The sequence below is a fragment of the Melospiza melodia genome, chromosome Z (genome assembly GCF_035770615.1).
Source record: "Melospiza melodia melodia isolate bMelMel2 chromosome Z, bMelMel2.pri, whole genome shotgun sequence".
Taxonomy (NCBI): domain Eukaryota; kingdom Metazoa; phylum Chordata; class Aves; order Passeriformes; family Passerellidae; genus Melospiza; species Melospiza melodia.
The window spans coordinates 69421527-69534689 of NC_086226.1; the positions used below are offsets into that span (position 1 = coordinate 69421527).

General features: G+C 42.4%; 1 protein-coding gene and 1 long non-coding RNA gene across 3 annotated transcripts; both read left to right on the top strand.

Moving 5' to 3' along the window:
* The first annotated feature begins 13259 nt into the window (after window positions 1-13259).
* UGCG (UDP-glucose ceramide glucosyltransferase) lies at window positions 13260-58313 on the top strand. Its single transcript, XM_063179977.1, has 9 exons — window positions 13260-13411; window positions 46690-46831; window positions 50276-50378; window positions 51297-51398; window positions 51783-51895; window positions 53782-53960; window positions 54415-54501; window positions 54923-55112; window positions 55858-58313. The coding sequence occupies exons 1-9, from the start codon at window positions 13314-13316 to the stop codon at window positions 56026-56028; spliced, it is 1185 nt and encodes a 394-aa protein (XP_063036047.1). The 5' UTR covers window positions 13260-13313; the 3' UTR covers window positions 56029-58313.
* Window positions 58314-68069: 9756 nt separating this feature from the next.
* Window positions 68070-111993, top strand: LOC134431944 (uncharacterized). Of its 2 annotated transcripts, none has more exons than XR_010031153.1 (3): window positions 68070-68384; window positions 109894-109983; window positions 111813-111993. It is a non-coding gene; the product is annotated as an uncharacterized LOC134431944 (long non-coding RNA). The 2 variants fall into 2 exon arrangements; XR_010031152.1 differs by lacking the exon at window positions 68070-68384 and adding an exon at window positions 107962-108078.
* Window positions 111994-113163: the final 1170 nt, after the last annotated feature.

Below are 113163 nucleotides of genomic sequence, written 5' to 3' on the forward strand. Positions count from 1 at the left end.
GATGTCCAGATTGATATCACTAACCTTAACACAAAAACAACCAACTGCTTATACTTCTGTTCCTGGCAAGACTCTACTCTTACAAATATACGCAAGGCTGAAGACAGACACCAGTGGTTGCAAAGACCAGTTGATTCCAGAAGTCGGTGAGTCAATATTCAATTTCAGGAGCATCCTTTTGGAGAGCATTCTACCATTTATCCGCACCAAATCACATTAATTCCAATCCGTACATCTTTATATAACAGTCACTCTCTGGGTCAACATGAAAACCAAACTGAAGAGAACTGCTGAGTAAAACAGAAGTCACTCCCTGAAAAGACCGTGATGCTAAGAGCTCTAGTAAGCCTCTGACTCTTCTACTGCTGAGCAGTCCCCAGCATGAAACTAGTTCACACAACACCTAGCAACTCAGTATTTGCAAAAAACTAAAATGGGTTCTGCTTAGAGAAAGGAAAATGTACATAGAATTTGTTAATTCACTATTTAAAAAATAGAGTTCTGTTTTCAGAGCTGACTCCATTGTAAAAAATCAAAATTCAGCCTTCTCTCTCACCTGTTTTTCACCTGATTATAAGAATATTCTTTGCAAAGAAATTTAGAAGAACATTAAACTGTAGTGCTTTTATAATGGGTTTAAATAGTAAATGAAGCTTGAAAATTTCCTCAGCAGTTTTCCTCACATTTTCAAGGTTTAGATTTTCTGTTTAGGAACAGAAATTCAGATAGCATCATTTATATTGGTTATCTAGAGAGAAGCTGAAAACTCAGGTTTCAAACTGTGCCTGTCTAGACTCAATGTATATTAGTCTTCTGAGCCACTTAACAGCTGCTTCACCGTGAAAGTGGTAATTAAATAACCACAGCAAAAATACAAATGACCAACAACAGAGGAAACTTGGCAGATCAGACATCTCAGGTCACCCTGATTGCTTCTAACTGGATGCAAATACCTGTGCAAGAGTCTGTAACTGCTGTGGAAAATGGGCAAAGGTCAGAATAGATGATCCCTGTGAGCTGGGTAAGGAACATCCGAAGCACCAATTGCAAACACTCCGCATGAAGGACTGCACTGTTTCAGCTAGGCTCGGCTCACCACACCCTGTGCACTTCCCAGACATGCAGGTGTACCCACTGAAGTTGTGACCTCCCAGCCCAGTTCAGCACACAACTGGGCAAACGGCTCTGTTACTGCAAGTCCTGAGCAAAACAGTTCTTTTATTCTGGAAAAAAGCACTTCTCTGTTTGAAATAGCAGGTCTGGGTTATGCTATAAACACATAACACAATTTGGAACAGTGGAGCTTCTCAGGTCCAGGGGCCTGTTACTTGCAACTCTTTTAAAGAAATGCAAGTACAGCTTTTGCAGGATGTATACCTGTATTAGACATGGTAAATGAGAGATGTTCCCAAAAAAGCAAAAAAGAGTTGGGAAAACTTGCTTTTACAAGTGGCTTTTATCATGTTCCTCTGGCCTCTATTATTGAGCGTAGTTTCACAAAATAAAGGAACTGGAATATCAGAAAGCATTGTGGTAAGATGGAGGAGCAGCAATAACAGCTAAATGAGCAACTCTGAAATCATTCATATCTGATTAAAATATTTTGTTAACAACTATTTAGAAACAACTGTTTATAAACCACTTCAGGAATAGCATTTAAAATAGCTTTATAAAACAATGTTTTTAAAATGCCAGACAAACTTTCCTCTTAACAATTTTAACTGTGTATTTTTGTCTTTAGTCCTCAAGTTTTTTCAGCAGCCACCAGGCAGAAATTGAAGATGATGTCCCTTTCAAACAGTGCTATGAAACTGTGACTCTTTGTGATGAGAACCAAGTACATGGCTAGAACAGATGTCTCAGTGCACTCTGGCTCCTTACACATAACCTTTCTGTCCATCTTCAGTCTGTACCTCCACTCATATTGTGGGAAACTGCATGCAAATACTCACAGATATCAGAAAGCAGATCCCAGCATTCCATAAATGAGTGCAGAGTGATTCCTGGATGCTTGACAATTCTGTAGCGGTTGGGAAAGATTCAAATACAAATCATATCTTCACAGCCATTTGGGAAAGAGGCATTCCTTAGGGATGCCTCTGACGAAGCTAATGGTGTATGCTGTAATTCCAGCCCTTGAGACATGAGTAGGAAACCGTGTGAGATATCTTGGACTGTATTCAATCACAAGTTATCTTGTCGTCAGTGTGTTAATCTCGACTTGAGAAATTGCCGGGCGTTCAGCTTCAAGGCAGGGCTGATCCTGATTTCTAAGACAAATATATTTCTAAAGCAGTTACTACCTCCACCCTCTAAGCTTTGATAAGTAATGACCAAAACATCTTTACAATTTTGCTCACCTGTCTCGTCAAGGCAGTTTTGCTTCCAGGCCGTCATGGCTGTAGTAGTGAGAAAGGACTATGAGCTTTTTTCAGCTGCTCCTGGATCTGCTTTGACTGAGCTCAGGAACCAGCTCAGTCATTAGCCACCATTTTTGTACCGTGGTGCTAGTGTTGGGGCCCAGGAGTTTCTAAGGACTAATCTCAGTGTCAGTATCCATAGCTCCATGTAAATGTATTATTTGTGTCTATATGTATTCTTGGAGTATCAAATACTTGTTCTTGGAAGCAACAAACATTACCTTTAGATACAGTGTCCCATTTAGTCATGAAACATCACTATTTAGCTCTCTTCTGTGCTAGATTCTCTTCCCTGGATTTCACCCTTTTTGGCTTTTACTCTTGGCCTACAAAAACACTCATGTTTTTGATCCCCCAGGGGGCTCTCTGATCACAATTTCTGTTGTCTTGCTCCCTGACCAAATTCTTTCCCCCAGTTCAGGCCCTGATGCATGTCTTTGGTTCTTAAGCCCTGAAACAACCTGCCCTTCCTTGAATCCACTAAAACTTGGGAGTAGCTCTTGGCTATCCTTGCTTGGGTTAACAAGAATGCAACAGTTTTGCAGTAAAAAGAGTTGAGAGATGCAAAGAACCCTGAGTGTCTGCTTGGGTCTAGCAGGTGGAAAAAGAAACTTGATTACTTGTTCCTAATAGTAGTAGTATACCTTTAACTTGCACTCAGCATTTTTAATTTCCAAGAAGGTTTACACTGATGAAACTCAGAAACTCTTCTGTAGAATGAATGCTTACTCTTCTGAAAATCATGAAATATGTAGCTAGCTAATAAATTTGTAATTTTGCTTGATTTTTTCCCTTATCTTTATGAAAATGAGATATCCATAGAAGATATTGGCCATTTTGAGGAGATGTCAATGGCCAGTTGAGTTCCATGAATAAAACCATGAATTACCTATAGTCCGAGTGAAAAGTCCATGCATAGTGGGTATCCAACTGGATAATTAACAGTAAGAAATTTTTTAAGATACTTGTGAAAAAATCCAATTTTATTCTCAAAACTATTAATGAAAAATGTAAATTTAAAATATTACCCAAATAGATAATTACCTTCTTAATTACAGTAAATTACCTTCTCTCTCTATGCTTGTACTCAGTATTTCTCTAACATGTTTCTTGGTTAAAAACAACAATTATATTTTGATATATATTCTGCTCAGCATGTGAAATGTACGTACTGTTTCAGATGAAGAATTATTTGCTCAGCTGGTGGGAAAATACAATGGTTATGCTGCAAAACCAGCAGCCAATGGAACCAATAAGCCAATGCATATTCTTCAGGATCATGTTAAATGCTAACCAAGAAGCGCTGCAAAATAATGAAGTTACTTCCATGTCTGGGTAGTAACACCAGTTGATAGAGCAGTCAGCTGTAACTTCAGGGTTTGTGACCACCAGAGGAAACCGCAGGACATAAAACCACATGTGCCAAGGGGAGGGAACATTTAATAATAATAATTTCAGGGAAATAATTGTCACATGTATGTTTATTCCAGGAAAATCAATTCATATTATGTAAAATTCAGTATAAAAGCAAGAGCTTTTCTATACTCAGCTCAACTGGTGGAGATATCCCATGTGCATCCAGTGCCACAATAAAGAATGCCTGCTTCTTAATGCCACATTGGTAATAAGGAGCTTTATTTTACTGATTTTTTGGTAATAATATCTGCAACAAATTTTGTTCTTAAAAGAAACCTGTTTGCTTAATATTCCTTAGAGATATGACTTTTAAAACACTGGAGCTGGTGGAGTCACTGTGTCATGGTTTGACACTGGCGCAATGCCAGTGCCCCCCTGAGAATACCCTCTCCCTGGGGTCTGCTGTGAGATGTGACCAGGAATAAGCAAAGCAGGCCCCCACTTAGAAATAAAGAAGAGAAAACTTTATTAACTAAACTACAACTCTAAGTAAAAAGAAACACACAGGGAAAATGAAAACCTTCCAAAAACATTTCCTCCTCCCCCCACCAAATTTCCAATACATCCATCCCTCAGATCACCAACTCTTGGTCCATCACCACCCTTTAGATAATCAATTCTCAGTTCATCAAGAGGAGAGGAATCCCTCTTGTGCCATAGGCTTCCCCAGCAAACACTGTTGAAACCTCGTGTGTTTCCATGTCGCTCGTGGCACTGCCCAGAGAACATCTGCCATGGTGACCTCTTCCTTCCATGCCCAGTGCTCTCACCATTGCACATGGACCAGAGCTGCTTCTAGGGTCCTTTTAAGGGTGCTTTGTCCAGTTCCAAAAGGAGCACAGTCCCACCTTTGGGACACCCGTCCCCCCCAGATTTCACCCCCTGGGGCCGAGGGGTGAACCCTGAACACTGAACCCTCTTGGCTCCGAGCTATTGCCTCCCCCTGGATGCAGTCTCTGTGTCACAGGAAACATGGTTCTGTCCATGGCTATACAAGAAAAGTCCAGCTAAGGCCACTCCATCATCTCTTCCTACCTAAGATTCTTCTCTACTCTTCCGCATCTTTACTTGCCCAGACCTTCACACTTGCACATTTCCTTCTTCTATTTCATCTCTGTCTCTCTTCTAGGAAGGTTAATGTTCTGCAAAGTTTTCATTGTCCAAAAAAACTGGTAAAAGCTTGGGCTCTGCCTGCCCAAAGCTCCCACAGCGGGCGGACACCTTCTCACTGCACCCCCGTCGCCCCTTCTCCGCCGGCTGGGCTGTGCTGCCTGCACATGATATCAAATTTCAAGGCGGCACAGGCTCTCTCTCTCTCTGTCTCCTGGGGGGGCTGCCCGATGCCTCTCGCTGCTCTTCCACTCTTCCCCCCTTCCATCCTCGGGCCCGGCCTGCCTCCCCTCTCGATCCACGGCCCGGTCTGCCTCACCCGGCTGCATGGCTGCCCCTCCCCTGCCCGGCCAGCAGCTGGGACAGGGCAGGTCTGACCTGGTTCCCTCGCCGGAACCCAAGAGGGCTTCCCATGGGAATGCTCTGCTTTTAACCCCTGCGTTCTCAGAGGCGTATCCAATGTCCCCAGTGGCCGCATCAGGTGCCAATATTCAAATCTGAACACCAATTGGTGCCCACAGCATATCCCAGAAAATTTACTTCCTCGCAAACCACGACACACTGTCCCTAGAAGTGTTTAAGGAAACACTGGATGTGGCACTCAGTGCCATGGTCTAGTTGACAGGATGGTGTTAGGTCAGAGGTTGGACTCGATAATCTCAAAGATCTTTTCCAACCAAGCTGATTCTGTGATTCTGTGGAATATACAGAGATATAGATAGATTTACTATTTCCTTTTGTACTTCAGATATGAAAAATATCATAAGTATCACTCTTTTTCAATCAGATGCTCTCATCCCTGGTCACCACCCTCTTTTTCTCATACATCCTCAGAGGGAGAGATTCCTGGCCATCCTCCTTCAAAATACTGTGGCCAGATGGTTTTGTTTTCCAGGAGGTAAGGATAGTATAATATGCCTAACAAGGAGCATGTAATTTGTTTATAAGACTTAAAAAAAAAAAAAATACACTGGTGTGTAGATATGACAATTTTGTGACAATCTATATATTGAAAATCATGTCTTTTCATCTCGGGATAATGCTTTCTCTGAAAATTTCAAAATAAAAATGGAGAAAAGAGGAGGTAAAAGAATAAAAAGGGAGAAGATAAAAAATGAAAAAATTACCTGTTAACACTTACTTATAATAAAGCCCCATTGTTCTTGTTCATTGATAATTGTAAATTAAAAGGAGAGACTCTGGAGCATGTAACACAGGACAAGCCAGAGCAAACATTTGGAGGTGGGTCTTGAAGAACAAACCCTTACAAAATGTGGCTGCTGAAGTGAAGAATAAGAACTCTGAAGGAAAGACAGGAAAGAGCAGTAAAGAAATGGAAGATATTCAGAGCATATAAAGAAAAAAGGTTGAAATTATCTGTATGAATAAGCAAGGTCTCCTCATCAAAATCAAGTATAAAATGGAATCTTAGAAGCGGTGGGACCAGTAGCCCTGGAGGAATACTGACACTCTTTCTGAGCACAGAGGGAAATCCACAGTCCATCTGGAGTTGAATCTGATAAGAATGTGAAGGACAGTGAAGTACCCTGTAGCAAAAGAAAGATCATAGAAAATTTATGACCACTGCTTAAGCAGGGAGGATACATGGTGACAAAGGACGTGGATATCACTGAAGTGCTCAGTGCCTACCTTCAGTGGAGGAAGATCAGGAGACCATTCCACCTCACAGATGCACATGAGTGCTGAAGCAGCATGCCTCTTCTGATTGTCTTTGACAGATCAGGAGAACATGGGAGGTTGCTGAGCACTAGGAGAAAGCAAATGTCCCTCCTGTTTTCCAGCAGGGCCACAAGCTACAGCCATGAAACTACAGTCTGATTGGCCTCACCTCAATTGCTGGGAAAGTGATGGATCGACTATCCTGGAAACCATTTCTAAACAAACAAAGAACAACAAAGTGATTTGGAGTAGTTGGCATGGACTTATGCAGTGGGAATCAACCTTCTATGTAGCTTTCTCTGACCAGATTACTAGTTTTGTGAATAAGGGGTGGTAACTGGAAGTTGTGAGTCTGAACTTCAGGAAGGCTTTTACCACTTTCTCCCACAATATATTCCTAGACAAAATGACAAGGAATAAACCAGATAAGGGAAGTAAACTGAAAGCTGCCTTGGGCAGCCAGGCTCCAAGCCTTGTGGCTAGTCCCTATTGGAATGCACCAAGGGTCAGTAGGGGGGCCAGTGCTGTTTGAACCCTCAGAAAGTTTGCAAATGATACAAAACTGGGAGATGTGGCTGATAACATACATGGGTAGATTGAAATTCAGAGGGGTTTTGACAGTCTGGATGGATGGGATGACAAGAACGACATGGAATTCATGTAGAACTCAAGGAAGAACATTCCAAATGCTGCATCTGGGGAGGAAAAACACAAGGCAGGAGTACACACTGAGGGATAACTGTCTGGAAGGCAGCTTTGCAGAGAAGGACCTGGGGTGCTGGTGGACACAAAGATGACCATAAGTGTTGGAATCCTTAAGGTTAGAGGGTTTTTAAGAAATGCTTAAAAAAGTATAGGCCTCAGACTGAAGTTTTGTTAGCATTGCAAATACAGCAGAAAAGTTTCCCATGCAAGCAGAAAAGTTTCCCAAGCTGTAGACGTGACAAACCACAATAGGTCTTTGAGGAATTGGCTTTAGGATGGCAACAAGGTTATTTAATGTATATCTTTAGAAGGTTAGCATGAATAGAACTCTGTTCTTTGTCTCTTATGAACTAGTCTTTGTTTTAGCTACGATTACGTATGTTTTATAAGATTGGATAGAATGCTTGTCAGGATGTGTTTTCTGTGTCTGATTGGCTGAATTCTAGTCTGAGATGATTTTATGTATTGCTGTACCAGCGCTGTTGGAGGAGACATTTTTTGGTGTGGATCAGTGAGCTGTCATGTCTCCATTTTGTATTTTGAGACTGATGTGCTGGAAATAAAAGCAAAAATCTCTTCACTGGTCTGGTTACAATGTTATCCATATTTGGATATTTTGCCGCGGCCTAGTGGGTTCCTTTTTTAAGGCGTGGGTTCCTGACACCATTGGACTTATACCTGCCCCGTCCCCCGCAATAAGCAGCAATGCACCCTTTGGAAAAGAAGGCAAACATCGTTGTGGCTTTCATTGTTTTGTGCATTGCCACTGCATGTAGCATGGAAACAGAGCAGCTGAGGGTCACAAAGATGACAGATACTGAAGCATCTGACATATGAGCAGTGACAGAAGAGTCAGGATTGTTCAACTTGCAGAAGGCCCTGGGGGAATGTTACCAATGCACACAAATACCTGGTTGGGTGGAGTAATGAAGAGGGAGATTGACTCCAAACTCAGCAAATTACTCTGAATGACCCTGCTCAAGCAGTAAGCTGGAACAGATGATCTCCAGAGGTCTATTCCAAATCCAACTATTCTATAATTTTGCAGGTGACTCTGCAAAATTATTTACCTTGGTTATCTAAATGTAACTATTCTCCAGGTATTCCACTACTTAATGCTGAGTGCATAAGCCTAGTTATTTCCAACAGCAATGTTTATAGGCTAATCAGCCTGGATCAACTTGTCAAGAAAAATACATATACCTGAAACATTGTTTGATATTTTTTTTAAAAAACTGCTTTCATGTTCTATTACAAAATTATTTCTGAAGATCAAAAGTACTGAGGCTTTATTCCTTTCAGACTTCTACTTTGAGGTTTCACTGCAACCTGTAGCTTTAACTTTTCAACCCTTGGGCATAAGAGCTCTGGTCTCTGTTTTTTCTGGTGTTTAATTTTTTGTGACAGTAACAAACAAGACAAAGACTGTATTATGGGCTAGCCTAGAACTACATTTGTTAAACCTCACAAGCCACTTCACATATGCAGATCAGATTGCTTGTTACTGCCAAACAAAGAGGATGCTGGCAAAACTGTCTCTTTTTGGTCTCTCTTTCTTGCCCCTACTAGACAGGCTTTTATATACACAAGTGCTCTAGGACTTAAATATAAGTTCTAAACTCACTTAGGCATGGAGGCTAACAAGCAGGAAGGAATTGCATAGATTTCTGTTTCAAATCCAACTAATAACTGCAAACTTCGTTCTTAATCTAAACATGTAAGAGGAAGATGCAAGGCAGAGTATTCATATAGTAAAAAACATGCAGAGCTGTAAAACGCACATTTCTTTGATTTAATTAAAAGGAACAAAAGTGGATTTTTAATAAAAGAAGACAGACATCTCAGAGTTTAAATTACTAGAACCAAGTTTCAAAGACACACAATCCGTACCAATGCATGTTCCCTTTACAATAAGGTATTTTACAAAGCAGTTTCAGAGTGCAGATGCATAAATGGATCAAATCATTAAGCAAAGAGAAAACTTCCACTGTCTGTCCCCTTATTTTATATTTTCATAAGGAAATGACACATAAGCAAGAGAAAGCTAATTTATTCTTGCCTTCTATTTGCCCAGAACCTCAGTGTACCATTCTAAATGGAAACAGTAATAGTAAAGTGAACTGGAGAAAGTGTACTTGAAACACTAATAAAAATTTTGAAATAGCATTTCAGCAGATTTTAAATACAATTTTAACTGAAATCCAGGTGACAAGCTGTCTTGCCATCTGAGGATGGAGACTCAGATCAATTTTCTCTCTCCAAAGCTTATGGTTTTTTTGCATGTAAGCAATGGTTTTCAACAGAAACTGATGGTTGAGAAGAAAATTGGGAGGTCTGTAAAGGGTTAAAATCTTTCATAGGTATACCAGTAAGAAAAACTTTAGTGGTTTTGGTTTCCACAGCCTTCTCAGCATTAATACCAGTATCACTACAGGTTAATCCACTATTGTTCCTTATAAATAATTATATTTATCCCTTTTTGTCAGTTCAAGATTACGTGTTTCTATTGCATCATTTTTGTTGTGGGAACAAGTCTCATATCTAGGCCATCTAAGATTTTTATTATGAAGATTTGTGTTAAATTAATCTTTCTCAGTCTGCAACAAACTACACTCAAATGCTGTTAAAATCAATCAATATGTTGGCAAAATGATGAATGAACCAAGAACAGCAGCTTTATAGGATATGGGAGGGCTAATTTTTGTTTTTATTTTAAACATAGTACACATTTGCATTAAGTCCCAAGCACTTGATTAAGCACCAGGGTGTATCATGCCCCAAGGCATAATGAGGCACCTTTGAGTAGGCAGATTTGTCCTGCTTGAAGAACACTGCTCTCTGTGAATTGCTGCCTTCCATGCTTACAGCGGGGAGACCAAGTACATGTCCCTTACTACTGAACTGTCACAACTCCAGGTGGCCCCATGCTTCAGGAAATCTTTATTCTGCTCCCCCACTAATCTTAATTTACCTGCCGAAAGAATCCATGTGGCAGCAAATTTTACTAGAGAAATTGCTCAGGTTGAAGGCTTTACTATAACTGATTTTCCTCCATTACATTTCCTCCATTACAAAAAAAATTCTGAAAGTATGCTGAAGATTCTGCTTTTAAACCTTACATCAACTTGAACATTGCGTGCTGCAGCTTTTTACCTTAAACACCTCATGAGAGAGTTCTTTCTCCCCATACAACCAGAGGGCAGAATGACATCCCAGAAAGGATGACAGAAAGGTGGATCCTTGTCTAGACAAAATTATTTGTACTACCTTGGTGTTTCCTCATGGAACACTGCTTGAGGACTGCTCATTCATCAGTATGGCCAGCTGAAGTACAGGAGTCAGTACCTCTATTCATTTTATTTATGAAGAATCCTCAGCAAAGTTTGTTTGCATGGAGTCATTGACCCTACCTGTTGCACAATAAGCAGACACTCAATCTAATCTCCCAGGCAAACACTTTCTAGGACAAAAAAAATAAGCTTTACTGCTTCAGTTTAGTAAACTCTGGTTATTTGCTTTACTGATTACTGGAGACAGGCCCTCAATCTTCTTCAATCCCCTGTACTGTCATATTTTAAGCCAAGAGAATCTTGTGCACAGGCTGTCTCTGCCTTAGAAGAGAGATTCAAGCCAACCAGGTAAGGGTTATTCGAGCTATATTCCAACAATTATCTGACTCAGCTAGTTTTGTGACTGTGCCAACATTGAGCATGGCAATTCAAATCATGGCTAAAAAATGCCTATAAAGCTCATTGAGGCAATCTTAAATTAATATAAATGTGATCATTAAACTCTAAATGAAGGAACAAATAGGAAAAAACCTGCCACTTGCAGTTACAAATGACATACACACACAATAGGGGAATTTGAATATTAAGGTAATTAGTTTTATTTGAAAAGCTATTTTTAAGGAAGTTACAATAAGAAATCACTGAAGCCAGTGAAAAGGCATGTTGCTGGCCCCATGATTTATTTATGTGGAAACTAGCATTAACCAGGAACTACAGACTATACAGTCACACTAGAATGGACTGATACCTCACCTGTTCTTACCAGTTACTAGTAGCTTTTCACTTTTAGTTTTAAATTATAATTTGGTCAATTCCACACCAGATGAGATGCCTTTTTAAGTTGCCTTTAAATTACTATATCTTAACTTCTCTCATACAACTAGAGCTAACTTGAAACCAAATTCTTTCTACAGTTATTGTGGTGGCTATAATACTTTTCAAAACCACAAGTGAGTTCTTAGCAGAATTTATGAACACTCCTGAACCTATATCAATAAGAGAGAGCTGTGGAGGAAAAAAAAAAAATAGGGAACATACATACATTGCAATGTTCAGCTTGTGTTAGTGGTGAAGACTCCTGAGAAAAAGTATACTTTCTCATGTAAAGGTAAACATAGTGTCTTATGTAAGGCTATGCTTATTCTGGCAAGCTCAGTATAGTCAAGGAACAGCCAGTCAAGTCATTTTATCTTCCCACAGCATACCCCAGATTAATGGAGTTAAATTTAAAACAGTTAATGCAATGCATGTTTGCCTATTACACAATAAGCAAAAAAAGGAAAAAAAAAAGAAAAAAAAGGATAATTTTATATTTCTGACCCCAGATCAAAAATGCTGAACTGTAAAAGTAAGCAGAAGTGTTGGGAGGTTTCTGCATATGAACCCCCTCAGAAATGGAGCCACATCATAGTAATAGTAATTGCCATTAACACAGTAATGAAATAAAGGCAAGAATAGCTGGCTCAGAGGATTAGGAGTGAGCAACTGACTCTTTCATTAACTGGATGCTAACTCAAACGTAGCCAAGGCTGGTAGTCACCAGGTTGCATTAGCACTGCTTGGGCTCCACAGATGGCAGTATGACTGATGAATTGCCCCAGTCCTTGGAGCAGCTGCTCTGACTCACAGAGTTCAGCGCTGCCAGCCACTCACAGGTGCACACCTATGCTAGAAATAGCAATCCCGTCCTGCAGCATTTAACATCACCAAAGTGTTTGGACTCAAAAGCAATGAAGAAAAATAACAAAGGCCATGCAGCCCTGTATCAGCCCCGCTGTACTAGATCTCAGAATCAGAGAGCAGTTTGTGTTGGAAAACACCTCTGGAGATCATCCCGTCCAACACTTCTGCCAAGTCACCAAGGGTCACCTAGAACAGGTGAACCAGGAACAAGTGGAGGTGGGTTTAGAATGTCTTGGGACAAGGAGACTCCATGACCTCCTTGCATAGCCTGTTCCAGTGCTCTACCTGTGTAAAGAAGTTCTTTCTCACGTTGAGATGAACTTCTTGGTGAAACTTCTGATTTAGTTTATGGCCACTGTTCCCTGTCCTGTCACTGGGCCTCGCTGAAAAGACTCTGGCACCTTGGTATCGGCACTCCCTTTTGAGATACTTATATCCATTAATGAGATTCCCTCTCAGTCTTGTCTTTTCCAGACTGAACAGCTCCAGCTCCCACAGCCTCTGCTCAGAGATGCTCGGCAACACCGACAATATCCGTCTGCCCCCGATCCCCGGCTCTGTGCACAAAGGGCTACCGTCTCCTCAGCGGCCAAACCAAAGTTGGACGATACGGAACCAGCGCCTCCGCCGCGCCCGCACCCCTCCCCGGCGGCCGGAGCGGGCGGGGCGAGGCACCGCCGCCCTTCGCCTGCGGCCGCGGCCCCGCACCTCCCTCGGCGGCCCGAGGGGGACGGACCCAAGGTCAGGCGGTGGCGGCGGCGGGCGGGGGCCGGGCCGGGCCGGTAACGGATGTGCTCGCCCGCCCCGCCTCCTGCGCTGACAGAAAGGCGGCGGCGGCGGCTCTCGGTGCGGTAGTGGCTGCCGCGCGCAGGCCGGTGCGGAGCAGCAGCGGCGCCCCCGGAGCCGCCCCAGAGCCCGCCCGCAGCAACCGCCGCCCCCGGGCCGCCCGCGCCCCCGCCTCGCTCCGCTCCGCCGCCGGCTCCTGCCTGGGCCGCCGTGCCCCCCGGGGATGGCGGTGCTGGCCCTAGCCTCGGAGGGACTCGCCATCTTCGGGCTCATCCTCTTCGTCGTGCTCTGGCTCATGCACTTCATGTCCATCATCTACACGTAAGCGCTGGGGTGCGGGGGATGGCGCTGGCGTTGTTCCGTCACCCACCGGCCACCGCGCCCGGGGAGCGGGCCCCGTCCGCCGCGCCGCCTCCGGCCCGGGCTGGCGGCTCCCCTGCCCCGGGTGTCAGCCGGGCACCCGCCTGCCTGCCTGCGGTGTGGTCCCCGCAGACCTCGCCGAGACGCTCAGGGCTCGGGCTGGCCGTGCTTAGGGCACGGCTGTGTCCCTGCCGTCGGTCTTCGGCTAGAAACCGTCCTCTGATTTTCTGCCTCTTGGTCTGTGCGGTGATCTTTGCTCCGTAGCCCTCAGTGCTGCTGGGGAAGGCTTAGTGTTTGTTGTGTTCTGGTGTACACTTGTAAAGTGTCCTTTCCCTGTGGTAGTGGGTGATCAGGGTGCACAGGACTTAAAAAATGTATGATGTTTGACTGCAAAGGCTGTACGGTGGAACAACTGAAAGAGCACAGTACTCTGTGCCAGCCATAAGCACACTTCTTTTTTGTATTGAGAAATAATGATAGTGCTAGTAAAACAAGTACATGTAGTGAGTCAGATCCTTCTTGGATAAGTCCAACTGAAAATGCCTTTAGAGTTTGTGAGCAGTGTTTGCATTTTAGGGACTGACAAAGCAGATAAAACCTGGCAGAGGAATTTTCTATAGGTATGTAGGGAAAGGATTAAGAATGCATCTCTTTGTAGATAGTTGTTTTGCTCTCTTAAGTAAAAGGCCATTCTTGCATCACTACTAGGATTAGAAAATACCTGAATTTCTGTTTGCTTTCTTTGTGCTTATCTGTTCTCCTTTCTTGATGCTCTACTGCATCTGATAGGTACCTGTGATAAGCCTCAGCCCGTACTGAAAGCAAACCTCACAGAATGGGTCAGGTTGGAAAAGACCACAGTGGATAATCTGTTAATCCTAAAGCACATAGCACAGGACTGTGTCCAGATGATTCTTGAATATCTCCAGTGGGGGAGAATCCACAAACTCTCTGGGCAGCCTGTTCCAGTGCTCAGTCACCTGCACAATAAAGAAGCCCTTTCTAATAGGTGGAACTTCCTAGGTGGTGCACTAGTTTCTGCCTCTTGTCCTATTGCTTGGTACCACTGAGAAGGACCTGGCTCCATCCTCTTGGCACGCTCTCTTCAGATACTCATAGACACTGATTGGGTCCCCTATCAGTCATCTATTTTCAACATTGAACAGCCCCAGCTCCCTCAGCCTTTCCTTATATGGAGGATGCTCCAGTCCCTCAATCATCTTCAGCGTTCTCTGCTGGACACTCTCTGTTTTCTCTTGTACTGAGGAGCCCAGCATTCCAGGTGAGGCCTCTCCAGGGCTGAGTAGAGGGGCAGGGTCACCTGCCTCAGCCTGCTGGCACTGCTCTTCATGATGCAGCCCAGGATGTCACCGGCCTTCCTGGCCACCAGGGCACTGCTGCCTCATGGAGCGCTTGTTGTCCACCGGGACCCCCAGCTCCTTCTCCACAGAGCTGCTTCCCAGCAGGTCACCCCCAGGCTGTGCTGGTGCCTGGGGTTGTTCCTCCCCAGCTGCAGGACCCTGCACTCGCCTTGGCTGAATTTCAGACGGTTCCTCTGTGCCCATCTCTCCAGGCTGCTGAGGTCCCTCTGAAGGGCTGCACAGCCCTCTGGGCTATCGGCCACTGCTCCCAGCTCTGTGTTGTCAGTGAAATTGCTGAGGAGGCCTCTGCCCTTCATCCAAGTCATTGATGGATAAATTAAACAAGACTGGGCCCACTATTGGACCTTGGGGGTCATCATGTCTCCAAGAGAGACACAAGTCTCCAACCAGAGCCTGTGCCACTGATTGTGACTCTGGGATTTGCTGTTCAGCCAGTTCTCAATCCACTTCACTCTTCCCTCATGCAATCCACACTTTCTGAATTGAACTTATGGATACCAAAGATTTGCTTCTGCTTCTTTTTTTTTTTTCCTTTTGTGGTTTTGTTGTTGGTTTTGTTGTTAGTTTTTTTTTGGGGGGGGGGTTGTTTGTTTTTTTAAATGTGAAGTCACTAATAAGCTCTAATTAGTTTTATTTTCTTCTACTGATGTTCAGTTATCCTTAGATCTTATATTCACTTGGATAATTAACTTCTTTCTTGAAAAATACCTGTATGGTATATATATGGTATATAACCAAATGGCAGGGTTTCACTGGGGAGCAGAAAGGGTGCTTAGTGGGCGAAGAGACTGCATTGGGCATGGCTGATTTTGGTCAGCTTTAAAGATAATAAAACGGTCCATTACATGCTTAAATCTCAGCCTGTCAAGTGGGCATGTGTGGTGCTACTGCTCAGAACTCTTTTACAAATAAGTGACAACTGAAATGGGCAGGAGACATAAATGGGGAAGATGTGCAAGAGGATGAACAAGAGGCAGAAGGATGAGACATGCTAAGAGATGTGAGAAGAAAGAACAGGGAAGAGCTAGAGGGAAGAGTACACTTTTGGGCAGACAAAAGTGTACATAGCCACAGGAGCTATGCCCTCAATGGGACTGCCTCCTGTGGAGGCAGTACTGCAGCAGGGACACTTCTGAGTGCACTGTGGGCTGCAGGTGAGGCAGTCGTGAAGGGACTGTAACCTGTGGGCAACCCATGCTGCTGTAGAGATGCCTTGAGGGGCTGCAGCCCCATGGTTGACTCTCCCCTGAGGAGATTGGAGCCTGTGGCAGGCCCAGATTGGGGCACAGACTCTGCCAAAGGGATTGCAACCTGTACAGCAGTTACTCATGAGCAGTCACACCTGCTAGAGCAGAGTAACAGTTTAAGAAAAACCAGCAGTGGAAGAAAATGAGTAAGAAGTAAGGCATGGAAGAAAAACCATTATGTGCTGACCCTTGCCTGCTGTGTCATCTTGCTGAAGGTCTGGGGAGGGACTGAGAGTAAGGAACCATGCAAATGAGCAGTTCAGATAGAAGAGTGAGGGGGAAATGTTTCTTACCGAAGCAGAGCCTGGGGAAGGAGGACAAAAGGTACTTCCCTAAAAGTTAGGTTGTCTTTTTTTCCTCAATACCCAAATTGATAATTAGTTGCCTGATGATTGCCAGTAGTTTAAATTGAATTGTCTGAGTTGAGGCAGTTTTGCCTGTGGCAGTAATTGGTGGGGAATGCAAGCAGCAGCTGGACCTCGTATGGCCTGCATCTAGAGTATTTGCAGTGGTGTGACATCTGAAAGGAGTTGTGTTTTTTGCTAATGGGAATTACAAGTGCATGTATAAATTGTATGTTAACAGGTGGAAAACTTGTCAGTTGTGGATGGAGTGGGTAAGAACTGGGGTGATCCAGTCTCAGCCTCTGAGGCCTCTGGTCTGCTTCCCCCGGGGCTCTGGAATTGCCATCTCAGTAGGGCCGGAGTCAGGAGCTGTCTTTGACAGAGTAATGGGCTGATGGCAGTGGGGATATTTAGAGTTCAGTTCAGCAAAACAGTGTCCCGTGTTTGGAAGTGAGCAGCTGGTAGCACTGAGGTGACCAAATTGCAAACTGTTCTGGGTTCACAGGCAGTTGTGGAGGAGCTGCCCTGGTTACAGTGATTTGGCAGGTCTGAGGAAAAAGGACCACAGCTTCCCATAGTGTGACCACACAGCTGCCCTCTGAAGTGTAAACAAAGAAGTGGGGGACACCATCCCAAGCAGTTGTCCTTGCAGCATCTCTGGTGGTGCTGGGAAACAGTAGGTGATGGGATGTAGCCGATGGCAGGAGAGGGCACTGTGCTTTTGGGGCCTGTGCCGCTTGTTAGCATTGCCCTGTGTGAGGGAGGATGGCTGGGAGGTTGTCTGACGGAGCTGCACATGGAGGAATGGCCTGCTCCTGCAAGCAAGGTAGTCCTGTGAAGGGAAGGTGAAGGAGGTGATCAGTGGTATTTGCTTTGAATGCTGGAGAGTGTTTAGGGGGAAAGGGCTCCAGATAAATGATGATTGCTGGTGTTATGGCTGAAAATGCTGGTGGCTGGGCACTGTTACTGGTGCCCTCCATCTTATAGAAAGGATCTTCACTTATGGACAGAAACTGCTTTTTATGTCAGAAGATGCAGTATTAAAATAAAATTGGATTATATTTGGCATATAGTGGATAACACATTTTTCCTATTACAGGCAGTAAAGAAGAAGAATGAAAGTAATTAGTCTTCCTGTTTTCTCCTTACAGACAGGATTGTTGATTTAATTTTTTGAAGTCATTGAGGTACTGCTTGTACTCAGTCTGCACTGTGTGTAGCCATGCTGTATTGGTGAGTTGGAAGGTCCCATATGTGCTACTGGAGTATTAAGATAATGTTGTAACATGTCAGTAAAGCTGTTGTGGACTAGACAGTCATCCTTCTGTGGTTTCCCATTGGTATTTAGGAAGTTTGATTTAGTAAAGCATTTAGAATATGTTACTTAAGCAGGTAAATGGAGTTATTCAAGAAAGTAAGCTTTTTTGTAATGAAATGCTTTCAGCAGTTGTTGAGATTAAGATCAAGACCATATTTATTCTGCATCAGTTTATACTGTACTTGCATTCAAAACTGTAGGCTTTGAATATCTAAGGAATATTCTTCCATTCTGTATTTGCGAAATCTGGTTCTTGCCACCTTTTTCCTCTACTTTGAATGGGTTTGAAACACAGAAACATCTGGGTTAGAAGAGACCTTCAAGATCATTGATTCCAACTTTTGACTGATCACCATCTCATCAATTAAGTCTTAGCATCAAGTGCTATGTCCATTTCTTGAATATCCCTGGGAAAGGTGACTCTGCAACCTCCCTGGGCAGTCCATTCCAATGCTTGACAGCCCTTTCTGTGAAGAAATTCTTCCTGATATCCAACCTGAACTCCCTCTGACAAAGCCTAAGGCCACGTCCACTTGTCCTGTCAGTAGTTGCCTAGAAGACATCAACCCCCACCTGGCTACACCCTCCTTTCAGAGTTGTAGAGAGCAATAATATGTCCCCGAGCCTCCTCTTCTCCAGTCTGAACAACCCCTGCTCCCTCAGCTGCTTCTCACAGGACTTACTCTCTAGACCCTTCTTTGGCTTTGTTGCCTGTCTCTAGACAAGCTCCAGCACCTCAGTGTCTTCCTTGTGGGAGGCCCCAAACTGAACACAGGGTACAAGGTGTGGCCTCCCGGGTGCCAAGAGGGACAGTCACTGCCCTGGTCCTGCTGACCACACTATTTCTGATATAAGCCAGGATTCCATGGGCTTTCTTGGCCTCCTGGACACGTGTCTGGCTCATGTGCAGGCAGGTGTTGATCAGGACCTCCCAGACCCTTTCCAGCTACTCTGCCCTCAGCATGTAGCCCTGCATGGGGTTGTCTGACTCCTGAGCACGACCCAGCAGTTCACCTTACTGAATCACTGCTATGCCTTAAGCCCAGTAGAAATTAAGCACCCACAGCAGCTCACTCACACCCCCCACTATTTCCACCTTGGTGGAACACCACCTCACAATTGATCCTGGCCTGTTGATCCACATCCCTCTCCAGAGTCTTCCTGCCCTCCAGCAAATCAACACTCTGGCCTCTTCAGTGTCATTGTGAACATACTGTGCACTTGATCCCATTGTCTGGGTCCTCACTAATGATATTAAAGATGTTACATGTTTGTCAACTCTCTAAAGCTATTTATCTTTTTGTCTTTATTTATCTGGTAAAAAAACCTGAACTAATGTGAAGTCATGCTCTGGCTTTGAGTCTTCATTGTTCTTGTCCCACTTGTCAGTGGCAATTCTAATTACAGCACTTAATGGAAATCACTTTTAGGCAGCCACAGTCAGTTGATATTGAGGTTGCTCATTTTCTTGGTTCGTAGGTGTAAGCGGGAAGGGTAGTGCATGACACTTAATTGATAAACATATTGCTGGTTTTAGACAAATTATTTTAAAAAGCTTTTAGTTACAGTAGTCAATGGAGAAATAATGAATTCTGCATTTATGTGGCATTTTGGGTGTAACCGGGCCTTGTCTGCTGAGTGAAAATCAAGACTTTTCAGAAACATATACAGATAATAAAAAACCCAGACGTAACTAAAAGTAATTAATAGCCTTATTGTGTGTATGGACACTAGGAGGATATTCAGCTTGCACAGATGCATAAAGCTCGAGTTTCCTGAGGTACTTCTGCAACATTGAAAGGCTTAAACATGGCTTCCAAACCTAAGCAAGAACCTCCACGTAGCTGATGTTTAACTGCTGCTTTTTTTTAAATGTGAAGTTAAAATACTTTGGTTAATAATTCCTCATTGCATAGTAATTGTGATTCTTAATTCTTAAGAAAAAAATAATTTGTTTCTCTTGGCCCTGTTTGTCTTGTCAACCCTTTCTTTTAACTCTTTGACCATCTCTTGCTGCTTAGTCTGTAATTTGTGTCAAGGTTTATCCTCTAATCTCTCTGCTTCTCATTGTCATCTCACTTTCAACTTTTTGTGTGTTGGTGGGACTGTCTCCTCTTTTAAACTTTCTTGTATTTTCCATTGTCTGGCAATAGACTGGGTGAGATAGCTGTTAAGAGCAGCACTAGTTACACAATTAGCCATGATCGAGTTGCATTTTCTTTGATTTGTGGAACTGCTGCAGACACATCTTGTTGCAGATAGGAACTAGGTAAGTTGTAGTGTAAATCTAATTTAAAAGGCAGTGTTTAGAGAACTCTCCTGTTACTATCAAGTAACATAAGTGAACAAACACTTTGATAGACTCTGATGGAGATAATCCAGCTACTCCTGGTAGCTGGTGAGAGGTACCCTTGTCTCCTGATGATAACCAAACTTGGAAAACTGCAAAGTGTGATTGTACTGGACCTTCTCCAGGAAGTGGCTGGAATATGTCTAGCACATGCAGAATGCCATTTCTGTTTTTGGGTATGTGGCTTAAATGAAATTTTATTCAACTTGAGCAACTTGTGCTTAAATGTCTTATGCAGGTTATCTTCCTCAAGGTACATAGTTTTTCCAGTTATGTAGCTGATGACAAGGATGATGCAGAGTGTTGGTGACTCTTAACAACAAACAGATTGTTGTCTGTGATCTTGTATGGATGGAACAGGGAATGAAGCAAATTCATTATCTGATTAGCAGTGTCTTTTTGCAAAAATTCTTTGAGGGTTAAAAGCAAGCAAAAGACATACTTAAGTGTTTGACCATAAACTGGGACATTGGAGAGGCAGGAAAAGTTGGAAAGTTATCTGAGGCTTATGTTTGATATCAGGTGACATTTCATCTTCCTGATTTTTCTCTGAGTAACTCTTATCTCCCATAATCTGTGCATTGATGATGAGCCCTACTTTATACAGAAATCCCAAGGTGTTTGTGGCAAGTGTTACATCCATAAAACTTCATGTTGTATGGGTTTTCAACAAGTGGATAACAACATTGCAGCGAGCCAAATCTGGGAGATAGCAATGCAAAGATTGGAAGTCAAGTACAGTTACTGGGGAGGAACACAAGAAATTCATAGGGTATGGAAACACAGAAGTCAGAATAAACAGAATATCCTGAGTTGGAAGAGACCCACAAGGATCATAGAAATTTAGCTCTTCTTCTTGTGCAGGACCAGCTTTGAGAGTTACAGCTACATGCCTGAGAGTGTTGTGCAAGCACTTCTTTAGCTCCGGCAGACTCAATGCTTTGACCATGTCCTTGCAGAGGAGCCTTTTTCTAATATCCAGCCTGAACCTTCCTTGACCTTCATGCCATTTCCTCAGGTCCTGTCACTGTCACCACTGAAGAGAGATCAGTGCCTGCCCCTCATCTTCCCCTCACAAGGAAGCTGTAACTGCAGTGAGGTCTGCCCTCAGTCTCCTCCAGGCTGAACAGACCAAGTCACCTCAGCCACTCCTCACACAGCTTCCCCTCCAGACCCTTCATCTTCTTCGTTGCCCTCCTTTGGATGATCTCTAATAGCTTTATATGGGGTTTTTTTGTATTGTTGTGCCCAAAACTGCACACAGGACTTGAGGGGAAGCTGTACCAGTGCAGGGCAGAGTGGGACAATCTCTAACAACTTAGAGGTGAAAGCCATTTTTTTCAACACTGAAGGAAAGTGGAGTGCTTTAGGTGGGAAATACCAGTTTTAGGTTAAGTTCCACCTCTTGCTTGAAGTGGAAACAAATTTTCATAGTTTGCTGTATACATGTTGCATTGATATGATAATAATAGCTTGTGATAGAAGATGGAAACTATTGAAGGAATGTTAAGTTCGAGATGCACAAAATGAACAGGTGTCAATGATTGGTGGGGCCATTTGTCATCATTAATGACGTGGACTATGTGACATGATCATCAAGTTTGCTGATGGTACAGAACTGGAGAGAGTGGCTAATACACCAGATGAGTTCAGAGAGACCCAGACTGGCTGGAGAAATGCTCTGACAGGAAGCTTATGAAGCTCAAGCCGGGAAAATGCCATGTCCTGCACCTGGCAGAAATAACTCCATGCATCAGCACAGGCTAGGCACTGAGAGGCTTGGAAACAGCTTGGCAGAGAAGGACATGGGATTGCTGATTTGTGCCAATCAGCCTACCAAACAGCAGTTTGATTGTGAGCAGTGACATTCTTTTGGTGGAGAAAGCCATTGCTGCACTGTTAGCAGGTTGAGGAAAGTGATCCTTCTGTTCTACACAGCACCAGAAAGGCTGCCTGGAGTGCAGAGCACAGTTTTGGTCTCTCTCACAGTATGAGTCATGGGTATGCTGGAGCAAGTCTGGCTTAGTGCTACAGGGATGATGGTGGGACTGCAGCATCCTTCACTCAGGGAGGCACTGAGAGCTGGAAATCTGCCTGGAGAAGGCTTGGAGGGATCCCGTTAATGTGTGAGAGTACCTGATTATTTGGGGGAGTGAAGGGTGTGAGGTCCAGGACTCATCTCAGTGGTGCTGTGTGACAAGATGAAAAGCAACGAGGACAAATTCAAGTGAAAGACTGTAATTTTAAAGCAAAGAGGACACTCACGGCTGAATGTTGAAACAGGCATTCTGGAGAGTTTGTGGAAGCTCTGTCCTTGGAGACAGGAAAAACTGGCTGGTCCTTAGCAACCTAATCTAGTTACCCCACTTTGAGCCAGGCATTTGGATAGCTGACCTCCAGAGGTGCCTACCAACCTCTGCTAAATGGTGATTTTTTTTTTTTTGTGTGTGTGAAAGATGACACTGAGGCAGCTGTTTGGACCATTACAGAGCAATAAACTAAGAAAGGTTGTGTGGAGCTGTAAGTTTTCTGTGTTGCTTGTTTTAAACAAGCTGAAATTTACCTGATACCATGTAATCATAAGGCTTAAATTTAGATAATCCTTAGGGGAAGTAATATTTAAAAAAAAACAGAAGGTGTTTTTTGTATATACTAAGATTGTGGTTGGATGAGCTTCTGTATTACAGGCTTGATAAACGGGGAAAGCAAAACAGTGCAGGACCAGAAATCTGAGAGTGGTAACAGTGTGGGAGAAAACCAATAATGTGGAAGGCAATTAAGGCAGGCCAATTCTTTAATAGGGGAGTCAGGAAGATGAGACAGACTATTTGGGGTAAACAGACTGTCTAGTGTTCATTAAAGGAAAGGAATCATGGCAGTGGTGGATGATGTACTTACGTTGAGAAGAGGGTAGATAGTACCATAGATGCATTTTGATTTTAAAGCCCACTTGTCACATCTCTTGGAGTGGTTTGTGTGGAAGGGGAAGATAGAAGGCTCTAAGATTTGGAGTATGTAATATGGAAATTAAATGGGTTGGGTTAGTGGAGCTCTTATAGGGCAAAAAAACATCCCGCTTTTTATGTGAGCTGGAGTAGAAGAAGCTGAATAGTGGCATGGGGAAAAATGTCTTTTGGTCAGCTTTTATCAGGATACAAAGATTTTAAAGAAGTTGATATTTTACATGAACTGTTTCCATAAAAGAACAAATGTTGATTAAGGTGGATGAGTAGAATGATAGATGGTAAATTACTCTAAAAATTGGAATCTAAAAATTCTGTTCTAGCTGCTCTATGACATGCTGAGCATATAACTAGTTTTACTGGTTTACTAGAGCACCCTTCAGTATTTCTGTCCATCACCCTCTGAGAATGGCGTAATGGTAAATAGTGGTGTCACAATTCATTAGGATTTTAAAATTGCTTTTTAACTGAAATAAAATACCATAGTTTTGACACATTTAATATTGGTTTTGCATTTTACTGAATACTACTGTTTAAAATGAATTATTGATTACTTTATTGTGAGAGATGTTTTCCTATAGACTAAAAAAAAATTAATTTTGCTAATTGCAAGGTGACTTGTTTTGCATTTTCTTGTATACATTACTTTTAATGTAGGTGGTGAGGTACATATTGAAGACTATATCTTTTCATAAGTAGTCTGGGTGAATTCATACCCTGAATTGAATTATTTCAGTTACAGCATGTATAAAGAAAGTCTTATACTATCCTTTGGACAACTAAGGTAAAAAACATTCTTACAAGTATAAACTTGTAAGTTAGAAAGCTGATGGGATGCATTGTACTAAGTGAAAGATTAGGACTTTCTTGCCAGTGCTACTTTCCTGAGGAATTGTTTTATTTCTCATGAGAGTTTTTTGAACTTCCGGTGCTTCTAGTGACCAGTCTTTTTTCATTAAAGTATCAGGATAACTAACAACCTATCTTTGCTCATTTGTGCTGGTAGCTGATCTGGTCAGGTTTTGACCACTTGCGTTCCAGTCTTAGAAATACCACTTTGTAAACTAAAGATTGCTTTGTTTTCTTCCCCCGCTGTTGATAGGGCTCATCTTGGATTTAGTCCACAACGAGGTATCTGTAAATGAAGCTAACCATTCACTTTTCTGTTTGCAGCGGTCCTATTCTTGTTAAGCACTTGCCTTGATCTTGATTCAATTTGCCCATGTTGTAGTGATTTCCCAGATGACTGCTGGTTTGGTTTAATAATGGGTAGTATGCTGCACCTTATTTTATGAAGCAGAAGTGTCACTTGTCTGGTCCTATGCATACATTGTTAAAATATTCAAGCCAATGAAAACCAGGTATTGGTTCATGTACTGGGCTGTTACAGAGCAAATATCCCATGTTTTATATTGAAATACTTGGAGTTAAAAATTGGATCAAAATTGAGTTCAAAATTGTTACTTCACACTTCCTTTTAAACATTTTAAAGAGATAATACATATGTTTTGTGCCTACATTTCTGAGAAGATTCTTTTGTGCAGATTGTGTAGTGGTAAGGGCAGTAAATTTTTGGCAGTACAAACCAAGTATTGTGGGTTTTTTGTAGACATAAGACATAAAATTTGTGAAGTTAGTTTTTCTGGTTTGTACTGTCAGAAATGTAAAAAAAAAATTACCCTTCTGAAATGCAGTCAAACATCATGTTGAGTGTAGAAGTGTTATTTTAGCTTAAGATTTTCTTTCAAAGCATTTTTGTTTCTATGTAATTGCTTCCTTTAGTTTCTGATGTTTCATACGGGAGACTTATTCAATCTTTCCAAGGTATTTGCAGCACAAGGGCAGTCACCCTCTCACTGACAATTGTGTAGTGCAGACAAGATGTACAGCTTTTTTATTATCCCAGCTGTGGGTAATGTGGTCCCAGACTGTGTGTTCAAACTTGTGTGAATTGGTGTTTTAGTGTCTTTTTCAGCAGTATGCTGTTTTGTACTCTGGAAACATTTGTTGCTGAGTTAATGAAATAAAAATCAGACTGTCATACACTGGAAATAAAGCAAAAATGTTGGCCTGGTACCCTGCAGTATGGTTGTTAATATAGTTTCTGATGAGCTCTTAACATAATTCTGCTACTGGCAGTTAATTGTTTTGGAAGTTTTGAGGGAGAAAAAACTGGAAAAAGCTGCACAAAAGGAGCAGCCTGGGGTCTGTAGGATGCACATTATGTAATGTTTAGCAAATCATGTTGTCATTTAAACTTGTGCCTTATGAAATAATTGAGGCTGAGCTAGTTTAATCTTAACAGATTTTCAAAATAAAAGTCAGAAAACCAAATTGAATAGTCTCAAAATAAAATTTTTCTAAAGCCTTGTGTTTTAGAAGCTCCCAAACATTGATGGGTTGATCCTGTACTAAAAGCTGTCTTCTGTGGTTGGTTTTTCTGGCCCAGAGTTATGGCCATCCCCTGGAGATACTTTCGTAAACAAAACATGAATTGTGTTGGATGCAGCAGTTCTCTAAACTTGCGCAGTACTTGTTGCAAGGGTTTCCAAAAACATTTCTGTTTCTATGCCTTAGTAAATCTTTATTTGATACACCAGGGGATAATCCAAATCCCTTCCTTCTGTTGTACCTTTCTAAACATTTCTGCCATTCTAATCTGCTTTTAGTGAGCGTGTGGCTATGTGGTGACTCAGATCAGCAAGCGAGTTTTTTCTGTGGGGTAGTTCCCTGTTTGATCAGCAGGCTGGTCCATTTTGTCTTGTGGTGCTGCCTGTTTTATGGCCACAAGTGGGCTGAGGGTGTGGGAAAACAGAATCAGGGAATAAACTGCTATTTTGATGGCAGACTGTAGATAGACTACAAGGAAAAACAGTGTGTTTATTTTAATGTTTAGCATGATGTAGTAATGGATGTGTTGTAGGCATCTTGCTATGTCTTTGTTAACTCCATTCAGCTTGCTGAATTGTGAACTATCAAAGATTTGGTCAGTAAAAGGGTTCCTATTGCTTCAGGTTCAGGCACAGCCTATTGTATGGCTGTTTGTTTCTACCTTTATCCAGAGGGAGTGGGAGGGGAGCTGGAGAGGAAGTGTGTTTGCTGGCTTTAAGCTGAGGTCTCTAGTGTTTGCTCTTTCTTACTCCTAAAAGATAATGTCAGGGTTTTTTCTACTTGAAACTGTTAAACAGGTTCGAAAGCATTTTCAATTCCCCCCGGTTTTAGAAAAGACTGTATCAAGTTGTGGGTTGCAGGTACTGAATGTGACTTAATGGTAATACTTGGAAAATCCTGGTTAAAGAATTTCAGTAGTGCATGGAGTTTTTAAATTTGAAATGGCAAATAGCACTAGATAGGACTTCAACTGTTCTATATTTCATGATTTTTGTCCTTATTCTTAGCCACTGATTGAATGACTCCAAATTGAAAAAGCAAATTGGTACTTGGTTTTTGAGAACACTCACCTTCTGAAAAATAACAATGGTCACAATCTGGTTTGTTCTGGATCAATTCCAGTTCAAGGCCTATAATTTGACCCTTTTTTTTTTTTTTTTTTTTTTTTTTAAGTTTGGAGTTTCTTTTAGCTTAACTTTTATTTTTCTAATTTCTCTTCCTCTCCACTACCTATTGTGATTTCAGTGCATTACCTTGTAAGATCCCTTTCTTTTTGTCTGTGGAGGTTATGTGTGGGACAGGAGAAAATATGCATTGGAATTGAATGAAGTGTTTTATTTGCCTTGCACACTCAACTGGCATGTGATGAAGCTCAACTGTAACATGCTTTTCAACATAAACCCCTAGCATGCAAAAGGCAGGTTTGCTTTTTTTTTTTGTTTTCAGTGGTTTTGCAGGCATGCACAAACCTATGACTGTTTTTCTGCTGGCACAAGAAGTCTCTGCTACAAAGTGCATACCTGAATCATACCTGCCATGTTTTTCTTTCAGACTCCTATACTTCCCCCTGTCTCTGAACATTTTATCCCGGCCAACTGACTTGTTAAATGTTTTTAATTACATTAGGGTTTCCCCTTAAGTCCTTTTCTTGTTGTCCACATCTGCCTGTTTCTGCTCTTCCCTCTTGTTGGGTCTGAAGGTTGTGTAGCTGTGAGGCTGGTGAGTGGGTGGATTGACTTGCCATGTGTCCGTGTGGCTGTTGAATTGGATGTGAGCCGTGACAAAAGTGGAGGATGGCAAAGAATGCCTCTCTGAGAGCAGTGGCTGTTGGGTGCAATGGTTTGACCCAGGCCAGCAGCTGAGCAAGGGTGCCTGGCACCAGCATATTTCTATAAGCTGATGTCTTCCTTTCAGTCAAGAAAGGTCGAAGAGGGATATGCCTGAAGTATTACTGCAAGAGCCACTTTTGAACACTGGCATTGTTTTCTGTTACTCATTAACTGAAGTTAGCTTTTTCTGGCAGATAAGGAGCAACCTCTAAGGGAGTGAGTGCTGTGAGGGAAAACTGTGATGTGGAGTTGGTTGTGAACAGTTTTTAGGGGCCTGACCCAAATCTATGGTCAGCTCAGCCCTTCTGGAATCCTGATGAAGCATGAGGTGGAGGGAGACCCTATTCCTGCTCTTCTCCTGTGATCTTGGCAGCACATTCAGAGCCTTCTTGAACATACTCTGGAGCTTTGTGCAGCCTTCCATAGGATGCCTGAATTCTAATTTGGCAGAAGACAATCTGAAGTGGAAAAAACCAAAATCCAGATTTAGCTTTCAGCTGGGTGAGTGATTTGAAGCAGGATTGTGTGTGCATCAATACTGGCATGATGTCTTGTTTGGCTGGTATTGATGGCAGCACAGCAGAAGGATTACTGGGGGACCTTTGCTGCCTGTGAAGCAGCATGATTATCTTGCTGCATCCTTTCTGGCTTGCTAGGTTGAACTGATGAAATTCTATAATTACCTGTTGAGTAATAGTTATGTGGTGGTTTATGAATCTCAGGTAGTTCACTGTGGGATCAGACAGTTGTCAGCACAGGACATCCCAGAAAAAGAGGAGAAAGGGGGAAAGAAGGAGTGCCTCTGTGCAGTAGCCTGCACTTAAACTGGTTCAGCTACATTATAAAGCTCCTCTCAAGGGGAAGAAAGGTTTAAAACAAGACCAAGGTGTTTAATTCTTGCTTTAACAAGAATTCTTTCAGTTTACTAAGAGGCTAGTAGCCACAGGTGATTCTGGCTTTTCTGTTTGTTCTGTCTTTCAGTTTTTAAAGCTCTCTGACGTCTATGAGGTTCATAAAAAGAGTAATAGTGTAGTAGGTCTGCACAGTAATGCAGCAATAGTATTTCTGTGGGCTTAAATCTGGACAGAGAAGTATAAGAATTAGATACTTGATAATAGTATGTTATTCAGCCTTAATTGTATCATTGCAGAGTCCTCTTGTGTTTCTCTGCCTCCATGTTTTGCTTCCTGATGGGATCTACTAGAGCAAATCCCTCCCACCTTCACATGCCGACAAAAACCTGCACATATATATTTATTATACAAAATGTAATTATAGTCATAGATATTTATTACATGATACTATATATAGAAAAATATTATTCACATAGGAAACATAGCAACATGTGGAGTCATAGAATAGTTTAGGTTGGAAAAGCTCTCCAAGATCATCAAGTCCAACTCTTAACACTGCCATGTCCACCACTAAACTGTGTCCATAAGTCCCATATCTACACACCTTTTAACTATCTCCAAGTTTGGTAACTCCGCCACTTCCTTGGACAGCCCATTCCAATGCTTGCTAAGCCTTTTGATGAAGAAATTTTCCTAATATTTGATGTAAAGTTAGCCCAGTGCTGCAACTTGAGGCCCTTCCTCTTGTCTTGTCACTTGTTGCTGGGACCAGAGACTGCCCCCCATGTCACTACAGTCTCCTTTCAGGGAGCTGTAGAGAATGATAAAGTCACCTCTGAGTTTCCTTTTCTCCAGGATGAACACCCCCACCTCCCTCAGTCTGTTCTCATCAGACTTGTGTTCCAAACCCTTCTCCAGCTCCTTTGCCCTTCTCTGGACGCGCTCTAGCATCTCAGTGTACTTCTTGTAGTGAGAGACCCAGAAGTGAGCACAGCACTCATGACACAGCCTCGCCACCATACAGGGGGACAGTCACTGCCCTGGTCCTGCTGGCCACGCTATTGCTGGTACAGGCCAGGGCACCACTGGCCTTCTTGGCACACTGCTGGCTCCTGTTCAGCCATTGTTGACCAACACTCCCAGGTGCTTCACCTCTGGGCTGATTTCCAGCCCCTCCCTCCCCAGCCTGCGGCTCTGCAGGGGTTGTTGTGACCCAGGTGCAGGACCTCATACAATTGACCTTGGCCAAACAATCCAGGCTGTCCAGATCCCTCCAGCAGATCAGCTTGGTGTCATCTGCAAACTTACTGACAGTGCACTCAGTCCCCTCATCCTCATCACTGATAGAGATGTTAAACAGGACTGGACCCAATACTGACCCCTGGGGAACACCACTGCTGACTGGGCGCTAATTGGATTTAACTGCGTTCCCCACCATTCTCTGGCCTGGCCATCCAACCAGTTGTTAACCCAGCAAAGAGTGCATCTGTCCAAGACATGGGGAGCCAGTTTCTTCCAGGAGAATGCTGTGGGAAATGGTTTCAGTGGCCTTACTGAACCAAGATATACAGCATCCATGGCCCTTCCCTCATGTACCAAGTGGGTTACCTTGTACAGAAGGTGATGAGGTTGGTCAAATAGGACCTGCCTTTCCTAAACCTATGCTGATTCCCAGGTTGTCCTGTACATGCTATGTGATGGCACTCAATATAATCTGCATCAGAACCTTCCCTGGCGCTGAGGTCAGGCTGACAAGCCTGAAGTTAGTTCCCCAGATCCTCCTTCCAACCTTTCTTACAGATGGCTGTCATGTTGGGTAGCCTCCAGTAAACTGGGGCTTCCCTCATGAGCCAGGACTGCTAGTAAGTGATCGAAACAGGCTTGGTGTGCACTTCGGTGAGCTCCCTCAGTAGCCTTGCATGGATCCTATCCAGCCTCAGACACTTGTATGTCTAAGGTTTGTCCCAGGTTATGAGGCCTTCATTCTGCTCCCTATTCCCTTCTTTTCACTCAGAGACCTTGTTACCTGGAGAAGAACTGGTCTCACTAGTAGAAACTGAAATGAAGACAATATCTGAGCCTTTCCATATAATTTCCCAGTATGTTTCCTCTGCATCCAGTAAAGGATGGAGGTTCTCCTCAGCTCTCCTCTTGTTGCTAATGTGTTTATGTATACATTTTGTTGTCTTCTATGGCAGTAGCAAGATCAAGTTCTAGTTGTGTTTTGGCCCATCTAGTTTTCTCTGTCCATAACTTAATGACACCAGGGCTGCCTGCATTGTCTTTCAAAGGTCATAAACTCTCCTTTTCATCCTGAGTTCCAGCCAAAGCTCCTTCTTTAGCCAGGTCACTCATCTTCTCTGCCTTGTCTTTTGGCACATGGGGATAGCCTGCTGGCTGTGTCTTTAGGATTTCCTTCTTGGATGTGAGGCTAGCCTCCCAAGGTCTTGTGTTGAACGATCTCCTAAACAGGCCAAAATCTGCCCTCTGGAATTGGCAGCTCTGCTGACTCTTCCTACTTTTCCAAGAATTAGAAACTCCATCATTTTGTGATTCCTGAACTGCAGCCAGCCTGCAATCACCCCAGCATCCACCAGTCCTCAGATCACAAACAGAAAATCCAGTGGGGGCCCCCCAATGAGCTCATTCAGCTTCCTGACACCATCGGTATCTTCTGCACACTCCAGGAACCTCCTAGACTGTTTCTTCTTTGCTGTACTGTATTCCCAGCAGACATCTGTGAAATTGAAGTCCCCATGAGAAAAATGGCTAATGATTATGAGACTTCTCCCAGCTGCTTGTAGAATAATTAATCTGTCTGTTTTTCCTGTTTGGGTGGTCTGTAGCTAACTGCCACCTGGGTTTCTGCCTTTTTGGCCTATTACCTTGATTACTGCCCCATAAACATTTAACCCCATCATCACCATCATTAAACTCTAGACAACCGAAACAGTCCCTAACATACTGGCTACCCCACCATCTCTCTATCCCTGTTTATCCCTTGTGAAGGGTTTATAGCCAGCCATTGTAGCACTTGAGCTGTTGCACCGTCCTTCCATGGTGATAGCTATGTCATAGTTTTCCAGCTGCACAATGGCATCCAGCTCCTCCTGTTTGTGGCCTATGCTGCATGCATTGGTGTAGATGCACTTCAGCTAGATGATTAGTTCTGCCACCTTTTTTTTGGAAGTTTGTGACAGTTTTCAAACACTTCTGTTGTTTCTAGGACATCAGTAACTCTTGTGTCTTTGCTGCAACATAGATCTCAATCCCCTACCTCCACTGAGAGGGCCAGCTGACAGACCTCACAGCACACTGTCCCTTAAATATTGACAGTGTCCCCAAGCTTATTTCTACCAATTTAAAGGGGAAAGGGATAAATATCATCTACCATGATATTTATCCCTTTCCCCTTTAAATTACTTTAAAGCTCCTACAATGAGCTGTGATAATACCATGCAGAAATCCTTTAACCTCTTTGAGACAGGTATATCCCATCTGTTGCCAGCAGCCCATGGTGTCACATAAACCAATCATGGATCAAGAAACCCAAAATTCTGCTGATGGCACCAGTTATAGAGCCAGGTATTATATTCTGCTTGATCTTCCTATGATTTCTTCTCTCATCCTTCTTTGCAATGAAAGGATATAGGAGAAACTGTTTGTGTTCTGATCCCATAACCAGTTGTCCCAAGGACGTTTTTCTGTGCACATTATTTTCCGTATAGAAGTCCTCTTCCTGTATAAAAAAGATTCTTGGTTACCTAATTTTAAAAGGATCAGATGACTGTATAAAAAGTTACTGCTGTGAGATACTTTTTTATTAGCTGTCTATGGCTTCTTACATGAATTGTCTTTATAATATTACATTAAGGGTGGGATTTTATGTCTGCTAATATTAGTCTTGGTGAAGCAATGATGCTCTTAACACTTTCATGAATTTAGGGGTTGTCTGTAATACTTTTTGAAATCCTCCAGTCTTTTTCAGTTGTATTTAATGTACTGACCAGTGTGGTATGCCAGTAGCAAATGTCATTGTTTTTTTCTTTGGTGGCTAAAGGTACCAACTTTTGGGAGTATTTTAATTATATATACATGGTTAAATGTATAGCTATATAGATATGTGTATTTCATTATATACATATAATATGTGACGTGAAGAAGCTATAAGGAGCTCATCCTTTTTACCTTTCTGTTACCAAAAGGAGAATAATCTCACATTTTCTTACTCCTGTTTAGGATGAGACCTTATGCCCTATATTCCATAGCAGACCAACACTCCACAAAGACCTGTTTGAGGTGTTTCAGATCACTAAAAATTCAGAGTTGAAGCAGGAGAACCAGTCCCTTTCAGAAGTAGTAATCTGCTACTTTATCTTGATGATCTGTGAAACTGCAGTCTTCAAGGAATGTCATAAGGGCTTTCTGCATCTTGTTTTGCTGTCTGGCAATTGAAATAAACAGGGCCAGGAGACTTCTTCTCCTGTGTAATGCCTTCATTAAAAGTGATCAGCTCAGGATTGGGCGGCTCGACGGGTCTGCAGCGTCCTTCGTCTCTCCCAGGGCGACTCAGAGGAGGAGGATATGCGCAGCTCTGTCCACCAGGGGCAGGGCTGGGGGATCCGGTCCTCGTGGGAGCCTTTAGGGCGTGGTGTCCCCGTCAGATGGTGCTTCGGTCCGGGTCTCGCTCCCTCCCAGACCTGGCCCGGGGGATCTCGAAGACAGGGTGAGGAACGATGAAGGTTTCCCGCATCTCTTGCAGGCTCAGCACTCGGCTCCTCACATCCAGACATCACTCCAGTCTCTCAGCTCTTATTTGGCTCGTTGTTTTTGGGGTCTTCTCAGTACAGCGGGGGACCCACACAGCATTCTGGTCTTGGGAGTCACTTTGCATAACCCCCCCCCCTTCCCCTTCTGAGGTGTCTTCCCTATTCTGAGAAAGGTACAATTTAGCCTGGGGCAAGGCTCTGCTAATACAAAAGGAGCAATTAGCCACAACGACCCGTGATTACAATAACAAAACACGCAGAACTTGGGCAGGGCCAGTGATCTGTTTCCTCTTTGTAACTTTTTCTCACAAAAAAAATACTAACCAAATTTTTGTTCATAACAGTCCCCCCTCTTTTTCTTTGATCGAGCTTAAATTCTAAGCTCGCATCAACACACAATTATTTTTTTTTTTCTTGTTTTGAATCTACTATAAATCTCTTGTGCACTTTGGTAATCATGGTTACTTAACGATGTTACTTTCCTTGGTTTCTTCAGGTTGGTCTGCACGGCAAGTACTATTCTACTAAAACAGATAAATAAGCATAGTAAAAAGAGCAATCCTCCAAGTACACACACAGCGAGAAAAACTACCTTTTCCCATACATCCTTTTTGAAAATCTCCAGGTTCTCCCACCCACTGGGATCAAGTGTAGGAGTTTGTTTTTCATTATTTACACATGCTAATCTTTTTATTTCGTTTGAAATGTTCCTAATAATTGAATTCTTTATTTCTAATACTGCCTGGAGCTGGATAACTTTGTTTAACATAGATATTGGGATCCGAACTTGGCTTTTACAATTTTGGATTTTCTCAATTTCTATTTCACTTTGCCTGTTCTTTTTAATTTCTCCCAAATCATTATATATGGGAACTCCCAAACTTGATCCAGTTTCTTTGGGTAATAAGAAAATTGGTTTTATCACTCCAGCGGTGCAGCTGCCAGACGAGATCAAATCTAGGGGTTTAGGGCTCCCCTGAAATGTGTTCCAAAAGGGGTTTATCTCTTTTCCAGTACACTCATATAAATACTTGTAACAAACAATTTTTCTTACCATTTTCACCATTTCTTTGCTTTTTACTAGATCTGCTGAGCTTGTTTCAGCAGCATCCCATTCAAAGCACAACCAGGCTTCCCCTATAGGGCACTCTCCTAGGAGTGGCTGCCTAAAAGTGGCAGTGTTGTATGCTATCCAATACACTCTCTTATTTTTCTGATAAAGGACCAATTGGGAGAGGTTAACACAATCAGGGTTAGAACTGATGTGGAGCTCACTTCTTCCTCCTCATAGAGGGGTTGGTAGCACTCACTGCATGGCTCAGCTGGGCTCCCCTGAGCACCACCAGCAATCAGAGCCATCATTACTACCCTTCCCAAGAGTCCGGTATGGGTCATCTTGCACAGCCTGCCCACCCGGCCTTGCCTCTTGGGGAATTTTACTGAGGAAAAGCTTCCAAGCTCTTTGGAGTCCCTTCTACTCGCTTCTGTGGTTAAACCTCTCTTGGTCTGTTCCCTACCAATTTTAGTTTCCCCTCCCAGGGGAGTGTTCTGTAGAGGATTAACCTGGAGTCTTTAGAATTAAATTGGGGAACTTAACCAGAATTACTTATTTACAGTCTTAAACTTTTTACCAACATAGTTTACACAGAACAGTTTTGAAACATTTTAAGCAATATTAGAACGCTTAATACCGATTTTTTCCCACACAGTTCAGTCTTTTTGACTCTTCCTTCTGAGAGTCAACTTTAAATCCTTTGGTCCTTTTACCACAGTGTACTCAGGTGATTTAGCTTGTGAAGCAGATGAATCTCGTCCAGCGCCGGGGGGTGAGAGTGGTGTGGACTCTGGTCCAATGCCAGAGGGAGAAGCTGATGTTGGATCCAGTCCCGTACCTGGGGGTGAGACTGGCCCTTTTATTCTTGTAATATGAGTCCAGACTTTTTCTTTGGTCTGCACAGCTGAATTAGTGATCAGGAGCACCTGGAAGGGGCCTTCAAATTTAGACATTAATGTTCCTGTAGTCCATGATTTTATCAAAACCCAATCTCCTGGACTAATGTTGTGAACTTTTGTGTCGAGAGGGGAAGTTTGAGGAAGGTATCCTTTCTTTCTAAGTCCCTCCAGAGTTCTTCCAATTATTTCTAAATACTTTCTGGTAGCTTCTTCCCCTTCCAGATAGTCTCCTGTGCTATAAGGTGTTAACAAGAATGGCAGCCCAAACATCATTTCATAAGGTGAAATTCTTATGTCAGCCCGAGGTCTTGTTCTGATGCGCAATAGCGCTAGGGGCAAACACTTCAGCCAATTCATTTTTGTTTCTTCAATCAATTTAGTTAATACATTTTTGAGAGTTTTGTTCATTCGCTCCACCCTCCCAGAACTCTGGGGGTGCCATGGAGTATGCAACCTCCATTTCATTCCTAAAGCCCCAATTATATTTTGTAATGTTTGGGACACAAAATGTGGACCTCGGTCTGAGTCTGTGGTGTTCACAATACCATATCTGGGGATAATATTCTCTAGGATTGCTTTTGCCACGACTTGAGCTGTTTCCCTCCTGGTCGGGAAGGCTTCTACCCAGTGTGTGAGATGGTCAACTATAACCAGTAAATATCTGTATCCTTGCACTGGGGGCATTTCAGTGAAATCTATCTGTATGCTTTGGAAGGGTCTCAAGGCTAATTCCCTTCCTCCAGGTGCTACTTTTCTCATAACTTTCTGGTTCACTTTTTGACAAATGACACACCCTCTGGTAACAGCTTTAGCCAGGCTATATACCCCGATGCATAGGTTATTTCTTAGGAAATGATCACATAGTCCTTGGACTCCCCAGTTAGTTAATTTATGTAGTTCTGTTAGCACTGTCCGAGCCAGTGCTTTATTCAAAAACACCCGTCCATCTGAGGTTAACCACTCTCCCTGTTGTCCTTGATGTAACTTAAAATCTTTTATTGCTTCTAATTCTTCTTCACTAAATACAGGTTCTTCCCCTTTTTCAGGTGTCATTTTTGTCTTCAAAATTTTTACTGGATGCCCTGGTTCTAAAGCTGCTTCTTTGGCTATCTGATCAGCCAGTCGGTTTCCTTTAACTTCTAAACTGTCTCCTCTTTGGTGCCCCTTTATATGGACCACTGCTATTTCTATAGGTTTTTGTGGGGCCTCTAGTACTGATCGGACTAGGTTCTCATGGGCTAAGCTCTTTCCCTTTGAACTTAAATACCCACGTTCCTCCCATATTTTCCCAAATGTATGAACTGTCCCATATGCATATTGGGAGTCTGTATAAATGGTTCCCCGGTCCCCATCCAGTAAGTCCAGTCCCCTTTTCAGGGCATATATTTTGCAACTTTGGGCTGACCAGCTTGGGGATAGTTTCCCTTTTTCTGCAATTTGTAATGTTTCTCCTATAAATGGCATAACCTGAAGCTCTTTTTCCATTTACTACCCTCGAAGAGCCATCTATGAATAAGCTTCTTCCAGTTGCTAGAGGCTGATCTTCCAAATCTTCTCTTACTTTTGTTGGGAGATAAACCAATTCAAGACAATCATGTTCTAAATTCTCTATAGGCTCTCCCATTAGGAATTGTGCTGGATTGAGGGCATTTGATGTGATAAATTCTAAGTCCTCTGTATTCATTAGTATTATCTCATATTTTAATATTCTAGCATCGGTTAACCACTGCGGAGCTCTCTGTCTCAGTACTGCCTTAAGATCATGAGGAGTATGCACTTTAATTTTTCCTTGTAAGGTCAATTTTTGAATCTCCTCTATCAGGATTGCAGTTGCTGCTACTGCCTGTATACAAACTGGCCAGCCTCTAGCCACTGGATCTAACAATTTGGATATGTAAGCCACGGGTTTCCTGCACCCTCCCCACTCATGAGTTAATACTCCATAGGCTATACCTCATTCTGCACTCACAAACAGGTCAAAGCCCTTCCTGAGGTCTGGTAAGCTTAGGACCAGGGCAGAAGACAATTTGTTTTTTAAGTTTTCCAATTGTTGATCATCTTCAGCTGTCCAAATTAGGGGTTCTGGATCCACAAGTTTATTATACAGAAATTTCACACTCTGTGTGTATTGATCTAACCATAACTTACAATACCCGAACAAGCCCAGGAGTTTTCTCACATCCCTTTTCGTTTTTGGGGTTGGGAGAGCTAAAATACCTGAAATTCTGTCAGGGCTTAGTTTCTTATACCCTCCCCCTATTATGTGCCCCAAGTATGTTACTTCTGATTGCACAAATTGTAGTTTCCCTTGGGAAGCTTTTAGTCCTTTCTCCCCCAGAAAATTCAAAAGTTTAATACTAGTTTGTCTGACCTGATCTTTTTCCTTTCCTGATACCATCAGGTCATCAACATACTGCAGGATCTGCACTTCTTGTTCAGGGACAAATTGTTCCAACAAACTCTCTAAAGCTTGTCCAAAGAGACTGGGGGATTCAGTGAACCCCTGTGGTAATCGGGTCCACCTTAGCTGTTGTCTCCTTTTCGTACTCGGGTCCTCCCATTCAAAGGCAAACCAATCCCTACATTCTGCTGCCAGAGGACACGCCCAGAAAGCATCCTTCAAATCTATGACAGTGAACCAAGCATGTTCTCTTGGAATTCTGCTTAGGAGACTATATGGGTTGGGCACAACTGGATGTCTGGCAATGGTTCTTTTGTTGACTTCCCTCAAATCTTGTACCAGTCTATATTTCCCTTCAGCCTTTTTAACTGCCAGTATAGGGGTATTATGTGGTGACATGCAGGGTTCTAAAATTCCTTCTTGCAACAGTTGCTCAATGACTATAGCAAGCCCCTTCTTTCCTTCTCGGGAAATCGGATACTGTTTAACACGTATGGGTGAGGTATCATCCTGCATTTTTATTGTTATCGGTGGAATGTCTAATAAGCCTCTCTTTCCCCCCTCAGCCCATACCTCAGGATTTATCTCTTCAACATCTCCTTGAGACAGCTTCATCACTTGTACTACCATCCTCCCTTCCCTTGGAACAATCCCAACCCCCAAATGAACTTGCAGATCCCTTCCTAACAAACTTTTTTCTAAGTTAGGCAGATAAAGAAAATTAGCTTCGCATTGCCTTGAGTTTCCAATTATTTTCACTTCTTCAATCACCGGTGCTCTAAATGGTCTCCCCTCTGCACCCAATACTTCACAAAATTTTCTCCCAATTCCCATACCTTGTGGTATTTTGTTCAGACAGGACTTATCGGCCCCTGTATCAACCAAAAATTCAAATTCCTCATTTAGGGGTCCCACTTCAAAGTTTACCAAGATGTTTCATCGGGTCCCCTATAGTAAAAAGCCCTTGACACCCCTAGTCCTCCCCCTTAAGAATCCTTCCTAAATTGTCCTGTTCCTTGGCTATTGCCTCATCGAGACTGAGCTTTTTACAAAACCTCCTGGTGTGTCCTGCCTCCCCACAGTAATAACACTGTTGTCCTCTCAAAGGGACTTGAGGTCTCTCAATCCTTCGTGCCCCGGTCAGTACTGGCCTACCTCTGCCTCCTCCTGATGGTGGACCCCCCACCCTGCACTTTCTCTAGCTACTGCAACCATGATCTTAGCCTTGGCCTTTACTTTTTCTTCCTCCCTCCTTAAATACACCTTCAATGCCTCCTTTAATAACTCATTTATATCCCTCTCTTGCCAATCTTCCATCTTTTCCAGTTTTCTCCTTATATCAGGCCAAGATTTGGTAACAAATTGGACTTTTAGCAGCATTTGACCTTCTGGGGTGTCTGAGTCTATTCTAGAGTACAACTGGAAATTCCGCCTTAGGCGATTAAGCCAGGCAGCAGGAGCTTCATCCTTCTCCTGTGTACCCTCAAATGCCAATTGGGTGTTAGTTCCTTTGGGAACTGACTCTTTGATCCCCCGTATTATCAAAGACCTATATTCCCTCATGGCCTTCCTCCCCTCCTCCTGGTTAGGGTTCCAGCTGGGATCCGTTAGTGGCAATTTCTGTTCACCTGTTGGCACTTGGGGTCCTGGACTGTTATCTTTCTCCCATATTCTTATGCCAGCCGCCCTTATCATCTGGACCTCTTCTGGGGAAAATAATATACTCAGGATGGAATTCATCTCCCCCCAAGTGTAGATATTTGGACCTAGAAATTGATCCACTTGGTTGGCTATGCCCACTGGGTCCTCAACTAAATGCCCCAACTCTTTCTTGAATCCTCTCACCTCAGAAGCAGTTAGGGGAGCATTCACAAAGCCAACACCTCCCGCCGCTCCTCCCATAGGAACTTCTCTGAGGGGAAAGAGTCTCTCTGCCTTGGAGGTCTTGGATCTGGTACTACAGTATGGCCCATCTTCAGATGCCAAACTACTTTGAGGGACATCTGGGTTACCCTGAATGTTCTGCCCATCAGCAGGTGTATTTGCTGATAGCTGTCTATTGGGCAAGGAGGCATTTGTGTCCCAACTAGGAGGAGGTAAAGGGACAGCAATAGGAGGGGGAGAAGAGCCTGAGTAGATATTAAGGGAGCTGGAGAAGGGGTGGAGAATGCAGCAGGTGGAGTAGGCACTTGTGGTGATGCAGAAGGAACTGGAGGAGATACTGGGTTTATCATAGCAGAAGCTGAAGAGGTAGAAGGACAAATTTGAGCAGGTGGTAGTGAGATGGCAGCCGGGGGAGGAACCAGACCTGCCATTTGAGGTGCTTGAAGAAGAGGATTATAAAGTGGAGGGGCAGAAGGAGGCAAATAATCCAGGGGGTCCCATCTTTTACTAGTTCTATCATCCCCTCCTTCATTCCCCTCTTTCTTCCTCTGTACCTTACAAATTCACACCCCTTCATCCCCAACAGCACTCTTTAACCAGCAAGCCACATACAATAATTGCTCAGGATCAGTATCTCTTTGAGCTGTCAGATAATTATTTAATTGTTGGCACATCCACTTAGCCTTTGTCCCACACCAAGGCCATCCTCCTTGTAACTCTAATTCTGGCCACACTTCATACAATAATGGATCATTTTCACTTTATCTAATCCCTCCGTAGCCTCTATAGAATCCTATTTTACTAACAGTTCTCCTAAGGGACTACTAGGAGGTATATCCCTCAGTCTCTTGCTGGTCTTTTTACTATTACAACCTCCCATTTTTCAGGTCTCAATAAAAAAAAATCCCAAAGGTGCCTCTACTGACTGGGAATTTCAAAAAAACCTTGTTTGAGGAGCTTCAGCCTCCTCCATTGAACTTTAAATTTCTGCCTGATGCTCAGGACTTTATACTGAAACAACTGCCCGATCTCTTGATTGCCCAACTTCCCAACGTCAGGTCTTACATCTATCGGGACTTGGACGCACGAAGCCTCGGCCTAAGAATCCGGGTCGTGCCTGACTCCCTCAGTCAGGAAAAACAACTGCCTGATTTTTAGTTCGCCTAACCTGCCAATTTTTTGGCTTCACCGTATCAGGACTTAAAAGCAAACCACAGCCTCCTTCGCTGGGGTTTGTGCCTGACTCCTTTGTCAGGACTTATTTTGCCTGCAGGGCTTGTGAAACACCCGAATCCTTCTCGGGACTGACAAATCTTACTCGGATCCTTCTCGAGACTTACAAACGTGCCTGACCTCCCTCTGTCAGGACTTACTTTGGGTGCGTGCCACTCAAACACAAATTCCCTTCGCACGCCTGAAGGGGAGGGGACCCTTTATTCCCCCTTGGGAGACGACTTCACTCACACTAAGTCCACTCGCTTCCCCCTGTTCCCAGCCTGCCCCTTCGCAGGAGTCAGGAAATGCGGTACTAAGGGGTCCACTCTCAGGTCGAAGGTCCGGCTGCCGGCCCTCGTCTCACTCACACACACATGTGCACGTCTCCCACTCCCGCCACCGGATTTCTCACCAGTCCGGTGCTCCGGTGCTCCTCTGCGTCGCTGTCCTGAGCTGGTCCCTCTGGTCCTGGTAGCCAGCTGTCCTCTGAAGATCCAAGATGGCCAGTCCTGAGTCCTCTTGCGGCGTGGCTATCCCGGACGAGTCCCCCAGCTGAAATAAACAGGGCCAGGAGACTTCTTCTCCTTTTTAATGCCTTCATTAAAAATGATCAGCTCAGGATTGGGCGGCTCGACGGGTCTGCAGCGTCCTTCGTCTCTCCCAGGGCAACTCAGAGGAGGAGGATATGCGCAGCTCTGTCCACCAGGGGCAGGGCTGGGGGATCCGGTCCTCGTGGGAGCCTTTAGGGCGTGGTGTCCCCGTCAGATGGTGCTTCGGTCCGGGTCTCGCTCCCTCCCAGACCTGGCCCGGGGGATCTCGAAGACAGGGTGAGGAACGATGAAGGTTTCCAGCATCTCTTGCAGGCTCAGCACTCGGCTCCTCACATCCAGACATCACTCCAGTCTCTGAGCTCTTATTTGGCTCGTTGTTTTTGGGATCTTCTCAGTACAGCGGGGGACCCACACAGCATCCTGGTCTTGGGAGTCACTTTGCATAACCCCCCCCCACCTTCTGAGGTGTCTTCCCTATTCTGAGAAAGGTACAACTTAGCCTGGGGCAAGGCTCTGCTAATACAAAAGGAGCAATTAGCGACAACGACCCGTGATTACAATAACAAAACACGCAGAACTTGGGCAGGGCCAGTGATCTGGCTGCCTCTTTGTAACTTTTTCTCACAAAAAAAAATATTAACCGAATTTTTTGTTCATAACAGCAATATTTAAGTATGTGTTACAAATTTCTCATCAGGGTTTACTTATCTCCCTCCAGCAGAATACTTCTTTAGTTAAATTAGCTGCTGAGGGAAGGTTGACATGAGGGAATAAAGACTATTGAGCTTTTTTCAGCTGTGTTTAAAATATCTGAGAGACCCAGCAGCTTATCTACTGTAGCAATGTTTTTGGTTGTGCTAGAAGAGATGGGGAGGGACTTTTTACAAGGTCATGTAGTGATAAGAGAAGGGGGAGTACCTTCAAACTGATGGAGTAGGTTAGATTAGATATTGAGAAGAAATTATTTACTGTGAGGGAAGTGGGGCACTGGAACAGGTTGCCCAGGGAAGCTGTGGATGCCACATCCCTGGAAATGTTTAAGGCCAGGTTAAGCAGGGCTGTTGGCCACCTAATTTAGTGGAAGGTGTCCCTGCCCATGACAGAGCATTGGAACTAGATGGCCCTAAGTTCCCTTACAGCCCAAGTCATTCTGTGATAATACTCTTCTGCCCTTTACGACCTGGGGAGAGGAAGTGTTGTCCTGGCCTTTTTTTTGGTTGCATAATTTGGTACAGATTAACAAGAATTTCATTCTGAACAGTGATAACTTGTCAGGATTTTGTCTTTGGAGACTTTTTTCCCCACAGGAAATCTGGGGTACAGGCTTCTGTGTGTTAATTATTATTGTGACAAGCAACCAAGTTAGAGAAGATTTTGCAGGTGCTTTTTCCATGATAGTGAAACTACAGCTCTTGGCATGATTCCCATATGCCTGCTTTTTCTTTTTTCTTTCCTCATCTATGTATGCCAGTACCAGACTGTATAAAAAAATTTCAGTTTCCCTACCTAGGGACTTCAGGCTGATTAATTTAATAAATGTGGTGCCAAAGTACTTAAATACAACCTGGCTACGTTTGCAAGTGTTATCTGAAAGTGCTTACGAACACTGCTCTGCTAGCAGCTGTTTCAGAGTTCAGAGGTCATTGGAGGTTTTGACTGCTTGGAACTAATATCAATGCAAAATAACATATATTGAGAAACGATTGCTTGGCTTTATAATTTTGAACTGTATGTGTTATACATGCAGAGTAATGCAGAAATTAAAACCTTTGCAATCACAATGTAAGCCTGAGAGAACCCACATAAGCACAAGTTAGGGCTCAAAACCATCATCTTCATCTTACTTCTCTTGGAGACTTTGGTACATAGCAGATTTGCTTAAAATGTATCTTGCATCAACAGTGTTAATGATCCTTAAATTTAGTCTATTATTTTGACTTTCATGTTACATGTTAGCCTGAATTTCAATACTGTAACTTTTTAAATGGTTGACCTCTTTCTCTGGTAGGTTGTCAATTTAATTCTTTCTCAGAATTTGCCACTTCACAAGTAGTCCCCAGTGTAAAATGATCTGGTTTACTGTTAATTTGCTGTTTGGTACATGGACTCTAGCAGAGCACCATGGTTACTTTAGTGTCACAATACATCGGTGCTTTCAAAAGGGCAGGCTGCCCCTTTTGTGCAGTGTTATGAATAGCACATGAACTGAAGTCTTACTTAAGATAGAATGTTAGGGACATGCTTGCCAGTTGCTGTCAAAACTGTATGGTGCTTCAGAACAGAATGGATTGTGATAATGCTGCATGTCTTATTTGTATGTTTTGCAAGATTTCTCTCTCTCTTTCTGTCTCTTACTGTAATTCAGTCACTCTCATAATACTGTGTCAGCATGGTTTGTAATAGGTTGCCTTGCAGGAGTCTGCAGTTTTTTCACTTCATGCTTATTCACCACAGTCCTGCCTCAGAGCTGTCTTCGCAACTTAGTACAATGACACTTCCTTATAGTTTTTCCTGTTTGTCATGGCTTTTGTTGCTGTACAAAGCTCTGTGTATCGATACCTTTTTTTTTCTCCCTTGCATTACCTCCTTTTTGACCCTCCTGGTCAAAGATGTATTCTTGACACTCTTCCTTTTTATTGGCACAAAAGGCTTATTTCCTGTTTTGTTTTTGAACATTGTAAGGAAAATTTCTGCCTGGGGTAGCTATCTGAATTTCTGCTTTTTTTTACCCCTTTGGTCTGACCATCCCTTGTCAGTTAAACAGTCAGCAAGACTATTTCCATTTACCTCCGCAGAGCCTAGGCCTGAACTCAAAAACAGCGCTAGGACATTATCTGCTTTGTTCTGTCTTCGTGGTCAACCCATTGTTTATTTTCTGTAACATTATGCTCATGATGTCTATCCACTCGCCTACCTAAAGGCAAACATGCTGACTGGGGCTGATTAGGTATCAAATGCCACTGTCCCACATCAAGGAAAAAAAATAATCTAGAGATCTACTGGAATCTCGTCTCTTACTGGATCTTCTTCATAGTTCAGTAATTTTACTTGGTGAAGATGAGAATTAATAACATTAGATACATATTGCAAGAAAATAGCCTTTCAGTCTGACTGCTGTTCGTGGTAGAGAATTGCAGTATGCGGTACATATGTTAATTTGAAAATTTTGTTTCTGCAGATACTTGTCCTTCAGTTATTTATGTATATGTATTTTCTTGATGCAAATTCCATTGTATACTGTCCCATTGCTACAATGTCGTTTACCACAGAAAACCAAAGGAAATGAAGCCTCTGTGAATAAAAGAGATTGGACCCAGAAAGATTTGAAATAAACCCAAAAATGTAATTAAAACCAAAGGAGGTTAGATGTTGGTACCAAAAAAAGATGTATTTTACGTAATAGTAAAAGAGGCAAAGAGAAAGGAACAGGAAAGAAAGAAAGAAAGAAAAAGAAAGTGTGCATGTGGGATGGGGGGACAGGGAGAGAGTGACAGGGGTTAGGTGGAAGCGTGTCACCCATCTGGGGGTCCCAAAGACGTCCCATTGCTCCCCTCTGTCTGACCTTCTCGGTGTGAGGGTCCCCCGTTCCGCCGCCACGCACCCCAGAGTTCAGAGTTCCGCGGGTTCATCCACGCTGTGGGCAGGGGGGAGCGCCCGGTGCCCCCTGGCAGGGGCCACTTTGACACCGCCCCTTGCAGCCCTGAGGGTCTGTGGCCTCGCCTGCAGCGCTCCGGTGCCGGCTCTGGGACCCCTCTGTGGGGGCCTTTGGTGGCCGTGACGCCCCCTCTGCTGGGGACAAGCCTTTCCCGGGGTGAAGGGGCCCCTCAGGCCTCTCCTCTGCCCAGCCGAGGGGGGGCGGGCACTGCCTCTCACAGAGGGCTCCAACAGGCACCCAAATCCTCTCCTGCCCCACCCTTTGGGGCCAGGGTCTGTGGGGGCTTGGGGCTGCCATATCCTCCCTGAAGGTGCTAGGCTTGATTCCTGTGTGAATGTATTCTTCTCTCCGAAGAGCTGAGCTTACTGTGTTTTATCTCCATCAGCGAGCAGTTCACTGCCTCAGTCAGAAGCTCTGTTCCGGGTGTGGCAGTCTTCTCTGCAGTTTTTGTAACACAGTTTCGCTATATAATTGAAAGGCTTTCATGAAGATATTTACGCCATAAACTAAAACATTCAGTCTTCAATATCCATCAATCTTTTGGAATTAAATTTTGTGTTCATTTACCCAGGAGTGTAAGATTAAACATTCATTTTAGTGAGTTTCTGATGTTATTGCCAACACATTGGATATATTCATTGTGGCAGTTAGGGACATGGTTTATCTGTGGACCTGGTAGTGCTGGGTTAACAGTGTGACTTGATGACCTTGAATGTCTTTTTCAAAACTTAAATGATTCTGATTTGTTGCTGAAATACCGGAAACTATTTGAAATTGTGTGTAAAAGTTTATCTATGGTTCTGACCTAGCCTGGTGTCAGGATTGTTATGCTACAGTGAATTGATCCTAAATCTTTTCTTGAAGTTGTTAACAAACTGATCAGTAGGATCAGCTGTTACTGCTGTTTCAATTTGCTCTGAATTTTGCATAACTTGATGCAGGAAAAAGCACCTGAGCCTTTAACTTGTTTTTCATTATTATTTTGTTATAATACTATGTTATAAATGACAATATTATATTGGCTTTTGCATTTATATATTAGCTTTTGCGTGTTGTTATTAATCAGAGCTATTTTGATATGGTATATATATACTTACTTTTAACTGCTTTTGCCATAGTATAATCTCTCAGTTTGTGTAAGCACCATATAGCTTCTTTAAATAGTAGTGTAATGTGTGTATATATATAAATATATATATATTTTTATATATATATTTTTATATATATATATATATATATATATATACACATATATAAAATTTCTTAAACCATAGCCTGCTAGAGGCTGTGGGATGTTGAAGTGTTTTTTCATGTAACTAACTCAGCAAATTGTGTAAAATAATGAATTTCCCACATTCAGGGCCTATCTTATCTGAAAGACAACGTAACTCAGGCAAAAGCCAGAATGCTGAGAAAAGATAATTTATTGACCCTTGTTATCAGGGAATAAAACCACAAGAAGAAATAAAATATATTGATCTAGTCAACAGGATGGTACACAGACAAGTCAGAGGTTAAAAACTGAGCAGGAAAATCCCTGAAACATCTAAAATCACAAGAATGTTTGAATAATGAATGAAACTCATGAATATGTATGTAATGTAACAGTATATAGAGAACATTGTTTTACCCTAACTGGTGTGTCTTCTGGCCCATCACCAAAAACACCCCAGCTCTGGTTATTTGTACTTTTTTTTTTTTTTTTTTTTATCCTGTATTAAACTTTTAAAAATTCTCAAGTGTGAACTTCGTTTTTCACATACTGTGAGTTTTAATGCTGTGAAGGAAGGCATAAAAATCTCATCTCTGCTGCAGTTTGAAAAAAGGTATTCCTTTTGCTCAAAATGCATTGTGTAAAATGCATTAATCTGAAATACCTGTTAAGTTAAATAAAGCTGAATGTAAACTACATGTCATGCTAAGGTTTTTTTAGGTGTTGGCTTTTGACATCAGCTGTTGACATCAACTTTGACATCAACTATTAGATAGAAAAACAGCTGTTTTTTCAACAGCTAGATTTAATTCTTTTTGCAGCAATTTTAACTCCATAGCTTTCTTAGTTCTGACTGTATTTTGAATGACGTTCTCTAGCATATTTTCTTAAATGGTGTTACGTGCTGTTTCTCATTACAGACGCCTCCACCTCAATAAGAAGGCCACGGACAAACAGCCATATAGCAAGCTTCCTGGTGTTTCACTTCTAAAGCCGTTAAAAGGCGTAGATCCTAACCTGATCAACAACCTAGAAACCTTCTTTGAGCTGGATTATCCTAAAGTATGTATATTATTTAGTGTGATTTTTTTTTTTCTTCCTATGTCTCAAAAAGTCGCATGACGAACTTGGATGGTATGCTGCTTGGTTGTCTTGGATTGTTCTTCCTTCTGTAGAAAATGTATCATTACATATTTTACGTGTTGCAAACAAAACTTACTCCTTTTTAAAAAGCTGTCTATTGAGGGCCATGTCCAAGGCTTAAGGGTGAAACATAACTCTACACTCCACTAGGATTTGCCTAATCGATATTGCCATATTGTGGTGTTTATAGATTTAAGTGCTTCATACTGCTGCAGGAGCTTACTTGAGAGGCAGGAAATTCTCCTCAGTTGACTACTTCTCTGTAAGAGATCCTCCAATAGAGAGCACTTTAACTGATAACCTGAAACTTTTTGGTGGTTCTTACTGATGGCTCATCTAATGAAGAGTTGCTCAGTGATGAGATAGTGTACCTCACCAGTTGCTGGTAGGTAGGGTAGTCTCTAAGCCATGTGTTAGTGTTGAGAAGCAGATAGTTCAGAAAAGCTCACATTTGCTGTTGAACACTGTTTGAATGTGTAATACAAGCAATAAGCAATGTAATTGATAAGGTGCTCTCCTTGCTCTAAAGAGCTTAAAAGAAGTAAATGTTTGCTGTATCATTCAATATTTGAAGTATGGTCCTGTGGACAGGAAAAAGTACATTTTTTACTGAATGTGTGTCTGCTGAATTCTGAAATTTGAAATTTAGCTTTAACGTAAAAACTGCTCTTTTCTCAATTCTTCTCAAAATGTTCAGTCTGCATCTGACACTGCTTCTCCAATTGTAGAAGGTCAAACGTTTGTGTGAGCTGTACAGTCAGTGTTTGTGTATTCTGAGAGCCTTAAACTGGCACCTAAGTAGGCAGGGTAAAACAAATAAAAATCTCTAGCACTTGGAACTAATCAGAAATTGGAAATTTTTTCTGTAATGAAGCTTTGAGCCTTTTGAAAAGCTTCAGACATGAACATACAAATTCTTTCAGCTCAACAAAGTGCAATAAAATGTAGCACATTTGAAAGCCATACTTAAGGCAAGCTGCATATGCCAATATTGCAAACAGTGCAAAGAATCCTCAGCGATATCATAAGCTGTTATATGACCTATAATGAGCATCCAAACATTATGCAGGTGAAACATTTGTTTACAAATAAAACTTGTTTAATAATTAAAAAAAATAATGTTGGATTTTGCTTTACAAAAGGTAGTCTTGGTCCTTAGTTCTGAAAGCATATGAATAATTACTTGAAAATGTTGCTACTCCACACAAATCTGAGTTTCAGATAACAGTAGATAATTGCGTTTTTTCCAAGGAGAGTGAAAATGCAAGTGTGAATGCTTCAGTTTGCTGCAGCACGGATTGGAGAGTATGAGCAAGGTCCCCAAACTGTCTGAAAAAACTTTTTGTAGTTACTGTCCAGAACTACTTTAAGAGATGACCACAGAAATTAGAGCAACAGTATTGCCTGGTATTCAAAGTTCGGCTCCGCAGTGAAAAATCATTATGGAAGATTAATCTGAAACTTTTTACGGTGAAGCTGAATTCAACCTGCAGTGATAATTATTCTCTTGTGATACTCTGTGTGAAATACTCTCCTCTTGAATGGAATCAAGTTATGCTGTCTCAAAACTACAGGACTTAAACATAATATTTTTATAAGTGAAGAGTTCTCACCTACTGTGCGTATTGTAATTGTGCAAAAGTTTCTCTATTCATGTTAAATTCAAATGAACCTAATGGTAATGCTTGTGTCAATAAGCATTTTTGTTTTTTTTACTTTGCTACTGCATACAAAGGCGATTTGTTTTGAATTTTTCTTTTCTCAAGTATTGGAGTCTGAAATATCTGGCTTACTTCTGGTTGAATTTCTTGGAGAATATGGACATAGAAGTGTCATGGCTGCCATGGATTGAAGATTGATTATATAATGACTTGGAAAACAAATTTTATTGTACACATTAATTTTAATGTGCAGTAAAAAGATAATTTCTTCAGTTATTTATTTCTATGGTGTTCATGCTGTCAAGATTCTGTTGTGATGAGAGGACCTGTCTGCTTAATGAGACAACTCTTAAAATCCATTCTCCATGCTGAAGATGGTAGAAGTCAAACTCTGCATGCTCCTTAGCCAAATTGACTTTAAGTTTGCATTCTGAGAGGTACAGATGTTTACCTGATAGTTTGTAGTGCTAGAACAAATTTTAACTCCCATTTAAATTATTTTAAATTTCCTCAGTATTCTGAATGGAGTTAGAGTAGATCAGGCTTTTGTGTAAAACAATACCATTTATTAATTTGAAGTATATATATTTAACTTAATATCTTCCGTTGTATTTAATACCCCCTAATACCTCTTACTGAACAAGAACATCAAAAATTTTCATCATAGAGCCAATAGGAAGCTTTCAAAATTCATTTTTTGCTTAAGTAGTTTAGTGAAAAGAAAGTTTAGTGAAATGATAAAATAGTCTAAGGGAGAATAAGAACTGCTTTGATTGCTAGTTGGGATCCTTTTTTACAGCAACTGCTGCAAATGTCCAAGAAAATTGGTTCTTGTTGGATTGAATTTTTCAGTCTTTGTCAAAATGGCTTTTGGGTATCTTGATGAGAAATTTGCATTTTTTGTATTTTATTCTATTTATTGGAGCTTTAATAGCTCTAATTTTAACAAGGTAAAAAAAAAAGTTGTATCAGGTAAGAATTTGCTTCATTGCCAAGGCAGAAGTACCTTTATCAAAGCTGCCTCAATGTTTATTTCTTTGCCCACTATCACTAGCTTGTATATGCATGTAGCACCTACAGCTTTCCCTTAACACTTGTTTTTTCAACCATTACTCTATTAATAAGAAAATACACATATGTTACATATACATACATATTCCTGAGCTTTGTTGTACAACTAAGTATACATATGTACATATACTGGTCTCTGTGCGTTGTCTTCCAACTCTGTTCTGCATATGTATCCATAAAGTAAAGGAATGGAAGATGTAGTTCAGAGGTGTACAGTCATAGTGTGTCATAACCTCATTTTTAATATTTCAGGTGCTGTCATTTCATTGAAAAAAATATTTAAGATTTTGTATGTGAGCAAAAATGGAATGGAAACAAAAATTTTACCTTGTATAGCAGAACATCTTATTTCATGACTAAAAGAAACTCTTCAATAACAGAAGAAGTAATGTTCATCAGTAAAAGAGCTCATTGAGACACACCCATAGTTGTTTTTTCAGAAGTACTTGGCTGTGCATTAAAAAACTAGACTCATTTAGCTGTAAAACAACCCCTTTGTTTTTAATTCTGTAACAGCACTCTTTATTTTTTTAGCTTACTACACTCTTAAGCTTTATTTCATAGACCGTATGGATATTAGCTGTATGTATGTAAATATATATGTGAGTGTATACATTTTTGTTTTTACTAGTATGAAGTACTACTCTGTGTACAAGATCATGATGATCCAGCTATTGATGTGTGCAAAAAGCTCCTTGGCAAATACCCAAATGTTGATGCTAGACTGTTTATAGGTAAGCAGTGCAACTTGAAGGTGGGACTCTGACTTGTAACATGATAGGTCTTCAGCTCCATATGGAGTACTCTGCATGGAGTTGTAGACTCCATACATATATGGACTTAAATAAATAGTTGTCTTGTTCAGCCCATGTTGCTTCTGTAGCTTAATCACCATTTTGCAGTAAAAAATAAGTTTGTAGTCAGTCTGTGATAAAAGTCCAAGAAAACTTAAGAAGGAATGGTTTGGATAACCCCCTGCAATTTTATCTTCTAATTCCAAAACAACAGTTTAAATCCTGTCTTTGCACGGAACTAAATGTGCAGGAAGTGACTCACAGTTGTGGCTGTATTTGAGCTTGAGGTCCTGCAGCAATCCTTTTTAATCTGCTTAGGCTGTGTGGCTCTTTCTTCACTTTGTATTTGAATTAGCGGAGAAAAGGGGTATTAGAACAAGGTAGTAAAATGTAATTATTTTTTTTAATCTGATGTGAAAAAAACTTTACCATATCTGTCAGCTGGATGTAAAGGAGTGTGTCTCACTTTATTCTGCTCCTTTTTAATTTTTCTGCTGAAGTTACTATAGAATACAATCTTTATAATCATAGTCTCAAAGAATAAGAAATGAATAATGTTTACCTTACAAGAATGTAGTAATAAGCTTTATAGTTCTACTGCTCTTTTAATTACATTAATCTTGCTACACTGCCATTTTAAGGGAGCATTTGAATATTTTTTCTTTTTATTCTTCCAAGTAAAAAATATAGAAGTGAAGGTATACATAAAATATAGACATTTTGTATAAAAGTGGACTTTAAGAATTGGTGGGTAAATATTTACTCTACTTCAGTTTTTATATTTAAATATTTTGGATATGGACTCTCAATTCTAAAAACTCCCCATACATTAATTTTTATGATGTTTGTATTTTTTAGGTGGCAAGAAGGTTGGCATCAACCCCAAGATTAATAACTTAATGCCTGGCTATGAAGTTGCCAAATATGATCTCATATGGATTTGTGATAGTGGAATCAGAGGTAGGTGTGTATGTGCTAACTGGTAAACTGTGCTTATTCACCATAAGCAAGCAGATTTTGGAGACTAATTTAACTGAGACTATAAACAGAAATTAAAGTTAAAAGTCTGGAAAGAAATGTTTTTGTGAAATAAAAGATTAGCCTCTAATTAGAGGAGAAAATACCTTTAAAAATACAATTCAGACTGTTTCCATTTTATTTGTTGTTGATCATAATACTTGTTAATTACTAGTTATTTTTGTGAAACCACTTTTATAATATAGGATGCATCAAAGCACATGTACTCTTGATGCTGGTAATAAAATGAGAATCAGTGTCTTGCTGCAGTAGTCTGCTAATGGCAGAGTTGCTCCATCAAGTGTCATTTTTTCATTTGTCGCTTAGTAACACCAGACACGCTGACAGATATGGCCAATCAAATGACTGAAAAAGTGGGCTTGGTCCATGGGCTCCCCTATGTTGCAGACAGACAGGGGTTTGCTGCTACCCTTGAACAGGTGAGTGCAGTGTTGTGGAGGGGATCTTGTTTTATTCTTTTTTGCTTACAAAACCTTGCTGAGTGAAAGCTGTATTGTGCCTCTTGTACTTTGTGAGTGACGAAATGGTTATTTTCTAGCTGCACTCACACTTCCAACTCAGGGTAACTAGGGCAGTTTCTAAGTGCTTCAAAATTCCTCTGTGGTGCTCTGTCTGTTGATTCAATATTTAGGTTTACAATATGAGCAGTAAAGATTACAAGATACACGTTTTGGAGTTTATGTTTAAAATTATTAAAAAACTGAAGAATTGAACTGATGAATGCTTTCTAGTGCTTAGTCAGAAAAGACTAATTAATTTTATTTGGATATCTGAAAAAGCACACAAAAATGTCCATGACAAGTCTAAGCGAAGTTTAGCTCACACAGTATCTTACTTCCAGCAGGATTTACAAGCAGAGTCTTTATGGAAAGTAGAATAAAAGCAAGGCTTTTATCCGATTTTCCTGTAATACTGCCTCAGTGTTCTGTAATTTTCAGCTGAGAGACTACCTGAGCAGGAGCCAGACATGTATATTTACTAATCCTTAATATAAAAGCATTTTAGTAAGAAGAGATTTCTTAAATGAACTTTTCCATTATTTTTTTGAGTCCATATACATTTTTAACATGTGTAATTTTCTATACCAGGAAATTGCATAGATCTATTTGTTACAGGATCTGTTTACTCTGACCCTTGTTCTGTAGTAATATTTCATGTCTCATAATAATTGTATTGTGAAAGAGAAAGTGAAAGTTTGATTCCTGTCCACCATCTTCATATTACTCATTCTGTTCTATTCTTCCCTGTCCTCTTTCTCAGTAAGTTCTCTTTGGTAAAATGAAGAGGTTGAGTTTGCTTTTTGGTTCCTTATGTCTCAAGGCATGTAATCTAATAAATTTTTATTTGGAGCTGGCCTGTATAAGGCATTTTGGCCCAAGGCTAACTGATAGGGGAGGTGAAAGAGAGAAATGTGAAAGTGTGGTGAAATTCAGTACTCCATCATTGCTCTAAGTGAGGGATGGTTTTTGCTGATTTTTTTTCTTCCTTTTTTTCCTTTTTCTTAAATGATACAAAGTCTGAATTTTTTCTTACAAGAGAAAAGCAGAGGTCTGTAGCACAAATTTCCTAGTACTGCTACTTGTTAAAGCAAGAATTACAACTCCTGCTCCTGTATTCCTGGAAGAGCTTTTTGCCTGCTGATCCAGGGTACTGCAAGATGAGCACACCTTTTCTTGAATGAGTTGCTGTACCAGTGTGAAGGCAGTCTACACTAAGTAATAATGAGAGGCACTAGCACTCATTCCCTCTGTTTTGTAGGTCATTCCTAGTCTTCAGGTACTGAATCTTATAAGAAGTTTTTCTCACAATCTGAATTTTTTTCTTCATTGTTTCTGTTTGCAAGCGTGCTAAATAAACAAATTTCCCATGCTTCCATAGAATCATAGAGTACTTTTCTAAAAACATGTATGCAGGAATGCAGTTAATTTTCACATGTCTGTCAGTTACCACGACATAATACATTAATCTTAGTGATTAGTCAGTTACTTAATGGATTTTTAATACATATATTCCCTGAGAAAAACTTCAGTAAGTTAGAAATTAAATACAAAATGAAGTGCAGTAGTTTGTCATGAGAATTTAAAACCTGCTTATAGATTTGCAAAAATACAGTCAATATCACCAATAGATTTCTCAGATCTGGTGATACGCTAGGTTTTTTGAAATGGTACTAAAGGTCTTTCCAAATACACCATTGTATTTGGCCACACCTAGTGTATTTCACCCTCCTTATGTTTCCAGAGGAAAAAGCTGTCATTGTAGTACTTAAATACAAAGTTTTAAATGCCTTTTGTTCTTTTCACAGGTCTATTTTGGTACTTCTCATCCAAGGTCATATATTTCAGCCAATTTAACTGGCTTTAAGTGTGTAACAGGAATGTCATGCTTGATGAGGAAGGATGTCTTGGACCAGGCTGGAGGACTGATAGCTTTTGCACAGTATATTGCTGAAGATTACTTTATGGCCAAAGCGATAGCTGACCGGTAAGATGACTCTGAAATAAGCTTATTGCTTTAGGTGTAGTTTAAATCTTTCTTTTTGTTTGCTTTTTGGGTTTTTTTTTAAACACACAGCACATACTGTAAGTATTGGTGTTCATATCAGCTTCACATATGTATAGCAAGCAAGTTAATGACATGTGCATTGTCCTGTCAGTGTAAGGCTTTTAGGAATAATTAAGCCATATCATTGTCAATTCCTTTAGAGAAAAGTTTCAGAACTTGGTTTAAGTTCTGAATTCGAGTTCTTGGTTTAAGTTTGGTTTTTTTTTTTTTTTTTTCCAAAGAAGAGTACATGGTTTTGGGTTTTTTTGCCTATACCCTAATAGGACACACACACCAAAGAAACTTCTCAAGCCTAATAAAATTGCGATTTTTATGTAGTTGGTTTTTGCATCTCTTATTTACACATTTTTATTATAACAAATTCCTTTTTCAGGGGCTGGAAATTTGCAATGGCCACACAAGTTGCAATGCAAAACTCTGGTTCATATTCTATTTCTCAGTTTCAGTCCAGAATGATCAGGTAAGATTTTGATCTTTTATTTCCTCTCCCACCCCTCCCTGCTCCCTTCTTTTGGTGGGGACAGCCTGATGAGAGGGAATATGTTTTCCAAGGGAATTTGATCTAATGCCCAGTGTGCTAAGGTTCAGTGCACAGCTTGATGCATGCTTCTTCATAAGTGTTGGGAGAGAGGTGCTGACTTTCCACAGAGGAATGACTGTTACAAGTATTAAAAAAAATTAACACACCCCTGTCCTTAGTACCTTTTAAATGCTATCCCTAGCATCTTTTAAAAGGAGGTTTTTTGCAGTATTTTATTCGGAGGTGTTAATTAAATTAGACTAGTATTTTAGAAAATACCATGATGGCTCATTTGGTGAGGCAGGGGAGGAGGAGTTAATGAATAATGCAGAGTCAAAACTGATTTGTTTTTCTTTTCTAGGTGGGCCAAACTACGAATTAATATGTTGCCTGCCACAATAATTTGTGAGCCAATCTCAGAGTGCTTCGTTGCCAGTTTAGTTATTGGATGGGCAGCTCATCATGTGTTTAGATGGGATATAATGGTATTTTTCATGTGTCACTGCTTGGCATGGTTTATATTTGACTACATTCAACTAAAAGGTGTTCAGGTATGTAATTTTATTTTCCAGGAGGTTACTAAAATTACTTATTCCCATTAATTACAGCAAAAAGCTAAGCTTAATTGCAACCATAAATAACTCTATTGACAAGCTGGAAATAGCAGATCTAATCCTGTTTCTTCTCAGTCTTCCAGCTTCAGTTACAGTATCATAAAAAGAAAGAAATAGTTTTAATTTTTGTATTTTACAAAATACAATGTTGTAATTTTGTATTCTACAAAATTCTGCTCTTGCCTCTGACTAGGCTCTGAAAGTTTGTGTCCCCCCTTAATTAATATTCATGTTCCAAATCTGCTCCACAAGGGCATGTGCAGAAATTTTAAGCTCATTTGACAGTACAAGACCAGAAGCTTTGTGGGATTTCATTTTTTTGGGGGAGAGGAGGTATTATTGTACTTTATTTTAGTTGTCACATTGTCTTGTATTTGTTGAGGTGTATGTGTACTCACATACATTTTTCAATTCATTTTGTTAATAATGGGCAAGGAGAAAGGCCTTATAAAACTTTTAACATAGAAAGATGCCACAAATGTGAACAATGCTATAGAAAATATTTAATATGGGTAATTGTATCTTGAACAAGAAAGTATTCTTGGGTTTTAATGAAGGATGCAATTGATACATAAATCTGCCTAGTAAGCTTTATAAAACATAATTAAAAGGTTTTAAGTTACTTTAAAATTTCTCTTGAATTATCAGTATGATTAAATACCTTGCTTTTTATTGTTTCTAGGGTGGTGCTCTGTGTTTTTCAAAACTTGATTATGCAGTAGCTTGGTTCATCAGAGAATCCATGACAATTTATATTTTCCTATCTGCTTTGTGGGACCCCACCATTAGCTGGAGGACAGGGCGCTACAGGTTACGTTGTGGAGGCACTGCAGAAGAAATTATTGATGTATAGCCGCACATTTGTAGCTGTGAATGTCAAAAAGTGAAGGGGGAAAGAAAAGTATTATAAGTTGTTTATATACTTCCAAGAAGATCTACCTTCAGTAGTTTTATTACTTGTATGTTTGGTATCTGTTCTTCAATTTATTTTTGCATGGCACTTGCATCTGTGAAAATACATCTGTAGTCTTGGCCAAATGGTACCTTCCTTCTGTGTAGAAATAAAAATAGGGAGAATTGGTCCTGACATCTGCTTTCTATTTAAATGCTCTGCAGTAGACTTTTTTTAAAAAAATATCCTCTGGGATATGAACAGCTTCTTACTCCTTGGTGTGCTAGGCTAGCAAAACTAGGGTTCACATAGCTATTTTCCAGCTGGATTGCACAAGACTGTACCTAGTGAAATCACAGAGGTACAGCTGATTTTTGTTTTATCCCACTAAATTGAGCTAGTAATGGGACCTTGGGAAAGAAGCTCTGAAATGTTTTATGCCTACCTCTTATAGTTGCTGCAGAACAAGATGAATAGAAAGACTAAACTGCTTTGCAAAAACAAACTAAAGCAAATCTGTAGTCTTGTGTTTATATGTATATAGGGAATATTTTAATCATTGCAGTAACCAAAAGTGGACTGAGTTGGATAAGAATGAGTTGGGAGGATTTACTGGTCAAGCATGTATTATGGGCATCTTTTGGCCAAGTCTGATCTGGTTCTGTCTCTTGAACCTTGTTAAGCACTGTGCTGTAACTAGCCAAGGTGATCCCCTCAGTACTTCCATCCTTTTTTAAGGGGTGTTTGTTTTTCTCTGTGAGTGAATGCTTTCACGGTGGGGGGAGGGTGTTGGGGGTGTGTGTGGTACATAGTAGGGAGCAGAAATACATTTCAGAAACATTTCACACATGAGCTATTTTCTTACACAATGTCTTAAGAATGTAATTTCATGATGCAGGTATTTAATATCTTTGTAAAGTGAACATACATACCTATACTAGTCATAATTAAGTATTCAATTGCAGTAGATATTGTGAATATATTAAAGGGCCGGGTGAGTTTGCTGTTACTGATTAAAACTGTAGTCTTAATTTAGATATCAAACTAAGTTTACTCTTGGCTGTTTGCCTGTTAGTCTAGCCTTTAAATTGGACTTCTGTATTCCAGTGGTATGACTAAAAGGACTAGATTATAATGCATGCCATGGTTTTCCTCTCTCTGTTCCCTGTAACTTGGTTTTCAACCTCATTGTGATATTTCCTAATTTGTGGTGAACTGGACTTGTTTTCTTTAAACATTTTTAATTAAAAAAAAAAACAAAAAACACAGCAAAGCTAGAGAAGACTGTTGCATAAGCCTTTTGTTTTCATAATTGTATTTATGCTGCTTTACTTTCCTTCATACGGAATAGCATATTGTCACCATGAAAGTGAACTGCTAATTACAAGGTTATGTCAACAAAGCAGCTTTAAAAGTTGGATTATTATTAGTTGGATGATGTGTAGCATATTAGCAATAATCACATGTATTTATAAAAAATGGACTTTTTATCTTACTGAGCCAATCCCTTACCCATCATATGCTACACAAGTGTAATGTGTAGGTATTTGTTGTAAAACATACTCTGGGCCAAGATGCTTCATCCACATTAATAACTCTTTGCCTTATGGTAACATGGAACTTTTTTAATGGGCATTTCTGTATGAACAAAGGCTTGTGATGCATGCTTCATTCTTTTCATGTGAATCAGGAAGAAGCACTTTTCCTGAGGAGAGATTTACACTGAAACCTAGTCTAGTTGTGACCCACAAAAACATTCTTTTTTTAATACTGTTTTTGACATAGTTGAATTTTACTGACAATGTTTGTAACTCCATTTGTTTCATGAAGTTTGATGCCATTCATTGCACTGCTGAAGTGAAGCTTAGCTTGCTACTTGCTTTATGCTGATTTCTATGCAGGCAATGGAACAGAACCAAAAAAAAAGGCTGAACAGACTTCCGTTTAAAAAACTAGGTGGGGATAATTGTTTAACAGGTGCTTTGGTATTCGTAGAGCCATCTTTGGCTGTGAAAAATAAAGCTTCACTTAAGCAAATGGTTTCATTTGGGTGTTGTTTGGTTGATGATGAAATGGAAACCAACAGTGTCAAATGTTGTAGACAATGCTGCAACAGAACTTTTAGAAGTTATAAACAGCTTATGTAAAAGTTATGTTGATTTACAGCTGTGTAGAATACACCTTGTTTATTTAAAATAATTGTATTGTTTTTCCTTTATTTAAAAATAAATTTTGAATACAATCTATATTTGGGGTACTTTTTTTCCTTTCTTCCATGCTGTAATGTGACAGATTTAAGTATTTATGGCAGTTTTGTTAGATTATATTTCTAATTAATCTTCACAGCAGTAAAGAGGTGTGCCTTTAAAGTTTTTTTACAAGTACACCATCTCTTTTGGATTTTATATTGGATGGACTGAAATGAACTCAAATGTGCTAAACTGATTTTGAGTTGTTCTTAATTTTTTAGAGTAGCTTCAGTGTACAAAAATTTTGCAAGTGAACAGCATAGTTCCATATCTATTCTAACTAGCTTAGATTCAGATTATAGAGGTGATAGCTGTTGCCACAGAACATGTTGACATTGAGAAATAATGTTGATCCTTTGTTTTCAGGTACACTAACTCGGAAGCACTCTGAACTTGCTCTGCCATCTAACTTGGCTTTTTTTGTCTCTTCCCTACCATTTATGAACATCATGTGAAACTTAGTAAGAGACTGTGTTTGTGGAAGGGTTGTTGGAATCCTGCATGCATGGTGTAAACAAACACTGCTGGAATCATTTGAAAACTATTTATAGAAACTTAAATGTTCCCGAGTGTATTTTGTGCTCAGTACATTTGCAGCCACAAAGCACAATACTTAAATCCTCTTCCCTCCATGATTTCATTACTCTCATGCCTACTGTTAAAATAATGTTGTTGTTTTCTGTACTTTCAGTTGAAGTCTTTCTCCCTTGAAGTCCTTTTGCCACTTTCCTGTTTCCTGCTGAATGCTGGCTACCTACATTTCCTCTCAAGTCTGTTTTGACAGCTGGAAAAGCTTGTCTCTAACCACCTGTTTTCACAAATCACTTCTGGAAGCTGTTTCATTCATCTTAAAAGCTTTTAAGCCTCACACCTAATTTCTGATCATCTAAATTTAGGGTGGGTTTGAGCTCCAGCTTTTCTTGGATTCAATTGCTTTCCTAACAGCACTGATACTGATGATAGCTGTTGAGGCTGAGGAAGGCTAAAATTTAATGTAGCAATAGATATACTTTTAATAGTGTTTTAATAGTTATACAAAAATATTTCTGCTTTTATAGTGTCTGTGCTTGCATAAATAACACTTAGAAGAGAGAATGGCACTGTATAGAATAGCAATAATTTCAAATTTAGTCCATCTTTTGGGTCTGAGAATGTTAGTTTTGAACTAATGATCAGATTATTCTGAATAGTTTACTACTTGGATATTCAGAGTGAATGCACAGGTTTACATAAGGGTTTTTCTTACCTCCTGAACTAAAATCTGTGTCAAAGGCAGTACTTAGTGTTATAATGCAGTTATCTGGGCAGATGAGAATTTCCCTCCACAAAGTCATCTCTGCTTTTATGTTGGTTTTGGAGACTATATGAAAGATTCTTATGTTAGTGTTGTAAAAATGCACTGTAATTGAAATCGGGGTCCTGGGATGTGCTTTAACAAAAAAAAAAAAAAAAAAAAAAAAAATCATAAAAACAAACCAACTAAAAACACAACAGACAAACAAGAAGCTTCCACAAACAAAACCAAACCAAAAACCACCACAACCAAGGAAACCACCAACCACAGAGCCAAACCCTGCTGACTTTGTGCATCCTGTTGATTCTGAGTCTTTAGTTGGACTGCTTAAAAGATTGTTAGCTGTTCTGCACTGCACAAATCAATTTCAATTGCCAGCTATCACACAATTGAGAACAAATAATAATTCTTATGGGTAAATACACCACATTCTGCTTTTGTTTATTTGGCAGGTCCCTAAATGTTTCTTTGTAGCAGTTTCTAAGGACAGGAGCCTGTGTTTTCAATTTTAAGTCTTACCTGTCATCAGTGTCCAGTTTTCCTGACAAATCCAACATTAAGTGTAGCATACCAACCAGTCCTGTGGATCCTAAGGCTTTGCTGATGTTAGCTATAACCTTGCAAGGTTGTGACCAGTGGGCTTCCTTTTCAGTGGCAGTTCTAGGTTAGTGTCCTGTGAAAGTTCTAACTATGCTGAAGCCCTGCAGGGTTCATCTGAAAGGACAAGTGTCTAACGACCCTTTTAAGTGGAAGATGTTTGTGCTGCCCATCTTTACGCTTAGCCGAGGTTAAAATAACTAGCCAACTTAATCCTGTAACCTAAGAGACTGCAAAAAGTAAAGTATTTTCAGTGCTTTCCAACACAGTAGTTGGAATGCTTTTTTTCTTGAATTCTCATCAGATCAAGAGTGAACTTCTGCTTATGTGTGGTTTGTGCTTCTGGGGAGAATATGGTTTTTTTTTTTTTTATGAGCTGAATCAGATCTAATGATTTTTCCCTAATTGGTGTGACTGCAGAGGCTCAATTAAGAAATGCAGACCAGGGAGCCCTGCACTAGAAGTTTATGGATTGCTGCTTCTTTCTGTCTCATCCCTCCACACATTCCCCCAACAGTTTTTTTCCCAGTTTCAGACAGGAAGGAAGGGCCTCAGCCAAAAGCCCAAGTGCCAGCTGGAATTAACAGCCATATTATATGTAGCCAGTTTGTGGGTGAATGGGAGAAGTCAGGCTCATATCCCTGTGCAGGAAGCCAGTAAATTCACAGGGAGCACAAAGCAGGAGCTGTCAAAAGAAATCTCTTCACTGGGCTTTGACATGAAGTGAATTATTATTCTTGACTTTGTCTTTGCATCCTCTGGGCCTGTATTAAACTTAGATCTGCTCACAGGGTGAAAGTGAGCTCAAGCCAATTTAAAGCTCTGTTAGCCCTCCCCCTGCCTTTACTGTATGATGAATTGCTTTTCTTCTTTCAAGCCTTGCCTGATGCCTGGAAGAGTGTATTTCTATATGGTGAACGGTAACTTATTTTTGGTGGCAATAACTTCACCTTTTCTGTGATACAAAATCCGGAAGAGGTGATAAGACAAACACAGGCCTGTAAATTACATATGTAAAATGCAGTAAGACATTCAAAAGTGACTCCCTAATCCTATAGAAATGAGGAAACAGAAACTATGAAGCCTTTGGGGGAATCTGTACATACAATTTTTGTTTTTCTATTGCATGTATACACACTACATACATAAAGGTATAGGTGCATGTATTTTTATGTATGAACTTTATATATAGATATATATGTACTAATGCCAAAATAAAACCTTGTAAGAAGTCTTAAATTTGACAAAAATATTCTTTCTGTAAGTGGACCGTGCAGGTAAATTAATGATTTGCTAGTATAAAAGGCCAGCAGCACAAAGTTAAATAAATCATGAGCCACTGGGTCTAATATCCAGTTCCATTTCACGTCTCAGTAAGCAGACAGAGGAAAGCTCAAAACCTGTAATTTTCTTCCTGGACTTTTTACTTATAAGCCTGAACAATGTTTTATCCATCTAGACTTTGACATCTTCCACTAAGAATTCAGAAACTCTGCTTCCTTAGCTGGCAGCCCCCCAAATCTGAGCAAGGCAAGACCCATCTTTTTGTCACTTGCCTCCTTTCTGTTCAGTTTTATTGGCTTCTGTTCCTTCCTTTTGAGGCAAGTGTTGTTCCTAAGGGTCTTTATAAAAGAGTTTTCCCAAGGAGGGAAACATGTGGGAAGGAGAAATAACAACAATGAGAGGTGGAACTGGTGAATGCACTGTTAAAGTTGCTTGTGACTAATGCTCCAGAATGAAGTATGGGCGAATCTGGCCACCTTTAGAACATACTAGGTAACAAGGAAGAATAAAAGAGGTGAAACTTTAGAAAGATTCTTTAAAATTTAAGAGTTCTTGCTCAGAGAGAGGCTGGAAACCTCTGAAACATTCCTGAGGGCTAGATATCTAGAATAAGCCTCTTTCCATGAATTTTATGGGGCTTTCAGTGTGATCTGTTTAAGGGTTATGTTGTATGGCTGGAAAAGGAGGAAAGCATTTCAGCAGGGATTGCAATTCACTCTGCAAGACAGGGCAACTTACACCTGTTGTCTCTGGATTACAAACCTCTCAAAGGCTGCTTTATTTTGTCTTCCCATGTCTTGAGGCATTCAGCTTGCCCTCCTGCAGATGATTTGCAGGGAGGATAGGAACAACTTGTCACTGTTGGGCCATTGGCTGAGCAGGGAGGGAGCTCCAGCTGGAGCAGGCAGGTTTGGACTTTCCCCATGTTTGGGAATGTCTGCAGCCACTGACTTTATTTGAGATGAAAATGTTAACTCCATGGTATAGTGGTGACTGTACCATGAAGGGTCTCTGCTGATGCTGTGGGACTGGGGTGTCTAAAAGCAGACTGCCTGTCTAGTAGGGACAAGGCAGATGTTGGAAGGAGTGTAGCTTTGTGAGTACTACACTGGTGGTGGTATGAACTAGGAACCCTCTTACTAGAGCTTAAAATCTCAGGCTTAAACTGTTGTTGTGGTTCAGGCATCCTCCTGCAGTGATAAATGCCCTGATGAAGCTGAAGCGTGTCTTGTCTGTGTGCAGACTGACACAAACAATGATCTCATCAGTGCGTCAGCAGCACGCTAGCTCTGCTGGGACACAACAGTCACATTTGGCATTCATATTTTTGTGTGTGTACATAAAAACAGTCTTTCTGCAGCCAGAATATAACTACATAATATTTTCGTGCTTTGCCTGTCAAACAGATTGCTTTTGTGTGCAACAGGTGATGACTAAAGAGATTATTTCATTTAGTTTAAAAACATAGCTGAAATGAACATCAGAAGTAAAATTTGGCATTTCCAGCTCTCTGTCCAGTGATTAAAAGAGAATCTGGTGCAGTTTTGCCTCAGGCAGAATGTTACTGTCAGTGAACAGTGGAGTCATTCTTTATGAACATATAAAGTCATAAGCCAAGTCTGTGCAGCAGGAAGGACTGCACTTGTCTGTACAGTCTGTCTCAAGGCTGGTTTTCATGGCGTCACAGCAAAGTAGCCAGCTTTACTTTCCTTGACTTAGGCCAGGAAGCCATGTACTCCATTGGGTTTTCAATGTCAAAATGCTACAAGTATCCAGAGGAAATTGCCCTTCAAGTCCTTCAAATGGGTGGTGATAGCTGATTAGCAGGATCACAGAAGCCAGGATTCTAGTCACAAAATTATGCTGTTTTGCATTGCATGAGTAAGGTAGCATTTCCTGCTGTTGTTTCAAGCCTAAACACAGATTATATCCTAAAGGAAAGTATCTTTGTGAATAAAGAAGTCCTTTTTACTAAAGATTGTTTCCTCCTCCAAAATCCAGTAGAATTCCCTCTAAAAAAACTCCATGGACTTTGTCTGATTTATAACTCCCAACATCATGGGGTCTTTTTCCCCTTGTAGGCTGTGAAATGTTTTGAGTTTCTCAGTCCACAGGAAGCTGATATTGTCATAAATAGGCCAGACACAGTTTTCTTCAGTTTTCTAAGTGGGAGATGGCAAGTGTCTGAAGGGACAGAAGCTCTACCATTTCAGTGCTCTGCTGCCTTCATCTGTTTTGCACTGCAGCCACTTCTGATCTCCGCTGCACCTGTGGGAGCCATTTGCTCCCACTGCAATACTGCAATCAGTGGATAAATCTGTTTCCTCCTGTCCAGGGAATTTTACCATCTCCTTCCTGCTGCTAGCAAAGTGTGAAAACCAGAGAGCACTAAAGGGCATACTGAGTTCCAGGCTGGAGAGCCTTATCTCCATGTATGACAGCATGCAGATGCTGTAAGTCTGATACACCGATGCTTGGAAGATGGTTTTTGAGAACTGGTTCCTGCCAAGGTGGTAATAAAAGAAGGGGGGAAATGGTATTTGCTTAGCATTTATTTAGAGAAAAAGACATTGATTGAAAAGTCTTGCTGTAGTATTCCCATAAAAAAAAAAACCAGTCCTTGCTACGCATCTCCTAAGTCTTGTTTCCAGTTTCTGGGCTGTTCTCCATACTTAGCTGAAACCTGTTGTTTTGCAGGGAGAAAGGTGCATCACTACCCACTTGAGTTTGATCAGATCAACACAAATGTCCATTTTCCTTTATGTGCCCAGCTGATAGATCCTTAAAGATTTTTTTCCTGTATGATATGTTTAAGTCCTTTTGTGATGAGCTCACTTTGTTTAGTTACTATCTCTGTGTCCTCTAGAAGTACTCTACAGATATCCACAAGTGCGCAGGCAACAAATCAGAAGACACTACTCTAAGAAAACTTTGTGTGACAAAGAAATTTCTGCCTCCGGCCAGAGGGTGTGTGTGTTACCACAAGGATCTCCTCAGTAAAAATGGGTATTGGATTTTCAGTAGAAGATTGGTAATCACTGCTGCTTCAAACAGCACCAAACAGCCCACCAAAAGCCTTCTTGCAGCACAGGAACTTCTTGCCAGCTGATCCATTCAGGACTGGATGTGTGAGCTGGTGGCTTAGGACTGGGTCCAGGTGGATTTTGAGCATGCAGACAAAAACTCTCTGGCCATACTGTGCATTCACTCTCAAAGCAAAAGTGTTTCAGAAAGTCCAAAAGCAATATCCTGTGTTTCAGTTTGAGCCCACTGTCTCTAATCCTGGCACTGAAAAAAGTCTGTCTCCTTCTCCTTCACCTTCATCAGGTATTTGTACATGCAGATAAGATGCTCTTGAGCTTTCTCTTCTCCACACTAGCCTGCTCTGTGGAAAGGGCACACTGCTGGCTAGAGTTGAGCTTGGTGTCCAGCAGAACTTCATTTCCTTTTCTGCCAAGCTGCTTTCCAGACTGTCAGCCCCCAGGCTCTGGCTGCTCCCTTCTGGGTTCAGGATTTTAAACCCCTCCTTGCTGAACTTCATGATGTTCCTGTTGGGCCATTTCTCCAGCCAGACCAGGTCCATCTAGATGACAGCATGACCTCCTGGCTGTCACATGTACATCAGCATGATGTGAAAAGGGAGCATGAATCTGAAGTTATTTTACTTCAGTATAAATATGGAAAAAAATCTATTAGTCTAAACCAAAAGCAAAATATATCCTTCTTGGTCTGAAATAGAAACAATGCAAATGGATTACTGATGGTAATCACTGGCTGTAACTACTGGCTGCATCACTAATTCCTGAAATAACTGGGTGAAAAAGAGAATAAATGGGTTTTGTTAATCCTTGATATATCCAAGCAGAGACTCTGAGTTATGAGTCATCTTGTCTGGGTGAGGGAATCAACATCTTGTCCTTCACAATAACAATTCCTCTTTGCCTCCAGTCTCTCTGCTAGGTTTCCCCTTCACCTGGCCAATGTTTCCAGGGCCAGCATCTTACTTCCAGGTTTCCTATTGCTGTTTTCTCTGCCTCTAGGTTTGCTCTCTCTGCTCTTCCTTCCTATTTCTTCTCTCCCAGCCAAGTACAGGCACAGGTTGCCGATCCCTCTCCAACCGCATATCCATGGGATTGAGGTGCATTTCCTCATCTCTGGGCCTCTCTCATGCTTATGTGCCGAAGATCAGGTATAGGATCACTTTGAAAAAGTGATGAAGCCAAGTTGGAGGACAAAACAAAGGATTGTCTTCTGTGTTGTGTTTTTGCCTGGCTATCCTGGAACCCAGAGAGATGGTGCAAGGAGACACAGTGTGTCCAGCATCTGTGTCCCTGAGAAGTGCAACTCTCCTGGCTTAGACAAACAAGCTGCCTGTCCTGCGGCCACAGGCTCTTGGGCTTGACAAGTCACTGCAAATTGTAAGCCTTGAAGCACATCCTCCACGGCAGAAATATGAGCCTCTGCCACAATCCAGGCACAGGTACATTGGGCACATGTACATTTGGGGACAGGTAGATTGGTACATTGGTACATTGTACACAGGTACATTGGGCTCAGGTACACTGGGCACAGGTACATTTGGGCACAGGTACATTGGGCACAGGTGCATTTGGGCACAGGTACACTGGGCACAGGTACACTGGGCACAGGTACAGTGGGCACAGGTACATTGGGCACAGATGCATTTGGGTACAGGTACACTGGGCACAGGTATATTTGGGCACAGGTACACTGGGCACAGGTACAGTGGGCACAGGTACAGTGGGCACAGGTACAGTGGGCACAGGTACATTGGGCACAGGTACAGTGGGCACAGGTACAGTGGGCACAGGTACATTGGGCACAGGTGCATTTGGGTACAGGTACACTGGGCACAGGTACAGTGGGCACAGGTACAGTGGGCACAGGTACATTGGGCACAGATGCATTTGGGTACAGGTACACTGGGCACAGGTATATTTGGGCACAGGTACATTGGGCACAGGTACACTGGGCACAGGTACAGTGGGCACAGGTACAGTGGGCACAGGTACACTGGGAACAGGTACATTGGGCACAGGTACATTGGGCACAGCTACACTGGGCACAGGTACATTGGGCACAGCTACACTGGGCACAGGTACTTTGGGCACAGGTACACTGGGCACAGGTATATTTGGGCACAGGTACATTGGGCACAGGTGCATTTGGGCACAGGTGCACTGGGCACAGGTACAGTGGGCACAGGTACAGTGGGCACAGGTACATTGGGCACAGGCTGAAGAGGTCAGATGTTACTGAATGGCACTCCATTGTTCTGGCTGCGGGGATTAATAAACCCTTGGCGAGTCCATTTCATCAAACTAAATCCAGTTGCAAATGAAGGGAGGGAGTCAGGTTTGGGAATTTTGGGGTTGATTTTTCTGTTTGAGTATTTGTTTGTTGCTTTAAGGTTGGAAGGCCTCAGTGGAGGGTCTGGTGGCTGGCAGAGGGAAGCAACTGCAGTGATCAACACCAGCATAAGCTGCAGCAGGCTCACAGCCTCAGACAGCAATGCCTTTAATGGCTTAGCACAGATTTCAGCGCACATGCTGGGCTTTGCGTGTTGGGTTAAGTGATTTAGATTTTATGACTGGCCATTAAAGCAGCAGCTTAGTCATAAAATGTATTAAGCTGTGGGAATTCGAGTTGTGTATTGGATTAGTTTTAGCTTTAAGCTAGCTAAACAACATTAACCCTGTGCATATTTTGTTGATACACAATATATGCACTTTCAAACTAAATATATTTACCTTCATATTAATAATTAGTTTTTATTCTTTAGCAGGGTATATTTTAAATTAATTTAAATAAACATTAGATGTGATTGCTATATCATAGGTTTTGCTTGTAAATAGAAAAAAAAAGAAAATGTGGTCTTGATTAATTTCTTCCCTTTAATTTTATATTATAATATAACATTTTTATGTTAGTAAATGAAAAAATTGTAGATTTCCATGCTTTCCATGAGTGCTGTCTGGGTGTATTTGTATTCCTTCTTGCTAAAAAGACCTTTTGTTAAAACACAGTATTCTTTCAACTGGATACCAGTTTTTAGCTTTGATTTTTTCCAGCAGGTGATACATCCTATTTCTGAGAAGCTTCAGTATTTATCTGGCAGCTACAGGCTTGGATTCCTCATTGTCTTAATTTGTTCCAGTGTGAAAGAGAAGGAAAGAGTATAAAATGCTGCCTTTTAAAATCTAGTACCTTCCATCCTCTTTATTCTGGTTTGCCTGGCATAATGGTGCATAAGGCAGTGGATGTGTTCTCTTTGTGTCTTGTTTAAATGGCTGTAGTGGTATTTGCAGCAGTGTTATTTGGAATTAGTCTTTTTGGTCTATTACTGCTTTTTCCAAACTGATATCTTATTGAAACTTGCCTTTCTAGGGTGTCTTCTTTTGCAAATGTGTCCTCTAGACTTACATCACCCTGTGTGTGTACCTTAGACTTGCTCTCTCAGGTTATGTTCCCTGCCCAGGAAAGAGCACAACATTTTGCGTCTGTTTGACAAAGTAATGCATATAAAATAACACATGCTGATGAAGTCAGACAAAGCCTCTGGACATTGCCACAGGAGGAGATGAACATTTTTTTCTTGGAAACACATCTGTCAAAATCCTACACACCTCCCACGGCACTGTGTTCCTGCCCGGGACAAAGGGCAGCGGGAACCTTGCTGCGGTATTTGCTGTGTGCCTGAGGAGGCGGCAGCGCCCTGCAAGGGCAGGGACAGGCTCGGCGCCTTGAGGCTTCAGTGATGTCTGAGTAAACGCTGTGAAGACCCAGAGCCCCTGCTGTGCATGATCACAACCCAGGAACTTCCTCCTCATCTCCACTCTCAGAACCGTAACCTGAGCCAATGCAGACTGAAGGTGAGTGCTTTTAACCCATGCCATGTACTAAGCAGTTTTTCTTCTAGGCTGTTTCTAATATTATTTTTATTCTCAGTATTTAGTCATGATCACCCATGAATCGATATTTAATTGGCTTTTGGACTTAGATGTACTTTGCAAATAGCACTGTTCTCTTGCCTATTTCTTGCATTGTTTCTCTGGTGGCTGAACAACTCTTGTGATGTAAGCCTTTTGGAAAGCCTGCTCCAGTATCACTGCATGCTGTTGTTTTCTCATTAGCAGCCCTTTCCTCTTTCCCCAGCCAAGAGCACAGCCCTGATGCTGTGTACGTGCTTTTGCTCTGCTTTTGGGAAGTGGAGCCTGTGGGACAGGCGGTGCCATGGCCACTGTGGTTCTGGGGGCAAGGGAGTTGCTGAGCAGGTGATAGCATATTTTGGGCAGCCCAGGACAAACAGCCATGCCTCTGGTGTCCTGCTTCCACATTAACTAACTACATGTAAACCTTGAGCAACCTAAAAATGAAAACTCATGGATACAGATTGTGCAAACCTGTAATCAGTGCCAATTATATTGGGCCAGAGGCAGGTCTGAGGATGTCTTCAGCTGGTTTTATGTTACTCATCCTTCCCAACTTCCTTTGTGTCGTGGGTTGACAGCCTTTATCCCAATATCATGTGTTGTGTCTGGCAGCTGTGCCTTTTCTCTCTTCCCCCCCTCCGGCCGTCTTGCTGCGGCGGGGCGGGGAAGAGAGGGGGGGAGTGTTTGACCAGGCCTTTTTGCTTTTGGCTTTTGGCTGCTTGGCTTGGCTAACCGCTTTGCTTGCTTGCTTTCTGCTTTTTGCGCTGTTTTTTTTTTCCTTTTCTTTTGTTCCCTCTTTCTTACCCTCCCCTGAAGATACTGGACCGGCTCCGGACCTGACCTGAGACGTCCAGGACACCTGGAGCTTGCAAGAGAAGCTTGACGCCCTCACCATACACAGTCTGTTTCTTTCCTTTTCTTGTGTTGGGGAGTGTTCTTTTGTTACTTGTAAATAAATAGGTTTTGTTTTCCACTTTGCTCCTCCGAGAAATTCCTTCCCGAACCCGGTGTTGGGGGAGGGGTGGTTGGAGGTTTGTTTTGTTTTGGGGGGCTCCCTTTTGGAGATTTCCCCTAATTTGTCCTAAACCAGGACACTTTGCTAGGAGATGGCTGTCCCAGAGGGTGGTTCCTTCTGCTGCCAACAGACAGCCTTGACTTGGCACCATGATCAGGTCTCAGCTGGGTAAATAACTCTTTCACTTAGAGGGAATGCAGCTATCTGGACCACTTCTGACTGAGCCGGGATGGATGGAACAACATTATGCACACAATTAGCTGTGAGCTTCCAGCCAGGAGGCTTCTGTGGGCAGAAGTTGGGGGGAAAAGCTTTAGGCAAATTCAGAGAAAGACAAGGAGGGTGGATGGAGATGTGAAGGCCCTCTTTTAACTCCTTAAATCGTGTGCTCCTCTTCTCCTTCCTGGGGCTGGGAGGAAGTAATTTGGAATTATATTCTTATGAGTCCTCCTTCAACCCTCCCGGAGTTACCACTGCACAGGGAAGCAGAATAAAGAGGCATCCCTCTCCATCAGCAATGCCACTGAAATCAGGTATAATCCATTTTCCCTCACGGCACTGCATGGGGTGAGCCCCTGCAGTGGTCCATGAGCGGATTTTGCTGCTCTGCTCTCATGCTGGAGGAGGGAGTACAAAGAGGCAGAAGTGGCAGAGTTGGCATAATCACCATGTGCAGCGGGTGCTGCCAGTGCAAGAGGTGCTGCCAGCCCTGTTGGGCCCTTGGGAACCACTGTCAATGTTGTATAATTAGGTTTCCATTTCTCCAAGGAGCTGACTCTGCTGAAGTCTCTTTGCTGCCCAAGAGGTGCCAGTTCAGTACCAGGTCCCCACAGCCCGTGCAGCACCAGCACTCTGAGATGCATCACAGGGTGCTGTGTGTCCCTGCAGGGTCCAAGCATCACCTTCAGGATATGTAGGGCAGCCTGCAGGAGGTGTGGGCAACACTTGTGAGATGAGTTGTTGCCTAAAAATTTTGCTGAAATCTGGAGTTCAGATGTAGCCAACTGTCTTGTATTCACACAGAGGGCAGGACTCTGGTGGGTAAAGGTTGGGAGCAACTAGAATCCTTTAATCAGAGAGTACCCTGTTCCTTATTCTGCCCTATGGCCAGCTCTGATCTTCTGGGGACGTGAAACAGGGACCTCTGCAGCCTTCATAGCTGCCAGTGGTGCTGCACTGCCCATTTGTGTTGCAGCACACTCCCAAAAACAGGTACCCATTCTCTGGACGCCTTGGTGAATGGGCCTCTCCTACCAAGGGGAGTAAATCTGTTCGTGACTCTCACGAAAGCTCCCTTTCCTTTTTCATGCTCTTGGAGGTCAGGTGGGAAAAACCAGCAATCTCTCCTCCCAGCAAAAGGTGCTGTGGCACTGCACAGCAGTGCTGGTTTTTCAATTGGCACGTGCTGAATACCACAGAGGTTCATTTTTCTTGTTCTTTTTTTTTTCTTTCCACAAAGGATGAAGGTAATGCAGTTTCAAGAATGTGGGGCTTTCTGAAGCATACTGAAGAGTTGTGCTTGTAGCAGTAATCCACGATTTGTCAGTGCTGCCACTTAGGAGAAACACATGAAAAACATCTTCTGCCCAGCTGCTCTTGTTGTGTACACATTACTCATCCCCTTGCCGTCTGGATAGGAAATAGCAATACTTAGCAGCTTAATCCAACCCACTGCCAGATAACACTGCATCTGTTTTGTGCAAGTCCAGTTCCTCTAAAGCTTAGTATGTCTCCAGAGAAATGGCAAGAACTTGTAATCCCTGATGCTGGAGAGAAGGTTCACACCTCTCTGGAGCTGCTGACCAGCTTGCAGGCTTTCTCAGACATTTTAGACTTGCTTTTTGGAGAATGAAAACTGTTCACAAGTGCCAGAAGAAACAGCAAATTATCAGCACCAGGAGAGACAGTGTTCAATCACAGACTGGATCTCAGGTGTAGCTGTCGAAGCAAATATTTCCCATGTGTGTTATCTCAAGATATCAATGGGACTGGCACCTGGAGGGCAACACCTCTCATCACAGGAAATTGCTGATTATCAGAAGAGGGTTAAAGACCAGTAAACTCACATGCACATGAGCAATGTCCCAGAGCCATCTGCACTCACAGATAGCAATGCTGTGAGATAGACCTTCTGTCAGTGGGGCAAACGTGTTGCTGGCCCATCCCTGATTTACCTTCTGAACACTAGCCAAAGGTTCTAGCAATAAGTTTTACAACCCCCACAACAGTCAGCCAGGACGAACAGGCTAATATTTGCTCAATATCAGAGATTTCCACTGTCACTGTTTTAGCTGCAAAGCAAGGCAAATGGCTAAGCTCAGGTCCCCTCCATTGTAAGGCCTGATAAAGGAGTGGGAGGTGAGATTTGAGACTCCAGTATGAAGTAAAATAACTCTCTGACTGATGTAAATTGGTGCAAGTCTTTTTTTGGTCATCACTGTTGCCAGTTGGGTTTTTGTTCCACCAGCTACACTGATTGTCTTCACCCTGCTGAAAAGAACAGAAAGGAAAATAAGAGAGAAGAGCAACAATATAGTCTTTCTGAGAAAGGAAGCAGCCTGAACACGTGTACCTTTGGTGCTATTTGTCCTGAAACAGTCCTTGGCCTCTTTTTACCACAGCTTTACTGTGTGATGAGTCATAAATTAAAGCTTTATGCAAGGAATAAAAGTAATAAGTGTGTGGAATATGTAGGCATAGAAGCTACCTGCAGCATGATTCCTGAAGCTGAGATAATTTTAGAAGGAAATTGTTTCAAAGAAATATTTCTACTTATGCACTGAAAAAAAAAAAAAAGGCAGAAAGTAAAGAGAAAAAAATCCCCAGACTTCTAAATTCTGGAAACTTCTGCATGAAATCAGTCAAAAAACTTTGGACTGCAGCCCAAAAGGAAACTCTTATAATGCATAGCAATGGCCTGGGACAGACCTGTGGAACAAGGCTTAACAATTCTGCCTGGTAGAGGGGCCTCTCATTAAAAAAACTTCTTGAGAAAAGTCATGTGCCAAGCCAAAATATCCCTGACTGTGGCTGTACTGTGGGTTTTGTTCAGCATTTACTATCAGAAAAACCTGGGCACGTTGCAAGCAGACCTTGGGACATCTTGTCCTATCTCTTCCACACTCTATTGCAATAGTGACGCTGTTGATAGTTTTAGCTGTCACCATGAGAAAACTGGCCCTGGAGTTTGTGCTGCAAATGGTGACAGATGGGTTGCTGTCTCTTGATGACCACTTCAGGCAGACACAGCTAGGCTCCATCAAACAGCCCAGTTTTTGTTTGCAGAAGGGCCTGTGTGGCACCTAATGGGTTGTGTGGGGACAAGCCTGCCTTGATGCATCAGCACATCTTTGCAAACTGCTCTCATATATTCATATGCCATAGCTTGCTTGCAGGAAAAGGCTACGGAAAAAAACTGTAGGTGGTACAGTTTTCTAATGGCGCAACCATCATAACGCTGGAGACCTGAGAGGCCTTAGGATAGAAATGGAATGCTAGTATTTTTATCCTGCATGTCATTTCATGGTTGTGTTTTTGCTGGTTTGTAGGAGAGGAAATGCTTTTGCTTCCTTGCAGTTTTTCTTCCCGAGATTTCTTCCTGTGAATAATGAGCATGCATAAAAATCAATGCAGCAAGTAATTTAGCAAATGTTTTCACTTTAAAAGAGAAACAAAAGCATGTCTATTTTGGAGAGGAATTGGTAAAGCTGCTATTTTCTACAAGTTCTGAAATTTTCTATTTTCCTCACCCCCCTCCAAAAGTCCAAATAAAGACAAAGCACGAAAGCAAAACTTTCTGGCCCTGAGGAGTTACAAAAGTGTATCTGGAAATGTCTAGATAGAATTTTGACTTAGTGCAGAAAATAAAGTGCAGAAAATTGTATTTCTAGAGATCTTGGAGACAGATCCTGAATCGTCTGGCCAGTGGCTGAGGCTGACCAGTGTGAGGGGTAGGAGTAATATGGGGAGGGTGGATCTTGCAGAATAGGCAAAACCAGTGGGAGAAAGCACTGGCATGGCAAGCACTTCCCACAGTGCAGCTGGCACTGTGCTTTCCCAAGAAGAGGAAGAAGGGCTCCAGGCCTCAAACCCAAGTTGCAAACACCATTGATCCCTTTGACTACCAGCTTCCAGATCTCCTGTCTAGGAGTAATTGTGCTCTTCTGGTAAATGCTGAAAAAAGGGCTTGGTTTTTGTTTTGTTTTGTTTTTTTCTCTACGAGGTTTTCTGAGGCTGTTCAGAGGCCTCTGTGCTGCGGGGCCAGGATGGCTGGAAGTCACTGCTCAGTGGGGCCAGGGCCCAGTGCAGGCCCCAAGGCATTAGGGGCACCATGCACAGCAGGTACTGACCCTCCTACACAGAGAGAGTAAGGGCTGTCAGCTTTGGCACCTTTGGCTCATGGCCAGCCTCATACAGAGGTCCAGAGTGTATGACACTACATGTTGGCACATGTTGTCCTGTGGTATGTGCTAGAGGAAGGTAACTAGAACATGCACATTTGTCTTCTTGAACTCCGTAGTAGTGTGGATATACTGGGAGTTTATGGTGGTTTCACAGTTTAAATTGAATAAGAATACTAGGACAAATTACAAATTATGTGGTGTTTGGTAATTGCAAATGGGACAAGCTAGCTGTCCTTGGGCTTGGCCTTCAGGGGGTGGTCCTTGCCTATGTCCAGCATGTTCTCAGAGTTACTGATTGTGCTGCAGAGAAGTGCCAGGAATGCTTGGAAATACAGCTCCAGTCCATCTTTCTGGACTTAGTCTAGTATATCCGTGTCTCTCACGCAGGAAGCCCAGAAAGAAAAGCTAAAGAATCCATCGAAAGCATGAACCAACTGAGAGAGCAGCTGGGATTGGATGTGGCCCTCCGTGCCATGGTTTAGTTGAGGTGCTAGGGCTGATCTTAAAGGTCTCTTACAACCTAATGATTCTGAGGTTTTTCTCCTTTCAATTCAGTGAGAGGGATTCAGCTGTGTGAGTTTTTCATTTTTGTTTTAATCTGACTCTCTGCTGAACTCAGCTGAACATTGCATATTTGGAGAGTTTCATTTTCAGCGCACTTCAACGATTTTGTTTGCAAGTAAATGTCAGGTTGTGGTTTCTGTGCTACTCTGCACTGAACTGGTGGTTTTCTGCTGACCAGGCCAGCAGAAAATAAATCAGTGGAAGAAACCTATTGTTCATGGGCTCCACTTGCCAGATATAGGTCTCTGTCTCTATTAAAAAACCTGGAAGCTTTGTATACAAAATCAAATTGAAAACCACTACTGTAATGTCAGTCCTTTAATTCCAAACCATGCTGCCAGATCCAAACACCAGCACTCATCCTCAAAATGCAAAACAAAATATCCCTTTGCTTGTCCTCCTCCTGAGCAGAACAGCATTTGGGGGGTGAGGGGACAGGGGCAGGCACCAGACGCATTCCACAGCTGAGACAGGGTCTGTGCCTTGGTCTTTCTTCACTAGCAATGGGAATAAGACTGAAGAAAAGATGTAGGTGCATGTTTGGTTGGTTGTGTGATGTACTGAAACAAACCTGAAATACAGAAGTTTTTTGGGCTGGAGGAAGTAGCTTAGTATGTGAAAGGAGTAATTTGACTTTTGGTTTGTTGCATTACCTCACTCACAGTGGAGAGTACTATTCATGGATCAGGCCTTCCAAGTGGCTGGCACAGAGCAAACCCAGAGCAAGACAGTGTCTGAGTCGAACCCAGGTGTTTTCCTTCCCCTGCACACTCTGCTCAGACACAAGCTCTCAGTTTTGCAGAGCACCTGTAACACGTGCAGGTGAAATCGAACGCTATTTTTGCAATGAGCTGTTGCAGCTGCATTGACACAGCTAACAGCCTGGCTGCAGGTGTGAGCCTCTTGTGAAGCCTATGGTAGCACACCCACAGGGGACACACCTGAGCAGCTGCAGCCAATTTTATACTTCAAGGGATGAGTTGCAAGTCACTTTATTGAAACAACTTATTCCCTTTTTAAGTGTCACCTGTCTTGCAGAACAGGGCTGCCCAGAGCAACAAGGCTGCCTATCACTACAGCAGCTGCCTTACTGAGATGCACACTAAATGTACTCCTGTGGAAAGCCAAATCCCACACTTTCAGGCTTGGACCCGGCCTGCTTGGGCTAATTCTAATGTATTTGACAGTGTTTGAGAACTGGAATGTTCTGAATTCAGTGTAAACTGAAGTTTCAACTAATTTTGATTTTGTGGTGTTAAGGAAGTTTTATGTCTGTTTCATAATTTGTCAGTGTGTGAGTTCTGTACTGATATGCTTACATGATTTTTTAAAATCACATCTGGTTTTTTTATGTGCAGCAACTTGGAATAGAAGGTGGTCTTATGTCTTCTGAGATGAGAAGACAAACGGGAAGTTGAAATGCAATATCTGATCTCTGAAAGCATGGAACTCACAGGGCTGTAGACATAATCTCCTTGGGGGGGAAAAAACCTGAGGAAAAAATTTATTTTTTACAGCTGATGTCTCAATTTGAAATTCTGTCTCTGGGTATAACATCTAACATGTTCCTCACAAAATTGATTGAGTGGTAGCTAATTTGCAAATTTTGTGACCATAGATGTCATCTGTTTCCTTTCAGGAAAGTGCCCTCAGTGCTGCACATTTTGACTTTACATGGTCAGGAATGCATTTGAAAGCAGCTGTAACAATGGTTTAAATGACTGCCCTTTGTCTAATTCAAGAACAACTGGTTTTGTCTAAGCAGAATTTACACAAATTCATTATGTTCCTTTAGAAAATGCCAGTTATGTGTTGGATTAGATGCTTCAGACACATTTACAAATCCCCAAATTTATTCCTAAATACACATATTCCCCCCTCCCCCAGTGTAAAAAAAACAAACAAAAAATGGAGGCTGACAATGAAGCCAACTTGGGCTGCACGCTGAATGCCTTTTTCTTGTCTGCAGGTACTTGCTGGAGGTGGATGGTCTGCTTTGTGTGCTCTGGAGTGGCAATGCTTCAGTGCCATTTACAACAATCCAGGACAATCCAGGATAGCTGTTTTTAAAACATATAATATGTTTAAAGAATAGTTTTAAACTACAGGTTTAAAGCAACGCCATTTGACACTTCAAAAATAATCTTCAGTTCTTGGACTTGCATCAGCATAGAGATGCCTTCGTATGCTTATGTACAATAAAAATGTGTGTGGCTTTTAGTCTAGCAAGCATAGTAATTCCCTGAATTCCTTCTGTCAGCTAAAGGCTGTCATCTGAAGGGTGTACTTGAGTCTTGGTCAGAGAGGGACAACAGCATTCAGCATTTCCTTGCTTCAGTGAGTACTGTGGGAGGTAGTTCAAAGGAGGAAAAAACAAGGACTGTCTCACAAGAGAAAAAAGTGACATTTGTCCTATTTTTTTCCCTCAAGTTCTCTGATAGTTTCATAATACTGCATTTAGTCCTGATGTACACAGCACCAGTGATGCAGCCCGGTGATATTCTAGATGACTGTGCTGTGGTCCTGTTGAATTTGACTCAGTGTACTGTTTTCCTTAATTGTTTATGTACAGATATTTACTTGATTTTTTTAATATATCTTACATATTAAGAGTTTCAACATTATTTATCCTGTAGTTGCAAGAAAATGTGATAGCTCTATCTGATACTACTTGGAAGGAATTAACTGGAGAGTAAGGTGAAGCGGGTTGCAGAGTGGATCATAAAGTGTAGAGTGGAGAGAAGTTGGTATGTAAAGGGGAATATGGAGAAGGAGTTTGAAATAATGCTACAGGATGTAAGGTTCAGTGAAAATGAAAATGGGCAACATCCTGAGGCTCTGATGCTGTGGTTTGACTTGGTGTGATGGTCAGTGTAGCTGAACAGCCAGAGAATGGGGGTGGTGGGGGGGATGGCAGTGTGTGTGTGTGCTGGGTACAAGAACTTACACTAGGGGTGACTCTGCTGCAGATGCATTGGCTTGCTCATCTTAAGACTCAAACTGCATGTTGTACTCATTATGTGCTTGGGACAGAAATGTCATAACATGTTTGCACAGGCTGTAGTTTTCTTTATTACTACAGCTGGATTGCACAACTGTTCAGATTCATTTGCTTTGCAGTTTCATTAAACCTTATCTTCACCTTTAAGGTTGTGGTTGAACAATGACTGCTGCTGCTTTAAAGTAATTATTTCCAGACCTGCCTCCTCTAACCTTTGACGTGATCCAGGCAGTGATTGCCATCAGAGCCTTTTGCAGCATGCTGAATGTTCATGCCACTGTAGGCTTTCTTCTGCAATGGCAGAAACTTTGGTCTCCCCTGCGCTGGGGTCTGCCTGCCATTCATGTACTCCTTCATCCTCTGCTGGTTTTACTCTGTAGCCTCCCAAAATATCCTCTGCTGGTGCTTATGTTTGTCTGCTGCTCCTCTGAGGACTCAGCTCCAGAACAGAGGCATTGTCTTGGTGACCTTAAGATTCAAACTGTGCGTTCTACTCATTATGATAGAAATTTTCTAATATCTTCTGTTGAAAGCCATTTTTATCTCCACAAGATACTTTCCGTATAAGTCAGTCTGTTCCCTTTTTCCCTGTAAGTCTTGTTAATACCGTCACCTGTTGCCATTGTGTGAACACCTTCTTTCCACTATTAACCCCAGCTAGCAGGGGTTAATATGATTCATGTACAGCTGGCAAAGGTTAATGTAGTTCACAAAGTTGCAAGACTTAGGCCTTATCTGCCTTGCCTGCTATTTATGTGTTGCTGCAATTCAGAGGAGAATCACAGCTGCCTATCAATGGAAAGTTTGGGTCTAATTTCCACCAACTAATCTAGGTCTTTCCAAGATGAGTCACCACTGAAGCCACAGACTTTTGAACCTCCCTCATGGTCCCACATAGATTTTTCTGCAATGACTGATTAGTCACTATCAGTTAATGGAAACCTAGGCCTACTGACCAGGCTTACAGGGTAAATTAGGCCCTGGGTTTTCTGGGCAGAGGATGCTTCACTGTTCTGCGGCTGTCACAGGAGGCAGGTGTGTGCTGAAGAAGAAGCAGGAGAGGCTGAAAGAGGCACAGAGCAATCTTAGGGGTACATGCATTGTTGGAGGGCAGTCTACCAGAGAGGCCAGTTGATTGTGATTTTACCAGCATGTGCAAAGTTGGGACTCTCTCATGTTTTAAACTTAGACAGCAACTAAGAACCATACAGCTAATCACTTGCTCTCCCCTGCCCCCTCGTTGGGGAGGATAATTGGAAAGAAAAGTAAAATTCCAATCTAAACCTCACATTACACAACTTCAGACCATTCCCTCAGATCCTGTCACTGTCACCACAGAGAAGAGATCAGAGTCTGCCCTTCCTCTTCCCCTCACAAGGGAGTTGTAACTGCAGTGAGGTCTCCCGCCAGTCTCCTCTTCTCCAGCCAAGTCACCTCTTCCACTTCTCACACAGCTTCCCTTCCAGAACCTTCACCATCCTTGTGGCCTCCTTTGGACACTCTCTAACAGCTCAATGTCTTTTTTGTGTTGTGGCACCCAGACCTGCCCCCAGCACTCGAGGTGAGGCTGCCCCAGAGCAGAGCAGAGCAGAGCAGGACAATCCCCTCCCTTGCCTGGCTGTGATGCTGTGCCCGATGCCCCCCAGGACATGGGGGCCCTCCTGGCTGCCAGGGCACTGCTGGCTCATGTTCAACTTCAACCAGGATGCCCGGGTCCCTTTCCTGCACTCTTTTCTGCTTTCCACTTCTCCTTTCCGCTTTCCACTTCTCCTTTCCCTGTGCGCATCTGGGGTCTGTCTGTCTGTCTGTACATCCAGGGTTGCCCCACCCCAGGTCAGAACCCAGCACTTGCCCTTGCTGAATTTCATGCAGTTGGTGCCTGCCCGGCCCTCTCATTGTCAAGGTGTGTCTGCAGGGCCTTCCGGCCTTTGAGGGAGTCAGCTGCTCCTCCCAGTTTTGTATCATCTGAGACCTTACTTAGTAACCCTTCCAGTCCTGTGTCCAAGGCATTTGTGAAGACAAAGAGCACAGAGCTGAGCATGGAGCCCTGTGGAACCCCCAGTGACAGGTCACCAGTCTGGGGTCACCCCATTCACTGTGACCCTTCTGCCTGGCCCCTGAGCCAGCTGCTCACCCCTGGCATAATGTGTTTATCCAGCCACATGCTGGACACCTTGTCCAGAAGGATGCTGTAAGAAACAGCATCAAAGGCTTTACTGAAATCCAGAGAGATTGCATCAACTGGCTTCCCTTGATCAGTTAGGTGGGTTATCTTATCATGAAAGGAAATCGGGTTTGATAAGCAGGACTTCCTCCTCATAAAGCCATGCTGGCTGTGTCCAGTGACTGTGTTGCTCTTCAGGTGCTTTTCATTACCTCCCAAAATAATCTTTCTGTAGTTTGACTGAACACTGAAGTGAGACTGATAAGACTGTAGTCTCCAGGGTTGTCCTTCTTGTCCTTCTTGAAAATTTGGACAATGTTCACAGATTCCAATCAGCTGGGACCTCTCTGGGTTTCAAAAGCTTTTCAAAAATCACTGAGAGAGGCCTTGCAATGACACCAGCCAGTTCTTTGAGTACTATTGGATGGACCCCATCAGGCACCACAGACTTATAGGGATTCAGCTGGAGCAGCAGATCCCACACTAGTTCAAGACTGACAAGGAGTTCATCCTTCTCTCAGCTGTGGTCCTCCAGCTCAGGCCACTGCAGTTCCCAGATTTTGTCACTGGTGTTGAAGGTCAAAGCAAAGAAATCATTAAACTGCCTTGTCTGTGCCCAGGTTTATGAGGTGACCATCCTCATCCTAACGGGCTGATGTAATTTCTGCACTCCCTTTTCCCATTAATGTATTTTTAAAAACTCTTTTTATTGTATCCCCCAGTATTGGCTAGCTGTAACTTCAACTGCGCTTTGGTTTCATTAATTTTATTCTTACAGTAGCAAAAACCATCTCTGTATTGCTCCCATATCACTTGACCTTGCTTCCACTGGCCATATACCTGCTGGTTTTGCCATAGCTTCACAAGAAGATCCCCGTTCAGGCAGGCTGGCCTTCTGCCTTTTCTGCTTGACTTCCAGCATTTGGGAATTGCCTGCTCCTATGCCCTTAGGTGGTGATGTTTGAAAAGTGACCAGCACTGATGGACCCGGGTGCTGCAAAAGCATTTTCCCAGGGAACTTTACTCACTATTTCCCTGAGCAGCCTGAAGTTTGTTCTCCTCATGTCCAGAGCTGAGGTTTCGCTGGCACTTTTCCTCCTGACAACAGCTTGATGCTCTGTGAGGCCTGGATGGCCACTTGTCTCCACTGCTCACAAAATCCTCTGTGTTAATAAGCAACAAATCTGGTACCGGCATCTTGAGATTACAACCCAGGTGTTTTAGCACTCTTCCTGACCTGATTGTGTCAGCTGTGTGATATTTCCAGTTAACATCTAGCAAGCTGAAGCGTAAGGACAAGGGCAGATGATTTGGAGGCATCCCTTAGTTTCTCAAAGAATAGTTCATCGGTGTCATTGTCCTGGCTGCATGGCCTATTACAGGCTCCCACAATGACATCTGCATTATTTATCCATCCCTTAATCCTTACCCAGAGGCTGTCAGGTATGTCACTGCCAACTGCAAACTCCACACACATTCCAGCCCCTCCATTACTTACAGTGCCGTACCACCTCCACCTCACCTGCCCAGCCGGTTCCTGCTGAAGAGTCCACAACTACCCATCCTTGCACAGCAGTCACAGGACTCATCCCACCAGGTTTTGCTTATCCCAGTGATGGCATGTCTCTGGGACTGGGCCAAAGCTCCTGCTTCCTCTTCCTTGTTCCTCATGCTGTGTGTGTGTGTGTGTGTGTGTGTGTGTGTGTGTGTGTGTGTGTGTGTGTGTGTGTGTGTGTGTGTGTGTGTGTGTGTGTGTGTGTGTGTGTGTGTGTGTGTGTGTGTGTGTGTGTGTGTGTGTGTGTGTGTGTGTGTGTGTGTGTGTGTGTGTGTGTGTGTGTGTGTGTTTGTTTTTATGGGAGGGTTTCAGGTGTGGTTCATTGCACCTGTCACCTTGTGGAGCCTATTTAAGCACCTCATCAGCAATTTGTCCCTCAAATTTTGGTGCAGCATCCTGCTGCAGATTACTGGCAAGACTGATTTTTTCCCATTCCCCCTTCCAATCTAGTTTAAAGGTCTAATCAGCACTGCTAATGTGTGCAAAAAAGGCTTTTCCCCTTCTGAGAAAGGTACATCACGTCAACTGCCAGTGGTTCCACTATTCTAGATCACTCCATGATCAAAACACTGTACAGTCCTTCATTTAGGATAAGCTTAGCAACAGACAAGACATCTGTGTGCTTTCAACATAATTTTCACTCTGAATCCAAAATAGAGCACTGCACCAATTATTAAAATTAACTCTATCCCAGAAAATTAACTCTATCCCAGTTAAACCAGGACAGATTCCCAAGGGAAGAAGCTTTGGCTTTGCAAATTACCTTTTCCCACAACATCTGTTTCTGCCAGAAGCTTCTGTCCCTCAGCATGGTGCCTACTTTGAGAGACCAAGCTTGCTGTGCATCACAGCCCTGGCTGCATCCTCCTCTGCAGAAGGGGAGGGCTGCTCACATGCAGGAGGACTTGTCATGGACAGGCAGCTGTTTGTGGGTGCTTCTGGATCTCTCATCCCGTGGCTGTGGACTTTGCTGTCATTACTCATTTAGCCAAGTCATCATCATTTAGCCAACCCTGCCATCACATCCTTACAAACATCCCATTCAGCAGCTGTCCTTTTGCACCCTGGGGCTTGCCAGCTCCTCTGGTCATGACAAAAGACCAACACCTGATGTGTCAACAACTGAGATCTGAAGCCTTTTCTTCAGGCAAGTTATTTTTAGCTACAGATACCTTTACCCTCCTCCATTTATGGTGAATTGGGAGAGTCTTCACTCTCTCCACCTTGCCAGCTGCTAATATCTGCTTTTTGCAAGACTGCTTTGTGCTCTCACTGTTCACCTGTGCAGGGAACAGAAAAGCAGGGTGATGCTTTCATGAAGATGCTTCCATAGACACAAGAAGAATTCTCAGCCCTTGCAGAAGTGGACACCTGCATTTATTATTTATTATTTACCTAACACTGGCCTTGGAAATTATCTGCTGCACTGCGAGCAGATCAGGTGGCAGAATGTTTCTCTGTGTGTTTCTTCTGCAGACAGGGTTTACAGTCTGGTCTGAACACCAAATGACAGAAGCATCTGGTTACAGTTAGCAGGCAAAACCATTACAGCACACCAGGAGCAATGCAGGTGCAATGAATTTTGCATGAACATATTTGCTCTTTGCCCATGACCATCTGCAGTTTCAGGAGGGAGGAATTTTTAGTTGAGGAGAAAATGCAAAGCAAAATAATCCTTATGCGTCCAAGGCAAATACTTATCACAAATCCAAGTTACATAAAGCTGAAGAAATATCTTCTGAAATTAAATGAGACTAAAATAGCTAATATTTATAAAGCTTGCAGGAGTAAATTCTTGGTGAAATTATAAGACAGCAGATCATTCTGAACAAAGCAGAATTTTACCTCACTTGTTGCGATATCAAACCATCACAAAGTGAAATTATTGTCATATCAGACCACCACCATGTTGGTCTAAGCAATTTCTGCACCTAAGAACACATAGCCCCTCTTTTGGACTATGGGAAGTCTTCGTCCAAAACCCACATTTGCTCAGACAACATATTTGCACAACTATTCTTCCACTACTTAACTTACAACCACACTTGATCCAAGGCAGTCCCTGAGATGAACTTGATCCATTCATTGGCTATTTTTATAAAATCTTGACTATTAAATGGGAGCCATTGTGAAAACGCAGCCAAATCTGCAGCTGTGGTAACTCTGGACAAGAGTATGTGGACAACGTGTAGAAGGCAGAGAGACAGATGACTGCAGTGGCTGCAGTGTAAAACTGTCTTGTCGGGCTACTCTGAACCTCTGGGAATTCCTACAGACTTTTCTTGAGACCCTTCTTCCTTGTCCAATAATCCCTGGTTTTTTTCCCCCATCTGGATAGACTTCACTGTATCAGCATCAGCTATAACCTTGTTTTACTCTGGGGAAATATTCATTTTCTTCTCTGCCTCACTAGCCCTCAGTTCTTGTTGATTAATTTTTCCTACTTCTGGGTAAACAACAGCATACCTGATTCTGCTGATTTGCTCTTCCATTACTGTATTTCCATGCTAAATTTTTTGTGTGATGCTCTTTGAAGGCAGCATAAGTCTGTTTCTACATGGCTGTATCACCAAGACCACACTTAGAAGCTTTTGGCTCTCTTTTTAATGGTATTTTTCTCACTAAAGTAATACTATTTTTAATATGAAAAGCCATACCAGGAGCCTGAGTATTATGAATCTAGACATTGTGCAAGTCATCAAACGCTGATTAAGACCTCTTGTTATTTCTGACATAGAGCACAGGAATGAAAGATGTTATTGCCTACATTTGTGTGAAATCAGTGAAAATAAGCCAGACTGCTGTGAATGTCAGAGTACACACTCTGTCTGTGACAAGAACAACATTATGTAATCTCCTTTTATTACAGGCCAAGCTAATAACACATTATCTCATGTTTTCATCAGCTAAATGCATGCACACAGACCCTTACCTTCCATCTGCTGGTCTCCATACAAATTAGGATGCTGCTGTGGATCCCTGCTCCTCCTGCTCTTCTTGCATTCCATACTTCTTTCCACCTTTCTTACCTCAGAGAGAACTGCTTCATCCATCCACTCCCCTTAATGTCACCTTCTTTTTCTCCTCAACCAGGTTTGGCATCTTGTTTTAGAAACAGGGCTGGGGGGGTTGCAAGAGTAGTGCTCAGGCTGTTAGTCATGCAAGTGATGTTTGTACCAGCATTTGTGCTTGGTGGTACCAGGCTCCTGGGGGCACAGGAGTGCCTGGCCCCGAAGATGCCTCACAGAAAAGGCCCAGACTCTGCACCAGCCCAGGGTGGCTCTGGGGACTGAGCAACTTCTGCTGATTTTGCCCTGTCCCTCTCCCTGATGGATGCCACCATCTCAACTTTCCAACTGGCTGCAGATCCAGCAGCAGTGCTGTGGGGGAGATGAACAGGGATCCTGAAAATGGTGTGGATATCCTTTGAGTGGGTGTGCTGGAGCCCTAATGCTGCCATTATACTTGTACGAGATTTTGCTCGTCCCGCTAGTTCTCTGACCTTGTTCACCTGTAACTGAGGGTCAGAACATGGAAAAAATAGGTGTTGAAGGTTATTATGGCTGGGCTGTCTCTCTCGAAATATTGCTCCAATATGTCATGAAATAGGAAATCTGGCAAAACACTGCTTTGCTTTTTATTTTTATTTTTCCCACAGTGGGGGCTTTCAGAATCTTATTTGGTTGTGAGGGAAAAAATCCTTCTTTAATACAAAAATGGCTAGTCCACATACAGAGAGCTGCAACAGTCAACACACAGCACAGTGTTGAAAACAGAAAATTCAGCAGCCTTTTAGCAGGTGAAACATTTTAAAACAGTCTGAAAATATGTGCAAATTCTATTTCTTCTCTTCTCCAGGTGATTAGCTTCTCATCATGGATAGCGAGTTTGCCTAGAATTCCTGGTAGAAATGCCTTTTTTCATTATTTTAGTAGCACCCTTTTTGGATACATGTTGCCTTTGCAACTCAGGGCATGAGCAATTACTTCTTGACACAGTGCAGGAAAGACCCCCATGGAAAAGGATTTACCTTACTTAGTCTAGTTGACTTAATGGAAAAAGGAATTGCTGCACTTTGACAACATCTCTTCCTCTTCACTCTATTTTTTTCTCAGCACCAGAATTTTGCACACACCTCTGGACAGCTCTGCACTGGCTCGACGCCTCCCTGGAATGACTCAATGCAGGGCTCAGCACCATGGGTGTGGGATGATGCAGCCTGGCAGAATTAGGGAAGGTGCTGTCACCCATCTTCAGTTCTTGGTGTGTCTACTGCTCAAGAAATACTCAGTTTTACTTCCAGCAGATACTCAGTTTTACTTCCAGCAGCTTGAAGGTGTCTCCGAGAAAAGCAGCAAAAGTTAATCCTTTTTGATCTCATGGCTTTAGCCATGACGTTGCACAAATTTCCAGGTGGGCCCTGGTGTTTCTTTTGGCGAGGAAGGCTGGAGGTCAGCACAGTCTCTCTTAGTATCCAGAGATCAGCACTGTTACTGGTGGCACAGCTCAAGCAGCATCACCCATCTGAAGCAGCCCACGGTAACAGAGGCCCCAGGATGACTTCATTTCAGCTCTTCTGGGGGACCACTGGTGCCTAGATGACTCCCCCTGGTTATGGGACTGCAGGAGGCTGAGCAGCAGGAAACATCCATGCCATGCTTTCACGGCACACAGCACTCAACTGTAGGACACATCAGTGCTTTCATACCTGTCTCTGGATGTCATCAACAATTTTTAGTGAGTCTTGGGTTTGTGCCCTGTGCAAGAACAAATTTGGCCACCTGATCTGTCCACACACAGAAAGCTCATGTCACTGCAGTGATGTGGAGGCAGAGAAGCAGGATGATAAGGGAGAAAAGCAGAGGGATGCAAAGGAGATTTTGGCTATTTGCAGGGCTGAAGCTGACCATGGTAAAGGTGGTTGCAGACTGACTTTCAGCAGCCTCCTGCACCCGTCCCTGCAGCTCCTCTGCAGCAAAGTCTGAAGCCATTGTGTGTCTGGCCTGTGCAGCATCATTTCTTCTGGGGGTAACACCCCTGCGTCCTTCTCCATACATCTTATCCCATCCTTACCAATACACCGACCATTTGAGAAGCAGTAACATGAGCAAGCTTCCACGTTAAAGCATGGTGTCTCAGTGCCTGTCCTTCAGCCCTGAATCTGCTGGGAGTTTGCTGCCTGTTTCCCTCAGGTCTGCTCATTGGAGGGCTCCCTGCCTCAAGCAACCTGCCAGCTCTCATTCGGTCCTGTGCCAGGACAGAAACCTCTCACTTGCACAAGTACAGCATCCTGAGCTTGTACAGGCAGCTCTTACAAAAACGTGTGGCACACCCAGGTTCAGAGGCCTGAGTAGGGATGTCAGTAAAAATAGTTTGATTAAAAATGCTGCCTAAACCAATCCTGAAGGGCTCATCGTCCTTTAATTCAGTTCTTTTGTCTGGCAAATATTTCCTAATATGTACTGGAAAACACTGAAATTCACACTTTTTTGCAGATTTTTTTTCATTCTGATTAGGCTTTACCATTTGTGGTTTTATGTACAGGAGGCTTAAGGGCACTGTGGTGCAGGAAGGAAGTGTGTGGAAGTGATTTTAAGAAGCAAGGCAGAAATTTGCTGGTGTTGCAGCATTCTCAATGACTCTAGAGATATCATTATGAGTTGTCTGCCCCTTCTCCCTGACCATCCTCCTGTTTGTGTCCAGGAGCCAGACAGAGCTGTGTGTTGCAGCTGTGCAGTGATTTTTCAGTGGGATGCCTTCACCAGTGCAAGTCTCAGTGACCATAGGGCTGCTCCTGCTTGTGCTTTGTGCTGGTGTGGCCCTTGTGGTCTGCAAAAGGATGAAAGTCACTGAACAGTTTTGGCAGGCTACCAGCTAAAGACCTAGTGATTTAAGTCATCTCAAAGGTAGCAGCTGAAGTCAGTCAGTAGCAGTTCTGCTGAAGCAGGAAGATCATATCTCAGAGGGACGGAGAGAGTGGGAATAAAACAAATAAGAAAGAATAGTTACACTGAAACTCTTGTCCAAGTAAGGGACTTTTCCTGGCTCTCTGTTTCACTCTTTCTCCACCTTTGCTGTTGCACAAATATTGCAGTTTTGTCCCTTACTTAGAGCAGGCTTCAGTGATTTTTCCATCAAAGCTACCAAGATTATTACGATGTACTTACCTTGTAGGCTATTGTCCTGGGGTGACAAACCAGGTGGTGTCCATACCAGAACAGCTATTAATCCCAAGTCCCTGATGGCAGGTGTTTTGAAGCAGTTTCCTGTAGCAACTTTGTGCTATAGCTAAAGTGTCTTTTTCCAGGTAATTCCAAAACATCAACACCCTGGCAGGCATCATGTCAGGGGTGTGCAATAACTAACATGCTGGAACAGCATCAGGTGTGTCAGTGTCAGCATTTCATCACTTACATAGCTATTTCCATGCCAGGAAGAAGACCCCTGGCCTGCTCCCTAATTACCATGAAGCACAACCTTCCAGCACGTGCTCAGCTGGTGATCAGGTTGGGACGAGTCAGGGCTTGGTGTCGTTTAGTCTCTGTACATTATAGGAGAGAAGCAAAATGCACCAGACTCTGAAAAATCAGATGGAGGTTTGATTCTGCTCCCATCAGTCAGTTCTGAGGTGCTGTCCTTCTTTCCCAGCTGAGATACCAGGAGTTTTGTGTGTGTGAGTATGGCTTGCTCTCATAAAACACATCCTAGAAAAGGAGGTAGAGTGCAGCCTGCATGCCTGTGCATCCTCTCACACACTGCTTCCCTGCTAGCACAGTGGCACCAAGAGCTTGCCTCATGGCTTGCACTTATCTTTGTTCAAATACTTTTTGTGGAAACACCTTTTAATCCTCCAAGTGCCTTTCAAACAAGACAGAATTCTATTGCTGGGCTCCTTAAACAGTGCTGTGATATTGATGAGCTTAAACCACAGCTGAAGAGAGAAACTTTGGCCAACAGGAACTTCAGTGTTGACTTCATGCATGAAATAATGCCAGGAACATAGCACATCTCAGCAGCTACCATTTGGAAAATAAGTACTAGAGCATGTGATCCTATTGCAGAAACACTTTGTGTTACTGTAGCTTGAAAATCAGAAGCTTGGGACAAAACAGAAGATGAATTTCTGCAGAGAGGTCAAGCCTGTCTGATTCAGAGTTGTTATGGTTTTGGCCTGGCAAAGCCAGAGCCCCCATGAGTACACCTTCTCCCCGGTGTCTGCTGTGAGATGTGACCAGGAATAAGCAAAGCAGGCTACAACTTAAACATAAAGAAAAGTTTATTAACTAAGCTACACACAAACAATTACTAAACTACACACAAAAGAAAAGAAAGAAAACACGAGGAAAATGAAAACCTCACAAAAAACACTCTCCCCCTCCTCCCCCCTAAATTCCCAATACAATACATCCTCCAAAATCACCAGTTCTGGGTCCAACACCACCCTTTAGATTGCTCAAACTTTCAGTTCCTCAAGAGGAGAGGGAGTCCTTCCATGTGTCATGGTGGCCTCTTCTGTCCTTGTTCCGGTGCTCTCACCACCGAACAAGAATCAGGGCTGCTTCCAGGGTTGTCTTTTTAAGGATGCTTTGTCCAGTTCCAGAAAAGCACAGTATCTCACCTTTGGGACATCTATCCCCCCCATATTTTATATACCCCCTGGGGCCAAGGGGTACCCACACTGAATCTTCTTTGGCTCTGGGACATTTCTCCCCCTGGACTCAGTCTCTGTATCTCACGGAAACATGGCTCTGTCCATGGCTACACGAAAGAGTCCAGCATAAAATGCCACTCCATCTTCTCCATTCTTTCAACATCTCTCACTCTCTCTCTCTCTCTGGTCCAGACCTCCATCACTCGTTCATTTCCTTCGTCCTCCTCCACTCTTATCACTCGTCTAGGAAGGGTTAATGTTCTGTAAGGTTTTCATTGTCCAAAAAGGGTTAAAAACTCCTCCAGGCGGCTGGACTCCTGGCTGCACCCCCCCCCCCCATCTCCTCAGCCGGGCTGCCTGCTGCCAGCACATATTTACTGAGTTTCGAGGTAACGACACAGGCTTCACTCTCTCTCTCTCTCTGACTGTCTCCAAGGGGGAAGGGGGGAATGGCTGTCTGATCTCTCTTGTTGCTCTCCACCCTTCCATCCTCCAAGGCCTCCTCACTCCCATCTCTGTCCAGGCCCAGGCCTACCGCATGGCTGCCCCTGCCCCGCCCAGCAGCAGCGGCTGGACGGGGGAGAGATCCGACCTCCGTCCCTCGAAGTCCCAAGAGAGCCTCCCAGGGCTGAAGCTCTGCTTTTAACCCCTGGGTGTTCTCGGAGGTGTGTCCTAAAACCCACTGGCTATACCAGGTGCCAATATCAAAATCCAAGCACCCATTGGTTTGACCACAACATCCCAGAATTCCCACTTCTTCCTGGTCAAACCACCACAAGAGTGCTTGGGAGTGGTGGAGGAAAAGAAAAGAAAAGAAAAGAAAAGAAAAGAAAAGAAAAGAAAAGAAAAGAAAAGAAAAGAAAAGAAAAGAAAAGAAAAGAAAAGAAAAGAAAAGAAAAGAAAAGAAAAGAAAAGAAAAGAAAAGAAAAGAAAAGAAAAGAAAAGAAAAGAAAAGAAAAGAAAAGAAAAGAAAAGAAAAGAAAAGAAAAGAAAAGAAAAACAAGAACTTCTCTCTTATTTTAGTGGAGGTTTGAGCTGTAAGCACCCATCCCAGCCTGACATTCCAGCTATGATTACTTCTGTCAATTCTTTGATCAGTCACTGAGGATATTTTCCAGCTCCTTGTTACATGCTGTGGCAGTAAGGGAGACTGGGAGACATTCATCTGTTAGCAGTGTTAAAGATTTTTGGTTGTTTTCACTTAACAGGTTCCTGCAAGTTGAGAACAATGGAGGGAGGGAGAGACAGAGGAAGGAAGACTGCTCAATAATATTTGTCATTTCTAAAACCTTTGAACAACAGCATTGTAACCTTCTCCTCTGATGTCTGTAGTAAGGTGAGGTTTAGATTCAGAGACAGGCTGCTCACTGACACCTCCCTGTAAATAAGGTTGTTGGGAGAATCCTTATGAGTGTGTTCAGAAAACAATTACTCGTAGAGCTTTTTCTGGTCTCATTGTTCTATGACTTTTTAAAAATACACAAATGTCATGTACATAAGAGAAGTCAAAGGGATAGCTAAAGTTTAGGAGAAAACCAGGCTTTTTTTTTTTAATGAGACTTTTGTTTTTGATAAAGAGCTCAAGGTCTGCTCTTTTAATCTTCCATGTCATTTCACAGAAATACAAACTTCTAGCTGCTTCTACAAAGTACCAACCCTTTTCAGAGCTGCTTTCTGTATGAACGCAAAACATATGGGAATGCTGAAAACTTATCCTAAAGAAGTAGCTAAAATAAAAATACCTGCTCAGCTGACCTGAAACAGCAATGTTTGCTGTTGGCAGCACTTGCATGCCTGGCAATTTCAGTGTTAACCATGCTGAACTTGAGATCCGCTGTTTGTCCCAAGCGTTTTGGGATGCTGGAGAAAAGAAACATGGGAGACCGCTTATGCCTCTTCCTCCTCTGCTACCAGCAGTGTTTTTAGGGGTGAGCTGGCATAAAATCTATTAATGTACATGAAAAAAATGAACCTCTCCCAGCCCATGTTTTTCAGAAAAGACATAATGGGCTTGAATGTATTCCACTGGCAAATTATTATTTCAACAAGGATTTCAGTGAATGTGTGTTCAGAATTGTGTAAAAAAAATTGCAAAGCTGAGTTGCTGGTGGACGGCAAGCAAGACCCTGTCCTCTGGAGCAGTTCTGCTGTTGGCTGTCTGTCTTGGGATAGCATGTTTGAGATGAATGGGCAGACCTCAAGAGGGAAAGCTCAATCACTTTCTCCTTGACAGTGTCCCTAAACGATCAGAGTTTTCAGGGCAAGAGAGGAAGGATGATTCTTCCCAGCTGGGTCAAAGCCACCTGACATTGACCTGACTAGTCCAGGATGAGAATGGAACTGATCCCTGGGAAACCCAGTGAAATTATCATCCTGGTTTGATGGTGGCAGCAATCATGGGTTATTGACACAGACGTATATTCACAGCTCTGCAGCATCATCTGCTTCACCTGGTCAAATCCTGAGGCTGCCACCAACCTGGGGACTTCACACTTCACACAAAGGAGCACAGCCTTGGGCCCTGCCACTATAGATTTGCCATGTGTACTGGGCACATCAGAGATATTCACCATTTCTAGGTACTGGATTCCTAGGGTGCCTCAACTGTGTGCATCAGCTTTTCAAGGTGAGGCATGGGACTTATCTGGCAGATGGCTGCTGAAAAACTGTTTCTAACACCATCTGTCTGTCAGATAGGTAGATAGGTTGTTTGTGGGGTACTAAGTTGTCCATGTCTTTGCTGAAAAACATCCAGAGAGCAATAATAGTTAATTAATTAATTTATATATAATTTTACATGCATATTTATATATATATATATATATACATATACATATATATATAAAAATAAAATTGCTAATCTTATTAAATTAAATTATCTGATTTTCAAACACACAAGGAGGCTTGCTTTAATAACTCTGATGGGGTATGTAGACACCACCTCAGGGCAGTAAATTAGGAAGTTAGAAAATTAGATATGTTCCCATGTGTGGAGAGCGCTGTGGGTTGAACCTCCATGGGGTGGTTGTTAGGCTACCTTTGCCAGTGCTGAAGAGCAAAGTAGAAGTTTCACAAACTGTCGAGGGACTGTGGCTGGTGTTTTGAAAAGCAAGCTGCAGAAGGATTTATTGTGGGGTTGGGAGCCAGCAGGCCGTGAGCTCTGGGCGAGCTGTCAGGGCGCACCCCTGGTGCCACAGCCTGTGTCTGTCTGCTGCCAGCCCTCAGCCCACTGTGCGCTGCGCATGGCAGGCACAGCCACGTGAACGTGGACTTCTTGCAGAGGGCTCACACAGTTCTGGTGTATCCACTGGGGTTTTAAAGGCTTCTGCTAGATTGCCTTTAGAAGAACAGACAATTTTCCATAACAAACCTGGTGGATGTGCTCTGCCGGTAATTCTTCTTCTTGATTACGTATTTTTATTGCTGTGATTCACAAGAAGGTAGATGCTTCATGTGAGTTGTGGGCATGACTCAAAGAAACAGAAATGGTGACAAAAAGATGGAGAGGCTTACAGGCTTAGCAACAGTGCCATTTTCCTTACTTATTCAGTCAGAAGTTAGCTTGCACCAGGTCTGATTGCAGCAGAAAATCTTTGGGGTATCTAATGTCCTCCCATCTTTTAAGGCACACACGTTTTACAGCAACCAGTAAACAGGGCTAAATATTTAGAAGTTAATAACCCACATTATTGGCAATAACTCAGGCAAACAAACATTTCTGCCTGTAATATTTCTGACTTTCCTACCTATATGTTTTTTCTCAGTATTGTTATGTGCCAGATTTTAACTTCCTGTTTATAAGGCACGGAGTACACAGCCAGATGTTTCAGATTACAAAACCAAAAGTTTGAGATTTTGCTATCCCAATAAAGGTGAATTATTTTGTTGACAGAAAAGACCTGGTCTTTCTAAAATGGTTTCCTGATTTGTACAATGCCCGTTTTCTTGACTGAGCCCCAATTCATTATTGTGAAGAGATTTTTGACATTGTAAGGAACAGAAAAAGGAAAAAGAAAGGGACTGTGCATTAATCAAGAGGATACACCACAGAGTTTAGCACACATTTGCCCGTCTCGTCCTCTTTCTCCTTTTGTACTTAGTTGCTTTGCTTGCTTCCCACATACACCTCCTTTCAAAAACATGAGTCCCAGGATAAGCACAAGAGATTTTTTTATTATGTTGTGCTTGAAAATTTTGTTGGGAGGGACAGATCAGACTTTTTCTTCATAAATATGAGCATAAACCACCTGATTTATCCTGGTGATGACAGAAGTTGAAGAACAAGAAGGCTTGGGAGAAAATGGGTTATAACCCTCTAGGATTACTCAACCTATTTAATGTAAATATGTTTGTGCTTTCTGGAGGTCCCTGGCTTCTTCCCCATCACTTCTTTTCTGTGTGCACCACCTCCTGGACGGACACAACAGGGAGCAGAGTCTGGGCAGCGTGGAAGGCTGAAATTGCTAACCTGGGAAGGAGAAAAAAGGAGAAGGTGTAAGGTGTGGAAGAACAATGCCAGGTCCCTCAGGTCCCTTTGTACTGCTGCTGTACCCCAGGGATGCTCCTGGGACCAAGGCCATAAAGAGGACAGTTTTCAGGTGACAGAGGTGGAAGAGGGGGAGCAGCATCTCAGAGCACACAGGTATCCTCATCATCAGTGAGGTGGGATACCCTCTCTGCCACAGGGCATGGACTAGCCCACATATTTTAATTTTCCTTCTGAGGACACCAGTCCAGACTCTGTTGTATAAAACAGAGGTGGTAAGTCTTCAGAGTGCAACAGTTATCCCTACCAAATGTTTAGTGGCCACCAGAACAGGAGAGCAAATATGACACAGGCAAAACTATGCCAGTCTGACCCCAGAGGTTCTCTGCAGTTCACAGCCAGAGCCCCCAGGGCTGCCAGGAGAGTAGTCCTCTGTCTCTCCAGCATCTGTTCAGTTCAAGCATTTATGCAGCACAGCTGCTTTCTCAGGCAAAGATGTGGTTCTCTTCCTTATTGCTCTTTCTTGCCTGTAAGCCAAGTGTTGTAGGGAACTAAAAGAGCAAATACAGCTGAAAACCTTGTCCCACAGCCGTGTCCTTGAGGAGGTGCCCAGCAAGCATGGATACATGTGGTGGGGGCACACACACCGTACAGGTTCAGTCCCTGGGCACGGCTGCTCCAGACGGCCCCTTTGCCTCCCTGACACATCCCTGGTGGCCATGCCTCCTCACAGCAAAGCAGCCATCCTTCCTCTGCCTTCTCTGCACACATTTCCCACAGAGCACACCTTTTCCCTGTCCCTGCAAGCCATCAGGGCATCCTCCTGCAATGCAGGGGTCAGTCAAAGACCAATTCTGTCAAGGGCAATGACTTTGCAATTGCTTAGATCCACTTCAGATGGGTCAGTTTCAGGTGGATCGCAGGTGGGTGAAAAAAGCCCCACAGACTTCCACACAGCTTGCTTTTTGCCAGAGATAGTACTGTAATTTGTGTGTCACCATCAGAACAGCTTTAGCTGTATAAATCTAGACTGTAAACAGTACACAACAATTTTCATCATCGGTGCTGAGGCACAACAAAAAAAATTAATCTTTCTCTCCTGAACCATTTTAATCAACAGGTTTTCAGCATGACTCACTTCTTCTTTTGTCTGTTGCATGCAAATTCGGGAAAACTCCAGATCCTGCCCCTTCTAAACTTTACCTATGTAAGCAGGTTACCTTACACAGTTTTTGAAATACTTTATGCCAAATTATGTTAAGCTGAGGAAAGCAGAGGGGCGACTGAGAGAATTTTTGGTCCTTGGTTTATTTAGAGTGCTCTTTCACACTAATGTTCTCATGCATGTTACATCTGTGTTATTGCATGTTGCAGCTGCTGGCCCAGCAGAGAAAAGGAATCCACTTTAGCTACAAAATTAATATGTATCACAGGAAGCGACCAAACAGTCATCTCCAAATTGGCTATGCTGCTGTGGCTGAGACCTCATTAGGAGAAGCAGCAATCTCTGCGCAGAGAGAGGTTAGGACTGTTCTCTGTTCACAAAACAGCTAACCACAGGCTCAACATTGTTCCCATAAATTGCTCTGCTAAGCCAGCTGCCATTACCATGAGCACTCTTTTATTTAAAAGTGCCAATAAACACATCTTTCACTTTGCTGTTGAAAGCCAACATTTGGAACAGACGCACTAGCCTTGCCGAGGATTTTGTGAACACCAGCATGTGCTGGCCACAAGTCTCCAGTCACTGCTTTGCTTCTCTGCTTTCCCCCTAATGACTTTTCTCACTTGGCTGCTTCTTTTAGTTGCTTTGTTACTGCTTTTCTGTTTCTCCAAAGGCTTTCTGTCAAGTGATCACAGCAAGATGTCCTGCCTGCTTCCTCTACCAGCCCACTAATACCTGGGGACAAAGACACATTTCACTCAGATGCTTGCAGCCAGAGGAGGTACCTTCCACCAGCAGAGAAAAGTGGTTCAGCATCCAGAGGTTTGCTTGCAATCTTTTCCCACCCAATTACCCTGGAAAGCTGCTGCTTCTAGCATTATGTGCTTGTAATTTTGAAGCTTGGGATGATGGATATTAACAGTGACCCACCAAATACAGCAAATGTTTGTGAAAATATCTGGAATGCAACTTGTGGGCTAAATTCATCTTGCCAGCTAGAAAGCCTGAACAGTTTAAACAAACAGAGGACACTCTGGCCCTCAGACCTTAGTTGCAGTTATTTTTCTTTTTCTTATAACACTAAATATTTCAGGTTTTGAAGCCTACAAAGGACAATAGAGTTTATGAGAGCTGCATTAATGTGCAATAACTTAGTGATTGTCTTGAATTCAAACCATCAAAAAATTCAGAAACGAACCCAAATATGATGGAAGATAAAGGTTTGGGGTTTTCTTCCCCATCATATCTGCAGCTGGCTGATTGCTGAAAGAGAGTGATGCAGGAAGGCAAGTGCAAAGTGCTTCAAGAACACAAGCCTCTTACTCCCAGAGGGCTGTACTCTAAGGAGGCAGCTCACAGCTGGGTGATTGTGGGACTGGAAGGGGACCCACAGCTCAGAGAACTGGCAATGGGCCTGTCATCTCCAGATCAGTGATTCCCATCCATCCTAGATCAAGCCAGGTCTCAACACTGGGGTCCTCCCTGCTGGGCTCATTTTGGGTATGGCTACTGCCACAAGCAGTAGCAGAGCAGTGATTACAAGTGACCCAAGGAGGTCAGCAAACCTGATTTTCCTGGAAACAACAGACCCAGCTGGGGAAGGAGCTCTGCTGATTTGTGAACCACCTTGGAGAGTTTTCTCTTCTCTTTTGGATAGTTTCAAATGCATGTTTTGCTTCCTGTGTTTCCTGTACCACTTACAAGAGCACTTCTAAGAGTCTAAGGGACAGACTGTGGACACATCTGGAAGTCCACCCAGATCACACATATGCTCCTAAAATTTTTAATGGGGAAAAGGCAAGTAAACAGCAACAATTAAACACATTATCCTGACTGCTGCTTAGTGAGAGCAAGCCTGACATGGGCCTGGCTCCTGACGCCCCTTTTCTGTGTCACTACTTTACGCAGGGTATGAAACTCATCAGGTGATGTCTGAAAGTGAACAGTGCCCTGGAAAATCCAGATCTACTCTGACAGCATGGGCAAGGGTGGTTGTTAGCAAATCTATGGGAAACAAGGGCATCTGACAGAGCAGGAAATCCCCTGCAATGAGGAATGCCTGTGTGCAGTCCAGGTCTGGTTTAGCACAGACTACACAAAAACTGGTTTTTGTGACACTGGGTTGCAGTGCTCCTGGGAATAGGATACCACAAGGGTCACACTGGAAGCTGTTAATGCTCAGATATCAAGCAAGGAGGGGAGGAACAGTACAGCTCTGCTAGGGAGATCTTCCTGAATTGCTGTGTGATCTGCCTTTTTCAAAGAAATCTCTGTGCTGGAATGTGTCATGTAACATACATTTACTTTGTGCAGTGGTCTGTGCAGCATACCAAGTGGAGAGGAAATGCAGCAAAGGCTGAAACAGGAAAGGGGCCTTAAGGTTCAGGTTTGGCTTGCTCGTTCGTCTTCTGGGAGTTGGTCCACTGCTGGACAAACCTTTGGTTTGCAAGGAAAGGACAGGATCTTTGCCTCCAAACCTGACCATCCTGCTGACACAGGTCATTTATCTACACTGGATTGATGGGCCAGTACTGATTTGCATTGACTAATAGCTTGGCCCAACATGACAGCGGGTGTCAGACTGCATGGGACACTTGGGAATGGTCAGAGAACTCCAGATGACCCTATTACCTTCACCAGAGATGTGACTAACAAGCCCTGCTCTGAATATGACTGTTTCACGTTTGCTGCTCACTCAGCATTTGGACTTTCTACCTGTGCCGGTCACATGATGCACAGCACTTTGACTGGGATTTGTTGTGGCATAAAGAGATTGAAAATGCTTCCCAAGGTTTGCCTGGATTAGCTGCATTACCTGGATTACCTCAGGCCATGAATCCTGTTGAAACCATGAGCAGCTGCCCTCCTGGAACCAAGATAAGAGGTTGTCTTATCTTGTTCTGCTTTTGGGAAGGGAAAGCCAAAGCATGGATTTGGCCCCCACTTGCACTACATGCCCTTGGGCAGTCTGTGAAAGTCCTAATGCAGCTCTAACCAGCATCAGAAGTTACCAATTTGACTTTATACTGTGTATACATTCTCTGCTGACAGCAGCTAGAGGAGATCTGGGCAGGTCTTAGAGGGAAATGCAGAGGATTGTGCAGGGATTCCCTGCCTGGAACGGTGGCTTCCAGTTCTGCAAACCCACCCACAAGAGAACTATTCATCCCCAAGGGTGGGAAGAAGCAATGAGTTCAAGAATTGGACAGGATCTGATTTTCCATGCCCCAGCTGATCTCAGTGAGGATATTTTGTGCTCTGTAACCTATCTCCACATTTTTCATCAGATGTAAAACAGATAAAAAACACAACAAAATTTGGGTGAAATGCAAACATGATCAGGATGCTTCAGGATGCTCTAAGCTGCATGCCTCAGATCTGTCACCAGTCTGCTTTTCCTGTTGGAAGGAAGGGTTGTGGCAGCAGCCGTGCTGCAGCCCCTGCAGTGCTGAGCAGTTCCACGTTTCCATTCACGGGCAGCAGGTTCGAGCCCATCTGGCCAGAGCAGGGGCCAGGCTGACAGCTGACCGCAGAGCCCTGTTACCCTTGCCAAAGGGCTGCTGCTCTGCCAAGGTAACATCATCTCAGGGGCATGTGGGCCAAAATCAGAGCACAGCAATCAAAACTGTTCCACTGAAGCACGTGGAAAGAGCCCAAACCCACAAAACAGCCATGATTCTTGTGGTGCCCAGAAATCCCAGCAAGCCAATAATGGACAAGACCCTCCATCTGAAAGATATTTCATTTGGATTGAGAAAAAGGAAGCAAATTAAAAAACAAAGAAGGTATAGACTACCTCTCTGGGGAAAGCTCAGAATATACTTCCAGTTTTTGTCAGCTAATCTTCCCTCACAAGCAGGTACAGTTATCAGCCCCTTGCAACAGTGTTGTGTACAGACAGTAAACCCCAACTCGTTCCCTATCTGCTACACTACAGAACAAAAGCAAAAGGAATGCCATGGTGGAACCTGAATGTCTATGTGCCTTTATACATTTCTTTTGCACAAACCACTGATTTCATGTATGCACACTGTCTACTGACAAAAATTAATATTTATGTACTTGTACATTAATTTTTCTGACTATCTTTTTGTTCTTGAGAACATTTGCAATTCAGCACCTTTTGGCTGTGTCTTAGATCAAGTTTTTTCAAAAGGAGACAATTTTTCAAATTGCATTAAATATTTAATTGACTATTGCATTTGACCATTTCAGGAATTAACTACTTTCAATATCTGATGTAGGTTCTTTCCACTCTTGATGTATGTTAGGAAGATCTTTACAGCTGGAACATTTTTTTAGCAAAAAGAAACTTCCAAGTAGTGCTGTGGTGGTGGAAGGAAGTGATTGAGCATCTTAATGAAGATAGACTGATTTGGATCTTCTTAGGCTGCATCAACGGTACATGAAGTCAGTATTGATTCATGCACTGATTCTGTCCTTTCCTCTCTGAAGATTTTTACCTCAAGGCAAAACTGGGTATCTTTTTCTGACACAGATCTGAAGTCTGGGTCCTCAGGCCCCTCCCAGCAACTCCTCACAGCAGGTCCTCACAGTTTCCTTAAATGCACTAGGGAAAAGTCCAGCCCATAGGGAAATATCATCATTATGTATGCTGTTTTATTACAGTCAGATGTTAAAAAAAATAACCAGATTTTCATGGAGAGTGGGATGGCATATGTGTGTTGCTAATGGCTCTAGGCACAGCAGGAGGTTCACTCCACTGAGTAAACCTGCAAATAAGAGCATGAAAAGGAAAATAATTCCATTGGTGTTGCATGAGGAGAAAGGGAAAGAAAGAGTTTTCATTTCACTGTCCAACACAATGGTAAGGATCCATTCATGACTCTGTTATTTTGAACATATTTTGACAGTGTTGATGGATGATGATCCCAAGTAACATCAGTTCTTACCTTTTCCATTGAAACATACACTTTAATAGTCTCCTTCTTCCTCAAGCATTCTCCACTGGAAAATGTGTTTGGCCTGTATTAATCATCACAGTAGTCCAATCACTAGGCAGATTAGCAAGGCAAAACACGCTTCACTGATTCAGTTTGCTATTTATTATGAAGCCAGGGAGACTTATGTCCTGCTGCCACCTGGGCTCTGTTACTTGAAATCAAGAACTGGAAGGAGGGCAAAATTACAACTTAAGTAAGAATTGTACCAGGCTGTTCATTAAGTGATAGCAGGGCTATTCAAATACCATGCATGCTGTTTCAGTGTCAAGATTATGAGTTTAAGAATATTTACAGCAGAAGTCAGTGGCTATTGTTCAGTATCTGGCACTGAGACTCCTAGTAAAGGATGATAGGTGAAAGATGCCAGGGAGCACTGGCAGTACACGTTGGCACTCTAGTTTGCTCCCATCACAGTGAGCTCATTTCCAGGGCTTTTCTTCAATCTGCATTTCCTTGCCTTTTCTTGTCCCAGAGAGAAGTCCATGCAGGTAACACACTGTGCATGTATCACTCTTGTGTAAAAAAATAGTTCTGAAACTATATCTCATTCTGTGGCTCTTGAGTTTCAAAATGCTCAAAATGGGAGAAGTCCCAGACTATCCCATATTCCCTGAAATCGCTGGATGCATGTCTTCTGTCAGGTTGGCCCAAAACAGAGAGACTGAAAGAGGGTGTGTTTCCTGTGACTCAAAATGCTTTGTTTGAAAAGCAGGGGAATAGTTAAGACTACCAGAATGAAAGTGAGAAGGTGATTGTCTAAGCAAATAAAAGTTTGGGAGTTTTCCTCCACTCAAGGAAAAGCAAGGTTCTGAATGCTTCTCAACAGGCATTCCTCCCCCAGAGCTGGTCTTGTCAGAGCAGCTGTTTGATTTCTTCTGGCTAAGTATCCCTAGGGAGACTAAGCTACAGGTGGGTAGTTTTCTGCATTGTAGCACAGCACAAGGGCTCTTGCCACCAGAGGTAGCTGGGGAGGTAGTAGGACCTATGGGCCCGACGTGTGGAGGGGAGGTGTTTCACTAAAGCCCCTGCACTCATCTGCAGCATGGGATCAGCTGAGGGCTGTCACACAGATGAATCCACGTGCTAGAGGTAGCTGAGCTTTTAATCTTTCTGTGTCACAATTGCCTGACCCCCTGTCCAGGTACAGACATAACATGTCTGAGGTCTCCTGCTGTTCATCCCTAGGAAGTGGCTAACTCCCTGGGTGAAAAAGAGCCAACAGCCCTACAGCAGGTTCAGGGACTGGCTGCAGGGGAAAGGCGATTGAGCATAATGACTTTCAAATTCAGAGTTTGTGTGCTGCCCCCAGTGTATATCTTTCAGCTCAACTGCAATTACCGGAGTCAGAGGTGTTGGTGTGGGCCACAGGAGCTGGAGGATCCAAGCATCCTGCAATTGCTCTGGTGGGGATGATGGTGGAGAAAGGAGCACAGAGCAGGTGAGAAATGAACCATGTGAACAGTTAGCAATTCCCCAGGAGTTCCCTCCTAAACTTCATCAGGTAAAAAAAGCAAACACACACATTCCCTCAAAAAGAAGACAGCACTGCTCTTCTTCATGGGGGTTTTAATGCAATTTACAAGCACAAATCTCTGTGAAATGGAAGAAGAATTATGACGTGGGACAATTAAATTCTTCCCAATTCATAATTTTTGGTGTGGTGATTTCAGACTGCAGCTGGGGACATAAAGGAGGAATGAGTGGTAATGTCAGGAAGGAAACACCATTTCATTTCAAAAACATCCATGTGACTTCCATAAGTCAGTGTACAGTATGATCTGGTACTCTGAGTGAGGAAAAACAAGTTTCTGTGGCTGATTAAGCTGGGGAAACAGTCACTCATATAGTCTTTTGCTCTTACAGAATAATTGTGCAAAGGAGGAGATAAAACAAAACTGATGACTGTGAAGAAGGATGGGAGAAGGGGCTGGTGATCACCATTTGGGTAGTGATATTGCAGAAAGAAAGAAAGAAAGAAAAAGAAAGAGAAAAGAATGTTTTTATGATTTTGACCTACTTAACAAGAACAATGTGTAAGCTAGTAAAAACTTTGATTAGCAAGCAAGGCTTGGCTAGGTAAAACTGTAGTAGTAGTAGTAGTCGTAGTAGCTAGTAAAACCAGAAAATATTCAGAATGTAACCACAATTTTATTTTGCCACAGAGACCAAAACTGAGTTTTGATCCTACCATGCAAGTGAAAGCAGAATGAATGGCAGAAGTGATTTTGGTGCGGATCTGTCTGCTTTTAAGGCTCGCTGATCCTGCTTACACCTATAAAAGGCAGAGCCTGTCTTGGCTTCAGGAAGAGCTGGTTTTCATAGCCCATTCTGACTGCCTGCTATCACATCTTTTATTATTGTTTTATATGTATCTGTGTATGTAATGTGGCTCCTAGGGCATGTGCGCAGGCACAGAGCCTCTCTGCCTGCATTGCCCATATTTTCACAGTGCAAGCGAACAGTCTCCACTTGTCCTGTCTCCAAACTGATGTTTCAAGAGATGTTCAAGTCCCTCACAAGCCTCCAAAGTGGCATATGTACATGAAAACCGTCTGCCACACTCCACCAAGGTGGGAGCCTCAAGCCTCACGTGCCTGCCGGAGAAGCAAAGCTTTTGAGCACACTTTGACTGGAGGGACTGGTCTTTCTCTTGTGACAGCCTCCCCTGAGATGCCTGCCAGCCTCTGAGAACCCAAGATCTGAATCACCTAAATGTCATTTGAATGTCATAGGAAATGACAAAGGAAAGCAACTCCTTCCAGATGCTCTCACAGAAAAGATCTCAGAGGAAGAAGAAATGCAGAGAAGAGATCTGTCACAGAGAAAGGGAGATAGAAAGAAGTGGATCGAAAAGAATTTTCCTTTAATTATGTTTTATGTGAAAAGGGAGCAATATTGTAGAGTGGAGAAAAGTTTGCAATTGTATCAGGTGCAGAAGTCTAAGGCAGCTCATTATTTGCACATGCTTGAGCATCACCCTCACTTGCAGCAGCAGAGTCCAGCACTGCAGTAGAAAGGCTCAGCCCAGCGAAAGTGAGCAAATGAAACAAGCAGATGACAGTGGGGAAAAAAGGGTAGGAAACCCTGATGAAGAGCAATTTAAGAGAGAACAAAAGCAGTCTGAGGCCACCTTGAGAGGCTCTGTGTATGTTACAGAGCTACATATTTGTTATCTGATAACATAACCCATTTGATGGCTGGCAAAGTTTGCTTAGGCAGATATAGGAGCTGGGGGCGGGACAAGTGGTAGCTGGACTTTTTGTAAGAAAGGAACAAGAGGAACACCTCTGCTGTATCCATCCAGCACCAGGAGGCCTTGACACCCAAAATGAATTTTGCATATTGAAAATGTGTGAGGTTTACATTGGAAGGGTGAAAGTCTTCCAGTGGCCATCCCAGAGGAAGACTTTAAGAGAAGGATTTAGATTTCTTTTTATAGTTTTTATTGAAATAGTTGGATAAAATAAGTTTTCCTGTTTTAGTCATGTTTGCAACTGGGAAACTACCTCAGCAAACATCAGAAAGTACAGATTAAGCATCAGAGATTATTGACAGAGGTGTTCAAGTTCAAGTTTCTTGCTGTGAGTCCAAGTGTGTACACGAAGGCTGTCAGTGAATTCATATAGTCATCTCGACATCAGTGAGAAACAGAAGGACATGGCAGATAAGGAAAGATAAGAGACAGAGAAACCATGAATCAGTTCTCCAAATAGCAAAAATTTTTCCAGTGTTACCATTCTCTACAGAAACCTTTCTGAATCCGTTTCAATCATGTCAACTCATATTACCATTCTTCTGTGGTCAAGTCAGGAAATCAGTTATCTGATATTGGAAAGTATCAACACTGCCTCAAAGAAAGCCCCACCAAAACAAAACGAAAAAAACAATAGCAATACCCAGCAAATACAAAGTTTTGTTTTGGGCTTTGAAATCACTAAAATATTTGAAAAATAACAAAAGAGTCAATTGCATAAGAAAGGTATCTTTAGGGGCATTGTTCCCTGATCTCCACTTTTATCTTGGCTGCAGTGGGAAAATGCAAATAATTAGTCAGCTTTGGGTCAGCATGAGAGTTATAATATATTCATTTTTGAAATCACAAATGTAGGAGGACAATGAATTATAACCATGCCCAGTGGCTTCATGTTCTTTCAGCATAACCAAATACATTCAGAGGTTGTCTGCATCCTGAAAACAAACCCACAAATTTTCCATTTTTATTGCTTCCTCTTTTAGAGTTCAAGGTTCTTTTCCATGGTTGTTCCTACCAAGTTACTACAAGAAGTACCAGGCTTGATTTCATACTGCTGCACTACCACCCACTTCAGGAGTGGAAGTGTCCCTTCCCATGGGTGCCAGTAAGGAATGCACTCAAGCCTCATGCTTCTCTTTGGATTTGTCAGCTGAATATGAAGGCCTTTTCAAGCAATAGGGGCTTTTATCAAGACTTACTAGGAGTATGTGCTCATAGGCATCTTAAAACAGAGATTTATTTCCTGTTGGCATTAATCTGCCTGGTCACAGTGACTTTAAGTAGGAACAACTCAATTAGTTGGGTTATTGCCAACAGTGTGTGGGGCAGCCCTTGGTACCTTGGAATGGCTGCTTACAACGGAGGCTAGATAGAGCTAAAAGAATAAAGTAGGCATTTATTAAAGGCCTTCAATAGGCACACCTTGAGCAGTGCAAAAGCCTCCAAGAGGGGCTACACCTGAGATATGGATGGCGCTCATGAGTTTTTCAGACGGATTAAAGTTTGGTCTATTTGCATATCAGAGGTCAATTGTCCAATTGCAGCTTCAGGTAATGAAGTTGCATACCCTCAGTTTGCTCTCCCCCAATTCACTTCTGTTTGTATTTTTTGGGGCCTGAGGCAGTGACAGTTACCTTGGCTCTCAGGCCTGGAAGGATTGTTTTATCTGAGCAAACAGTGAAGAGAGCTTACTAACTTGGAGTTATACACTAATGCAGTAAAGAGTTATACACTAATGAAGAATCTGAAAACTATAAAAGCTCAAACTGAAGGCATCACCCTTCTACCAAAACTTATTGGTCCTTGAATTACAGGCAGTGAAGAACAGTGCCTAAACCAGCACTGTACAATCTGCTTGGCCTGACCTTCTGTATGCAGCTATGTCGGTTGCACCCTTAAATAACAACAGCAAAAGACAAAGCTCAAGGATGTGGCATTGCAGGTGGGGAGGCAAAACAGCTTTGTTTTCCTTTTCTAAGTTGGTTTGGATAATGATGACTGCAAACTAAAATTTAAGAATGACTATTGCAAGTGCCAACAAATCACATCTTCTTCTGTCTTGTTTCAGGTGAATCAATAATTGTTTACTTATTGAACCCTCCTTTTTTACATATTTATAGAGTTAATTTTGGCCAGTATGATGGGATGGTAGCATAAGGGCAAACTTATTGTCTCTTTCCTGTAAAGCATTCAAGAAATTTTTCTCTAATCTGTAAAAGTTTTGGAACCTCTGACACAAACCATGTGATCAGTCCAGCAATAATCTTATCAGGCTGCCATTGTACTTTAGACAAGCACCACCAAAGAGGGACAGCTGGCATTTATTTTTAAACCTAAACATGACCATGAAAGCTGGAAGTGCTTGGGGATAAATTAGTCATGGTTCACAATGATAATCTTTGTTAATGAAGCTCCAAGCAGACTTCTATACAGAAGCAGCAAGTAATAAGGTGCAGAAACGTTTGCAAGTCCATAGAGAATTCATTAACCAAGCTCCTGTAGCAAAAGAGCTGAAGGAGTCTAAGGGATTTGAAAGGTGATATTTTTTCCTGGGAAAAAGTTAAAATACCAGGCTGGCAGTACGCACATAGGCAGGAGCTGGGCTTGTTAGCTGATTGCTGACTATGCTTGCAAAAAATCTTGCATGCAGCTGCCCCTCCTTCCTGCTTGTTGAGGGAGCAGAAAGACAGACATCAAGCTTGTGTTTAAAGTTATCTGTGATTTGGAAATCTCTGCAATTTCCTTGGTGACAGTATAGAAATTCCATGCCCACAGTGCCAAGTTTTTCCATGACAGCTGCCTCCTCCCACCTCCATTGATCAGTGATCCAGAAATCAGGCCCCCTCTGACACAGGGCCCTGCAGTTAGTTATGGAGAAGGATCACCTACAAGTGGGTCGATCACCACTTGTACATGTTTGAGTGGTCATTTTTGAGAGGAGATGGCCCTACACAGACATCAGAGAGCCTGAGTGGATGTCCACACCTGGAAGGTTAAAGCTATTAAAAAGCTATATGATTCCATGCCTGGGGCCAACAGTGACAGATGGGAGATCTTCCCAGGGTGTCATGGCACAGGAGGTAGCGCATTGCAGAAGCAAGAATCTGAGGTCCTGGACATTCAGTTGCTGATAAACAACAGCAGATAGCTACTGACTCCTAAGCCTCCCACAAGTATGAAGGATCATGAATACAAAGGTGTCTTGATATTGCTTCTGCTTAAGACTTGGAGGAAAACTCAAAATCAATGTAAAATGCCTGTGAATGTATGAATTTCTGTCCCTCTTACTACTCAAATATCAGAGTCACTGAGCCTCCTTTGGCTGACAACAGACATACAGCACTAGCAAATGCCACATGCTGCAGTCCTATCCCAGGAATAAACCCCCTCTGAAGTCAAAAGTGATGCACCCTGCTCTGCCCCGGAACTGAGCTCTCCCTGCTTGCAGGGTGCTGCCTCTCATGCTCAGTGGGGTGTTGACACAGGAGACCAAGGAGGTGCTCACAGCAAGGAAGAGCATTGCTTTGTCATACAGGCATTTTCTCCATCCCTCTGAAGGGCTAGTACAAAGCAGGAATGTAGACAGGTATTTGCAGCCAAGGTTGCACATTGCTATCCAGGCTTTGGGCTGAGTTTTCCCTTGAATACATTCTGACTCTCAGGTTGCATGAGAGCTGCACAGAGCCAGAGGATCAGGGGTAGTGATTACCATCTTCCCTGCTACTCCTAAAGGAGGATTATCAAAAAGACAGAACCATATTCTTTTCAGCAGTGTTCAGCAGAGATAACTGTAAAAAGTTTCACTAAAGCAGATTCTGGCTGGACACAAAGACAAAATAATTTGCCTTGAGGATGGTGAAGTAGTGGAGCAGAGTGCCAAGAAAGAAAGTGGAATTTTCCTTTTGGGATCTTTTAAAACCAGAGAGAATAAAGCCCTCATCAACTTCACCAGGTGCTGAAGGTAGCCCAGCCTTGTACAGGGAGCCGGATGTGAGGTTTCTAGTGATCCCTTTCTGCCCATACCTGTCTGTGTTTCTGCTTTTTTGCCCTCCTGAAATTCTTTTATACTTCCTCTCAAGACATCTCTCAGACTGGGAGAAAGGCTTGTTAAGAATGATGGATTTAAACTATAAACACCATCTCAGAGCAGATTTTTGTGTCTAGGAGAAGGAAGAAAATGTCCAGAATTTCACAAAGTTCTTGTGGCTATTTCTGCAGCATATACAAATTAAACATGACCAGCTGCCTTTAGGATTTTTTGCATGCAGAGGCATGCAAATAAAGCAGAGGTGTGGTCTCCTAGTTTGTGTTTTTTTTGGTTTTTTTGGGTTTTTTTTTTCAAGATTATTTGCCTAGATTCTCTCCAAAATACATAAAATTTCAGATGTCTACTGCGACAGTTGTCAACAGGCAATTGGTTCTGAATTACATATTTAAGGGAGAGATTTTCTTTATCTTCTTTCTATGTCTTTTTTTTTTTTTTTTTTAATTTCCTCTTTCCCCCTTTCATTTCACATTTCTGAAGAAATTCCCTGGTCTTGATTGTGTCACAATAAATACTTTTAAAAAATAAAAATCACTCACTGAAAATACTGGTTGCCTGCAGACGACCCCAAATGGGAACAGACCAGTCAGTGTGCTCAGAGGCATGGCTGCCCTGTGGAGAGGCTGGGACAGGGTGAGGAAGGGGCCAGCTTGCATGGGGCAGCCCTGCCCCAGAAAGGCAGAGCCCAGCAGGGATGCACTGGAGCCAGGGCCATTCTGCGCCCTGACATGGAGCTCACAGCCAGGCCAGTGAGGCTGGAGGTAGGCAAAGCGTTTTTCCCCAACACATGAGGCACAGGGAGGGGAAACCACCTCCGTCCTTGGAGATTTCCAAACCTTAGCTGGATAAAGCCTTGAGCAACAACGTCTGATCTCATTTCTGACCCTGCTTGGAGCAGGAAGTTGGTCTCATAGACCTCTCAAGGTCTCTTCCCCTCCTTGCTTCTTCTGTTTTATTTTGTTTTGCTTCCTTGCAAGTCTCTGGAGAGAATAATTACATAGATACAAAGGATATATAAGCTTTATATTTAGACTGGAGTAGACATTATTTTTTTCAAAGACCTTGTCCTTCCAATGTCTTGCCAGATGCACACAAAGAACAGTAAGTTGAGGAGATAAAACAAAACAAAATCAGAACAAAACAGAACAAGAAAACTCCAAATTTTGGTGTCCTTCCCCACTCCAGAAACTTGGAAAAATCAGCTGAGAACCAGCTGAGTAAGCCAATATTACACAATGTAATACTAAAAAAGGAAGATTAAAGAGCACATCTGCTGATTCTCCCCCATCAGCCAGTTCAATGAAATCAGAAACCATGGACATTTTCCAGCTATTTACAGACCTAAAGCCTTCAGAGGTGCTCCATAAGGTAAATAAGATTTTTCACACCTTCATACTAATGCTTGGTCTGCTGACAGCTATCAGGTGGTAATTTGTTAGCCTTTTTATACAAACAACACTAAAAACCATCATGTGGAATGTTACAGCTGAATCAGTGAATATTTTTGCTTTAAACTTCCATTATTTCTGCAAAGGAGATGTATTTTGTTTTACTCTGATTACTCAGTGGGTACCTAAAGGTTTTCCTGATCTCCCTATTAATCTTGATTCTTGTAAGAGAGGATGTAGATTTTAGTTTCTAAATCTAACAGAGAGAGAGCAGCTCTGAGAATTGGAATTAGGCTCTTTGATTTTTATTGCGAGTTTTGATTCTCTACATAAGACAGCATGAGCTTGGTTACTAGGACTCTGGTTTGAGATGAATTTTTTAATGGGGCTCTTTACAGCACAGTGTAAGGAGTTACTTTCTGGTTAGCAGCCACACACTGCAGACTGACCTGAACATAAGAGTCTTTTGTTTTTCCTGGGCATATTTCTCTCCTTATCCTCACAAGACATGTGGTTGAATCAGTTGACTGTTTGGAGACAGGAAAAGCTGTCCAAAATACAGTGTGATGAATTGCAAGGATGCCCCTCGAGGGAGCAAACTGCTGACCCACAGACCAATCTGTGCTGGATGCTCTTTGGGAACCTGCTAGCAAAGGCAGGCTAGTAGTGGGACTGAAAGAAAAAAATCCACTTTGACATTCTTACAATAAGGAAAAAATATCCATAATCTGGTAAATATTAATTTAGAATCACAGAAAAAATTTAACTTCAGCTATTAAATTCTAGAAAAATAAAATATGGTTTTTTTTGTTGGAAATGCTTATTTCCAGGGTTAGTTGTCATATGTCTTCATTTGGTAACTATTTTATTTAATTTGAGGCTTTAAAAAAATGGAAGTAGGATTTGGTGTAAGTTTCATATATATCTCTGTAATTAATAATCAAAAATAATAAAATTATAAAAAACACTATCAAATGTATAAGAGAGATTTTTTATTCTGACAGAATTGTTCTAAGAAATTAAATTACTTAAATGAAGGCTTTTTTCATATGAGTTTTGTATATTTCTATTAACAGAATAACATTAAATTTTTGCTACTTTGTAATATAACATTTTAATAATTAATATATCATTTAAGTAAGAAACAATACAAAATAATGTTTTCTATTACCCGTCCACGAACTAATAAATTTTGTGTTTGGGTTGCATTTATTTCCTTAAGGTTAAGCCTTTCCACTTTAAGCAAGAATAGGTCTAACAAAAAATGTAGGTAAATCACAATGCTGATCCTAAAAGAAACAGTAATTCACTATTACCATTTGCCTGAAGAATTATTAGAATTATTTCTGGTTTAAAATCTTTGGTAAATATTGCTTATAAATTTATCTGGAAAGAGTAGTAACCATAGAACTAGACCAGCTGATAACTGATATTCCACCTGTAGACTTTCTACCTTTCTGCTCGGGTTAGTTCGTCATGATGTTGAAATACAGCTGGAATATTTATTCCTGTTCATGACAAACATTCTCAAGGAATTTTTATGTTCAAAATTTTTGAAGTCATCACAGGAATGTGGAACATTAGTGAAACCACATTTAGCACAGATTTGAACACTACAAACTGTCTCATGTTGTATAAGAAAATGAAAAATATGATTTCCAGGGGATCAAAGCTTTTTCAGATGTTCCTCTCACTAGTACAGACAGCTGTTACAACACCCTGCTAAATAAAACCAATTTTTTGGGTATCACTGGGAGCAATTTGTGCAATAAACCTTATTTCTCTTCCTTCACAGAATATTCCAAGTTGGAAGTGACCCACAAGGATCATCAAGTTCAACACTTAAGTGAATGGCGGTACAGGCTCATATCCATCTATTTGATAAGTAAGACAGGGGGTTTATGATGCACTCATTAATGAATTAATGGGGGGAAAATACTAAATAAAAACCATACCCCGCCCACTCCCTTCAGAAAAATACAAAACACAAGAATTTAATACTTAACATGGGTTTCCTTTTAAAACCAGTCCAGCAAAATGCCACTAAGTAGAAATAAAACCAAGTCTTTCTGAGAGGTCCTTTACTGCAAAAGAGTAGGCAAGTAGACATATAAATTTTATTGACAGAATTACACAGTTCATCCACAGTATTATAGAGGAAGGCAAGCTGGACTGGGAAGTGGCTTTATCAGGTAAACATTTTTAAAGTCCTGTCTCTTTCAATACTTTCAAATAATGATTTTGCTTTGTGAATGCCTCTCTTTGGTCTTTCCATCACCAGATTTCTAAGAGATGGATAATTACCATAGAAAAATATTAACCCTTTTGATTTCACTGCTGGTTAAAATACTCTAGTCCTGAATAAACAGCACAATCCAGAAGTAGCAGCTGAGGTTCAGTAAGGACCTAAAATGCAATTTATCCTAGGACTCAGTCTGCTAACAGGACATCCCAATTCTCACTACAGCTTTCTAAAATCTCTTTTAAGGATAAAGTTTGTTATTTTTATTGTACTAGACCTTTGAAGTCAGTAAAGAAAAGCTTTATTTTAGTGTATAGCAGTTGTGCGTGAGCTTCACAGGCAAATTAGGATCTTTCATTAAGAATAATTTTAAGGTAAAGGGCAACTTAGCTTTAGGATAACTCTAGCAATGACTTCTGAAGAAGTATTTTTTAAGACTGAAAGTTTCATCAATATTTCAAAACTGTTGTGGAAGCTACTAGTACTGCAACTAGGATAAGAACAACTGGTTCCCTCAGGTGGTTGTGGAAGTGACCCCAGAGGTTTGATCTGGCCTTCAGCAGGAAATTGGAAAATGCTTCTGACTATGTTCTACACTTAATTTTGTAATAGGTAGCTATTACAAAATTTTCAGTAGCAGTTAAATTTGGAATTCACATGCTTGGTGCATTCCTGCAGATTATTGCCTGCTAGAAGTTCTTCTATGACCTTTTTGATTCTTTTTATCTGAAATTCTTTTTAAGCGCCACCTTCTCCCCAAGGGTTTTCAAGTTTCCTTTCTGTGGCTATAAGGCACATGATGTCTACCACAGGAATTAACTGTAAAGCATTGCTTACTTCCTCTCTAGACACAAAATGTTTTCAGGAATTGAGATGGCGGGGGAATTCATCCAGGAATTTATTTTGCCTGATTTAACTGGAACTGAAGAAAGCAGAAAGGGTTCTTTGTTTTATTTTCTTTTTTAATAGTATTTCTTCTTTTGAGTTGAAAATATGACCTGCATATCTAATGAACTTCCGTCATGTTGGATCTCTAGTGGTCTAGCCAGCTGCCTCTGCAGCAGCAGGAACAACATAAATCCTTGTAGATTTGAGCTGGCTGGTACCTCCTGCATGGTGGTCTCTGACCCATGATCCTTCCCACTCTCCAGGGCAATACAGTGGGTTAGAGCTATATGCATATACCCCTCTCTTGCATATACCCCTCTCTGCACTCTCTGTTTGAGACCTGTGCAGATCTGAACTGGAACAGCCTCACAGGAATCTGATCCAATCTCATCTACCAGAGACAAAAGAAGGATACTTTCTTTTTTCTGTTGATTCTAAGTAATAGAATTTACGGAATTTAACCAATTTCTGTCCTTGTAAAACACATAATTGGTTTGTTGTTCTCTTTCATTTAACATTTCAGTTTCTATCAGAATCAAAAGCCTTGATACAGCTGGAGCCTGTTCATTCTGTTCACCTTTCAGGACACAGGAAGTCTTCAACTGCAGCAGGGTGCTCCTGTTTCTCTGTATGCTCTCCTGTAAATGAGGACAGATCATGGTCATCAACTAAAAGTAACACAATGTTATAGAATGGAATTTGCTCAATCTCTCCAAGGCATTTCCAGATTATAGCATTAACCTTTCTAAAGCACTCAGTGGATTGCTACTCAAAAGTGTTTAGACATTTTAAAATACACCATGTTTCAAAAGTTTACAGTTTTCTGTTTTTCTTTTCAGCATTTTCCCCCAAACCAATGCAAAATAAAACTAAAAACTTGATGACTCCGCATATTTTTAGTCCTTCATCAAATTTAAAATACAATAAATGTTGACAAACCTTTGGACTGTAAAATTTTTTCTGCAGGTATTATCTTGGTTTCCTTAACTGAAACACCCTGAGCCAACAGCACCGAGCTCCCATTCTGCTGCCAGACCCTGAACACCTGCCCCTGTTCTGCAGAACAGCAGATGTCAGCACACAACACACCTCGGTTTGTTCCTAGACATCACAGGGGAAAATTGCCACAGGAAGAACTGGAGCAGAAGACAAACCATAGAAATGAGCAGGCAGGGATGAGCCAGGAGATGGGGATCGGCCTGGCTCGCACATGGCAGCAGAGTGAGGCGACCATAACGCGCCCTAGAGACGATCCATACAGGAAGCAGCGAGATGTGGTTGAATTTACTTTTAAAGGTGGAGTTCCTGGCCCAGGGGTGCTCTGCAGCTGGAATCGCGGCCCTTCAGGCCCTGCTCCGACACAGGAGACGCCCGACGGGGCCCAGCGGGCTCCCTGCGGTTGTGTGGCTGCGGGCTCTCGCTCGCGGCTGAGGGCAGGTGGCAGTCGCTGCTGCATGAGAGGTGCCAGCCCCGGTCCCCTGGAGCACGTCTCCCCGCTTTCCCCCTTCTCCTTGCCCAGGACCGTTTAACTTTGCGGGCGTGCTGGCCCTGGGCGCTGCTGTCCCCGAGAGGAGGAAAGGCCGCTTTGTGCAGCAGGGCTCAGGCCCAGCGGAGCCGGCCCGGGCGCGCGGCTGCAGCGGGGCCGTGCTGGCCAGGCAGCGCCCCGGCTCCGGCTGCACGGCTGCTCGCTGCACTCACACCTTCCTCATCATCAACAGCGTGGCGTGACATTCACCACACAGCAGGGAACAAAGCCACAGTCAGCAAAGGGCGTCACATGAGTGGGATTTCCAGAAATGACCAGTTCTGTTGCCAGACACTCCTGAATGTGTGTTGAGTTCTAAGGAGATTAAACAAGAAGGCCCAAAAAACCCCAAGGCCATACTGGAGGTTTTTTTCAGATTACTTAAAAAGAGTCACAGTATCTATGTGATG

Bases quoted from the DNA above. Each gene is read 5' to 3' on its own strand.
- UGCG (XM_063179977.1), top strand. From the start codon at position 13,314: ATGGCGGTGCTGGCCCTAGCCTCGGAGGGACTCGCCATCTTCGGGCTC. The intron at 51,399-51,782 runs GTAGGTGTGTAT...TTTGTCGCTTAG, and splicing joins TTGTGATAGTGGAATCAGAG to TAACACCAGACACGCTGACA. The intron at 54,502-54,922 runs GTAAGATTTTGA...TTTCTTTTCTAG, and splicing joins TTTCAGTCCAGAATGATCAG to GTGGGCCAAACTACGAATTA.